At 31.8% G+C, this 142454-nt stretch overlaps 14 protein-coding genes across 18 annotated transcripts; 4 read left to right on the top strand and 10 right to left on the bottom strand.

Annotated features, from left to right (window-relative positions):
- Positions 1 to 2033: 2033 nt before the first annotated feature.
- Positions 2034 to 4787, bottom strand: LOC129916729 (uncharacterized). 2 transcript variants are annotated; one of them, XR_008772529.1, is made up of 5 exons: positions 3978 to 4787; positions 3503 to 3895; positions 3358 to 3429; positions 3121 to 3305; positions 2034 to 2239 (listed from the first exon to the last, which is right to left on the bottom strand). XR_008772529.1 is itself a non-coding variant. In XM_055996838.1 (5 exons), exons 2-5 carry the CDS (start codon positions 3527 to 3529, stop codon positions 2225 to 2227), a joined length of 318 nt encoding a protein of 105 aa, XP_055852813.1. In that variant the 5' UTR covers positions 3530 to 3895; positions 3978 to 4785; the 3' UTR covers positions 2034 to 2224. The 2 variants fall into 2 exon arrangements, 1 of the variants encoding a protein (XP_055852813.1); XM_055996838.1 differs by having other exon boundaries at positions 3358 to 3448; positions 3978 to 4785.
- Positions 4788 to 6554: 1767 nt separating this feature from the next.
- Positions 6555 to 19539, top strand: LOC129916699 (nuclear protein localization protein 4 homolog). 2 transcript variants are annotated; one of them, XM_055996799.1, is made up of 3 exons: positions 6555 to 6686; positions 12183 to 13269; positions 18439 to 19539. In XM_055996799.1, exons 2-3 carry the CDS (start codon positions 12381 to 12383, stop codon positions 19392 to 19394), a joined length of 1845 nt encoding a protein of 614 aa, XP_055852774.1. In that variant the 5' UTR covers positions 6555 to 6686; positions 12183 to 12380; the 3' UTR covers positions 19395 to 19539. The 2 variants fall into 2 exon arrangements, with proteins under 2 accessions (XP_055852774.1, XP_055852773.1); XM_055996798.1 differs by lacking the exon at positions 6555 to 6686 and adding an exon at positions 11961 to 12089.
- Positions 7061 to 8095, bottom strand: LOC129916727 (RNA-binding motif protein, X-linked 2). Its single transcript, XM_055996836.1, has 3 exons — positions 7963 to 8095; positions 7621 to 7903; positions 7061 to 7568 (listed from the first exon to the last, which is right to left on the bottom strand). Exons 1-3 carry the CDS (start codon positions 7974 to 7976, stop codon positions 7065 to 7067), a joined length of 801 nt encoding a protein of 266 aa, XP_055852811.1. The 5' UTR covers positions 7977 to 8095; the 3' UTR covers positions 7061 to 7064.
- Positions 19540 to 20579: 1040 nt separating the features above from the next.
- On the bottom strand, positions 20580 to 25005 carry LOC129916701 (uncharacterized). Its single transcript, XM_055996807.1, has 3 exons — positions 24757 to 25005; positions 24567 to 24686; positions 20580 to 22233 (listed from the first exon to the last, which is right to left on the bottom strand). The coding sequence occupies exons 1-3, from the start codon at positions 24804 to 24806 to the stop codon at positions 20748 to 20750; spliced, it is 1656 nt and encodes a 551-aa protein (XP_055852782.1). The 5' UTR covers positions 24807 to 25005; the 3' UTR covers positions 20580 to 20747.
- Positions 25006 to 26022: 1017 nt separating this feature from the next.
- Positions 26023 to 31273, top strand: LOC129916696 (nitric oxide-associated protein 1). The gene is made up of 9 exons (XM_055996795.1): positions 26023 to 26622; positions 26679 to 26806; positions 29386 to 29683; positions 29746 to 29930; positions 29999 to 30092; positions 30203 to 30334; positions 30393 to 30541; positions 30602 to 30953; positions 31015 to 31273. The coding sequence occupies exons 1-9, from the start codon at positions 26118 to 26120 to the stop codon at positions 31215 to 31217; spliced, it is 2046 nt and encodes a 681-aa protein (XP_055852770.1). The 5' UTR covers positions 26023 to 26117; the 3' UTR covers positions 31218 to 31273.
- Positions 31271 to 33263, bottom strand: LOC129916725 (COP9 signalosome complex subunit 5). Its single transcript, XM_055996834.1, has 3 exons — positions 32901 to 33263; positions 32235 to 32829; positions 31271 to 31416 (listed from the first exon to the last, which is right to left on the bottom strand). The coding sequence occupies exons 1-3, from the start codon at positions 33165 to 33167 to the stop codon at positions 31271 to 31273; spliced, it is 1008 nt and encodes a 335-aa protein (XP_055852809.1). The 5' UTR covers positions 33168 to 33263.
- A 9661-nt stretch (positions 33264 to 42924) lies between these two features.
- On the bottom strand, positions 42925 to 48594 carry LOC129916717 (caspase Dronc-like). The gene is made up of 5 exons (XM_055996826.1): positions 48339 to 48594; positions 48026 to 48192; positions 43605 to 44395; positions 43416 to 43540; positions 42925 to 43348 (listed from the first exon to the last, which is right to left on the bottom strand). Exons 2-5 carry the CDS (start codon positions 48155 to 48157, stop codon positions 43107 to 43109), a joined length of 1290 nt encoding a protein of 429 aa, XP_055852801.1. The 5' UTR covers positions 48158 to 48192; positions 48339 to 48594; the 3' UTR covers positions 42925 to 43106.
- A 1912-nt stretch (positions 48595 to 50506) lies between these two features.
- Positions 50507 to 62670, top strand: LOC129914989 (sushi, von Willebrand factor type A, EGF and pentraxin domain-containing protein 1-like). Its single transcript, XM_055994444.1, has 4 exons — positions 50507 to 50620; positions 62075 to 62206; positions 62261 to 62516; positions 62573 to 62670. Exons 2-4 carry the CDS (start codon positions 62135 to 62137, stop codon positions 62668 to 62670), a joined length of 426 nt encoding a protein of 141 aa, XP_055850419.1. The 5' UTR covers positions 50507 to 50620; positions 62075 to 62134.
- Positions 62671 to 62712: 42 nt separating this feature from the next.
- Positions 62713 to 74695, top strand: LOC129914988 (sushi, von Willebrand factor type A, EGF and pentraxin domain-containing protein 1-like; the record flags this gene model as incomplete). Its single annotated transcript, XM_055994443.1, has 21 exons — positions 62713 to 62845; positions 62907 to 63056; positions 63114 to 63236; positions 63299 to 63361; positions 63436 to 63702; positions 63753 to 63953; positions 64017 to 64124; positions 64182 to 64592; positions 67150 to 67353; positions 67423 to 67514; positions 67572 to 68016; positions 68069 to 68230; positions 68289 to 69355; positions 69415 to 69524; positions 70109 to 70313; positions 70383 to 70749; positions 70813 to 70989; positions 71053 to 71220; positions 72987 to 74183; positions 74247 to 74429; positions 74497 to 74695. Coding segments are annotated over 21 exons (5997 nt in total), but the record flags the coding sequence as incomplete, so codon positions are not given.
- A 42-nt stretch (positions 74696 to 74737) lies between these two features.
- On the bottom strand, positions 74738 to 103002 carry LOC129916689 (probable E3 ubiquitin-protein ligase MGRN1). 2 transcript variants are annotated; one of them, XM_055996786.1, is made up of 9 exons: positions 102791 to 103002; positions 102579 to 102697; positions 102099 to 102522; positions 84469 to 84863; positions 84171 to 84407; positions 83669 to 84106; positions 80195 to 80320; positions 77391 to 77562; positions 74738 to 75071 (listed from the first exon to the last, which is right to left on the bottom strand). In XM_055996786.1, exons 1-9 carry the CDS (start codon positions 102876 to 102878, stop codon positions 74899 to 74901), a joined length of 2172 nt encoding a protein of 723 aa, XP_055852761.1. In that variant the 5' UTR covers positions 102879 to 103002; the 3' UTR covers positions 74738 to 74898. The 2 variants fall into 2 exon arrangements, with proteins under 2 accessions (XP_055852761.1, XP_055852762.1); XM_055996787.1 differs by lacking the exon at positions 80195 to 80320 and having other exon boundaries at positions 74739 to 75071; positions 102791 to 103000.
- On the bottom strand, positions 87502 to 90813 carry LOC129916684 (vacuolar protein sorting-associated protein 11 homolog). Its single transcript, XM_055996778.1, has 2 exons — positions 90642 to 90813; positions 87502 to 90573 (listed from the first exon to the last, which is right to left on the bottom strand). The coding sequence occupies exon 2, from the start codon at positions 90514 to 90516 to the stop codon at positions 87523 to 87525; it is 2994 nt and encodes a 997-aa protein (XP_055852753.1). The 5' UTR covers positions 90517 to 90573; positions 90642 to 90813; the 3' UTR covers positions 87502 to 87522.
- A 5257-nt stretch (positions 103003 to 108259) lies between the features above and the next one.
- On the bottom strand, positions 108260 to 117666 carry LOC129916686 (neprilysin-4-like). The gene is made up of 2 exons (XM_055996783.1): positions 116653 to 117666; positions 108260 to 109818 (listed from the first exon to the last, which is right to left on the bottom strand). Exons 1-2 carry the CDS (start codon positions 117471 to 117473, stop codon positions 108345 to 108347), a joined length of 2295 nt encoding a protein of 764 aa, XP_055852758.1. The 5' UTR covers positions 117474 to 117666; the 3' UTR covers positions 108260 to 108344.
- A 3720-nt stretch (positions 117667 to 121386) lies between these two features.
- LOC129916726 (sulfotransferase 1 family member D1-like) lies at positions 121387 to 122860 on the bottom strand. The gene is made up of 5 exons (XM_055996835.1): positions 122478 to 122860; positions 122290 to 122419; positions 121903 to 122224; positions 121657 to 121729; positions 121387 to 121592 (listed from the first exon to the last, which is right to left on the bottom strand). Exons 1-5 carry the CDS (start codon positions 122783 to 122785, stop codon positions 121454 to 121456), a joined length of 972 nt encoding a protein of 323 aa, XP_055852810.1. The 5' UTR covers positions 122786 to 122860; the 3' UTR covers positions 121387 to 121453.
- A 9944-nt stretch (positions 122861 to 132804) lies between these two features.
- LOC129916724 (sulfotransferase 1E1-like) lies at positions 132805 to 134180 on the bottom strand. Of its 2 annotated transcripts, none has more exons than XM_055996831.1 (5): positions 133862 to 134180; positions 133610 to 133742; positions 133230 to 133551; positions 133050 to 133161; positions 132805 to 132979 (listed from the first exon to the last, which is right to left on the bottom strand). In XM_055996831.1, the coding sequence occupies exons 1-5, from the start codon at positions 134164 to 134166 to the stop codon at positions 132841 to 132843; spliced, it is 1011 nt and encodes a 336-aa protein (XP_055852806.1). In that variant the 5' UTR covers positions 134167 to 134180; the 3' UTR covers positions 132805 to 132840. The 2 variants fall into 2 exon arrangements, with proteins under 2 accessions (XP_055852806.1, XP_055852808.1); XM_055996833.1 differs by having other exon boundaries at positions 133050 to 133122.
- Positions 134181 to 142454: the final 8274 nt, after the last annotated feature.

Here is a 142454-nt window from a genome sequence, read left to right as displayed (position 1 = left end):
AATAATTTGAACTTTTAAAGAAGGTAATTCAAAAAGTATGATTCACCAAATTCTGAAATTTATAACATTTGTTCAGAAAAAGTTCAAGAACATTTTGGTACATAAATCATAATTTGGTGAATCATAATTCCTAAATAAATGCGATTTTCTTTTGTCGCGACTCATTTTTTAGTGTATTCTTTTGGTTGAAGTGTTGATAACTAAAAAAAATATGATTCACCAAATTCTGAAACTTGAACCTAATGTTTAGAAATTATGTATTATCAGTTTTGTAGCTTCACAGAACTTGGTGTGCTATACCTTTTATTTTATTAACAATTTAAATTAAATAATGTAACAAAGGAGAAGAATTTTGTCTAAAATGCAAATAGTTAAAGGAAACAGAACTTTTTTGAAACCCGTAACGTAAGGATTTTTGATACATACAAACACCTGTCACATGTCCCAATTTCTGAAATTTCAGTTCAGTGGACTGAACGAAATTTAAAATATTAAGCGAGGTGCTCATCAGTAGCATAAGGATACACATACACTTTTTTTCGAATCAAGAAATTTAAAATGAAACAATAGAAATATCTACTACTATTATCAATGGATATTCCAACTGTTAAGAAGGGGATTAATTTGTTTATGAAAACGGAGATAGATTTTCTTTATTTAAATCATTTTTCTTTACTTTTTGAATATTATTTATTTACAAAAATGCTTAAAACGATTTTCTTTAATTATAAACAAAAAAGTCCGTTAAGAAAACAAAGAAACTCATATTGTATACAAACGCATTTTTGATAAAAATAGATATGTATTAAATGCCATTTTGGAAAGTTCAATTTTATTGATGTAAACACAAAATCTTTCTTTTAGCGGAAATTGTTATTAGCGATGTTATAAACCATTAAAGTTCTTTCAAACCCATTATATAAAATACTCATTGCCTTTTTTATCGAGATTTACACCTATTTGCACACGAAACTCTTACATGACTTTTATATGTTTAAAAAAATCGTCCACACACAGTTACTTATACTACGTTTCCACTTACCCTGAATCCGATATTTAGCTTAGTAGATTTAGCATAAATCTCGAGTTTTGTTCTAAATCTCGGATTGAAAGTAGGTGAAAACTTAGATTTAGGGTAGCTGGACCCAAATCTGAGGTTGAGTGAAGTAGATTTAAAATAAATCTCGAGATTTATTCTAAATCTACTTAGCTAAATCTCGGATTTAGCGTAGGTGGAAACATAGTATTACGAATAAAAATAAATCTCTTGGCCAATTTGCCACGAAAGATCATTGGATCTGCCAAAAAATCTCTGATTCAAATATAAATACTGCCTTATCTTACGTTCAGAAGCATAGTGACACAACTCAAAAATAACGATTTTTCATATTCAAAATCACTTTTTGAATTGCGACACTATCTTTCTCAACGTGCGAAATGCATGCATGAAGAAACGCGGCTACAGAGGCTAATAAACTGGTTTTCTTGAAATACGGAGAAATAATTTACTTAAATGCTTATTTTGAATAACTCCAATATAACATTTTTGATTCATTCAAATATTCCCGATCTTAAGATTTTGATTAAATTCAGTTCTTTAATTAGGTTTTTTATAGCCTTGAACTGTAGGAGGAAGTACGCATTTAATTTTGTACTAACCTAACTTGCAACTAAGAACATACTTACTTATTTTCAAAAATTTCAATTTAAAAAAAAAAAAAACAAAAAAAAATTATTAATTTATTTGTATAGTACGAAAAAAATATATTGTTCAAGAAATTTTGCTTTTGTGATAACATTAAATAATAATGTTTATTCGAGATTTCTAAAGAATAACTTGTTAGTTTGTGTGGTGTTAATTTTCAAAGTGATTCTCAAAACTTAAAAAAAGTCATTTTCATTACTAACCAGATACTATTATAGGTACTATTGATTTATTGAACATTTATATATTGATAAATATATTTATATATCGAACCAAAGTAAGAACAGTTTTGAGATAAAAACAAATCCAGATCAAAACAAAAGGTATCTATGTTCTTCAAAATTGTTTTTTGTTCATCAATTTTCCGCGAAATTGTTTAATTAAATAACAAGACTTGTTAAAAACTAATTATTATTATTATTATTCATTGGGTCAATTTTCCAATAGTTGTTTCTGATTCATTTGTTCTGTAATGTTGGCGTTCCAAAGCCTATGCTGGGTGCAATTTTTCCACTGCTACTATCCAACGATTCTCTGAAAAAAAAATTGTATTAAAACAATTATAACATTTTTTAGGGGTAAATAAAAGCAAAGTGCTACAATGGGACGGTATTGTTTTTGTTTACTATTTTTTATATCTTAAGATATCGATTCCAAAGACAATAATTGTATATTTGGGTTTAGGTAGGTACATCGTACATGTAAGCCTACATTTTGGTTAACAAATTTTGTGGTAGTGCTATACTTTAAAATAGATTGCAAGATTCCATATAAACAAAAAAAAAATAATATTCACACAAGAAAACATTGTTATCCGATTCTGTCTGATGAAACTTGTAGATCACAAAAAAGGTAGTTGAAACCCGATAGTAAAATCCTACCCATTTGAAGACAGACATACATATACACAAGTAATTGGCAGAATTTTGCATTAGACACGCTAAAAAAATTATAACACAGCAGAACAGTTTCAAGAGAAACATAATACATATGTAACAAAATTGTCAGAACAAAGAACATAATTATTTGACTGTTTTCACGAATCTGGGTTTTACTGGCCGTGTAATGAAGGCATGCTAGCAAGGAGGTGCAATTTTGATTAGTTTAAGCATAGATCTGACAAACATTTTTGTCAAATATAAGAATTAAAATGTTGAAAACTTTGCATTTGAAAATAATATTAAATTTTTGTAGGTACTTTATTAATAGAAGCACCTGACTCCAGGAGCATTAACAATAATAATTTTGACTATATGCTTGTAGGACCTTTATAACTTTTAAATGCATGCTGCACGGCACAAGTCAGAAGGAATAGAAAATAGGAAAGATTATAGGAAAGAATTTTTTGTTGCATTCTATCGATAAAAAAAATAACTTGTGAAAGCAAATCACAAAGACAACATTCTTTGACTAACCTTGCTTTGGGATGGTCTTGAAACCATCGTATGATTAACACTATTTACATGTGGCGTTGTCGCACTGCCCGCTCTTGCTCCTATACTACTCTCACCAGCTTGATCATGTTTATTTTTTTTCTTTATCAAGAGCAGATATGCATCATCTGGATCAAACTTATTTATAAGTTGTTTAAACTGAAAAACTGAAAGAGAATAAATTCTTTTACATTTATCATAAAAAACATATGTACATACATATAAATAAATCTTTCTCATCTTCTGGATTTAAACAGACATCACTTGATTTTATGACCAATTCCTTAATTTCTGCAATTGAAATTGGGCACTGTTTTCGTCTTAACAATTTTTTGTAAAATGTTTGTGTTATTTGATATTTTACCGTCTTCTTAGCCTGTAGGGCGTACATATCTTTCAAATACTGTTTCAGTATACACGCCCACACTGACGTTATACGTTTCCAAATGTCGCCAATAACCTCGGGTAAACGTTTAAAGAAAACATGTGGATTTTCCTCATGGTCTTCAAGAATATCGTCTGCATTTTCAGCAGGTTTGACATTCTTTGAATGTGGCTACTAGATTTTATAAATCAGATCAGAGGGGCGCATCTTGAACAACATAGGTACATTGTCAGCGATGTAGAGCATCTGACGGAGTGTATTTTGATCATCAAATTGCTTGATTAGTGTTAAGACTAAGCACGTTGTTGATTTTTCGATTCGTTGCACTTTCATATTAATCTCCTTTAGCCTGGGATCTTCTTGATACGCTCACTATAATAAAATGTTATTTGTTATTTAAGATTCTTGGAATCTGTACCAAGAGTATATATGTTGCAATCAGCATAAGACGTACTAAACCTTGTCGCAATAGTACACTCATCCTTTGCAGCATAAAGTCTAGGATAGCTTGCACATATGTATAATTGAATGATTCTGTTGGCCATCATTTAAAATCTTCTTCCTTTTTTGTTTTTCCCTTAAGAAAATGCTTAAGATTTGTTTATAAATAAAAAGAAAAACTGATGGTGGCGGCTTGCAAACATAAGTCTATTGGACTCTTTTTTTCTGAAGCACCTTAATGCATTTAACACAACCAACGATGGATAAGTTCCGTAGGTTTTAGCACTTCCCATAAAAGGACAATAAATAATTAACAAAAAATATTTTTAGAAAATTACAGACCGGGATATAGGTATATTTAGGATGTACATAAAAGTTTGTCGAGAACTTTTCTTTTTTTTGTTTGTTTAAATAGAAAGAAACGCGGGAAAAAATGTGAAATAAATTATGGGCTGTCAAAAATTTTGACGTTGTTTGGGACAGATTTTGTTTCATGTGTGTTGGTTTTGTGTACGTGTATGACAGATTTTACTACGTTACATAACATTACGTCGCGTAACGTTAAATATGTGTGTAAATTGTAATTGTTTATAGAACTGTCATTTTTTTCACATTTTGTTAATTATTTATTAAACTATGATTCACCAAATTCTAAAATTGATTAACCAAATTTCACAAAGCGATTTCCGATCGATTGATACCAAAAAACCCTATTTTTGTTACTATCGTTTGCTAACTATACGCCAAACCTTAAATTGTTAATAACTTTTAAACTAGGATTCACCAAATTCTAAAATTCGTTGACCAAATTTCACCTAATTCTCACCTAATTATTTGCATCAAAATTTTTAAAAATCGTGAAAACTCGCTGCTAACTATACGGCGGTGGTTACGACCCCTATCCATGCATATCGCGTTACAATGTATAAGGTATAGGAACAAGCACTCCATATATTATATCCTTTAAGGAAATATACAAAAGTAAAAAATTTTTATTTCTTTCAAGCGCTATTTGTTTTTGGAAAAAACTACAAATATTGTTTTTTAAAATAAAGAATAAGCTTTTTGCATCATTATTTATAATTTTTTGGTCGGAAAAACGGTCTCAAAATGAGTTTGAAAATTTCCACTTTTTGACTTTTTGTCAAATAAAACAAGGTATTTTTTATGAAAATCAGGGGTCGAACTACGGCATACGTACGTTAACGTATTGACGCTTTATGTCTCTATCATTTTCTTCTAATTAAATAGAGAAAGCAATAGTCAAAACGTTAACGAACGTATGCCGTAGTTCGACCTCAGTTTAAAGTTGGCTTGGATAAAAAAATTTTACGATTTCAACCCAGATACAGAAATTCGAACTTTTAGGTTCTGCCCCTCCCACCTAAACGGGGGGAGATAGACCCCCTCCCAAAGAAAAAAATGTTTGTATTGAACTTCTCTACAAAAACCCGTTATCAAATCCTGGCGCCAATGACGAAAAATATGGAATTTTTGAACTTTGACAGCTTATAAACTCTGGAAGGTTTAACCGAGTTACATGTTTTATACATTGTTCAAAAGGTAAAAATTTGACGAAGCTAGGTCAAAAAAACCCCTAACTCCAGATTTTGGGGATTTTAGGGACTTTTTAAATACCGTTTCGTAATCATCAGTGTGACTAGCTCTACAAAAAGTGATAGGTCTCCGCCCGCGTATATTTTGAGTGTAACACCGTGTTATCTATATGGATCAAGTGGAAGAATAAAAAACGGCCAATATCATCAAGTATTCTGTCAAAGTCAAAATAAAATAAATGCAAATTAATTTAAAATGAAGAAAAAACGAAAGAAAACAATTTTTAACACAAGAATTAAATAATTTAAAAGTTAAAAAACCGTGAACATTGCTTTTGGAATCAAGAAAAATGCACAGAGGACAATAAAAAGTAAATAACAAATGAGTTAAAACTCTCCAATTTTTCACTAGAGCTGCGAACTGAAAAACGAAAAGCAAAACGAAATGTTTAATTCAAGATTTAGTTATGTTTTTTTTTTTTGTATTTAAAATTTCGTTAACGAAATCTTGACCGAAAAATTTCGTTTTGTTTTTGTCGACTTTGGAGACTTGAACATTTTTCGTTTCGCATCAGCATCGTAAAAGTCTTTATTGAATAAATTTTAGCTCGGGTAAGTTTTTGAGGCCCATCAGTTGTACAAACGTGCGGTTCAGCCTCGGATCAGAAATTTAACTCGTGGATTTCGGCGGATTAGCTGTGGATCAAGCATGGATTTATGGACATTAAGCCCGTGCTAAAACTTAGCTTTACCACCGATTTCAGAAGAATTATATTGTACAAGAGTTTTATGTGATATAGACTGATTTGTACTCTGAAAAGATTTGATTATAAGTGGATTTCACTGCATTTAATTCCCCATCGTGCGATGATCCAATTTGATTATTTTTTCTTTCTCTCATAACACCACCGTACATAAAGCTCGCAAACAGACCTAGTACTATTTTGAAATATTTTATTTAAAACAAACAGATCAAATCATAACCTATGCAAAATCTGCCAGACGTCTAGTCAAACAGTACCGGGAATTTGTCTAGATTAAAAAAAAATTGTTATTTTGTGTTTTGCTAAATAAAAATAGAAAATTATTATTGTGAAGCATTTTTAAAACATTAAACTCTTGCATAAGAAAACATAAAAAGTTCATTATACATCGATCTAATTCAGGTACTTGAAATAATTCATTTTTATTTGTTGCTTAACTTCAATTTTTCTAATTCAAAACAAATTCATTTTTGGTCAAGTTATGATTTCAGACATCGACTTGAGTCTGCATATATTTGAATTAAAATTCACAAAACTTCCCTTCATAACAGATTTAATCGGTACCATTAAAAAGAATTCTTATTTAGGAAGCCAAAATAATCTTGTTAGGTTTAAAGGTTACTCATCTTATTCATCCGTGACCCTTATTTTTCCGAGGGTTCTCAATGAAAGAACTAGCTCAAATAACCTTCATTCATTTAAATCCCCATCATTGTAATAAAACAACTTTCTTTTGCCCATGATTCTTTATTTACAAACTATTGTTTCTTAAACAAACTATCAAGACCTACTTCGATGCCTTTGCCTATTGCTTCTTTCACGGCTTTGACTACGGCTCCTTTGTCTCTCTCGTCTTTCGTCATTTCTACTGTCATATCTCTTGGCAGGACTCCTGCTTCTTTGTCGGCTCTTTTTTGATTCCTTCTCAGACTCACTTTCCGAGTCTGATTCTCCCTCGGATGAACTTTCATCCGAAGAACTCGATTCAACCTTTTTCTTCTTTTTCTTGGATTTTTTCTCCTTTTTCGATTTCTTTTCCTTTTTCTCTTTTTTCGATTTCTTTGTTTTTTCCTTTTTAACTTTAACTTTTGGTTCCTTTTTAATTCCTGGCAAAGAATCCGAAATTTTCTTTTCACTTTCAAGTTTGATATTTTCTTCTGGAATTTGTGGTTTCGGAGCGCATCCTTCCATATACAATCGTCTCGTTTCCTCATCGGTTTTGTCGTTTTCTTTTGGCGGTTTGTAATCGGAAACATGATCAACTCGTAGTGACCTATTTAGGACCTATTATAAACAGACATTTAAGTGGTAATCAATATTTCGACTTGTAACTTACCTTGACTCCATTTAAATTGTCCACAGCCAAAATTGTAGATCGTTGGTCTTCGTAGCAAATAAAACAGAAACCTTTTGACTTGCCAGACAATTTGTCACGTACTAAATTGATGTTAACAATTTCACCATATTGAGAGAAAACTGCAATTATGTCTCCTTCAGTTAGATCAAAAGGCATTCCTCCAACAAAAATCCATGCAGAATCACGATACATGTCGTGCCAAGAGGATTTGCCGCTTCGCTGGAGATCACGTTCGCTTAGTTTAAGGACATTTTTCATATTTCTATAAATAATAAGGTGATAAGTTTAATTAAAGAATTTTGTTAAAGAATTTCTACTTACGTTAGTGGATTCATTTTGGTTGGATAATTTTTATTTTGAAAAAGTTAAAAACGTAAAAAACGCTTGTGACCAAACAAAATCAATCGAAATTCGAAATGACAAGAGAACTCACAACTTTGATTTGACATGACACCTTTTTGGCAATCTGACTGATTCACAATAGTATTAGGCGCGTTTCAAAAAAATACATTTCAGTTTTCAGAGCACTTAATAGGTCTGTTTGAGTACTGCTGTGAGTAAGAAGTGTAACTTGTACATGCATAACTTTTTTTTTATTGATTGGCCAAGAAAGCAAGAAAAAAAAACATTTTAATTTTAGGACTTTTGCAAAAATTTTCAAACGTAATTTTGTATACTTTTTCTAGTGATGCAGAAAGCTTATTTTTTTGTCTAATAAACAATTTGTATATTCTTTTTCACAAAAAATATGCGCTAGCGAGAAAAAAATATTTTTACTTTTGTACTTTTGCAAAAAGTGATGAATGTAGTTGATAGCCTGTTTTCACTAGAGCCCAAATGAGATAATTGCGCTAATTATCTCATTTCGAATGTCAAATTCTATAGAAAAAAATTGATTTCGAAATCTGAACACACCTCATTTGTGAAATTATCTCGTTTAGGCTCTAGTGAAAACAGGCTATAAGGCTTCAAGCCTGGTACGCAGCTGAAGCGAAACTAAATTTTCCATACAAAGTTAGCACAACGAAATCTTGAACGAAATTTGGGTCTATTCGGCTAAATCTTTTATTCTGTTATGAATTTCCAAACAAAAATCTAATCTGTCAAAAAATCTTTTATGATTTTCATATTTGCATACCCAATCTGCTATAAAATCTTTTACGAAGTTCGAACTGTAAAAAATTCTTTTACGAATCTCATTTTTGGTACTCAGCAAGCTTTAATCTGTTATGAAATCTTTTATGAATCATAAAAGAATAAAAGACAGATTTTTGTTGCTTTTATCATAAAAGATTTCATGAAAGTAGCAAATTTTCAAAAAAAGTAGGTTTCTTTTTTTTTATTTATAGCTTTGTTTATAAATAATTGAAACGGTAGTAATTCATAAAATACCATCAAGTAATTAAAAAAATAAAGTTACTTCAGATACGACGAGTGACTAGGACAAAACTAATGCAAAACTAAAAGCATCAACAAAACACCAAGATTACTTCACCCACTATTCCGTCATCATTCAAGCAACTGCCACAATGAACGGTCGTCCTCGCCTCGACCGACGTTGCAATCCAATTTCATCTACAAGAACTACTACGTCCTTTGAACAACTTTTTCACTTGATATAAATGAAATTAAAAAACACCATGTTTCAAGTTAAATTATAATTTATTTCATAAATTTACAAAAAAAAAAAAAATAGGGAAGTAAATATTGTAAATATTTTGCGATAGGGGAAGATGCACGCGAATCTATTTATTTACTTTAATTTTATAGGAAGGAACACTATTTTGCTGGGTACATTTCGAGAAAATGGAATTCACTTTACTTCCCACATTTTGATTTGCTTTTTTTTTCTTTGGGAATGACAGATGATAAAAGATTTAAGTTCTGTTTGCTTTGTTTATAGCAGATTTTCTTTTTCGCAGTTTCATAACAGAATTTTATAAAAGTTCGATCTCCTCAATACCAATTATAAAAGATCTATTATGGTTGAGATCTTTTATCAGTCATAACAGAAAATTCATAGCAGAATAAAAGATTTGGCAGAATAGGCCCAATTATCTTTTTTTGTTTGTTTTTGCTTTAAGGTATAACTACAACGGCCACTTTTTGCAAAGTGAAATTTTTCAAATTAGTTTTGTGACCGTTTTTCCGAGCACAAAATTAAAAATATTGATGCAGAAAGCTTATTTTTTCAGCATTTCTTGTAGTTTTATCCAAAAACAAATAGATCTAAAAAGAAATAAACAAAATTTACTTTTGTAAATTTCCCACTTTTTCACTTTTTAGGTCATTGTAGTTAAGGCTTTAAAACTTATTTTCTCATGTTTTTTTCGATATGCATTTTGATGTACGCTGTTGACTTTGGAGACTTAAAAATTTTTCGTTTCCCTTCACCTCCCAATTAACACATCAGTTTCGGTTAAAAATAACCGAAGCTCCATTTCAGCTTCTTTTTACTTTACTTTAGTAAGGTTGTTGGGCATGGAAAAAAAAGAACGTTATACAAGTTTGACCCTTTATAATATTAATATAAAGTTTAAGTCACTGGTCACAGAATTTTTGCCACAAGAACCAAAATATACTTTTCTGAAGGTTTTCGAGTTGCTGAACTCAAATCCGCAATCGGAAAAATTCTATTAGATTCCGTTCTTGAAATATAACCTTTATAAAAAAACCCTTTTTTTGCATTTTATAACGGTAATATTTCAAGAACGAAGGCTAATAGAATATTTCTGATTGTGGACTCGAGTTCAGCAACCCAAAAACCTTCAGAAAAGTATATTTTGATTCTTGTGGCCAAAAAAGTTTAATTTGGTTGGCCAGTGTTGTTTCTGATTCAAAGACCGCTACTTAAATTTTAAATATCTCGGGCAATAAAAGATAACTCGGAAAGATTCAAACGTTTTTTGAAAGAATAAAACTAGCTATTATAGGCACCGTTACAAATTTATTCACAATGAATTACTCCACATAAAAACATAACCTCGAAAACAGCCAAAATTACGTTTTTTGACATTTTCTAACGGCAATATTTTAAAAACGAAGTCCAATCAAACTTTTCTGACTTCAGATTCAGATTCAGCACCCCAAAAACTACTAGAAAAGTATATTTTGGTTCTTGTGGCAAAAACCTTGACCAGTGTTATCTGCGACTCAAGAACTCAAAATTACAACTCAAGTATTCGACTCAAATATACGACTCAAATTTATGCCTCAAATTTGCTACTCAAATCTGCGACTTAAGGCTTGGCCACACCGGAGGGTACGCGGTAGCGGTACGGGTAGCGGCAACGATATTTGTATTAAAAAAATTCCACACCCGAACGTTGATGTGTCAGTTTGGAATTTTTTCCATACAAATACCCGTACCGTTACCTGTACCTCTATCGCGTACCCTCCGGTGTGGCCAAGCCTTTAAAGGCTTGGCTACACCGAAGGGTTCATGCGGTAGCGTTACGGGTAATTGTATGAAAAAAATTCCAAACTGGAACATCAAAATTCAGCTGTGGAAATTTGTTCATACAATTACCCGCACCGCTACCGCATGTACCCTTCGGTGCATGCGAGTCGAGATCTGCGACTCCAATTTATGACTCAAATTTGCGACTTATGTCTACGACTCATATTTTTAACTCAACTCTAATCTAGTACTCAATTTGCGACTCAAGTCTGCAGATCTGAGAAACAGATTAGAGCCGCAGACTTGAGTCGCAGATTTGAGTCAAGGACTTGAATTGCAGATTTTGAGGGAAAAAGTTCTTTTGTAATTTTATCAAGAAGTGGCCAAAGTAGTGAATAGGTGTGTTTTTAATTACAACCGGTCTTAACTTGACAAAAAAAACGCAGTCTGGGCTAAGCAATTTACATGTTAAATACAACAACACCTTAGCCCTTTGGGCTTAGTTGTTTAGCCCGGAGATTTCTCTGGGCTTAACTTTTTGAAGAGTTTTAAATCTGTGCTACCAAACTAATTTTTTCATAAATTGTTTAGAATTTGTTTAAAAACGTGAAAACTCACGTTTGGAAGGACAAAATGTATTAAAATAGTTTTGCTAGCATACATTTTTGTATCTCTTTGTAAAACATATATGAAAAATACAAGAAAATGACGAAAGCGAAAAATATGACAACTCTAAATTTTTGTTGTGTCTGCTGTTTTCGGAACATTCAATATACAGTGCTGCCAAGATTTCAGGTTAAGCCCCGATGCGTTTTTTTTGTCCAGTTAAGACCGGTGGTAATAAAAAACACACCTAATGTCTATGTCCATTTCTAAACTTTCAGAAAACTAAACTAACCCAATTTAAAACTATTGACAGTAAAAAAAGACCAATTCACAATCACAAATTTCTACCACCAGTCTGACAGTTCAATACGAACATGACCACTCAATTTTTTTCGGCGAACTATTTGTTAAATTCTCTCATCTTAAAACATATTTATTAAAGGTATTTAATATTTACGCAACTAAAATTAGTCTTCCTTTTATTATTTTATTCCAAACTGTGTAATTTAACTTAACAACAATTTTTTATTTTCAGTTGTTTCTATCCCAAGCCGACTGTGGTCGATGAAAAAAAATTTTTTTCTTTGTCTACGTGAAAAAAAAATTCTTTATAAAGAGGTCGAACTGAAAATTTTGTTTGATACAAAAAAAAAAAAAAACAACAATTTTGAGTAAGAATTAAATTTAACTATTTGTTCGAGTTATAAAAAAAAAACAAAAACCGGCAATAATAATGTCCGATAAAATAATGATCCGCGTCCAATCGCCGGATGGAATCAAAAGAATTGAAATTCCAACAAAATCAACTATTAAAGATCTTTACGAGTCTATACAAAAATCAATGGTCATTGAAGATGGCTTTGGACTATTCAAAGAACGTAATTTTACAAACGAATTAGGTCCAACTCGTTCACAAACTATCAAATCGTTTAATCTAAAACATGGCGATATGATTTATCTTAAACAAATGGCTGGCACATCAAAACAAGCCACTGCTAGTGTACCCCAATTTCCACCTCACAATAGCAACTCCACTGTGACCCATTCTAATTCTGCATCCAATGGAATAGTCGAAGATGATGTTGATGCAATTCTGGCCAAATCCGATGGCCGAATTCAACGCGGTCGCGATACCAAATTGTGTCGTCACAATATGAATGGTTGCTGTGTGCACTGTTCTCCTATTGAACCCTACGACGATGCATACCTCAAGGAACAAAAAATCAAACATTTATCTTTCCATTCGTATATTAGAAAACAAACGTCTGGCATTGATCGTGGCAAATATATTGCTATTGACGATATTAGTTGTAAGATAAAGCCTGGATGTCGGGAACATCCTCCTTGGCCTAAAGGAATCTGTTCCAAATGTCAGCCATCGGCTATAACATTGAATCGACAGATTTATCGTCATGTTGATAATGTCATGTTTGAAAATACGACAATTGTTGAGCGTTTTCTAAACTATTGGCGCTCCACAGGTCATCAGAGAATGGGTTTCCTCTATGGAACATATGAAGCTATTACTGATGTCCCTCTGGGAATTAGAGCTAAGGTTGCTGCTATCTATGAACCACCTCAAGAATCGACTAGAGATTCAATTAAATTACTAGAAAACGAAGGTATGTATGTATTATTTTATTTAGTAATTTTTTAATGTTATATTACCTACAATTTTAAAAATAAGTATGAATACAGGCATTACAAAACCAATAAATATTTTATAGATTATTATTTTTTTAACAAACGTTGATAAAAGATTTTTAAATCTATTAAGATTATTTTTATTCTTTATTTCTGTGATGGTTATTCATTAAACAATTTAAAGCCAAGATAAAAGAGAATATTTTGAAATCTGGTATTTGATCTTAAATTATAAGGTTGCATGTCTCCCACGTAGTTTATATTTGATGTCAAATATTTGGGAACCATATGAAGGGTCCAGAGGAAAAACAGCATAAGTCCATTCCAACTCATTTCGAGAAAAACGCATTTTAAAATTCTGTTCTCCATACAACTTAGTACTAAAAGCACAAATTTTATTTAATTTTCCAGCAAGGCTTAAATTTGTTTTATAAAAGTAAGGAGCCAATTAGATAGTGCTCAGTAAATACTACAAGACCTCATCATTAGTTTATTTTTGACAAAAAGTAGAAATGTGCCGTTTTTCCCCTGGAACCTTCATATCATGTCTAATTTTGAATTAAAGATAACTCGTTGCTTAATACTAATCCATTGAAGACAAGATAGCATCAAACGTACCGACGCACATAGGAGTATTTTCATCAAAAACCTGGCCACAATTATTTTTCGTGGTTTTTTTCTGTTTCTGTTAAAAATGAATATTTCTACAAGAAAAAACAATATAAACCTAATTTTTGTTATTTTTATTTTTTCATCAAAAACTTATAAATTTGATTAATGGCCTATACTCCGCCTGTCGACATTATTTTTCTCAAATTTTTTTCCTCATCCCCCTAATACGCAATTCTCTGTTTCTTTTCTCTCTTTCCCAACCTAAATTAAGATCACCCAAAATAAAATATACTAATAACATCAGTAAATCTAATTTAAAAATAAAAAACATTGCATAAAGTAAGGAGTATTTTCTATCAGAAAGTGAAAAACTAATTGACCCTCAATTCTCTAAAGAGCACGTTAGAGCACCCAATTTTTGTTGCATTGGTTTAAGTAATATATAAACTAACTCATAAGTTTCAATTCATTGCAGAATAATGGGTATACTAAAACAAAATCATTAAAGTTCAAATAATAACTTAACAAAAATAACAAGTTTTTATATACTTGTTCTAAGCCCGAATTGAAATAGAGAACACAATCTGATATTTCCAAAACTGTATTAACATCGTTAATAAATATTTTTTTTTAGATTTCTATCACAACTAGAGATTGCAATCCCGGGATTCGGGATCCCGGCCCATTTTTTTATCCCAAAAATGCCGGGATTATAGCTCTCCAATCCAATCGAGATTGGTGGCTAAATATTCGCATACAAAATATGACACAATTCTGCAAAAATATGTAAATATGGAACATGGGAAATAACTTTCCTTATTACTTTATTGCAAAACAAAGTGAAATAGCCTTCTTGCGATGATTGAAAGCTTTGCATTTTAAAACAGCATTAAAAAATCGCTTATCGATCTGAATCACCCCATAAGGTTTGAAGAAACAGATTTTGGTTTAATAAATGAGACCATTGAAGTACTTTCTCCAAAAAAATAAACAGTTGAATCTCTTAGCCGTTCTGATTCTAACTTGTGTACAGCTGGCTGATGGTGCTCTTAAATTTCTTTTAGCAGTTAGAGTCAAAAATTTCAACAAAAAGTTAAAAATTGAAGACAGCTTTAATTAATCGCTTGAGCTTGCGGCAGCGAGCAGAGTTATCTGGTGTTCTTGCTTACCAACAGAGCCCAAATAAAATTTAATTTTCGAAAACTCAAGCACAGAATTAATAAATTTATTTTCAAATCCTAACAAAATAAAATAATGCAAATTACATCAATTTTAAAACGTGTTGGTGCTGTCAATATTCAAGAAAATGAACCTGTTCTCTGTTCCAAGCTGCGAAGAGAATCTTTCCTTAAAAAAGAAAAATTAGAAAATGAAATAAAAATAGTCTCAAAAACATAGGACCCCCACCAAAATATAGAAGCAGCTGATGAAACGAGAGATGCTGCTTTTTGAAGACGGGATAAGAGGAAAATACTTAGAGCAGGCACATTAATATTTAATTAACGAGTATCTATTAAAACCGGGCGTGCATTTTCTGCAGCTTAAAGTTTTGTAACAAAATTTAGAAGCTGACTTGCAGACAAAACATTGGATAATACACATGGCCTTATTTTGAAGTTTTTGAAATTGGTTTATCTGTTCATTGTTACCTAGAAATAGAATTGTTGAACAAAACTCAAAGTGAGGTTTAATTAAAGTAAAATAAATATTTATTGCACATAAGATAGTAATATTTTTTCGTATTCTTTTTTAAAAAAAGCTAGAAATTACTTTTAAAGCTAAGATTATGGGCAAGTATCACCCCCAAATATTTTATTTCATTTAATTGTTCAATAGTAGCCCAGTAATTTTAGGCATTTTTTACCCCAATCTGCGGCAAAATTCCTACTGGGCTCGATTTTGGTATAGACGATCGTTACGGCGTTGTTATGAAGATGTGAAAAATCGACATTGATATCGCGCCGGCGTTAGAAGTTATAGAGGTCAAAAGGTCACGAAAATCAGTTTTTCGGATGTATGTCGCGACCTGTTGCTCGGAGGTCAATAAAGGTCTGTAAAAAAATTGTTTGTCATAAAATTATCTACAAATAGTTATTATAACAACGCTGTAACGAAGGTCTATACCAAAATTCAGCCCAGTAGGAATTTTTCCGCAGATAAAACCTAAAATTACTGGACTATAGGTTCACCTTCAATTGATAAGTTTTAGTTTATTATATCCTCACTACCAGCACCATGCATTTTATTTTGTTTATATTAAGTTTGAGTTTGTTTACTTGTAGCCATAAAACTTAAATCAATCAAATCTGGTTTTATATTTATTAGGAGTTCATTTATTTTTTACCACTTATGAACACAAGAGCGTCATCAGCAAATAAAGATATTTGTGAATTCTTTAAAACTTTTTGTATGCCATTTATGCAGATCAAAAACAGTAATGGACCAAGTATAGTACCTTGAGGTACACCAAAATATGTTTCTATAGCACTTATGTTCAATTATATTAACGCAGGTTTTTTGTGTAGTTTCGGATAAGTAGAATTTGAACCAATTAGGTTCATTACCATTTACACCGTATATGGACAATTTGTCTAAAAGTCTATCTCGGTCGACCGTTTCAAAAGTTCTTTGAAAATCTAAAAACACCGCAATAATTTTGTCCATTTTGGTTTTGGCATGATTCAATTTTATTACATACAGTGCTGCTAAAAACATTCCGGATTTTTTTGTAATTTTCATCAATTGAAATTTTATAACACAAAACTGGAACAAAATATTGTTTTAATATTTTTTCTAGATCATTAATATATCAGTCAAGGAATTTGAACACAAATTAATGTTCTTTAATACATTCAAAAATTTAAAAAATTGAAAAATGAAGGAAAGGCAGCATTTCGTCTGTGCAAAACTAACCGGATTTTTTAAGGATTTCAATTTTCGCTGTTGAGGCAACGGTTTTAAGCGTCACTTCTGTAAAATTTTTGTTTGCAGTGACAAACAAAGTTGTTAGCTTTGTGAATTGTATAAATTACTTAATGGAATAACGGAAAAAACGCATTATAGTCACAAAATTCGTAACTGAGTCGTAGAACACTTTCAAGCCGAAATAAAACATAATGTTATCCCTTTGGAATGTTGTAAATTGCAACGTCAAGTGAGTATGATATCGTCAAAAAGTAAAAAAGAGAAAAATCAGTTGAAGCAGATCACTTGGGTGGATGCCATAACAAAATATCCTTAAAAAGTGATGGGCGAATAAAGAATTTTTTGATATAAGATCCCTTTGCGGCTTCTTAAACGATTTGTGAGGAGCTTAATCTGCCTTCAACATCAAGTACAGTAAAGAAGGCTTTCAGAGACTTGGTCTTAATCTGTCTCCACTCGGAAAAAGGCCATTCTTTAATACTAAGCATTGTCTAAAAAAGTTGGCAATTAAAGGATCTTTAAATTTTAAAATAAAAATACTTCATCATTGTTTTATTTACAAAAAATCATCTCAATTGCTCGATAACAAAACGGAAAAATATGTTTTTCAATGATAAAAGCAATTTTAACTGGGTCTATTCCGATTGTAAATTGGCAGCCAGGCTCTCAAACATGGACATGTTTAAAACCAAAAAAATATGCTCCCTACCGTGAACACAGCAGAGGATCAGTGATGGTTTGGGGGTTCTTTCAGCTACAGGCTCTACCCCGTTACACAGAATCAACGGATTTATGGATAATTTTCAGAATGGAGAGATGTTGGAGTCGATAATGGCTCCATAAAAGGAGAAAGAAGTGCCTTTACATAGGCTCTTCCTGCAAGTTATGATGCCAAAAATTTTTAAAAGCTCGTAAAACAGCAGTTCGGGGTAGACAATACTCCTGACTTGGAATAGCCGGAACAAATTATCCGACCGAACCCGATTGAAAATTTGTGGGCAATCTTTAAGTGACAGGTAGAGAAGAAAAAGCACACCTCAGCAACTAACGTACTTGCAGCTTTGAAAAATGACTAGGAAGATATTCCTAGTTCTATTTTAAATAATTTGGCCGAGTCCAAGCCTCGTTGGTGCCAAGCAGTTTTCGAAAACAAAGGTTTCTGAGCAAAATATTAACTTTGAACATTAACATTAATAAATCCGGTTAGTTTTTCACAGCTGGAATTCTGGCTTTACTTCATTTTTTAATTTTTAAATTTTTTGTATGTGTTAAAGATCATTATTTTTTGTTGAAATTGCTTAAGTGATATATGAACGATCTAGAAAAAATATTAAAACAATATTTTGTTCCAGGTTTGTGTTATAAAATTTTATTTGATGAAAATGACAAAAAAATCCGGAATGTTTTTAGCAGCACTGTATATAATTTCTTTTCGTTTGATTAAGTTTGTTTTTGTAGATATTCCTAATATTTCTGTAACTATTTCAATCGACCAGCCTATTAAACATGGTCGCCTTTCGGTAGGACTGAATTTTATTATATTTAAGAGTTCTTAGTTCATTAGTAAACCATTTGTTATTTTCATTAATTTTTAATTTTAATTTTTTTAGGTAGCGAAGATGTGGATGCTGTTGCCAAGGCATTGGGATTGAAAAAGATTGGCTGGATTTTTACTGATCTCATCCCAGAAGATCCGGCAGCTGGGACTGTCAAACATATTCGGGGTATTGAAACGCACTTTCTAACAGCACAAGAATGCATAATGGCTGGTCAATTTCAAAATAGTCATCCAAATCCATGTAAACATTCTTCGAATGGAGTTTTTGGATCGAAATTTGCAACTGTCTGTGTGACAGGTGATAAAACAAAGCAAGTTCATATGGAAGGATATGCTGTTTCAGCTCAATGCATGGCTTTGGTTCGAGATGATTGTTTAGTACCAACAAAAGATGCACCCGAATTGGGTTATATTCGTGAATCGACAGATAAGCAGTATGTTCCTGATGTGTATTACAAGGAAAAAGATCAATACGGGAATGATGTTCAACGTTTGGCTCGTCCATTGCCAGTTGAATATTTGTTGGTTGATGTGCCGGCTTCGACACCACTTCAACCACAATATACTTTCACTCAATGTGATAAGAAGCGACCGTTTCCAGTTGAGAATCGTTATCTAGACGGTCATTTGCAAAATTTCTATGCACTTAGTTCGTACTTGTCGCTATGGAGAGAGGATGAATTTTTAGAAGCGATATCTGATTTTCATTTGTTGATTTATTTATATAGAATGGATATGTTGCCGATGAAGGCACATATGCAGAGTCTTTTGGAGGCGGTTAGAACTAAAAATACAGATATGGCCAACGAATTTAAGAAAAATGATGTTTGGAAGGAATTAGAGTCGTTATTTGCAGCTAGTTCAGATGGATCTGGTGGAACGGCAAGTTATCCATCGGCATCGTCTGAGGCGCAAGGTGCTGAAACGTCTACTTGGACGTGTAATCATTGTACGTTTATTAATCGTGGAGATCTTAGTTCGTGTGAAATTTGTGGCTTACCAAGATAGATGTTTTTTTTTTCAAACCGGAATTAAAAAGAAAATAATGATGATGACATAATTATAGATTTAACCAATCCAATGTTTTTTTGTTTATTTTGAATTTTATATTAAAAAAAAAGCGATCTGATTTATGTAATTTAAAAAAAAAGAAAATTATGTAGTTTTCATAATGTAGCTTTGTAAAACCAATTCGGCTTTTCATTAAAAAAAAACTCAAAACAATTGGAGCTTCAGAGAAACAACAAATAATTTTTGTTTTGGTGTTTTTTTTTTCATTTTGTTTGTATTTCAGGGTAAATCTTATGGATTTAGTTTGAAAGCTGATAGAAAGTTAAAGAAAATGAGGGTGGATTTGACTTCGAACTTTAGATAAATACAAAAGTTACGGGACTTTTTTTGTTGTATAATGGTTTGAAAACATGAATATTAATTTTCAACACTTTTAATGATTAGGTTCATTTATTCTAATTGAATTTAGATTTTGGAAGTACATTTTGATTTTTTGCATACTTAGTAGTAGAGCAATTGCAATTTTTTGTAAAGGAGCAAGACTTACAGTTATGTTGTAGCTTATTTTCAAAATCGGCTCTAATGATTGTCATTAAATTTTTTGTCGGGAATAAGGTACTACTTTAGAATTTCAGATTTTCGTAAGCGAATAAACCGATTAAAAAAAAATGTACACAAATCATTCAAGAACTTTTACAAAATTTTCAAATAATGCATCCTTAAATCCATATTAAAAAAATTTACGAACGAGACGCATTTTATGAAACGGAGCGAAGGCGAATAAACCTTTAAAACTCGCATGTTTCTAAGTATGTCAGACGTATTTAGCCCCCAATCTAAAATAAATAAAACATTTCTATCTCTATCAGCTAGTTACGAAGAATAAAATTTTTTATTTTAAATAGAGTGAAGTTAAAAATTGAATTATATCAGCTAGGTTTCATATTTCCAAATTCGAATTGAAATCATTACAAATTTCAATTTAATTTCTATAACTACTCAACTTCACTTGTATATGGAACCTAGCTATACAACTCTTTTTTAACGTCGTTTTTGTTTGCAAAGACAGTAATTTAAAATTTATTCTAATGTTCCCCTTTAAAACTTGTATTTATTTACATGTTTATGAGATCTAAAAAAAAACCTCAGTTATTGAAATGAAATCAATAATTTAATAAAATGAAAACATTTGATTTAGCTCAAGAAATTTATTTTCTTTAGGTAGATTTCAATTTGAAAATTATATATTTTACAACAATAATAAATGAGCGTTAAACATTAAATTAAATAGAAGAACTAGATTGAAAAAAATTATAAAGGATATTATAATAATTATAAGACAAGAACACATCATTTGGACAGCTTCTTAGTAGCAACAGCATCACCGCCACCATCAATATCCTCAGTTGGTTTGCGTTTAAGAGCATTTCTTGTTTGTGAACGAGTTAAAGGTCTCCCCACTCCATTTTGTTTTATTTTTGTATTGATATTCTCTTTTGTGCTACAACTTTGCACCGAAACTTTACGAGGAGGTTTAGACTGTTTCACCATTTTGGTTACCAACTCTTCTTTTTTAGGACTCGAAGGGACAACTTTACAACGTTTCGAGTGAATTGTAAGCGATCTGCAAGTTTTAAATATTTTTCTACAATTTGTACATTTCATTGATTTGATAACCGTTAGAGGAGCATCATCTGAATCAACATCTGATAAAGATTCTTCTTGTTCTGGTTCTTTGCTTGGAGATGGTGATTTTGCCTTAATTTCCTCCTGTGCAACCTCTTCAATAGGCGGAGGTGGTGGGGAAGGAGTCTTAATGCGAACCTGATGTGGAGGATTACGTCGAGTGTGAGTGTGAAGAGTGCGACGTTTGCGTTTAAATATTTCATCCAACTCGGGTATTTCAGTTTCTGGATACAATTGATCGTCGTTGTTGTTGGAGTCCTTATCCAGATCCAACTGAACTTCGAATACTAAGTTATCAGCTCCAGGGATTGTATAAAGTTTCTGTTTTCGACGATGAGTTCGCGGACGAGGTCTTTCCCTTATCATTGGAATCGAAATGGAACTTGTATCGAAATACGATGCTAGGTCAAAGGTCGGACGTGATGACATAACTTTCCGAGTACGCAAAGGACGCAAAACCACAATTTCAGATGGTTGAATGAATGCTCTTCGAGGAACAACTCGAGCCCAGTCGAAAAATGGTGGCTGCTGTGGCACAACTCGTTTAAATGGAGTCTCCTCCACGGGCTGTTGTGGAAGAACCATAAAGTTTATATTAGCTTCTGGAGCTTGTGCGAACTGTAAATTATTGTTTTGTATTTCGCTTTGCTGAATTGTATGGTTGTTTAGCATTGCTGGAGGAATTGTACATTGAAAGTTATTGAAAAACTGCAAAGGAGTCACCGGCAAAGAAGACTCTAGTTTTGTCTCTTCGGGATTTGGATTGATATTGATCGTTGTTGGAAAACTCTCAGAAGAAGGAACAATTTCTGGAATCGCCACTGGTTCTGGCAGTGGAGAGGGTGGCTTTGTAGGAATCGGAGCTAGCTGTGGAATGTCTTGAATATTGCTCAAAGCAGATGGTGGCAATGGGAGATATTCTGACCACTGACTCAGCGGTTGGAGGAAATCAGTTTGATTTGAAAAGTTACACTCAGATGTGTAATCTTCTGGCTGGATTTCTAAATCAGGCATATGATAAAATGCCGTAGGTTCCAAAGGCATTTGGGATATTGCATTATTGGCTGCAGCCTGCTGCATTTCTATATTATTGTTCATTTTACAGATATCGTCAAGGATATCATTGAATGAACAAGGAACATCACAAGATCTATAAAACAATAATTTTGTACATGCACATCAAAAAAAAAAAAAAAACTTCTCATCAATACACTCAGCGAAATAATTATAAGGATAATTTTATTTGACTCGCCTTAAGATATATAAAGAATATTAGTTTTTATTTCTTTATAAATAAGAAAACTTATATAAGGGGGATTGTTTCCAACTATTTGTTTGTATTTAAATCATTAGAATAAAATTAAACAATTATTTTTTCCGGTCTGGAGCTGATAACAAGTAACCAAAAGAGAGTGAACTAACATTATAACGATTTCATAAATTATGTTAAGGTTTTAGTCATTTCAATATCAATGACATAGACTGAATTTGGCTAAATTGGCGCTTACCATGAAGAGTGGCTGTCTAACCGAGAAATAGCTGGAGTATTAGAAAGGGCGAAGAGTGTGATAACACCAGCACACAAAAAAAAAAGTGGCATGTACTCTGTACCAGACCTACCTACCGATATGTATTTGGACCCGCTGAATCCGATTTTCAAGTCCGTTTGGCCCGGTCGCCCTCCAGTTTTGAGCTGTGAGTTACTAGTATATCAAGTAATGCATTCGTAATTAAAAAGTTGAGATAACAATTTTCCATGATATTACGATGGTAAAGAATGCGAAAAAAATGGGTCTCGAAATTCCGTCTGTCCGACTGTCTGTCTGTCATTCTGTGAGGATGTCTGTCGGTCTGTATAAGGAGCTACAGCCTAACCGGATGGCAGTTTTTGGATCCCGTACAGAGGGGCTTTTGGAATTAATTTTTTTGGACCAAAAATAACGGTATCTGTCATAGGTATACCAATTTTTAAAAAGTTTAATTTTTTAGAAATCGGCCCCTACTATTTTTATTACAAAAATCAAGTATTCGTTTTTTTCAAAAATCCTTATTAACGGTACCTCTTATAGAACCGTTTTTTAAATTTTAAACTATCTTTCAAATTACTAGTTCTTTATACAAAAAAAATTTATTTTGGAGAAAATAATTTTTGGATTTTTGAAAAATCAAATTTTTAAAAAATAAAATTTTCGAAAACGTGATATTGAATTTTTTTGAAATTTTAGTTTTACGTGTTGATTAAAAGTTTCTACAAATGGCATACCAAATTTATTTTAAAAATTTTTTCAAAAAGTTATTTATAAAAAATTACTTTTAAAAAAAGGCTATAACGATTTTGAAAAATTTTTTTCTAAAAATGCATCTTTATAAAAGAAATTAAAGTGTATACTTTTATGGAATTCAATTTCATTTAAAGAGTTGTATTTTTACATTTGAAAAAAGAATTGAAGTTTTTTGTATACCAAATTTGTATCTAAAAAAGCTTTTAGTTCAAGAGCAAATTCGTGCGACCCCGTGGTGTATTTTATTTTTTTGTGCGCCGGTGTAATTTCATTAACAAAGTCGATAAGTATGGTTACCTTAAACGTTCAGGAAGCAAGCCTTTGATCGATAAGACAGCCGAAAGTGACATTAAAAGTAGTATTTGTCTTGAGAATTTGACAGAAAGAAAAGTTTTCGAAAAAAAAGGACTTGGAAGTGGGAGAATGACGAGAGCACTAAATAATGGAGGTAGATTTAGGTTATTCCTACGAAGGAAAATGTGGAAAACCGGCACTCTTGAAAAAATATATACTTGCCCGCTTTCGCATAGATTTTGGGATCAAGAATTGAAAAAACCCTACGTTCAGCTATTAGAAAAAGTTTTATTTGGTTGGTGTATACGGTATACACACCGATTTTCCATCCCATCGAAGAGAAGGCCTAAAAGTAGAGTTGGAAGAGATCGATCAATTTTTGTTCAAATCACGCTACTGAACTAGTTCTGAACTAGTCTTTTTAGTTCAATTTGGTTTATTAAGTCCATTCTTCTAAAAAAAGAACTAGGCGTATAAGAAATTCTTTTCCAAATTCAGATGTGCAAGAAATTCGAACTTTATGAGATGTTATGTAATGTACTACGAATTTACTAAGTAGCAATTGAGGATATTGCAATGTTTGGTTGTTTAGTGTATCTCAGTCAAAGCAACAATTCGATTTTGTTGGTGAAATGACATTAGAGATAAATTCCCAATACAATGGATCGAAAAAAATTCTTCTTTGCTAATCGTGAACTAAATTGCACCAAGTATGTGAACTAAGTTCACTGAAATGAAATAGTTCATTGAACTAGTTCGTTCGCGACACGACAATAGCCTACCTACATGTTTATCTCTTGGCAAGAGCGCAGAAATAAAAAAAATAATATTCTGCATATATATATCTAAAGACTAGTCAAATGAAATTGTCCTTATAATTATTTCGCTGAGTGTAATAACTTCTTACCTTATTGCTTCCATTGAAGTTTTAAGCAAACTGTCTTGAGCTTCCGATATAACACGATCTACGTCTATTGATGAAAGGTCAGGTTTCATTTGGAAAATATCATTCCCATGGGATGTTTCACTGTAGCAAACCAAATCCATTAGAAATGGGTATCATATTTGTTTGGAAAAATTTATATGAAACAACTTACGAAGTTAGAGCTGTTGCTAACTCTTCGATATTGTCCGATGATAATTCCATTGTGCTTTAACTTATTTTATTTCTTTCTTTTTAACTTGTAAATTAAAGTTGTTTTTTTTTTCTATTATTTTTCAAAACAATTAACTAAAAGAATATATTTCAACAACAAGAAAAAACATGAAAAATAAGGATTTCGAGAAGAAAACGTGAAATGAAAATTAATAAAAAGTAAAATAACGGATATATTTCATTTGTTATTGTTTTTGTAATAACGGTAACGTCGACAAACTGTCAAAGTCGAAGGTCAACTGTTATACCAGATGGCTTTTTTGTTATAACGAACCTAAGGTGGAAACACAAATATGTAGGCGCTGCAAACCATTGATATCTGTAATACACTGAGCTTTTAGGGCCAGTTATACAAAAGTGGTTCAGCCTTGGTTCAGGAGTTCAACTTGCCCATTTCAGCGGATATGCTGTGGTTCAGTTTTGGTTCAGGCATGGATTTGGCTATTTTAACATTCTATGGACCTCGAATCAGTGGTATACCTCAGCTTCACTACCGATTTCAGAAGATAAAAGTTGCTGATCCACGGATTAGATTTGTACAACTGGCCTTGAATTGTAAGGGCCCAGTTCTAGCCTATTTTCAGGCTACAATTTCGCAAATTATCTCTTTCGATTGTCAAGTCGTATAGGACTTTATTTCATTTGACAAAGAGGTATAGAGCGGTATAGTGTGAAGTTGTTGAAAGTGGAAGAGTTCCTCGACATCGGAATCATTACTGCATCAAATAGAGACTGTCTCACTCACCAACAACTACTGATGACAAAAAACGCTTCCGATAGCGTTTTTGAATGAAATGTTTTCCAAACCCGGAAAATTAACGTTCAGGTGTGGCAATATTTTCATACAAAAGTGCTACTGGCAGTGTTTTTTTTGACGGTCATTGTTGGTTTCAACGACCGGCTGCCGAAGCGTTTTTGTATAAAAAACGCCAACAGATGTTTTTATCGTCGACATTCTGTTGTGAAACACATTGTTTAATGGAAGTTTCAAAAATCACTGTCGGCAGCGTTTTTTTAGTGTGAAATTTTGGTAACACGATTTCGAGTCTTCACACAAAAAAAAAATCTACCAAAAACTTGTTCGTTCTCCATGAACAAATTGCTAGTGAATATCCATTCTGTTATAGACTTTAAGTTGATAATAGTTTCAATTTTTAAATATAGACGTCGCTACTTACCGAAACATCTGTTTTTGACTTTTCACTAACCCACTTTTTAAAACCAAAAAGTCTTGCTGTTTATAAAAAAAACTTATTAAAAAATACCATCTCTTTAAATTTATATAAATGACACAAAATAAAGATGATTCGCTTCAATAAATTCACTAAAATCATAACAAAAATCCAAATAACCAATTTACATCGTAATTATGCTATCAAAAAGAACTTTCGTCTCATAGATCCAAATGAAAATCCCTACGACAAACTACCGGCTGAAATAAGATCCAAAATCATATTTAGTTCATTTCTTGAAAAACAAAAACCTTTACTTGGATATAAGCGTAAAAAAGTTGTTGAAGATAAACGACAACAAGAAGCCGAAAGAAAAAAAGTCCAAAACATTTCAGTTAAATCATTCCCGTTATCGTTGAGGGCACTTCAATCTTATAAAGATGAAGAAGAAGATGAGAATGAAGATCTTCCAAATTCAGGGGAGAAAACTAATGATTTGGAACACGACCAAGTGGTTATGCCGAAACAGACATCTGAAAGGTCGGAGCCACCACAACAATGGATGAATGACTATGAATTCTATGAAAATACCCTTAATGAAAACGGAGAAATTGTCTCTAACTATGGAACTCCAGGTAAGTGATAAATTGTTAAAGCACTGGACGACTTAAAAGAAAAAATATTTTTGTAGATCCTTTAGTGCCTGCATCAAGAGTACCATGCAACGGCTGTGGAGCTCACTTGCACTGTACGAAAGCAGTTATTCCCGGTTATATTCCAAGTGAGATCTTTAAAGGTCGCACAGTAAAAGAGTTACAGGTATTAATAAACTAATTTGCTTATAGCCCAACCAAATAAGGGTTTAACTTCGAAATGAATGCTAATATAAGCTTTTTTTTGCTCAATATCTTCGTTTTGGCATTCTAGGTATAACTTACCTTAAAAGTCTAGAAAAATCTCATATCAGCAAGTCGCGATTTTCAAGAACAAACCGCGCAGTTTTCATTTTCGAAATAAGCAATAATAGACACTGGTAGTATATACGCCATAGGAAATATGGCCCCAATAAAAAAAAAAATGAAATAAGGCAAACAAAAAAAAAAAATACACACAAAACAACAACAACGATTTCTCAAATTTTGGGTTGTTATTTCATTTTATGGGGCCTTGTTCCACTTTGTTTTTGAGGCATAATTTCATTATGAAAAAGACCCTAACACTTATTTTGGAGCTTACTTTCATTTTATTTTAAAAACAATTTGGGGCCTTATTTCATTTTTCATAAATTACATAAAAATGTTAAACTCAATTCTCTTTCAAAAAAACTTTTGTAAAATTCCGCTTATCAAAGACCCAGAATTGGCAAAGTACCGCATATTGTGGACTCCCTGTTGGTTTGCAGCATTATCTTAACATTGAAAAGCATTAGTAAATAACAGAATAGCTATTTTTTCAGCTATTCTTACTAATGCTTTTCAATGTTAACATCGTGCTGCAAACTAATGCCTTTCAATGTAAGGATCGTGCAGTAAACCATCAGGCATCATTTGTAAAAAAGCATTAATAATTAATAGAATAGCTGGAAAAATTCCAACAACTCCTGGAGGAACAATTTTAAAAGTTCCGTCCATAAAGATGGTTCTGTAGGTTTGGGGTGATATTTCTCTACCTAAAATAAATTAATCATGAAAAAGCACAATTGGGGTCTTATTTCATTTTTCTAAAAAAGTTCAAAACAAGTTGGGGCTTTATTTAATTTATTTTTGGGGCATTTTTTTCATTTGGATGGGGCCTTATTTCACTGGGTCATAGTTTTATTATGAAAAAATACCCCAATTTGGGGCCTTATTTCATTTTTTCTTTTGGGCCGTATTTGCTCAAATTTAACGCACATCCTATTTATTTTTCAGAAAAATCCTATTATTATTTTATGTCACAGTATCATGGTTATTTTCTCAAATGAAACAGGAGTGATCTTAAATTCAAGGTATGGAATAAAATGTTTGTGTGGAAGAAAGATTTTTGGAGAGATTTGCTGAAGTCTGTCTCCCAACCCTCGAACCTTTAAGAAAAGAGTCATTAATTTTCATGGAGTAAAATCTGCTTTACAGCACATACGGATTTAGTTAACTCTCCTAGACCTACGTTAAGTACCCAAAGATACTTGACTGATGTCCTCGAACAACATACGGTTCCAATTAGCCTTAGATTTGGTCAACAGTTTAGCCTGATTCACGATAATGCATGCCAGAGTGGTTTGAGAATATCTTCAAAATTTGTATATGCCAGCCAGAAATCCGGATTTATAAAAAATAGCAAATGCTTTTACTTTTACTTGAAAAATTATAAAGTATGAACTTTTTTATCCACATTTTTTTGCATATCAAAACTAATTTATACTTATTAATTTCCTGTTGCTAGTATTTACAATTTTTTATGCATACGGGCCCATATCTAGGAAATGTTGAAAAAATGTATTCGAGACCGAAATCCACCTTTAAGTTGTCTTGATCAACTAAAAACTGCAGAAGAGTTACAACAAAACCCTCAAAAGTTAATTCGTGGAACTTACAGACGACTCCATGTTTTTTTTTTTTTTTTTTTTTTTTATTGAGTTGGTAATTCTGTTGCAGTTTAAGCCTAGTACGCATATCGAGATAAATTTTAGCTCCCATACAAGTTATCGAAAAAAATTTGCCGATCCCATACAAACTATCAATGACTTGTATGGGAGTTTTAGCTCGGCTAAAAATTAGCTCGATCTGCGTACCAAGCTTTAGCATTTTTTCGAGTTGGTAATAAGCAAACAAAGAAATGCACCAAAGAATTTTAAAGCCATTTTATATAAGCTACAAACATGGGTATAACTAAAGAAGAAAAAAGTGTGCGTTAATTTGGAAGCAGGAGTGTACATAATTATATGATACATGATTTCAAGGTATTTTTTAATGCAATAATCCAAAAAGTTTAAAATCAAGGCAATGTGACTTCTCTGAAAAAAGTTTTACCTCTTTTTCATCTATCAACCCGTATTATTATAACAAAAATAACGAAAAACCTTATAAAGTTATGGTAAAGGAACCAAATTTTGCATGAAGGTTTTCATATCCAATATCCGTAAGAATCAAAACAATGCAATGAAAAAAACATATTATACCTATGAAAATATTTTAGGATATGCACTAAAAACCATCCTTGTACAATCTTGGAATGCGTGCTCATAATCTAATTTTTTGGTTTCTATCTTTGATTGGATATTTAATAACTTATGTCAAAAATCTAAACAAGTTTCATGACCGCAAGTCTTAATTCTATTAGCATTCGTTCCGAGGTTTACCCATTTTTCACCTTATTTGACTATTGACTGTGCTATTATTTCTTATTATTTTGATTTTTAGCAAATAATATGCCAACGCTGTCATTTCCTGAAACACTATAACATCGCTCTAGATGTCGAGGTTACAGCCGAGACTTACATCGAAACTCTTTCAGCAATTAAAGACAAATTCGCTTTAGCCATTCTTATTGTCGATCTCTTAGATTTTCCTTGTTCCATTTGGCCGGGTATACAAAAGATTCTTGGTGATAAACGTCCTATTGTCGTTGTGGGCAATAAAGTTGATCTACTTCCAAAAGATTCGGCTGGCTATTTGAATCATATTAAGAATTGTTTAAAGGACGAAATAGTCAAGAGTGGTTTGTTATCTTAATTTCTCCTTTTTGTTTAACTTTAATAATCACTTTTCGATTAATCGCAGGTTTGGATGCAATGAATATAAAAAATGTAAGTTTAATATCAGCTAAAACTGGCTATGGCATTGAAGAGCTAATAACACAGTTGCAAAAAATTTGGACTCATAAAGGTGATGTGTTTTTGGTTGGATGTACGAATGTTGGCAAGAGTTCACTATTTAATATTCTTTTGAATTCTGATTATTGTAAGGTAATTGTTTTGTTTAAAAAAAAATAACTATGTAATGTAGTAATTGATATTGGATTTTTGTTTTACAGCTTGAAGCTACAGATTTAGTGAAAAAAGCTACAACATGTCCATGGCCTGGTACAACATTACAAATGTTAAAATTTCCAATTCAAAGACCATCGGGTAAGTTTTTATCAATGCAAGTATCATAGTATTGAATTTTTATTTTTCGTATAATATAAAAATTAGTGTTGCAATTGTTTTAATTTAATCAAAATGTAACCTTTCTTTAGATTACAGAGTCTATCATCGTTTTCGCAGACTTTTTTCTGAGCGTGCTCAACGTGCAGCCGAGGACAAACTTCGACGGGACCAGGCAAATGAAACGGGAAGCATTAAACATGCAACTCTAGTCGGTCGTATTGGTAAAACCAATTCATATAACAAACATCAACAAACTCACATAAATGTTTTTAATTTCAGGTAGAACAATAATCGACAGAAAAGATCCCGCAGATTCGTTTGCAATGTCCTCTGGTTCTCAACCTATTGTAACACTCAATGAAAACAGTAAAGAATTTAAAACGTCGCATTGGTGTTTCGACACACCTGGAGTTATGCAACCGGAACAGGTCCGAACAAATATTTTCAAAATATAAAAGTAGTTTCCAAATAATTGACATCTTTTTTAGATCCACAATCTCCTTACGACAGAAGAACTTTACAAAGTACGCCCCTCACAAATGATAGCACCAAGAGGTTTCCGTTTGAAACGAGGAATGACATTGTTCTTAGCTGGTTTGGCAAGAGTTGATTTTCTAGACGGAGATATTGACTCGATAAGATTACCAGTATATTCCTCCCATAAACTTCCAATTGTCATAACGCCAACGGAAGATGCCTCCGATATCTATCAAAAATACCTTGGTAGTGAACTTTTTGGTTTACCCGCTGGTGACGAAGAGCGTTTGAAAAGATGGCCTGGACTTAAACCCTCCGAAGAAATTACCATTTATGGAGAATCCGAAGATGCAGCCACTTGTGGTAAATTCTAACAAAAAATTATGAAATAAGAAATTTGATTTAAAATTGAATTTTTTTGTAGATATCCTCCTGTCATCAGCTGGCTGGATTGGAATACGAATCCCCGTCGATCGGTATTGTATTTTAAAAGTGTGGACACCAGAACGACGTGGAATCTTTATTAGAAATCCATCACTTGTACCCTATGGCGATCGACTACTCGGGAAAAGAGTTCGTGACTCAATAGCTTACAGAATAGGAAAACCTTTTTTTAAAGTTTATTAAATGTAATTTATTCAAATTGAAGTTTTTTAGTTTTATAAACGAAATTTTTAAGATTACTTGTTGATTCCAACCTTGTTGAATAGCTTGTCCTTGGCTATTTGTGCCATTAGACCGTGAATGAGTTCAATAGAGGCACGACTGCAATCTCTTGTTGCTTTAGTTAGTTTGTCTTCTGTGCGTTTTTCATTTATATCTCCACCTGAAAGACGAATAAGGACGAGTTTAAGGAAGCTTTTTAAATTTCCTCTTAATGATGGGTGTACCACCACAGCGGCTCAACGTTTATAAATTTGTGGATCACTTTCACATTTGTAAAGATAATTGAATGAAATAAATACTATTATACTATTAATACATTTTTCAAAAATGAGTTTTTCATAAAGATGGGTCTCTTAAGATATCTATTTTAATACAAAAATAGATTTATGCAGCTAGCTACATTCAAAACTAGATGGCACTCAAAAAAGTGTTGTTTTAAAAAACACTGTTTCTTAAATGTGCCCTTAATTATGAAAGTGGACTAAGTTACATTGTATATATATTGTATATATATATAAAGTTTGCAAATCGAGAGACGGGAATATAAGATGTTCCAACGTTAAAAACGTGGGAGGATCGTTTTCGTCTCTAAAAACGGACGACAATGATGGTGCTAGAAGAAATACAGGATTCCTTGCCCTGTGATGAAAGGAGGTCAAATTTTCTCGTTTTGGTTGAAATGTGTGGAAGTGAAATATTTTTCATTTTTCTAAAAAGATCGCACGAATTACGACCTATCACGTAATTGCTAATCGCATAAGCGCTCAGATCTTTTCTCCTAGCAATTGGGGATTTTGCAGGGGCTTGCATTACAAGTGTACACGTTTTGTCTAAGAAATATTTTTAAGCCTTGTTTATAAACTAAATAAAAAAATTTATTTCATTCAATTACCTTTACAAAATGTGAAAAATATTCACTAATTTATGAACGTTGAGCCGTTCATGTGGTGGTCCACCTAGCCTTAAAGGTAAACCTACCTGATACAACAAATGGTCCACGACCCAAACTGGATTCACTTTGTTCCAGTTTCTCAGACAAATCAAATATCTGTCCAGTTGTGTATTCAGTGTTTGTGAGCAATCCAGAGCTTCCAAGAGTATTAACCCAATATTTGTTCCACAACGAATCCAAGAGCTTTCTATCAAGAGTCGACTTGAAATAACTTACCTCAAGTGGATAGTATTGTTTGCAATGAACACCGAAATCTTCAATTTTATTCAATGGAATTGTTTGATATTCAGATGGTTCTTCATTTGGTGGCTTATAGCCTTTAGGATATGTCCGGAAAGCACCCAGACAAACTTTGCCAGCCGACACAGTTCTAACTGGATCGACGACAATGGCAACAAATGGTTCTTGGAAATTCTGATTGAGCATTTGAGTGGACACATCAATGCCAGACAACCAACAGCCATAGCCAGGATGACTGTGATACCATCCGATGGCATTCTCAAGGCGGCCAACTTCTTTGGCCGAATCGATATAAGCCGACATGTATTCATAGGCTTGCGATTGTGCATTGACACGAGTTTCCGTGCCTTCGACAGGTAATGCAAATGCATCCATGACAACCTAATTAATTATTGAATTCTCATAAAATTAAACCAAAATGTAATGAAAAAATCAGAAATAATCAAACAAACCATTGTGTTGTCTTCAACTTTCCCCAACAATAAGCCCATAACTTCTAATGTACCACCAGATCTGGCATGCATTACCATCTTCAACAAAGATAAAGCTGATATTTTAATATCCTTGAAATAATGTGGATCCTTTTCCCATGGTTTGGCATCGAGAACTTGCCGTTGTTGATCGCTGTCGTAGCGAAATATTTCATCACACGATGGAAGAGTTCTTACGTTGTTTTCTAATTCCCATGTTTTAAGGGCCATTTCTGATGTTGAAGCCATAGTTGATATTTAATTTTTATTTGGAGTTTCTTTGTGTTAAAAAATTTGCAAAATTTCACGATGGTTCTGGAGAGGAGGCTTTTGTTTTTACAAATTTTTGTATCGGCAAACTAAACTAGATGACAAATGTAATGAAGAAATACAGGCATGTTAGGAGGGAAGTATACGTTAGTGTTACGTTACGAAAAAATATAATTCACAATAGTGAAACAAAATATTTTTGCATTATTTTATCGTCAGCAATTTTTGTGTGTAGCCTGTCATGACTTGACCCCAAATGAAATAATAGCCCTGTTCGATTGGAGGTTGTAGTTTACTCGTGAGTAGAAATCTAGTACAACAACTACACATTCGTATCTCCTCGAGTAGAAGATCATGTGTTAATTTCAGTACTAGATCTACTCATGAGTAAACTACCACCTCCAATGGAACGGGGCCAGGGTTCGGACTTCAGTTTCAAAATTTCGAAGCAAATTTGAAAAAAAAGTGAAGTAGATCCAAAATTTCGGAAGTAGATTTCAAAATTAAACTTTCAGAACATTTATTTACAAAAAATTATTCTAAAAAAAAAATTATTTTCCAACTAAATTATTTTTCTTTACTTTTTTTATTATGATCTTTTCCAAAAAAAAACTTTTCTCATCTAGTGGTTGTAACGGTGCTTTGGGTTAAAAATGTTAATTCAGCATAATCTAACAAATTTTTGATCAGGAATTCTTCAAAATCAGTCAAAATTACTTTGATAAACTTTATTTATATCTTGAATTCGAAGAAAATTGACCTCCATTCATCTTTTGAGATTTCAGTTGAACTTTATTTCTCAATGCCTCGACCAGATTTAAAATTGAAGTTAAATCCCTTTCTCTAAATTTATTATTTGAAAAATATTTTTCAATCAAGAAATAGAAGTAAATCCTGAAAAAGAGAAGTAGTGAAGTAGATTTTATTTTTTTCCCAAAATCGAAGTACATCTACTTCGATCGAAGTAAAGTCCGAACCCGTTACGGGGCTATATGTAGGGGAGAGTGGGGCAGTTTTGAACACGGGGCACATTTGAACACTGCATATAAAATTTTAGTAAATCAATCTTTTTTAGAAGTATTTCGATATTTGAACCCGTCAACACGATATCCATAAATGTCAACGACTTTCCATCGTTATCTCGGCTGACTTTCAGATTTATAGGTGGAAGGTGATTTTTATAGTGGTTTTGCATTATTTCAGTTTTTTAGTTGTAAGAGTTTAAAAAAAAATTGGTAAGTGATTTCAAAACACAATACAATTTTTGTTAATGGTTAGTGAATTTTAAACTAATTGACGGTGAATTTTTGAATGAATATATTAATGTTAAATATTTATTCAACATTTTATGTCGTTGACACAGTGGGGGCAGTTTTGAACAAGTATGGTGGGGCACTTTTGAACATGTTCAAAACCGCCCGAGCAGTTTGTATCATACATTTTATAAGGACACTTGAATGTGTTTTATTTAATTAATCGTAATGTTCTTATAAAAAAAAATAATGAAACTAGCATTTGTGGGCAAAATTAAAGAAAAAATGGGAATATGTACAACATAATTGAAGATTTAAAAAAATGCCTGAATTCTTCAAGTTCTGCTAGACTGTTCTCGATGAGAACTCGATTATATACCGCTTAAGCGTTATAGAAATTAAAGTCAAGCTACCTACACCAATTAATGCTCCTGGTACATGAAGAACATCGGTTTTGTTAACATTTGGATTAAATGTCTAGAAATATATCTATATATATTGAAAATAAATCTATTTTACTCTGAGAAGCATAAATGGTATGAATAACATTTTTCTAAGATATATTTTAAATGAATTTTTCTTGGTTTTTGTTTTTCGTTTGAACTTATAAATGTGATAAACTGATAACTATAGTTTACATTTTAATGTTATTATTTCTGAGTTTTTATTATTTGTTGGTTAATTGAATATAATATAATATAATAATCAATTTGGAGTTTTTGTATGTTCTTATTGAAAAACTAATAAAAAGTTAAGTATTATTTATTCATTACAACGAAATTAATACTGTAACGATGAATTACCGAACTACTTTTAAGATAAAAGTCTGAACACACTACCTGCTACAGTAAAGGTAGAAATGTGAACGGACCTTTAGTAATTAAGAAACTACCCTCTGAACGCATCCAAAGAAATTCCCTCGACTGCTGAATATCCCAAAATATCCCACTGGACTGGAAGTATGAAGCGCCCCCTCTTGGAAAGGAAGCTTCGAGAAGCAAAGACGAGAACCTTCGAAGACATTCTCGAATTCCGAATTTCAGGTATAAAAGGGCAGCGTGGACACCGACCGGATACAGTTTAATCTTGAATGTGAAAGAGTACAGTACAAAGTGAAATAAAGTGTTGGAAATTGTTAGTAGTAAATAAAGTGATTGAAAAGTGTGTTTGTTTGAGCGAATAATAAAAGTAAATTGATTTGAAATAAAGTGTGTTCTTATTTGAACGGAAAGATAAGTGGAAGTTAAAATAAACGAAATAAGTTTTATTGTGAACCCGGAATAAAACATTACATTGGTGTCAGAAAAGTGGAATAAAACTTATTTATTTGTGCGAATCAGATAATTTCGCGAATAAAATAAAAAGTGCGCGTGTGTTTTAACAATAAACAAAGTGTAAAACATTTTGAAATAAGTAAAAGTGCTCGCGTTTTGAAAAGTTAAAATGGGTAAGACATTGAATCAGTTAAGTTTGACTGAGCTGAAGGCGGAATTAACTAAACGAGGTCTTCCTACTGCTGGATCGAAAAATGACCTCATTATTCGCCTGCAGGATTATTTAACCCAGAAAAACGAAGATTTGGATACATTTCAATTCGAAGTTGAAATGGTAGAAGAACGAGTAAGTACTAGTTCCGATATGTCATCCATGATGGCTGTTCTCCTTGCAAAATTTGAAGAACAGAAAGATCAAATGGAACAGCAACGTAAAGAACAAAAGGATGAACAGAAAAATCTTCTTGAACAAATTGAGACACAACGCAATGAACAAAGAGAACAAATGGAACAACAACGAACAGAGCAAAAGAGTGAACAACAGAATCTTCTCGAAAAAATTGAGAAACAACGTACCGAGCAAAAGAGTGAACAACAGAATCTTCTCGAAAAAATGGAGAAACATCTAGAAGAACATCGCGATGAGCAAAAGAATCTTCTAGAAGAACAGAAAAATCTTTTAGAGGGAAAGCTTGGTGATTTCGAGAAGAAGTTCACTGCTCTTGACGAGCGTGTTGAAGAAAACAAAGAAAAGCTGTTGGCAATGGACACAAAGTTCGAAGAGAAATTCCAAGACATTACTAAAGAGTTGGACAAGGTTCGAAAAATTAAGGCCCGAGAAAGTTCTGGTGAGTATTCAAAGAAGAAGGAAATGCATCCACCAACCTTTGATGGACAAAGTTCTTGGTCGATCTACAAGAAACAGTTTGAGGCAGCTGCCACAACAAATGGCTGGGATGACGAAGACAAATGTATAGCGCTGACTCTTGCTCTTAGAGGTCCTGCTGCTGAGTTGTTACAAACTTTACCACCAGAAAAGAATGGTAACTTTAACGCTCTTGTCCAGGTCATTGAAAAACGCTTTGGAGATGGCCATATGCAGGAAGTCTTCCGCGTCCAACTCAATACAAGAGTCCAGAAAAGAGGAGAAACTCTGCAACAACTCCAAGCAGATATTGAAAGGTTAGCTCATCTGGCATATCCGACAGCAGGAGACGACATTATCAATCAGTTTGCGACAGAAGCCTTTGTACGTGCTGTATCTGATATAAATCTTCAGCGAGCAATTCGAACAGCTGGAAAACGTTCCCTTCCTGAAGCATTAGCGTTTGCACTCACTATGGAAGCAGCAGAACAGGCTTCTCAAGGCGTTCATCGGGTAAGAGAAGTTACAGTGGAGGAATGCTCTTGTCAAAAACTCGCATTCCAAAGAAACCAGCGAGACGGAGCTGCTCGATGCTGGAACTGTAACAAGACAGGACATTTCCAGCGGCAGTGCAGATTGCCACCAAGAAGAAATGCTTGCCAGCACTGTGGAAACAGGAATATTGCCCAACAACAGGTAAGCGATACAACCAACACTCATCCTCAACTTGATTCCCATTCGGGAAACGAGTAAGAACCAACTTCGAGGGGCAGAAGCTGGTTTCTGGTATCGATGGCCCCAGAACCACAATTCAAGTCTCACAAACTAAACGAGACAACAAAAGTCTGACAGTAGAGGCAACCATAAACAATAACCAACACGTGGCTACAATTGACACCGGTGCCACCGCCTCTATTGTACGAAGAGACTTGGTAAAGATGACGTGGCTACATAACATTAACAGCTATCGTCTGAAGACCGCCACAGGAGAAGCAGCAAGAGTGTACGGAGAAGTTCGTCTTGAGATCCGTATAGCAGAACTAAAGTTTTTACATGTGTTTTTGGTGGCAGATATATGTGACGAGTGCATCATTGGAATCGACTTTATGAAGGAGCATGGAATCATTTTGGATATCGGTAATCAAGTCCTGAAATACAGAAATGTAGAGATTCCAATGGTCTATGGCAGCGAAAACTCAACAACAATTAGAACTGTCATCAAAGAAGACATGTGCCTGCCTCCTTCTTCAGAAATTTTTGTGTGGACGAAGTTAAAGGGGAACTGTGGAAACCATCGATACCTCATGGTCGAACCAGAAGTTGAGCAGAGTTCCGAAAACATCATCATCGGGAAGACTCTTGTGGCACCAAAGAACAACATGGTACCTGTACGGATACTTAACATCAAACCGTACCCAATCAAGCTTAAGAAAGGAGAAGTTGTTGGGCAATGTGAATCTGTGTCCGCAATAACTAAGATCAACGAGATGGACACACAGATGACTATGAACTCTGAGAAACTAAAGACTCAAATTCTCAAATCAGACAACTTGAGTCAACATCAGCTTAATGTTGCTGGAAGGCTTCTTCATGAATATGCTGATATCTTCTCTTCACCCAGCGGGCAATACGGCCGAACACAACTGGTGCAGCATCGAATCGATACAGGAGACGCTAGGCCGATTCGTCAACCAGCAAGACGTCTCCCCTTGGCCAAACAAAGTGAAGTTGAAGAAATGATATCGACAATGAAGAAAGACGGGCTGATCGAAAATTCCAAAAGCCCTTGGGCATCACCGGTAGTTCTCGTCAAAAAGAAGGATGGAAGCACTCGATTTTGTGTCGACTACCGCAGGCTGAATGATGTGACGAAGAAAGACAGCTACCCACTACCAAGAATCAGCGATACTCTAGATGCAATGGAAGGAGCACAATGGTTTTCGACTTTGGATTTGAAGAGTGGCTACTGGCAGGTAGAAATCCATCCAGAAGATCGAGAAAAGACGGCTTTCTCCACAGGAAATGGTCTGTGGCAGTTCAATGTCATGCCGTTTGGGCTATGTAATGCCCCAGCTACTTTTGAGCGCTTAATGGAGTGCGTTTTAAATGGATTAACCTGGAAATCTTGCCTAGTCTATTTGGATGATGTCATCGTTTACGGGAAAACATTTGATGACCATTGTGAAAACCTAAAGGCTGTATTCCAGAGGCTACGAGAAGCACATCTTAAGTTAAATCCAAAGAAATGTGCACTTTTCAAGACCGAGGTTAAATATTTGGGGCATATCATCTCATCCCAAGGAGTAATGACTGATCCAGAAAAAGTTGACACTGTGAAGAATTGGCCAACCCCTCAGGACAAGCATCAACTTCGGAGTTTCCTCGGTCTGGCAACGTACTATCGACGGTTCGTGAAGGATTTTGCGAGAATCGCCAAAAGCTTGCACCAGCTTACGGAGAAGGGTAAACCCTTTAAATGGTCAGGTGAGTGTGAGAAAAGCTTTCAGGAACTGAAGCTACGGTTATGTGAAGCTCCTGTGTTGGCCTCATCATTGACGCAGATGCAAGTAATGTTGGAGTTGGTGCTGTTTTATCGCAAGTTCATGACGGAGAAGAAAAGGTCGTTGCCTATTTCAGCAAGGTACTCTCGAAACAAGAAAGAAACTATTGCGTGACCAGAAGGGAACTTCTAGCTCTGGTATTGGCAACAAAGCACTTCCATAAGTACATCTATGGACAGAAGTTCCTTCTTCGCACAGATCATGGTGCACTAAATTGGCTTTTGAACTTCAAAAATCCAGAGGGTCAAGTAGCAAGATGGATCGAGATACTCCAGACGTATCAATGTCAGATTCAACATCGAAGAGGAAAGCTACATTCAAATGCAGACGCATTATCTCGGCGCCCGTGCAAGCAAGACTGCAAGCATTGCACACGGCTAGAGGAAAAGGAAGTTGTCGCTGTAAGAAGAACGAGAGCTGATCCCATTTGCGGCTGGAGTAATGAAGAACTCAGGATGGCCCAACAGGAAGATTCGGACATCGAACCCATCCTTGCATGGAAGGAACATGAAGAGAAACCAGAATGGGCCGACATCTCCGACCGAAGCCCCAATCTCAAAGCATATTGGGCACAATGGGACTCACTTCATGTGCAAGAAGGGTTACTCAGGCGTAAGTGGGAATCCGCAGATGGTAAATCTTATGTAATGCAACTAATCGTACCTCAGTCAAAGGTTAATGATGTTCTCCGAGAGATGCACGAGGGAACTTCTGGAGGCCATTTAGGCATCAACAAGACGCTGGAAAAGGTACGCCAGCAATTCTACTGGTTACGTATGAGAGAAGACGTTGAAAAGTGGTGCCGAAAATGTGATACTTGTGCCGCTAGCAAAGGACCAGCTAGAAAAATGCAAAGCACGATGCATCAGTACAATGTGGGCACACCTTTTGAGAGGATTGCAATAGACGTGGCAGGTCCTTTTCCCGAAACCAACAAAGGAAACCGGTATATCCTCGTAGTGATGGATTACTTCAGCAAGTGGCCTGAGGCATTTGCCATCCCAAACCAGGAAACCAAAACAGTTGTGGATAAGATTGTCTTTCATTGGGTGAGCAGGTTCGGAGTACCCATGGAACTTCATTCCGACCAAGGAAGGAACTTCGAATCTAAGATTTTTCAAGAGGTTTGCTCACTCCTTGGCATCAAGAAGACGCGAACAACACCGCTTCATCCACAATCTGATGGGATGGTTGAGCGATTTAACAGGACACTTAAAGAACACCTGTCAAAAGTAGTCAACGATAATCAACGAGACTGGGATCGACATATTCCATTATTCTTGATGGCTTATAGAAGTGCAACACATAGTTCCACTGGACATACACCATCGGAAGTCCTTTTTGGTTCTACAATACGGCTGCCAAGTGAGATAAAATTCGGATGTGTTCCAAATGAGCCACAGGAAATAGATGAGTATGTTGATAACCTGAAAGAAACACTGGCTGACATTCACCAACGGACAAGGACAAATATAAAAGCGTCTAGTGACAGGATGAAAACAAGATATGACGCGCGAGCGACAGCAACAGGGTTTCAAGAAGGAGAACTTGTGTGGTTTTACAATCCCCACCGACAAAAGGGACTATCACCGAAGCTACAACAAAACTGGGAAGGCCCTTACACAGTAATAACCAGAATCAACGACGTGGTTTACCGTATACAGAGAGGGGTAAGAGGAAAATTAAAGGTAGTTCATTGTGACCGTTTACATCGTTATAATGGTGAAAGTAGCAATGGAGTTGTTCGGGACGAACAATCCTAAGAGGGGGGCAATGTAACGATGAATTACCGAACTACTTTTAAGATAAAAGTCTGAACACACTACCTGCTACAGTAAAGGTAGAAATGTGAACGGACCTTTAGTAATTAAGAAACTACCCTCTGAACGCATCCAAAGAAATTCCCTCGACTGCTGAATATCCCAAAATATCCCACTGGACTGGAAGTATGAAGCGCCCCCTCTTGGAAAGGAAGCTTCGAGAAGCAAAGACGAGAACCTTCGAAGACATTCTCGAATTCCGAATTTCAGGTATAAAAGGGCAGCGTGGACACCGACCGGATACAGTTTAATCTTGAATGTGAAAGAGTACAGTACAAAGTGAAATAAAGTGTTGGAAATTGTTAGTAGTAAATAAAGTGATTGAAAAGTGTGTTTGTTTGAGCGAATAATAAAAGTAAATTGATTTGAAATAAAGTGTGTTCTTATTTGAACGGAAAGATAAGTGGAAGTTAAAATAAACGAAATAAGTTTTATTGTGAACCCGGAATAAAACATTACAATACTGATGTTCAAAACTGCCCCTTCCATGTTCAAAACTGCCCCATACATGGGGCACTTTTGAACATAAGATCTAATATTGCTTAAAAATTAAAATTAAATATAAATAATATGCTAAAATAACCAGATATAATTTAAAATCGAAGTTCAATATCACTGCTTCATATAAGTAAACTTAACAGATCAATAAATCGAATAAATATCTTTCTAGCAGTTGCGAAAGCAAAAAGTGTTCAAAACTGCCCCACTCTCCCCTAAGTGTTCTTTTGGCAAAGCTATCCGCAGTAGGATTTCCCAAATATCAACTTTAAACATTTTCAAACGTTCTTGTTTGAAGGTATTCCAAGGGTAAACTTAAAAAAAATGATGGAGAAGCGATTCTCTTCAAACTTGGTCCTACTTAACAATTTAATTTCCCGTCATTCCCTAGAGGGAAAATTAAAATTTTGTTTTCAGGATCGAAATTAACGGTACTTGGCATAATGAAGAAAATGGAAGAGGTTGTTTTTCAAAAAAAAAATGCTCTAATAATTTTGTTTATAGAAAATATACATGTAAAAATATACATATGTGCCCATGATTATGAAAGTGGACTAAGCCACTTTTTGCATTGTTTAAAGAAAAACTTACATAATAATTTTCTTACAACGATTTAATTATATTTCTTTTATGAAATCACTAGCGGAGCAATAAAAAAGTTTATTTATTGCAATTTAGCTTTCAAATAAACTTTACCCCTTAAATAATAATTATTTTAAGGCTAGATTTGAGGCCATTTTTAGGAGTGACTTAGTCCACTTTCATAATTAAGGGCACATATACTATCGTGCTTAAATAAAAAATGAATACTTTTTGAACCGTTATTAAGGGTATCTGCCATATTTATGTAGATAAGTTTTCTAGATTTCTGACTTTCTCTCAAACCATTTGACTGATTTTTTGTAGAAAAAACATTATTAACCTTTTCTCAATTCATAAATTCTGAATTTGAAAGAAATTTTGCTTTATTTATGGAAGAAAATAAATTTTAGAGATGTTGAAAAACGTTTATCACCAGTGATAAGGTTACAGATCAGGGCCCTTTTGACATTCAAAATAAAGTTATCAAAAACACGCAAAAGAAAATAATAGCCCCAAATTTTATACGATTTAGTTAACTGCTAAAGCCATTTAGTTGCTACTAAGTTCAAAATCCGTATGCTTTTTGGCTAAGTAACTTACTAAAAGAGGGGTAAATCTGCCGAAAAATCCAGATTTGGAAAATTGATCTAAGATCAAAAAATAAATCAATTTTTTGGCCAAACGAACGCAAAAATGTCATAAATCAGTTTTTTACGTCAATGTTTCTTGATAATCTTCAGTTGAAGTACAGTAATCTTTCGATACATTTTAACCCAATGAGGATTTACAATTTACGGTTTCTATATACTAGTAACTTCTTATAAAAATAACCACCTCGAAAGTAAAATAAAAGACATTTTTTTGTCAATTAATAAGTTTAATAAATTTTTTTCCATTATAAAAATTTGTTAACAAAAGTTTATAAGATCAGTTCGTTTTTTTTTTTCTTAAATCTAAAAATATTTGTATAAATGTTAAAAAAATGTCCAACACTGGAACAAGGTGTAAAATGTGGAATACATATTTGTTTTGTTACTTAATATTTGTATCACGAAGAGAAACATTCTATTCAAGACGTTTCTCTTCTTCATATACTCCTGGATTGAAAAACAATAACTTATTAAATCCATGATTATAATAGGCTGGGGTTTGTAGATAGCCTTCTTGGGAACGTAATGATTTCAATTTTTCTCCAATCAGTTTTAGCATATCTTCAATGTGCGTGTCATGTGCATGTTCAGCAAGAACCTTACAAAAAGCTTGAATATACCAAGAACCTTCTTCTGGGTCTCGCAGTGCTTGAAAGCCTTCAATAAAAAAAAAAATTTAATTGAATTTACAAAAAACTTAAACACAAAAGGTAGAAATACTTACCTCTAACGGATGCATAACAAACAAGCATATCCGAACGAGTTTCCATTTGTCTACTCACTCTCGGCGCAACCTGAGCTATACTATCAGTTTCAATACGAGCGAATCCATAATCTGGAGCATCACCTCTAAAATATATTTTTTTTTTTTCAATAAAATCAAATTTGAATTGAGTATTAATAGTGTATTTACCTGCAAAATGGAAAGATAAGCACTTTAGGCTTATCCCTAAGACTCTTGCATTCCCTATTCGAAAAGAAGTCTTCAATTTCATTCACCTTACATATAGCTCCTCCGCTGAATTCTACTCTGTCGTGCATATCGTCTTGCATTTCTCCATGAGACATCAAAGTCAATACAAACGACTCGGTTTCTGCCAAGTAATGCGAATCCCTCAACTCAGTCAAACGATCAAAGAACTCTTTTTTAGTCAAATTTGTATACTCGAAAATGACAAATCCCAATTCTTGGAACAAACGCAACAAGTACTTTGAATCGACTTCAGCACCAGAACGAATTTTCTTCTCCCTATTGGGGAATTCAATGATATTAACCATGAAAAAGACTCCACGGTTTTTGGATTTCATTGAGTAGATTGGCAGCATTCGGTCATAATGAATAACTTTGGATTTTTTCACTTCGAAAGGTTGTGGCAAATCGATTTTCTTGGTAAATGGCACTAGTTGATGTTTAGAGTCAGTGATATCTTTTGAAGGATAGCAACCTTCTGGAACACATGTCGGCAGAGGGTTTTCTGGTATTTGTGGTTTCTCAATGGGAATTGGTTTTGTTGAAGAAGTGTTACGGTCATGCATTGAAATATGTGAGCCATCGTATTTAGGAGCCCGTAGAATCTGGGCAGCAGTATCGAATTTTAAGTCAACTAAGATTTTAACCAACTCATCGTAGGCAGTGGGTCCTCGTTTGGTTAATTTCATAAAGAGTTCTTTGTGTTTTTCATCTTCTTCGGCATCGGGAAGATTCTGAAATGTGAGTGAAATGCCATTTATTCGGATAAATTTAACCTATCATATAACTTAATCAAGCTAACATACTAACTTATAACTAACTTATGAGGTAAAAGGGGTAATTTCGAAGGCGGTGTTTAAGGATGGAAGTGCTGATGTTGAAATCAAAATAGTCTAGGTTCGTGCTTATACTCCGCAACATTCGAGTAAAGGGTTCGTTGGAGCCATAGGATATACGGTGGGAGGACAGATACAAAATGGCGAGGCTTTTTCACAATTGCCGGGGTTAGTATTAAAAAAAAAAAAAAAATGGAATTATAGACAGTTTGACAGTCAACAGATCCGGTGAGGTCGGTGAATAAATAAAATATCGTTTATAATAGCTCTTCGTTCTTCTCAAGTTTTCCGATTAATTAGTTTAAGACGATCATGATAGAGAGGGAGGAGTATTACGAAGAGCGAAGCGAAGAAAGAAACGTTGAATGCTTTAGATTCTGGCTATATAGACATGGTCATATGTTGACCAGATTTGAGAGGCATATTCAAGGATGGGTCACTAGAGATTTCTTTGGAATATCGTTTAACAAAACCGAAGGCTGAGTTGGCTTTGTGTACCATGTTGTCGATGTGCATTAGAAAATTAAGTTCCTGGATCACATGTGAGACCAAGAGCTCATATTGTAGAATAAGTAGCAACGGGGAGGAGATTTTATGCGCTTACGTGAGATGGTCATTTATTGGCATTTGGTTACATTTAATGCGAGACGATTTTTAAGACACCAAACTGAAAAGCTGTTAAAGTCTGATTGAAAACGTTTAGAAGCATATCAATCAAATATATTGCCAAGTGCAGTAAGTTTGAATATTATGAGACTATGGGATTTTTTGTCAAAAACCTTTCTTAAATCAGTGGATACAACAGCGACTTCTAACTCAGCTTCACGTGTTGGATACGAATTCAATGAGTTTAGTGGTAGTGGACTTACACTTAAGAAAACCATGTTGTTTAGGGGATATAAGTGACTTACAGCAAAAGCTTATGAGTTTGTTAAGGATGCATTTAAAAATTTTGGGTATATGAGAGAGTTTAGCAAGGATGCCGTAGTTCTTAAAGTGTTCCATACCTGAAGAAATTCTCCTGGAGATTAAGATAACTTAAACATTAGTGAAAGTGCTTTTGAGAACATTTTTTTTAAGAAGAATGGCAGGCAGGTTATTTGGCATTTTTGAGAGTATTCTTAATCAAGTAGATACAATTTATCCTCGATTAGATTTTTTCGATATCAGGGAGAAAACGGCCGAATGAAAAAATTATCATCTGGTTTAAAAGAATCATTGGTGTAATACTACGTTTCCACCTGTTCTAAATCCGAGATTTAGCTAAGTAGATTTAGCATAAATCTCGAGTTTTATTCTAAATCTCGGATTGAAAGTAGGTGAAAATCTTAGATTTAGGGTAGCTGAACCCAAATCTGAGATTTAGCGAAGTAGATTTAAAATAAATCTCGAGATTTATTCTAAATCTACTAAGCTAAATCTCGGATTTAGCGTAGGTGGAAACATAGTATAAGAATGTTTGAAAAATGGGGTTTAAGGTATTTTGAGGATCGCTTGAAGTTTCGTTGTTAAAAGAAAGAGATATTGGATATCCATCAGACTTTTTCTTGTAGTTGACAAACTGATAAAATGTCTTAGGATTGTTAATTATTTTGGCTTGAGTTTCAACCAGTGTAGAGTTTAGTAAATTCGAAATAAGTTCCGAGATAATTACAATTATCCGTAGTAGATCGAGAACGAAGAAAAGTTTTCCACAACTTATTTCTCTTATTTCGCAAAGAAGAAGAGAATGAGTTTTTACGTTGTGTAATTGGAAGTAGAAAAAAATAATGTTATAAATGTCTTCATAGAATGTAGGTACAATAGAGTAACTAAAGCAAATTATTAGGTAACCCGGCCGAACAGCTCTGATTTTGACGATTTTTTTTTCAAACGTAGATAATTAAAAATACTTTAAAGTCTATAGATTAAAAATTGCCGGTGTTGCCGTATTGTTTTTTAAAATTAAAATTAATTTATTTTTTCACAAAACCATTTTTTTTGCTTAAATTTCATAAAACAAATGATAGCAAAAGATTCTCTAGGTAATTTAAGGAAAATATTTAAAAGGCAGTAAGGGACAATCTTCCATCGTTTAAGCGATAAATGCAATTTTCTAACATTCTGACCTCAAACACAAAAAAAATATTTTGAAAACAACGGCAACACCTACAATATTTTAAAATACATTTTTAAAAAGCCAGAAGCTCATTCTTATCTCTTAAATTTAAATCCACTAAATTTAATCAAGACTTTTTGAAAAAATGGTCCTCAAACTCAAAATTAAAAAAAAAATGTTATTAGAAAAATTTAAAATGAATTTTTTCCAAACTTTTTCTAATAAAATATGAATTTATTTAAAAAAAATTTTTGGCCATCAATATTATCAGTTGAATTTCGAAGCAAAAAAGGTAAATATATCACACTTTTGAAAAAAAAAATTAAAAACTACTTCAATTTCAATGGTTTTTTTTAATTAAAACTGAATTTTTGCATTGAAATAATTAATTTTCTCAAAGACTGTGGTAAATAGGAACTTTAAATTTTTGCTATTTAACTTTCAACAGTAAGGGTTATTAAATGAATAAAAAATAATTTTATGTTTAGATGTTAACTTTAAAAAAAAAAATAAGTTACATTTTTTTTCCAAACTTTTATTAAAAAAAGTTCTTCGAAAATGAAATACTTTTTAATTTTTTTCATAAACCGTAATACATATTGACATTTCCTTTTATAATTTGAAATCATAATAAATGCGGCCAAAAAAATTTGAAAATAAATGCATTTTTTATTACGACCAAGTTTAAAAAACGACATGTTAAAATTTTTTCAATAATTTTTTTTCAAAAATCTGAGTTCAATTACCATTCTTTCTTAACTTAATTTTAATTTTACATATATGACTAAGCTTCTAGCTTTTAAAAAATATATATTTGAATATTGTAGGTGTTGCTGTTGTGTTCAAATATTTTTTTTTTTTTGTTTGAAGTCAATTAATAAGAAAATTGCATCTATCGCTTGAACTATGGAAGATTGTCCCTCACTCCCATATATTTTTTTTCCTTGAATTTCCTAGACAATCTTTTGGCATCAATTAATTTATGAAATTTAAGAAAAATTTTTGAAAAAAATTTGTTTTTTTTTTCACAAAAATCTTCAATTAAATTTAAAAAATCAAAACGGCAACACCGGCAATTTTTAATCTATAGACTTTGAAGTATTTTTAATTACCGACGTTTGAAAAAAAAGATCATCAAAATCTAAGCTGTTCGGCCGGGTTCCCTAATATTGCCAATTTTTGAGCTTTAGTTACTCCACTACAAGGAAATTAGAATAAAGAAGAATTTGGAGATCAAGGGCGTTCATTCAAATGCGTTTTCGTCGAGGACTACAACAGTGGAACTATCAGTTAGGTGCTGTCGTACCTTTTTGGCCCATAATTTTAACAATAAGTTATATCTAACCCTGGATGGGTAGTGAAATTTTCTTTTTTAGTCATACTACAAAGTGCATACAAACAAATTTGATGAAAAAAACGATATAACTCACCTCGATACGTGATCGCATTACATTCGATATAATCCTTTTATATTCGCATGCATTGATAAGAGGTTCGTATTTTGTTGTACGAATAAGTTCGTTGATATTCTTGCGAATATGTTCTCTGTGGCAATCTTCCATTCTCCTATTATGTTAAGGATGGTTCTGGTGAAATTCTAGAAAATGGAAATGCACTTTGTAATTTTGGAAGGTAAACAAGAAATGGTCAAGTGTTTTGATATTTGTATGTAAACTTTAGTGAGTCATGATTAAAAATAAAAGAAAATGGTAACAAAAAGAGTTTAAAACAAAATAAAATTACTTTTATTTATAATTTTTCTTTGAAATAAATGCAGGGAGTCAAAAGTTTGTGTTCTATACTGATGAAATAGGGCTTTCTAGCTAAAGTTGTTTTACAAGTTTTAATTTTTCTTTGCAAACGATAATGTTTTAAATGGATTATAAGTTTCCATTAATTATTTTATTGTTAAAATAAATAGTTTTTAAGTTTTTTAATACTTTTAACCATAAACTTTGCACAAAATTTATTTATCAAACAAAGCAAAACAGAAAAATTGACAGAAATGACGGGCGTTGCACTTGCATTTTTGACGTTTAAGGAGGAGAACATACTTAACAATGTTTAAGGTCAATCCACAATGCCGCTGTGGATTTGGAAATCGTAGACGACAGTGATGTGCGATTCTGAGGTCTAATTTAAGTAGGTAAAAGATTAGAGGCGATTGCTGTTTCTATTTAATTAATATGTAAAACAAAATAAAGATCCCCAATAACTAGTCGTGAAATTGCTTACTAGCTTGTTTTACTAGGTAAAGCCTTACTAGGTACAGCGAAGGAGATAATTTTGTAAATAAGATCAGTTCAAATTAAAAAAAAAATGTTTTCTACTATATGATTTGACATTTGGTATTTGCGAAGTTATCCAATTTGGGCTCTAGAACAGGCTATATAAATTAGATAAATTCCTAAACAAATTTGGAAACTAAAGACTTAACTACAAAAGGCTCAAAAATAGAAAAAGTAAAAATTTTGAAACGTATTTTTTTAAGGTTTCATGGGTGGAAAACTTAAAATAAAGCTTATTTTTTTGTCTATTATATGAAAAGAATTTGAATACATACTTCTAATATTTTTACTTTTAATACTTTTATAAAAAGTGTTAAATGTCGGTAATGCTTAAAAAGACACATTTCGACCACAGTACACATAAAAAGGTAATATATTCCGAACTGACATTGGTCGCCAAATTGTCAAAACATGACAATTTGGCGACCAATGTCAACTACCGTAATTCTTAATTGCTAATTTACCGACGAAAAACGCACAAAAACCGAAAAACCACGCACACAACTAATTTTTTAACAGTTATTTACTATTTTCCGTAACACGCAGAAAATTTGTTATTTTTCAATTTATAATTTTTTCAAATGACATTTTATAAATTAAAACAAAAACAAATTTCCTGTTTACTGCGACTGAAATATAAAAATTAAAGGCCGGCCTGACAGATTGGTGCCCATTTTTTGACAAACAAATTTTGACATTTGTCGGAATATATTACCTTATTATGTGTACTGTGCATTTCGACAACATAAGCTAGGAATTTATACGAACAAACAAATTACTTCATTGTGTACAGGTCGCAAATTAGTTCAGTACCTATAGGAGATAAGGAAAAAACACAACAAAAGCAAAATATAAGCTGTATGAGGGAAAAAGATTCCGATAGTCAGATTGTGTTGAAGATGGTTTTTTTAACGAATTTATTAGTTCTTATATCAGTTTATTATCCTCTTTCAACTAAAGATCAAATGAGATAGTTGCAAAAGTTACCCAAAAAGTGTTTTAATTGAAATTTATCTCATTTCGTTTGATTCGTTACACTCTTCTTGCATTTATTTTGTTATTTGTTTTCTTCTCTCCTATACATCAGACAATCAGAGCTAATTTGTGATGTGTTCACCTGCTCACATTCACATGATTAGGTCTGTTTGGGTTCTTTTTGGACAAAAATATGAAACCTGTCAAATTTTAAGGAGTGGGGAAGAAATCTTCTCAGAGAAAGAAAAATTGTGTAAAAGTACCCAAACGCTTTTGGTACAAAATTTTCTGCTACTTTTTCTACAACAACAAAAATGTAAACAATAACACCAATTGAAAACAAAAATTAAGAAACGAAAAATATAAAAACATTTTGTTTTATTTAACAAAGACATTTTTTATTTATTTTTTTATAAATCATTTATAAAATTAAGCACTTAACCATTAAAACACAATAAATAAAAATAAAAACACAAAACATAGCCACATCGCAATGTTTTTACTTTGTTTTGTTTATTAAAAATGTAAACACAAATTGAAAAACAAAACAAGAAATGAAAAATATTAAAAACACTTTGTATTGTTTTTTAAACACTTTTTTTTTATTATTTTGTTCATAAAATATTAATTTATTTTGAGTATTACACCACTAAAACGAAATAGATAAAAAACAAAAAACAAGAAAAAAGCCACGCCGCCGGCCGCCATGTTTGTAATTTGTTCTGTTTATGTTGTGCGACAAGAAAAAATAAAGAAAAACAGGTAATTATCTCATTTATAATTTAAAGTAAATACTTTCCTTTAATTACTATAAAGAAAAGATTTTATATAGCGAATAAATTTAAAACCTTAAGCTTGGCGAAAGAAATTACCAATTAAAATAAGCTGGAGCTAAAATAGAATATTCAAGATTAAAATTGATGGTGGCGACTGCTTTGTCAATGATATTGCAATTTAAGCCTAGAAATGTGATTTTTTTTTTTCATTATAAGTTAACAAAATATTATGAAAAAAAAGTTTATTTTCCTTGGCGTTTTTAAATGCCAATCTAAACAAAATATGTTGGCTGATCAAGCCAATTATAGTTTCCAGTATAGAGGAATACTACCCACATTTCAATATTGTTTAATAGATTTTAAGACCAAAACAGGCATACTAAATTACGCCTTTTTAAAATGATCCTGGTACCATGGTACGTGGACTTCATAAGTAGAGTTTAGGCTGATCAATATGGAGCCTTAGAAAATTGTCTACAAGGTCATTATTAAGAAAAAGCAAAATTGTTCTTACATAAAAACAAAAATTGTTGCAAAAAATGTTTCACATACGCCACAGTGACCAAAATATTTGTTTATATAAAACACTGGTCTGTTTTGAACAAAACCATACTTTTCTATTGGGGTTTCTTGTGCTTCCGCATCCAAAGTCAAAATAATTATCTTCTTGCATGTATGTACGTAATGTATATTGTAGGTATACCTATTGTTGGTTTTTATAAAAGTATTTTTGATGGATTTATTTAAACCTCTTGAGAAACTGCAAATAATTAGAAGTTTACTTAAAGAACTCCAAAAATGCCAAGATCTAGGAAACTGATATAAAAATTTAAAAAAAATACGATCCAGCCACTCATGTTCCTATATCATGAAGTATGTATCAAAATCAACCCCAACAAACTTTGAGTTAAACATTTAATTCTTTATCTATAAAATGAAATCATAGTACAATTTATACGTCACATTTATAGAATGCAAACTAGAAAAAAACAATTCATAGAATTAATGATGTTATCAGTAATCTCTCGGTTCAGTAAAACTAAAAAAAAAATACATCGTCTTCTACAAACAACAAACCTCTTATAAAAATATTCTACATCTCAGTTTAGTTTTAAGCGAGTCTCATTTGAGATCGGTACAACCCAACATTATTCCTCATTCCAAACGTTCTTACAAACAAAACGGTCGCAAGGTTATCTCTCATCCTGTTTCAACTGAAAATAAATTTGAACGCTTCAGGCATTTCTGTGTGTTTTTTTAAAACCGAAAACTATGTTGTTTTAATAATAGTACTTAAATATTAATAAACATGAATTCCTTGAAATCGATTTTCATATTTATGATCGCTAGCTCATATTTAAGCAAACAATGTACAAATGGTAATCTTGGCAAAGTTTTTATTAAAAACGATATTGACTTGACGTCATATCCGTCGGTTGGGAATAAATTCGAACGTCCTGTACTCGATGGTGTTCGATGGAAGAGTTTAGAAAATTCAATTATTAAATCAAGAGGAAGTAGTTTTAAGGATGTCTTCCGGCATAGTGTTGATACGATAAAAATGAAAAGTAAAAATGTTGATATTATATTTTTAATCGATTCGAGCTCAAGCATTGGAAAAGTGAATTTTCATAGTGAAATACAGTTTGTGAAAAAATTACTTAGCCATTTTGATTTAAGTTATAATTATACACGAATTGCGCTGATAACCTTTAGTTCTCATACAAAAGTGGTAAGTTTAATATTAAAAAAGTTTAAATTTTAGCAACTTTTTGTCAATGTTGTAAAGAATAAAAAAGGATATGACATAATAGAATCCCATTTTGGACGCAAAACAGTTTCTTTGAATAAAATAGCCATTTTACTTTATAGGAAACATTATGAACAATATAGAACGATTTTCAAAGCAAAGTTAAAGATATGGTTATCTTTTAGTTTCAAGACATGTAATACATATAAAACAAAAGTCGCACGCTAGTTATGATTCGCAATATTTTTTTATCAATTGCACTTTAAAAATATAAAATAAATAACGGAACCGGAATGAAAAAGGCTTTGGCGCAAAATTTTAAACGATTTAGTAAAATGCTAAAGCCATTTGAGTAATTTACTTATGTAAAATTAGTCTGCTTTCTTGCTAAGTAACTTACTAAAATGGCTTAAGTCTTTAACTAAATCATTAAAAATTTTGCGCCTTGGTGTTTAACTTATATAAACTATTTTTTCAAGTTCCAGTTCCGGAAAAGCTGCTTCATTTCTCCAGTTAGACTATGTTCAGTATAGCCTTGCATCCCAATTTAATAGTTTCCTATAAGACAAACTTAACACCATTTTTTTCATCTTTCAGTTAATAAGTTCAAGAAATCCGTTCCTCTTCATCGGATTTGTTTCTGGGAATAGTGTTGTCAGTATTTCCATTATTTAACTTAACGTGATCGGTTCTCGATAACGAGAAGATCAGTTTTTTTTTTTTTGTATCAAATGTAAGCAAAAGCACATACATATTTTGATTTGAGTTATTTCGAGCACGGTTTTATGCCTTAACATACCAATCGCTTTCGATAGATACTACAACGGAATGTTGATAACCTTTATGTAGTTTATTTATAAACATTCAAATGTAGATCACGCCTTTTAGTTGTAGGATTGTTGGCCTTACAATATGTCCAATAATGACCCACTCGCGATAGCGTAATGTCTAATCACAATAAATTATTACGAGTGATAAGAAAATACCGGCCGGCTGATAAAGACAATCTCGTAATTACAAAAGCGGCAGACTTTATGTCCTGTATGCTGTAACCGCAGAGATGTTGGAATTAATTTTTCTCAATGATTCACACAAAGCGTGCCGGTTTGTTTTGGTTTTGTTTGTGGAATTGTAATTTTTATACTGATAAAACGCAAGCCGCATGATTAAAATAATCTCTTTATGTGTGACTCTGAAGAGAAAAAAAAGTGAGATGAGAAAAAGAAAATTGATGAATAATATCGGAATATCAATGCAAGTTTGTTAAGAGTGCTGATTCGTGGAAAGGGTTTACATTTATACGCAACTCTGTGATGTAATGTTAAGTGTGAGAAGTATGTTGTCACGTTTTAAAAAAGCCTGCTTATAGCGTTCAAAGGAGAGGTTAAAAACGTAAGGCTTTGGTTCGGTTTAAAATTCTGCCGGGGTCCAAAGTCATTTTTCAAAATTCTTCTATTACACTGGTTTACAAGGGTTTTGTTGTCGAAACAAAAATATACTTTTCTGAAAGTTTTCGGTATGTCGAACTCGAATCCGAAGTCAGAAACTACTAATCAGCTCCCGTTTTTGAGATATTACCGTTAGAAAATGCAAAAAAAAAACGTTTTTTTGAGTTCTTCGGACCTTATTCTTTTGTAAAAGGAAAATTGTTTTAGCATATTTAGTAATTTTAGTAGTTTATAGTTTAGTAATTACTCTTCGAGTAATTCCTAAACTATTCAGACGTGTGTCCTATTTCGCTCCCGCATTTTACTTTCATTTAAGAACATTCACTGTGCCCATTATATCAGTTTTGTCATAAATCGAAAGCCCTAATTATTTGGCAAACTTGTTTAATTTTCCAATTACGCTCAAAGAATTTTTATAGTGTAATAAAGTGAAAAAATTTTAAGTCAATATAAATAATTGTGACAACTTTAACACAATAAATTGAAAAAAAAAAAAATAATAATAATAGAAAGTTAATCTGACTCTCTCTTAAAAATATCTGCTCCCGTTAAGACTTTTTGTTTCCTTCTTTCCCGGTGAGTGAAACATTTTACGTATATGTTCTGCCCATGAAGCATAATTTGAAGCTACATTGAATCCCCATTTTTTGTGTCTCATTTTGCATACATGTTGCCGACTCTGAGTGCCTGAGAAATTCCTGAGAAATTCATCTTTAATCACCAGCTATAACTTACACTACTGACTGGATAGCAATTTCTAATCTAACAGATTATAATTAATTTTTGCTCTCAGTCTTACCTTCTGGGTGAGTCATTTTAGTATAGTTCTGCCAAGCAATCATCTATTGGTATTACACCTTAAATCCTCTCTGGTGTTTTTTTTTTTATTTATTTACATATATCATCCAACACACTATCGAGATTTTCACCTCATCAACATTTTCTAATTACCGACGTTATCACGGTTCGTGGATTCGAATAATTTATCTAATACCTAAATCACTTTCTCGTGTCGGTAATTAAATTTAATTAGCAAATAACTAAACCACTTTATCACAAGAACTAAACTAATTTCCACTGTACAGTCAATACAGACAATCATACAGCAATTTTTATTATTTTTTTTATCGCATAAAAAATAAAAATTAATAAAAAAGAGAATTTTTACAAAAAATTCAAATAATTAAATTTAATTCGAAAATAATACTCGTTTGCCTGCAAAAATGGAAAACTGTGACTCTAGTGTCTGCATCCTAGATAGCAAATACACCGAACGTTTGATTTGTCGTGGCATATGTGGTAAATCATATCATCCTCTATGTGTTGGACTAAGTAAAAAATCGTGCGCATATCTCAAAGAATATAAGAACTACTTTGTTTTTCTCTGCGACGAATGTAAAATCATTTCACTGTCTCACGTCCTTCTCGCGGTACATTGCTTAAGTGAAAAAACAAACTCAATAGTTGATGATAACAATCGTTTTCATAAAAATATACTGTCAAAATTCCAACACTTTGACGATTTCTCTAAAAGTATTGAAGATCTAAACACTTCTATAGAAACTCTTGGGAGAAAATTTTTAAATAAGCAATCCTTATTTGAAGATCGACTTTCGTCTTTGTCGGAATTATTAAAATCGCGAGTTGAACACACCCACTGTAGTTTCAAAAATATTAAGGAGGTTATTCGTTCTACGCTCGAATCCGTTCTTAAATCCATCCTTACACCTCCATTAGAAAACATCTACGACACCGTTAAAACTATTCGCTCCGATCTCGACATCAATTCGCAAAGTTCCTCGACTTCCATGACAACCGCATCTAGTCATCTTAACTCCATACTCCTTGATATGGGTTCAAAAATAAACGAAATTAACAACGAGCTGTTTACTATGCGATTTTCTTTTAATGACATTATTGAAGAAATTAAACAAACCGCTTGCAAAATCGATCAATTTCCGGCTAACGTGCAACCTATCGAGTCTAATTTCAATATATCTATTCTCGCGGAAATTATCGAATCCAATCAGAGTCCAATTATTGAATCCAATGAGAGCCCTCCACCTTCTTCTTCACTCCCAGCTCTGCAATCTATTGAATACTCCACTAATATTCCTGCTACGAATGTGCCTACCATCAAACGTTTTGGCACAACTTGGACTCTCGACGAATGGGAAAAGAGGCTGAACAAATTAAAAACCCAAAATGATTATGTGCCTTTTTTCTTAACGAATACACCCATCAATGCTGATGTCTCCTGGATCCGTAAATTTTTTCTTCGTAGTTTTAAGCTTAATATTGGTGAATGTTATAAATTAAAAAAATTTAGTTTTAAGATTTTTATTCCTACCCGTTATCAATGGTTATTTTGCTCATCTTTTCAATATATTTACTTAGGCAAATTTAAAATCTCAAAATGGATTAATAAACAAAATCATAAACACCCAAAAAATGTATCAGAAAGAAAAACTGTATCCAATTCTAGAGCCGAACCTCCTAATTCCAACCCCAATAACTCTCCCCAAAAATCAACTGCTCTGTTCCGAAAAAATCCATCAGTCCCACAAAGCACCACTAAACCACTTCGTTCAAACCTACATAAAAGCACTTCATCTGGCGGGCATTATAACAACTTCATACACTCCCACACCTTAAATCCTGCCTCTCAGTCCTCTATCCCATCACCTACTATACCTGTTTCGAACCCTTCCAACTCTATTTTATCTACCCCTATTTTTGATCCAATGTTCCCGCCTGAAGTCAAATTGGCTTCCAATTTTGTTAACCCCAAAAAAACAATTGATGCGATCGATGGTCGGTACCTAATGTCCAGATTGCGTGATACCAGACTGTATGAAAATGTACGTCTCTATCTTTCATACTTACATAATAAATCTGACTCTGTTTGCATAAATGGTAAAACTAAAACCAATGTAAGTGTATTAATAAAAAAAGAAGGTCTTCCAACTGATCCTGTTACTCTCAACAGAATCTATACTAGCTATCATGAAACTTTCAATATCTCATCTTCAACTGTTTCTAAGGACCTCGCAACATATGCTTCACACTTGAGTTCAAAAAGTTTGCCTTTCGTTACCCACAAGAAAAAGCCTCGTCTTTAACTGCAATCCACCTTCACAGTCTGTGTCTTTTGAAATTTCTACTTTGTCTGTATACTACCAAAATGTAAGAGGTCTTCGCACAAAAACATCAAGTATATTTCTTAACTCCCAAAACCTTCCTTATGATATTTTCGCTCTTACGGAAACAAATCTTTCTTCCAGTTTTCTTGATAATGAGTTATTCACTTCTGATTTTGTTGTCTTTCGTGCTGATGGTCAATCTACAGATTTCGCTCCCTCAGGTCGTGGTGTCTTATTCGCAGTGCATATCCGCTTAAACGCCTCCTTAGTCGATATCTCTAAATCGCCCTTTTTTGAATTCGTCTGCATAAAAGTATCTGTTTTTAATCGGTGTTTGTATTTTTTTTGTTGCTATATTCGCCCTTCACAACCCACTCATGTCTATCAAGAATTTGTAAACTCGGTTGATTCCATAATTGAAAGTGCAACATCAAGTGACGACTTTATTATTATCGGTGATTTCAATCTGCCTGATTTGCAATGGATCCCTTCTGAGGACGAATCTTGTTTTGTTCCTTCCAATGCATCTTCTGAAAAAGAATCTCTATTCTCAGACCGTCTACTTGAATCCGGCCTTTTCCAACTAAGTAAGGTCACCAATAATTTAGGTAGACAACTTGATCTTATCTTTTCCTCTGACCTCTTGCAACTCCATCGTCTCCGAAAGCTCTCACCTCTTGTCCACCCTTGACCTCTATCACCCTCCTCTATCTCTCTTCATCTCTCTGGACCAAATAATCCCGACCATTGAATCAGAAAATCCCTCTCGTTTCAACTTCCGAAAAGCCGATTTCAACCAACTGAACGTGCTCCTAAACAAAATTAACTTCAACCTCTTTCTCAACTCACAAACCCCCATTGATGTAGCCCTTTCCCTCTTTCTCACTTCTATTTTCGATTGTATTATCCAATGTGTTCCATATACAGTTCAAAAAAGTTTTGTATCATCACCACCTTGGTATACAAAAAACTTAAGAACTCTTCGTAATATTAGAAATAAACTGTGGAAAAATTATATGAAGTTCCAGTCTCCCGTAAACTACGCTTACTACCAACAAGCATCTACTGATTTTTCCATTCTCTGCGAATCACTATACCATAAATATCTTGAAGAAATGCAGTCCAACCTCATCTGTCAACCAAAGCGTTTTTACCAATTTATAAATGTTAAGCGGAAATCTGATGGCCTTCCCTCCACATTCAATTGTAACAACACAACATCTTCTGACCCTCTTGTGATCGCCAATTTGTTTGCTAATTTTTTTAGTGAATCCTACAGCATCGATCAAATGAATCCTAATTTGGACTACCATAGATTTCTGTCCCTTTGCTCTAACACTTCCCTCCAGTCCATTGATATAAGTCCTCAGACTGTTAATCAAAAGATAATTTCATTAAAAGATGATTTTTCTCCTGGCCCTGATGGTATCCCCGCAATCTTCCTAAAAAAATGTGTTGATTCACTCTGCCTACCCCTTACCACCCTCTTCCGTCTTTCGCTATCACAAGCAGTCTTCCCCACCCTTTGGAAAAACTCGTTTATCTTTCCTATCCATAAAAAAGGCAGTAAAAATCAAATTTCCAACTATCGCCCTATAGCCAAGCTCTCCTCTATACCCAAACTTTTTGAAAGTCTCGTTTATGACGCCCTGTACTTCCATTGTAAGTCCGTCGTCTCACCACTTCAGCATGGTTTCCTAAAAGGAAGATCTACAACGACGAATCTTTCTCAATTCGTCTCAACAACGCTGTGCGCTCTAGAAAAAGGTCATGAAGTCGATGTCATAACAACCGACTTTAGCAAGGCGTTTGATAAGATTAGCCATCAAATCATTTATTTAAAATTAAAAGCCTTAGGTTTCCCACCATCTTTTATTACTTGGGTGAAGTCCTACTTGGAGAATCGTGTTTATAACGTTATTTTCAGATGTGCTGTGTCCAATCCCATCTTTGCCACGTCAGGTGTTCCTCAGGGCAGTCACCTTGGACCTCTTTTATTTATTTTAGCCATAAATGATGTAACCAGTATTATAACCAACTCCGAACTTACTATCTATGCAGATGATATAAAGATCATTAAGGTAATCTCTTCCTCATTAGATTCTTCTTTTCTTCAAGAAGACTTAAATTCTTTCCTTATATGGTGTGAACATAATTTCTTAGAACTAAATGTGAACAAATGCCAATCAATGACTTTTTCTCGCAAACGTCTACCATCCCCTCCTAGAATTTATCATTTTCGAAATGATATCATTCCCGTTGTTACCTCAATTCGTGATCTCGGGATTGTATGTGACAAAGAGCTCAATTTTCGGGCTCACATTGATCAAATTATTGCGAAAGCAAACTCATCCCTTGGTTTTATCAAGCGCTGGTCAAAAGAATTTTCCAATCCCTATGTAACCAAGACCTTGTACATCACTTTCGTGCGACCTATTCTTGAGTATGGCAGTCAGGTCTGGTCCCCCTATCAAATAACCCAATCCCTCAGAATTGAAGCAGTGCAGCGTAGGTTCCTCCGTTTTGCTTTACGCAGTTTCCCATGGTCAGACCCTCTTATCTTGCCCCCTTACGAAAATCGTCTTCTTTTAATTGATCTACCTACCCTTGCCAGGCGCCGTGAGATAGCAGACATTCTTTTCGTCCATCAAATTATTACCGGTACCATCGATTCCCCAAAACTCCTTGAGTTGTTTTCCATTAATACAAACCCACGCAACCTTAGATCAGTCCCTTTTTTTCGTCTCCCCACTCATCGCACCAACTATGGTCATTTTAACCCTATCACTAGAATGCTACGCCTTGCCAATAGTGCACATAACATCCTTGACTTTAATAAGAGCCTATCATCCCTTCGAAAAGAACTATATGTCTCCTTACCTTAATCCTCTAATTAATTTGATTATTTTTTTGTTTGTCATTAAAATTTTTGTTTTTTGACCTGTACATAATGTATATATATATATTTATTTTATTTGTATTTATATTTTTATATTTTAATTTGTAATTATTTTTATTTTTATTTGTTATTCATATATATTGTTTCGCTTGAATTAAGTCAGATAAATAAATATAACGGTTTCTATAAGAACTGTTTTTCATCTTTCGATATTGTATTGCCCGAGATATATTAAAATGAAGTAAGTTGGTTTGGCTTCATATCTCATAAAGGAGATAATGACGTTATAAAATTTATAAAAATACCAAACAACTAAGGATATATAAAAACCGTTACAAAAAATATGCTCAAACAATTTTCCTTATATAAAAGAATAAGGTGAGAAGTACTGCATTTTCTAACGGGAATATTTCAAAAACGGGAGCTGATTAATTTTTTTTTTTACTTCGGATTCGAGTGAAGCACACCGAAAACCTTAAGAAAAGTATATTTTTGTTTCGGCAACAAAAAAATGTTTAATTTTGTTAACCAGTGTTATAGTTCTGCGAAATATTGAAAAAACGGTTTGGAAAATGTTTAAAAGCGTGAGCTGTTTTAATTATTTGTAAAATCATTTTCTCGAAAAGTTTGCTGCTTAATTGATTACCTACTTACTTACGAGTATTTTGTCAATTTTTTTCAATTTATGAAAAAGAAATGAATGTTCAAAAAATTGAATAAGAAAAGGAATATTTTATATCACATAGCATCGTTGCATCGTTTTTCGGTATGACTTTATAGATGTGAATAGTTAGACATTCTATCCATTCAAAAAAAATATTTGCATCAGTTAAACAAAAATAAGTAAGGAAAGTACTGAAGTAAAATTACATTAGCCCTGTTCCATTAAAGGTGGTAGTTTACTCGTGAGTAGAAATCTAGTACAACAACTACACATTCCTATCTCCTCGAGTAGAAGATCATGTGTTAATTCTAGTACTAGATCTACTCATCTACCCAAATATATGCTGCCAGAACTTTAAGAGACAGCATAAGCAAAACTTTTAAAAACTGAATTTTCGTTAATAAGGCAGAATTTTGAAAACCAGAATTTTGACCAGCTCCTCTTTGGTTCTTGAAGAGTTTTTAGGACAGTAAATTTATTTATTTATACAGGGTGTCCCAAAAGTTAACGTCGAAACGAAAACGGTAGATAGAGAAGGTGGTGACAGTTATCAGAAAACTAATAAATAATAAATAAATAAAATAATGTCACCACCAACCCTATCTACCGTTTTCGTTTCGACGTTAACTTTTGGGACACCCTGTATGTATGTGTACATAGTTAAATTGGTATTTGGGTGATATTTTTCAAAGATTTAAAACTGTATCTTTACCACATTTTTTTCTTTTTTTGTAAAGAAAAAAAAATTGTATCAAAAAATAAGTTAGATCTTTGCTGATGTAGAAAAACTTTCACAAATAAAAGGAAACTTGAGAATTTGTTTTTCTTTGGTGAAACAGAAACACGTAAGAAATTTGAAAGCAGATTTGTTGTTGTAATACAACATTTGATAAAAAGGAAAATTATTTTTCTTTATTTTTCATAAATTGGAAATCGTAAACTACAAGAACAATTTTGAAAACAACAACAACAAACTGGTGAAAAAAATTTTACGATTAACTTACAAATTTTGTGAATAGTTCTTGTAATTATTACAATTTTGTAATTTGGTAAAATAGGACCCTTATTGTCATCTCAAGCTTTTACATCAATCATTACTTTGGTCTATAATCCTACAATTTTTTTTATAATTTAGATTAAGATTTATATTCGGGCAATAATTATGATTTTGCATAAAAAAATTTGTTTAAATTGAACCAGAAATTTAAAATACGGTTCTATGGAAAGTAACCGGTTATTATGATTGTTTTAAATCAAAATCGAAGCAGACAACAATTTACAAAGTAAAAGCTTACTAATTTAACTATATTTCTTTTTAAGTGCTTGACGGTAGAGTGAAAAAAATATTTATATTATATTTTTTTACCCAAACAACACAAAAAAAAACTGCACTATCCATATGGAATTAGTGGTTCCTTTAATAATTTAAGCGATTACATTTTTTATGTTTAGAAATAAATATTATTAAAGTTTAATATCATTGCAACAATTAAAAAACAATCCATTTCCGTGCACTTATTTTCATTTTCTTTCTAGATCCGTCACATTGATCAAATATCTTCCCCAACTGAAGACCATGATCAGTGTAGTGCGGTAATGAATGACATACCACTAATTGAATTTGTCGGCGGGGGAACATATACATACGGAGCATTGCAGGATGCTCAGGTTTGATTTGATATTTTTTTTTGTTATTCCAGACAAAATTTTATAAATTTTTAGACAATATTAAGTACTGCGCGTCCAAAAAGTCGAAAATATATTTTCTTGGTAACCGATGGATTTTCAAATGGCAAAGATCCAATACCCGTTGCAGAAGAATTAAAAGCTAACAACGTAACGATATTCACTATTGGCATACAATCCGGAAACTATGATGAACTTTATAATATTTCAAGTTTTCCCAAAGAAACACACAGCTTCCTTTTGGGGAGCTTCAAAGAATTTGAAAAACTAGCTCGGGGTGCTCTTATGCAAGGTGAATATAGTTTATAGAAATGATGAATAGTTAAAACAATTTTTATTTTTATTTAGATCATAAACTCGGCTACAGTATCAAGCTTAGTAATCCTGATCGATGTAATATTCTTTGCAATAACACCAACTTTAGTGAAGATCAGAATAGAAAGTAAGAATTTTTGTTTGTTTTAAGTGTGATAAGACATTAATGTTTAATTCTTTGTTCAATTGGAAGGAGTTCTTGTTGCCACCCACTAGCAAGCTGTGAATGTCGAATACCTTCCGGTCACTATGCATGTGTCTGCCCAGATGGTTATGTTGGAGATGGTCTTGTAGAAGAATGTCGACGTAAATAATCTTGAAAGAAAAATCCTTATAGAAATCCTGTATGCTAATTATTTTCTTTTAGCTTGTCCTCCGAGATCCTACTGGTCTCATTCACAAACTTGTACAGCTTGTCCGGACATAAACCACGTAACACTGTCAATCCCAGCTATTGGTATTGAAAATTGTATATGCAAGCCTGGTTTCAAACGAACTGCTGATCATCGATGTGAAGGTAGGCAACATCAATTTGAATTTTTTTTGAATATTTCTGCTATACTTTTTTTTTAAGGAATAACTTGCCCAAGACTTAGTCCACCAGACAATGGTTACTTTGTTACTCAGCCAACTACGAATGCTAATGTTCTAAATGCTGCTAATGGTGTACGGTGTAAATCGGGATATCATTTATTAGGTATACTTTATTATTGATTTCTAAATAAAACTTGAAAACCACTGAAAATTGTGTTTTGTTAGGAAGCAGTCTTCGTCTTTGTCAAGAGAACGGAACTTGGTCAGGAACTGAAGCTCAATGTGTCCGTAAGTACTTTATTTTAAGAAAATCCCTTCTTTGTTCCTATAAATTTTTCTTCGGTAAACTTTTTGTTTCCCAGTTAAATCATGTCCAAGTCTTCCGGTGCCCCAAAATGGAATGATCACTTGTCAAAATCATGACCTGGAACTTCCATCATTCGATTACACACCACAAAATGACAGTTTTATGGAAGGTTATCTAGATGACTCAAAACGTCGTACAGAGCCAATGCCAATTGATACTGAATGTTCTTATCGCTGCAGTCCTGGACATTACATAGTTGGTTCAAAAAATAGAAATTGTTTGCCTTTGTCTAAATGGGATGGTCGCCAAACAACTTGCAAGAGTAAGCTAAATAAATATTAATTTTTAAAATGACTTCAACTCTTATTTTAGCGGTAATGTGTGCTCCCCTTCCAAAACCGAAATTTGGTTATTATGAGCATTCAGAATGTACACAGGGTAAACAACCCTATGGGACAAATTGCACGCTTATTTGTCCAGAAGGATTTACACTCAAAGGTGCAGGAACTCGTGTATGTTCTGGTAAAAAGAATGGTTTTTGGACACCGAAAAATAAAAATTCTAAATGCGTTGGTAAATACTAAAAAAATTTATCATCTTACTCCTTCAATTTTATCATTTATACTTTTTTTTTAGATATTACTCCACCAAAGCTTGTTTGTCCAGACAATTATACTCTAGAACTGCCTCCAAACAATGACTCAATTTTCGTAATTTCCTTACCATTACCATTGGAAGTTCAAGGTTAGATCAATGCATTAACCCAAACATCAGCGTAAAATTTGAATTTTTTGTTTTTAGATTCATCATCGTCTAGTGTTAAAATTTGGACCAAACCATCAGTTGACGATGCAACAGGTGTTGGTCTTAAAATTGGACATCATACATTCACTTATTATGCAAGTGATCAATTTAATAATAAAGCTGAGTGTAATTTCCGAGTGACAGTTCTTGATAGAACTCCACCAAGTGTCGAAAATTGTGTTGATTCAGAAGAATTTTGGATAACAACAGATAATGTGACATCGAAAATTGAATGGGAAGAACCAACTTTTGTAGATAATTCTAAAGAAGATGTTGAAATTAGAGTCTTAACAGCATTGGATCCACGAAAAATGACAACACTTGTTGCAGGAGAATATCCAATTTTGTATACCGGACAAGACCGATCGAAAAATTACAATGAGTGCTTATTGAATATAACAATAAAAGGTAAGTGGTGTAAATTTATAGTTATGTATTAGCTACTTTTGTGTGTTTTTTTTTTTGCTCAGTTTTAACTTCTTTGCTAGACCCAGAAAAATGAAAAGGGTTTTATTAGAAAATTTAATACTTCAAAGGCCTTTTTTATTTAAAATAAAGTTTGTACATCAGCTCTTTCGTTTTATAATTTTCATTTTCATACAATACATGCCTTGGTTAATTGATTGCGGCTAATGTAATTCTTTTGCTATGTCTCAAGCGTCCCATTTAGTACTTATTATGAGGGACTTAGTAGATTGTTTTTTTTTTTTCGACTACGAATTAAATATTGCGTTTAACAAGAAAATGAAGAAAGTATAGAGAAAATATCATAAATTTCATGTTAAAAATATATTTCACTTTATTTTCTTTGTGCGTCGAATTATTATATTAATCAGTAGAGATAGGGATCACCTTGGAAGCAAAGCAACGAATCGGTATACGAATCAGGAAATTTTCTTTTCTTGGTATTCAACGACTAGTGCATATTTTTTCCTATTTTATTATAAATGCATATTTTGCATTGCTTAAAATTGAACTTTTTGACTAAGAGATAATAAAAGTCAATAAGGAAAAGGTCAAAAACTTAAGCAAATACTGTACAAAACCGACAAAACAAAGTAGCCCGAACTGACAAAAATGAAATGCAAATTTAAATTTTTGGGCAATTTTTTTAAGTAAACCCCAATAATTCTAAAAGGATTTTTTGGCGTAAGCTGATTAACATTTCCAACAGACTCAATAAGGTAGTTTTACTGAATTATTATTTTAGGATCCAAATTAACGATTTACAAATTTCAGAAAAGTTGTTTTTTTTTTCGAAAATTACGGAACAGCAAAGAATTTTTTTCTTAAATTTCTGACTTTCAAAAAAACTGATTCAATTCAAACAAAATTGTAGCTTTAATATAGTTAATCAAAAACAAAAAGTTATGTTTTAGTTTTTTTAAGTAATTTTTTTGAGAAATACATTTTTCAGAAAAATCGTTATAACTAGTGATTTCGTAGGATTTATTTAAAATTTTTTGTCTTATGCTGTTCTTTTAAATGTCTCTCCTAAAATTACAATATTCTTATTATTCTTGTTATTCAGTTTTCCTAGAAAAAATAACTTTTTGTGAAGTGATCCAATCGGGTAAGGTTTTTTTGTAATTTTACTGCCGTAATAAGTGTTTTGTGTAAACAATTTCCGAGCTAATGCTTTGAAATGTTGTTTTTCTTATTAAATATATATTATTCTTCAAATAAAATAGGTTTTAAATAGGAAAAAGATGTGAATTTTGGTAATTTTAAGGGGAGGCCGGAGATAGAACACAAAAAAAGCTTTGAAATTCAAGAGTTTCCTGTATTCGGCCCCTTTTATTGATAAAAGTTCAAAAAAAAAATGGGGAAAAATAAATACATTATTGAATCATTTGATGTTATAACTTATTAACAATCAAAATTGTTTCTAAATTCTTAAAACACAAAAATTTAAATAAAAAACATTCAATTTATTTAAGCTTGACCTAATAAAGTCAGTGGCCGGAAATGGGACACTAGATGGCCGAAAATAGGAAACAAAGGCCGGATTTAGGAGAATCGGGCTTTTTTTTTTATACAAAGACTTAAATAAAATATTTTTGGAAACTATTATTAACTTTTTTTTTTAACCATACCGAAAAATAAATAAATAAAGTACCTCAATTTTAAAGTTCAAGTGACCTCAACTCCAAATTTATAAAGCGTTTTCGTTATTAAATAAAGTACCTACATTTTACTTCAAGAATTATTCGAAAATGTTGATATTTGACTTTTCTGTGCTTTATTTTATGAGACAAAATCCTTAAGGGCCGGCTACTAGCAACTCTCCCCTATATCTACCTATATGTAATCTTTTGAGTTTTAAAGTGATAAAGAAGCCTAAAAAATATCTTTATTTAACTTTATATTTGAAAAATACAATAAAAAAAAAGTCGGTTCTAACCATTTTCCATTTTTACCGACTTCCAATTCACTGCACCAACAAAAAATTCTTTTCTATCTTTCTATTCCTTCTAACTAGTGCCGTGCAGCATGCATTTAAAAGACCTTAGGTCTTACACAGGACAGTTAAAATTATTATTGTTATTATTATTATTCCAAAAATGAGGAGGTATTCAATTTGTCTGTATTTTGTTTTTGTTTTTTGTGTTTGCTACCTCATAACTTTGGACTGAGTGGACCAATTTTGATAATTCTTTTTGTATTGGAAAGCTGGTGGCTGCAATGTTGTCCCATTTCAATTTCGTTTAAGCCATGGCAACTATTAGAAAAACCATAAAACCCTGTTTTGATCCATGGAAGTCGGTTTTGTTTTTTTTAATAAAAATGATTATCATTTTATTAAAATGAAGCAGTTTTTGTATTTTGTTTTTAATAACCGTAACACTTTAGACTCTGTACTCTTCTAAATTCAACTAACAATAAATATGTGCAATAATTTTGTTCACGTATTAAAAAGATTTACCATCAAAAATGTATGTTGTTATTTCATTATTATTTTTAGAGCTAACCTGCGATCCCCTACCATCACCTCAACATGGTCTTTCATACTGTGCTAAAAACACTACTCACACTTGGTGTGAAGTTAGCTGCGATAATGGCTATGCAATTTATGACGATGAAACCGAAGAATATTTGGATAATTTTCGAATTTCATGTGATCACAAACATCCGGGTTGGAAATATCGAACAATTCCAGATTGCACAAGTGGGTATTAAATAAAAATTGTCGTTCATATTATTATCAATATCTTGTATTTTTTGTTCATAAATGAAGAACAAGATCTACCAGATGCTGTTGGACAATCATTTACTATAGAACTTGATAGTGAAAATCCGCTTTGTTCTAATAAAGAATCCAAAGAAACTGTAAGTTGTTATTAAAAATCAATATCAGATCAGATCATTAATTGAAATTTTTTTAAGTTCATTTCAAGCTTATCTGATCAAATGAAGACACATTTATGCAATAACCAGGAAGGTTGTAGTATTATTTCGGAAATTCCAGAATGCATTGAAGAAGAAATAGAAGATGACAAGATCGATGATACACCGCTGGGTGATCGTGAGAAATATCATATCTCGAAAAGAGAAGTACCCTCAGGAAATCGTCAAAAGAAGAACAAAAAACGAATTCGACTTAATGTTAAAATTCGACTCTACACGAAGATTAGCAAACGTATGGGTTTATGGGAAAATAATGCTACTCTGTCGGAGAACATTCGTCAGATGAAATATGAATTTCAGAGATTCAATACAAATGAACCATTGAAGAGAGCCCTGGAAGATATGCAAATCAATGTTAGAAGGTTGAAAATTGAAGAATTCGTTCGTTGTCCCGATGGAAGTGTATCGAAGAAGAATATTTGTGGTAAGATCCTTAAATGTATCCTTAAGTTCGTCTAATAAATTTCATCTCCCAGTCCAATGTGCACGAGGAACCTATCAAGATGCCGCTCTAAATAGCTGCAAGTTGTGCCCTCTGGGAACTTATAATTCTCAGTATGCTCAAAATGTGTGTTCAAGATGTCCTCCCCATCATACAACTAGACGAGAAGGACGTCTTTATCAAACCGATTGCAAAGGTTTAACAATTTTATCTTAAACGTTTTTTGAAAAGTTTGACAAAATTTCTTCCCACAGCTGAATGTCCTCCAGGAACCTGGGCCAAACTTCGCCAAAAGCCACGTAGAAACTCTTCAGGAATGACAGCTTCCCATAGTTTTATGCCTTTTTGTAGAAAATGTGCAGCTGGCGATTATCAACCTGCATACAATCAAATAAGCTGCCATCAATGTCCAATAGGATTCACCTCACCACGTGGCTCAACATCACTCTACGATTGCAGTGAGAAAAAGCTTCACATTTGCGAGACTCAGGCAAAAATTTGTGGAGACTTTGGCAAATGTATCGCCGAAGATGGTGGTGATGATCTGTATAGCTGTATCTGCCCCGGAGGCTACCAGGGAGCACGGTGCGAGCATCCAATCGATCTATGTCATTCAGGGCCATGTGTCAATAATGGCATTTGTGCTCATCTTAACGAAACTACAATTACATGTCAATGTCCTCCAGAATTCACTGGAAAGTTCTGTGAGGAATTACGCAATCCGTGTGACGTCACAGTGTGTCAAAATGGCGGTACATGTATCGTATCTGACGATGGTGAAGCTGTATGCGAATGTTCATCCGACTTTGAAGGGAAACTATGTGAAGAATCGGTCAATTATTGCGACTCAATGCTTTGTGAATCGGGTATTTGTCAAAATAAAAACAATGGCTACATTTGTATCTGTCCCCCCGGAATTATCGGAAGAAGATGCCATTTGAGACCTTGTGATAACTTTCCTTGTCATCCAAATGCAACTTGTGTGGATATGATGCATTTTCCCGCTACCAGGGGGAGTTACGAATGCAAATGTCCGAAAGGTCTTAGAGGTTATGATTGCTCAGAGATATCAAATCCTTGTGAATCTTCGCCTTGTGAGAATAATGGAATTTGTCAAGCTGTAGCTTTGAGGGGGGAACCTATCCCAGATGGAACAATTTTAGATGATGACGTGTATGAGAAGTTTACATGTAAATGTCCGCCATATTTTTACGGTGAGCTGTGTGAGATCTTTACAAAGCCGGACTTTGTCATGAAGTTTAGCAAGGCCAGCACATTGAATTATGTGAAAATGAAGGGGCCTGATCATGATCTCTCGGAGGTAAGATTGTAGGTATCAGACACATATTTTTACATTGAAGTTGTTGTTTTTTTTTTAAGTTCTCATTTTGTACGTGGATAAAGACAGATGACAGCTTTACCTATGGAGCTGTTCTGTCATATGCAACAAAGGATAATGATAACGCATTTACTCTCACAGATTACTCAGGGTAAGATTGGGTGCGTTCAGAAAATATTAGGGACTTGATTTTTAGTCAACTTAAGCCCAATTTATTCACACTCCATTAAATTTAAACTAGCTGTTTAAAAAGGGTAATTTTAAAATTTTTATGCGATTTGACAGGTTTATAATTTTTTAAATTGATACATTAAGGCCCAATTTATTCACACTCCACTAAATTTAAGGTCTCCATTAAAAACGGGAAATTTTAAAATTTGTATGTGATTTGACAGATTTTTATTTTTTAATGGCGATAATGGAGAGTGAATAAATTGGACCTAAATATAATGGAGATGGAGAGTGATTGAATTGGACCTTAAATTTCTGAACTGAAATTCGGGTTCGGATTGCTACATGCTGAAAATGCATATACATTTTTAAAGGAGATATTTTTGATTAACTTTCCATTCAATTTTCCAATAATATTTCCGAATTGGAAGGCTTTTTTGACAGTTGTCCAATTGGAGACTCTTAATTTTTCTAATTTTCTTGTTCCTAACGTTTCTGTACTTGAACATTGGCTGCCCCATTTTTATTTTTATTACGAATGATTAATTTTTTGAACATTCATAGATTTGTTTTGTATGTTAACGGTAATTCATCGGGCTCCGATATTGTTGCCAACGATGGTGAATGGCATTTCTTGTGTGCTTCCTGGACAAGTGAGAATGGTTATTATGAGCTCTTTTTTGATGGCCGATTGGAACATGCTGGGATGAATTTAAGTGCTGGGCAGCATATTCCTGGTGATGGAATTTTCATCGTTGGTCAGGAACAGGTAAGAAATTGCAAAAATCCTTTTACCATTATGAAGACTAAACCTTAATTTACTGTTCTAATTTAACAGGATAGACTTGGTGGAGGTTTTAGTGAATCAGAGTCATTTATTGGCCAGATAGCTTATTTAGAAGTTTGGGATACAGTAATTACAGCTGATCAAGTGAATGAATTTTACCGAAGTTGTCAACCATACCGTGGAAGTTTATACTCATGGACAGATTTCAAAGGGAAGATTCATGGTGGAATAGAAATTTTACCATCAAATTTCTGTCAAGACTGTCGAAAGGACCTTCAAATATCAAATGGATTTATACGTTATAAGGATAATCAGGCGTTATACTTTTGTAATCCTGGATTTATTATGAGAGGGTCAACAACAGTTAGACATTGTTTGAGAACATCAGAATGGTCTTATGAGACACCATATTGTGATGGTGAGTACCTAAGCAAACCCTTATTAGGAATGCTAAATTCACTTTAAAAATTAATATTCTTAGTTGTGGATTGTGGAAATTTGCGTCCAGTGGAAAATGGACGAATAAACTATTCATCTGGTACAACCTTACACAGTATTGCAGAATATGAATGCAGTAATGGATACGCTGTTGATGGGAATGACAAAAGAGTATGTCTAACTATGGGAGTATGGTCTGGCCAAGAACCAGTTTGTCGAAGTAAGTATATTCACATTTGATGAAAACTATATTGCTAATTTGATATTTTTGTTTTGTCCTAAGGTTATGTTCAGTGTGAGAAACTTATTTTACCCGAAAATATACACGTTGTATATGCCAGTGACAAGGGAATAATACAATGGGAAATGGATTATTATCCAGTTGGTGTTTTTGCACAGGTTACTTGTTTACTGACATCAAGGGATCATTTTCTGACATGTATGGATGACGGTAAGTAAAAACTTGCAAGGATAAAAATAAGAGATCCGATATTAGGTGTGTAGCTAACAGTTTCGTAAAAAAAAATTGGAAGGAAAAAAGCATATATTATCGTGAGTCTTAAGCTATTATATGTGATAGACTTCGTGCCAACCAAAATAAGATGCAAACGTCCTATTTTCAATGTACTGACAATCTTTAGACACTGACAGACAGTATTGAATTAAATGCTATACCAATTAGATTGAGTTAAAGTATTACAGTGGGACTAAAAACCGAGAATTTAGAGAGCAAGATTGAAATAGATACCATGCTGGCAATGCTTTGACATGGATAATTGGATAAATCTAAGATATGCAAGCTGTGAAAGTATTATTGGATTGGATGATTTTTATTTTATAATTTTGGCTATGATACAAAATTTTTGGTTATATTTGGGTTATTGTTTTTTTTAGGTTTTTTCAAAAATACTTACCTTAGAAATGTAAGAAGAAGAAGAAGAATGTATTGAAGATTCAGCCATTAAGATTTTGCTTTAGGAAATAATATCTATTACCTATATTTAAACAATTTCCATTGGGTTTTCTAAAATAAAAGGAGCTGCGTCTAAAGCCCTTTGCTAATAACTTGGTACATCTATCAATGTTGCTAAAGCCCTAAATATTTCATTTTATATGCAAGGAACAGCACTTTATATTTCAACGTTCGACTGACTACATAATGTTAATTAGTCATCAAAAAATTGATAAACGTCAATGTTTCAATATTTACTAAACAAAAAAATGTTTTCTTAGGGCCAATTTTTCAATAATCAGATAAACCTCAGATAGAGCTCATTCCTGGGAATAATTTTGTGTTATATTGACATTTATTTTTCTGATAGTCTAACTGACGATTGAAAAATCAGGGCTTAAACAACTAAAATTTGTTTAAAAAAATGTTACACATACACCACAGTCACCATATAAACAACTGGGCTTTTATAATGAAAAAGTAATTAATGTTTTGATATGATAAAGTGTCTTACCAATAAAATTATAATATTTGTACAATGGTTTGAAAAAATAAAACTATACAAATAAAATTAGGTTTAGGTAATTTTTTTAAAAGGCTCTAACAATTTTTAATATTTTTTTTTTTTTCTAAAAATGCATCTTAAAAAGGAATGAAGTCTTTTTTTTTGAAGCACAACTGTATTTCAGAAGTTGTTTTTTTTTCTTTTAATTTTTTTTATTCATATTTAAAGAATATAAAAAAGCCTTTGTGAAAAAGATTTACTTGAAATGGAACTAGTTGTTTGGGGGAAAATTTTTAAAGTTATTTTTATAAACTTACCAACTTTTTTCCTTCAGTAGCCAGTAGTTAAAAATTATAAGTAAACATGACAAACATCATTGAATTTTTCCACCGTACTTTTGTACTTTGTAACTTCTAAATTTAGATTAAATTTAACATCCAAATTTTAGTAAATACTTGTTTTTAGCAGGCTCAACCAAATATGTTTTTCGTTTGTTTATAATAATTCATATGCTCTTGCAAACATGTTCGATGCAATAAATTTCACTATAGGTATATCCAAGTTTTCTGGCAACCGTTCATATTTTCTGTGAGTTATTACATTAAAAACTAACAAACGCCTTGTTTTTGTGAGAACTATGATAAGTTAAGAAAAATTTTTACAAAAAAACGATCCCAACGATTTGCTGCGTACTAAGCTTTAAAGTAAAATCATTCTTTCTCACTATTAACATGTGATATTTTTTTTTTCTATCTTTCAGGTGAGTGGGATGGCTCCATTCCAAATTGCAATCAATACCCTATTACAAGTGATGTACCAGAAACTACCACCATTCCTCCTAGCAGTTCCATTGCAACTACAATATCTACCACCACACCAACACCAACAAGTGAAAAACTTATTACTTTCGATCTCATTCGTCCAACTTCTGAATTCCAAAAGATTGATGACTTAAATCTAAGAACTTCAACTGTTAATCTTGAAGAAGATCTAAAACCGGACCTAGAATCAGAAATCACCACTAAAATACCACATTCTGCACCAAAACTACCAACAACGGAAGTGGACCCAACACCAATGTCAGTTATAAAATTGACAACAGAAGAACCTATGCTATCAACTTCACCTGTACAACCGTTACAAAATAAAACTCCTTATCCATATAAAGATTTCTGGAATTTACTCTACGAATTCTTATACAAAGGTTGTCTAGGTGAAAGTTCTACAGAAGTCATTCTTTGTTCACAAACAACAAAGCCTGTTTATCATTCAAATCTTTTCATTTCTGATCAAAACAATATGGAAAAATATCCAAATGTTGATGTTCAACTTTTAGACTTGTTAGAACGGCATTCCAATGATGTGTTAAATGAAACCAATGGTGTTCCCTATGAAGACTTTTTTGACATACTTATCTATGGAAAGAATTTTGCTAATGTCACAAAGATGGAACCTGATTTTGAGAATGCCATAAGATTTGTACTTTGTATTTTCCTTGATGCCATTGCTTGGGAGAATAAATTTGATCAGAAACCTCCAGTTGAAGAGGATGCAACTGCGCTGGAAAACCGTAGTGGAATTTTGAAGAAGTTGATAAGAAAATTGATTGTACCAGTTTATGAAGAATATAAGAGACGGTTTCCTGAAGTAAAAACTACGACCCCAAAAGCTTGGGAAATGTCAAGCACAGTAGATGAAAACAATTTCGATGAAATTGGAGAGGCTGAATGGACTGATGATAGCAATGACGAAACACCGGGTTGTGATTGGAGTAGTTTACCAGATCCACCATTGGGCGGGGTCATTGTTCAGTACAAGTTTTGGGAGAACGAAACTATCAGTTTCGGAGGTGCAGTTGAATACGGCTGTGGAACTAATCTGCAGCGTATTGGAAGATCGTGGTTATCGAAGTGCTTGGAAAATGGTCAGTGGAGTGATATCGACTACAAATGTCATCGTAAGTTACTTGCAAATAAGAGAAAAATGGTTTGAATAATGTCGGTTTACAACTTATTTTCAGTTAAATGGTGCTATGAACCACCCCTTCTTAGGAATATGATTGTGGATTCACCATCAGATCACTATCGGATTGGCCATATCGCCACCGTAAGCTGTGAGCCAGGTTTCTATCTTTTTAAGAATAACAACACAATTGAATGCCTTCCAAGTGGAATGTGGTCAAGAGTGCAAACTTGGTGTGCAAGTAAGAATGATAAGCTTTAAAAATAAGGCTCCTCAAGTCTAACTTACTCTTTTTGATACTTATATAGGAATTTCGTGTGATATTCCAAGCTTACCTGAAAATGCTGAAACAGTTAAAGGAAGCTCTTTTCTTTATGAAGACACTTTATCAGTAAAATGCGGCGAAGACTTCTATGAACTTACTTGCGATATCAACGGTCAATGGACATCAAATCTTCCAGAAATCTGTTAATAATAATTATATAAAATTTTAAAATAAGATTAGAAAAATAAATCAAATTAAAAAAATTTTTAAATTATTTTCTTAAATATTTTTTTATTGAGTATTTTTTTTTGCTATTTTTGATATAATATTTATAACCGGGGCTAGTTTATGTTTCTTTTTTTTACTGGTATGTGATTAAGTTTCATTATTTTTGCAGACACATTTTTATATGTGATTTAAATATAATTAATCGTATTTTAAATATTTAAACATTTACGGCATTTTGAACTGCAGCTTTATCATCAACCATAATTTTAGTCGCACTGGAACTGGGTTGATTTGAACTGAGTAATTGTTTTGTAGACGAACTGGATGAATAACTATCACTGGAACTGCGTGTTGATGTTGAATTAACACCAATTGGACCGTCAAGCATATCTGAATTGATAAATAAAATAAAGAAAAAACAAAAAATATTTTTGGATTATTAAAATTGATGGTAAGTTTTGTAAATTATTAAGATGAAGTTCTTAAAGTGCTTATAGCAAACATTTGCATCGGGTATTGATTGATTTTTTCTATACTATAAAATAAGGCTCAAGGAATGCTAGACCTGTGGCTAGCATGCTATAAGACCAAGAGCTCACAACTATTTTTTGGAGGGAGTTATTAGTATTTGATTGATATTCTTGGAAATGTCTCTAAATTTTTTGTATTAAATGATCAAATTTTTCAGACCTAAGTCGAGATTATATGAAATAAAAATGGAATTACTAGACAAGCCTACATAGTATTTTGCTGAAAGTAATTTTGTTTGGTATGATAATTTTACAAAGATGGACTATTATTGGACTGGGAGTACATCAAAGTGCGTGCACTAGGATCTTTAACACTTGTTCAACGCACATCTGACATTGATTATTATAAGATCTTAAAAAAAAAAAATTAAATTTTTAATATTTCATGCTTGCGCTTCTAAAATGTTGCGCATGACCCATGAAGTTAAAAAAAAAATTAACCAATTACGCTTTGTTGCAATTTTTCTGCCTTTATAAATGATAAAATAATGACGCTTTAGAAATGGCAAAACTGGTGTTACAAAATAACGAAAGAGAGTTTTTATATTGTAAAAAAAAATAAACCCAGATAAAACTAGTTACAACAACGATTATAAAAATGATGATGCATCAAGTAAAATTGTATCAGATAAAATGAAAATACTATCAACCGCATCTAATTTAATACCTGTATGAAAAACCACACAGTGCGTTGCAAATCGGCCTTATTTCCATTTAATTTTCTGACTCTTTTTTCATAGCTCTGCTATATTTTCCAAATTATTTTCTGGTATTTTTTCCAATTTTGAGTAAAAAAATTTCTGCCGTTTTATTTTTCAAACAAGCTCTGGAGTAATTTGCGGGAGCCATGAATTTGAACGTTAAAAACGCAATTTGATTTGATTTTGAAAAAAAAAAATTCAAAATTGTTAGTGGCGTTAAAAAAAAATTATAAATAATTTTTTGAAATAAAAAAAATTATAGTAAATATTGCAGTTCACAATTGTGTACTGCAATCTATAAAATTGTTCCCGCGCTGTTAAAAGGATTCCACACTGTTTTTAAGGTACCCGATTTAACACTCTACACAACAAAGTGTAGAATAAAGCGTTTAGAGCGGTTGGGCAGAAAACTATCCAAATTTTGACGGAGCCTTGAGGTGAAATTGAAACTTTACCATGTATTGAAAATCTGTATTCAAAGCTTTATGTTAATTCTTTTATTAAAATTATGTGGAATTCATCAACCTTTAATTCATCATCCAAAAAATGTAATTAAATTGATAAAACAGCAAAAATTCTATTTTTGTCAGAGGTCTGCTAATTTTAACGACTAATGTAAAACTTTTGTATACAAAATTTCGTTGAAATAAATAAAGTCGATTGTAAGAATTTTTTTAGAATTTAAAAAGTTCTATGGCAAATATTGTTTCTTATCAAAAGATAGATCTTTTCAAAAAACTAAAACTTGATTTTTTTACAAAATCTTTGACGCATTTTTTAAAAAATTATACTTTTCTAAAATTGGTACATAATGACGGGTGGCGGATACGGTGGACACTATTTTGATGTCTTTTTGATCTCACCAAGATAATATAATTTCTTAAGTTTCATTCAATTGGTGCAAGATAAGATATAAGTTCTACTAAAAAAGTAGGGGTATTAGAGGCAGTGAAAATTTTGTTAAATTTTATAGCTATAACTAGTTTTTATCACATTTCAAACGGGTTTGTTTAGCAAAGTCAATTTAAAACGAAATTTGGCGTTTGAGTGCGATGATATATTTAAAAGTGGAATAAATATTCTACTGTACATATGTATATCATATTCTAAAGTCAGATTTTATGAAAAACTCAACTATGTAGAATAAGCTTTTACTAAAAAACCTACTGTACTGTACTTTACTGATGGTATTAAAAAATACCTATCTACTTTAAAGCACCTGTTATTTATAACAATAATTGTAAGCCTTATATGTTATATTCTGAATCTAACACAAAATTATCATCCGATATCTCTGTTTTAGTACCTGAAATTGTAAGAGGGTTATTATAAATCGATGAATGAAAATGTTGGCTAAAAGCAAACTTATGCACACTATTTCTAGAGCCGGATAGAAATTTCTTGTAAAAGTTGTTTTTTTTTTTTTTTAACAACTTTCTGATGAATTAAATATGTACGTATTAATGTAAAATTCATACCTGGCAATGAGCTCACATTTTCCTTGAGAGCAGTTATAGGCGTCGATGAAATATTTCCCACTGATGTCGACTTCTGGTGTAGACTCTTCTTGGCGATATTATTTTTGAGACCAATCGATGTTCCACTCAATGAAGTATCTTTCTGTGAAAGCTTTTCACCATTTTTGAATGGCTTTTTTTTTTTTTAATTAAAAGAAATTAAAAACATACAAACATTGTTTTTTTATATGTTGTATTTTTTATTATGTAGATATTGTTATTTTTATTAATTTTAATAAAAGCTATGTGAAAAAAAAAATAGATTTAAATAATGCATGAATAGGTAGGTAGGTATACAGCTACTATAATAATATTATTTTTTCTTGATGAATATTGTAAAACTAAAAATTTATGACAGATAAAAATGCTTAAATAGTTAATTACAATAAAAATAAAAATTGAATCAATGGTTTTTATTTTTTTGTTGATTAAATTTAATATTGGTTGGTACATTTAAAAATTATTTTGATTTTGATTTTTTTGGTTGTAGCAATGTGTGTTAAGATTTTGTTTAGTTGTTTCGAATTTTTTGTGAAATAAAAACAGTAAAAAAAACATAAAATGCAGGAAATTTTAACAATAATGTCTTTGCAATAGGGACACAAATTACAAGAATTGAATATCACATATGAATATCCATTAATGTACTACGAAAAATGTAAAGAAAAATATTTCGACACTTTTTTCGTAAAATAACCCATTTTTAAGGTACATCTAAAAAGCTTATAAAAGTTTATTCAGCAATTATTATGATTCAAGTCTACGTATAATATTTATTTAAAGTCTCCTGAAATGCTCTAATTCGCTTATAGTCGCCAAAAAGTGTATTTTGGTGACACATTGTTGAAATATGCTAAACACAAAAAATACAGTTTATATGCGGCCCGGTTCTAAATGAAAATTATCGGGGAAATGTGTTCGGGAGAAGAGCTCTCCATAGAAAAATTTCCAAGAATATCATTCCTTTGCTGTTTTAATTTTGTTCTCTTGTCGTTAAAAAATCGAAAAAGCTTAAAATTTTTTAAGCTGGTACACAATTCAAGTTTAACGAACTCATGGACACGGTTACAATGGAAATAATACCGGTTGGAAAGCATTTTGGTTCTTTTTTCACAATCGGGCACAATCCTGAAGTTTTGAGTCCAGAAAACCCAGAATCCCGGAATCTAGAATTTCGAAAATCCCAAAATCCATAATCCCGAACACCCAAAATCCCAAAAACCCAAAGTCCAGATATGCCAAAATCCAAATTTTTATTTTATATAATTTTTCGGGATCTCATCCGGGATTTTTGGTTTCCGGATTTTTTCGAAATTCTGGCCAACAAAAAAAAAAAGTGCCAGTACTTTTGACCCGAACTACCTATCTTTAAGTATTTTGAGGTGCCCAATCTGATTCTGAAGCACCGTTAAAGTTTTGATTAAATACAGTATACAGTAAATATAGTATATAGTTCTTTTTGACAAAAAAAAAATATTTTTTTTTTTGAAAAAAAAATCTGGTGAACAGATGACAATTGTAAGTGGTGAGTATACATTTTTCTTTTTGATATTGGTTACAGCTGTGGTGAGTTAAAAAATATTTTTTTTTCCCAAAAAATCTCTCCCATAAGAAATGCATTGTTTTTTTTTTCGCTAGAAGAACTGTATATATAGTTAGCTTAAATTGCAAAACAAAAATAAAAAAGCATTAAAATGGGGATTTTTGCAATTTTTTTATAATTTGATGTTTTTAGGGCGAAACTGATTCAGATTCGCATTCAGTGCGTCAAAATAAATTAAGATAGGTAGGTCCGATCATCCGATCAAGAGTGCAGACAACTTTTTTTTTGTCCGGTGATCAGCCGTGCCGGTGAATGGCCCAAAATAAAGTGGAATGTATTTTTGACCTAAAGAGGAAATATTAAAATTTGTATGCGATTTGAAAGTTTCCTAATATTTAATACGGACTTATAGTGGATAGTGAATTAATTGGGGCCTAGTGCCTTAACGAATTGTGCTACACAAATGATTTTTCAGTTAGATGATGTTGTTTTAGATTTACGACACATATAATTCATTAAATATACTCACGTTTTTCTTACCTACCTGGTAACAAATTCCTTCCACATACAGTCATACAGAAATTGTTGAACTCAACAATTAAAATCTCACCTTTACATCTCGTTCGAAGACTTTCAATATTTTACGAATGTGTGAAAACAGGCTGCTACATCAGATTTTTAGCTAATTGTTATGGAAAATGATTTCTACCTAATTGCAAAGACATTAACCTTATCTTTTGATTTACATTTTATGTTTCTGTTACGCTTTTGTTCTTTAGTTCGTCTTGTGTAACTTTTTTGTAATAAAAATTAAAAACAACTTAACAAATTCGAAAAATTTATACCATCTCCTTATATCATTTATAAATAATACCCTATAACCAAGCTTCATATATGTATATCTTGTTACTATAAGAATTAAAAAACTTAAAAAATGTAAAATATAAAAAAACTATGTGCTTATATACAAAAATAAGAAAAATATATACAAATGTAAAACAATTTCATTCATTGCAATCTAGTGTAAAAAAAAATATATATATTTACATACCCAAACAACTCAACCGATTTTTTGTTTCTTTTTTTAAAACAAAATAAATCATCTAATTTAAAATAATCACTCCTAATAGATTTACAACATAGATTTAGATTGGAAAAACCAAAAAAATTAAATTAAACAAAAAAAAAAACAATAATCAGATTACAATTATCAGACCCATACTTTTTCTGGGCACAGCGGACTTAGTATAGTCGTGTGTGGATCTTCGGGTGTATAATAATCGGAATCTTCAGCGCCAGCTAATATATTCCCATCACCATCGGCCGATAGCGCAGGCCGATTTTTTCTCTACAAGCATAATACAATATATTTGTTGTTTTTTTAATTTTGTTTTGCAAAGAGCGATACAGGTTGCAAGGCAGCGCAATCAATAAAAATCAGCTTGTTTTTTTCTGTACACTGTTTTCATTAGATTTTCTTTTTTTTTGGTTTTAAACAATACTTCGATCTACTTTCTGTACAAGAAGTTTGGTTTTGGTTTGTTTTTTTAAAATTAAGCCTTAGTATTTTATTAATTTGTGCTGGTGTAGATGTACAAAATGAAGGGGAAGGAAACAAAGAAAACGTAAAAAAAACAAGTGTTAGAAATAAAATTAAGAATTTAAAACTTAAAACCTAGATGTTCAACCTTTTATTCTTTAAAACTTGATAGGGTATTTTAAACTGCAAATTCATTAAAAAAAAATAATTTGAAAAAAAAATCATTAACCTGTTTTCTAAAAATGTATTTCATTTTTTTTATAATTTATAAAATTCAAATTAATATTTTCTGTTTAATCTCACAAAGCACCATTTTGAAAATAATGTTGTAGCCAACATTTTCAAACCAGTTTCATACAAAACTCTTAGCTAATTCTATAATTGTCTTATTGTTTAAAATTATCGTATTTTGCATTAGTATAACAGCACCACAAAAAATTCAATAGGGCAAAATTCACAGGGATGGAGGTTGGGTATTATGTTTTTTATTGTATGGCATTCTCAACAAATAATTCGAGCAATATATAAAAATTTAATAAAAAATCGCCTGGGATTCTCAGGAATAAAAAAAGCATAACCGCATTACATTCTTAAATTTTGGTACATCAAAAAAACATCTTAAAATGGTAATTCAAAGATTTTCAATTGGAAAATAATCCATTCGAATCCAAGAAAAGTACGGATAAATCTCAAGTTTTTGTGCTTGATACCATTCCAAAAATTGGGTATTCATTCCATAATTTTCAAAACGATTATAACGGTTGACGTCATTTATTTGCTCTCCGTAACTTTATCACTGTCGTGAAAGTTCATACTTTGGGATTCTTGATAAAGTTCTAATTGGGTATGGGTTCATGAAGAGAAAAATAAAAATAATTGGATAAGTTGCAGCTGGATCCTACAAAGTTTAAAATATCATTTATAATAATTCAAATATAATATTGGAATATCTTTTTTTTATTGTTCATTCATCAATTTTATTTGTGCTTATTTACATAAAAAGTTACTATTAAATTATCTCAGGATGATACCTATCGTTTAAGCAAAATCGTTTTCTAGATGATAATCGAGTTACGGATAGCTCGAGTTAAGCATGATTCTATCTGGTAACTAGCTTGAATCACCGTGTTTTTTTTTAGCTTACAGTCATAATAAAATTGTATATATAACCTTAAAATTGCATTACTAATGTTTGTGGAGAAGAAGGCAAATGCAATCTGAATGCAGAGAAAAAAAATCATTATTACCCATATTCTAACTTCGCTAAGATGAAAAAAAAAAATGGAAGCTAGAAATAGAGAGAGATTGTAATCTAAGGCAGGTAGATTCGGTTAAAATTTTGAGTGTGTTTCTGCAAAGCTTTTCAACGCGCTGACATTTTCATTTTTTTTTTTTGTTCCATGCCATTATTTCTTTTTCACAAAAAAATATGTTCACTATGGCGTATACGTGTTTTTTTTTGCTGTTTATCACCAGAGTGTAAAAACCTAATTCTAATTTGTGAACAGAATGTGTTTATGCTTATTTCTCACGTGCCACTTCAAAAGCTAGGATTAAACGGCCAATAAAATCGGCCAACGCGTTGACTCTCTGCTTAAAAGTGATTTCAAAATATTTCCAAAGTGTGTAATGTCGTGTTATAGTCTACAAAAAAATTGTCAACGCGCTGAAGGGTACTCTTACGCTGACACACAGTTTTTGGTATAGACATGGAAGGCTCATTGATAGCGTAATGTTTTTGGTGACGTCAGAGATTCAACGCTTTGGCGTTTGACATCGTTAGCTGCCTTACAGTGTTATTTGTTTTAGGGTAAGAGTTATGAAATACGCCGCTAATCTTATGCATCCGAGAGGATTTTAATTGAATTCATTCACTTACAGGTTTTATAGTTGCACACATAAAAATTACCCCCGAAAGATAATATTTTAAGCTGTTTTCAAAGTAGCATTATTGAACTGAATCATGACCCGATAAACAAACATTCTTAAGACTTAAAGAAGTTTTTGCAAATCGATAATTCGGCCAGCATTTTTATTCACACTTTTTAAGTAAAACCGCGATTCTGTTTTCTTTAACGCCTTCTTCCATATAATTAGACTTCAGCCTGATTCCAAACTGGGAATAATTCTTCATGTATCAAAGGGCATGTTCAGAAATTAAAGCACATGATCTTGGACGAAAGCCAACGTAATATTGCGTTTGTTCATAAATACTTATTTTTGTTAAAACATTGACATTAGATACAAAAAATTCAAGAAGAAGCAAGGCATGGGACTTACACTCTCAACGATGTCAACTTTGCTTGACTCGAGGTAACTCATTTTAGTCACCTCGGCTCAATTGAAATCGTGATCAACTGATCAAATTGAACTTTTATTTTTTTAAGAGGATTTAAGCCTGTTTTTAAACAATTTGAGGTTGCATCATTCAAATTCACTTTCCCTATTAATATACGAGTTCGAGTTAAAAAAAAATATTTTAAATTAAATCGTTTTTCTATTTGCCAAGAATAACTTCCCTGATAGAGTTCTGATTTAGAAATTTTGGAATTAATCAGTGGATCAAAAATTTTGAAATATATTTAAAATTTTGTGAAAAAACATTAAAGGATACGTACTTTATGTCCTACTTATAAATAAACATCTTGGCCCTGTTTCAGAGCAACTACATCAACTACATCAGCAACTTCAAAAGCCTATAGTTGAATACAGGCCGCTGTAATTAATGTTTAAAGTCATTGATGTAGCTGATGTAAACAATGTAGTAAGCTCTGAAATAGGCCCTTGATTGTAGGAAAACTTTGTAAGAAAAAATGTTGTAGATTAAAAAAAATTCTTAAATAAAAAATTGCCAATCAACCACACCCGTTAAATAAAAAAATAGTATTCCAATTCCAGTTTCAAAATACCCAAATCAAGTTTTAAAGATATGATTGCTATATAATCAATGGATGATTATTAAAAAAAAAGAATAATGCATCGTTTCTTAAGTGTTAGTGATTTTTTAGTTGAAAAAAATAACTCCAAGCCAATTTTGAACGATGATCAAATCAAAAATTGAAAAATTGTATTTACCGTGATTTATGTAAACAAAATATATAAAATCATGATGAAGTCAAAAGAAAAACAGAATTTATTTCGACAAACAAAACTCACCTTAGATCCGCCATCTGATTTTAACTCATCCATATCAATATCATCAATCGATTCTTCAACTCCATCAATATGAAGTGGACTCTTTCCACTCAATGGATTTCTAGAACCAGGCGATAGCAATGGGGAAAGTTTTTCATTGTCACTATCATCATCGTTATTATCTCCAGCAACAGCAGCTATTGCAGCTGATGCAGCAACAGCATCCAAAGTTTTATCTTTCTTCTTTAAGCTGTGACGTTCATTAACGATATGAAGACTATCGCGACTAATTTGACGTGATGCTGGAGTTTTTTCTTTACCCTTCAAACTGTTTGAACGCTCATATGAGATTGAGTTCCTGTGGGAACTCGGAGGAGACTTCTTTTCGACAGTTTCTGTTGTTTCATTTGTTGTTGGTGTTGGATTTGGTTCACTATTATTAAGAACCGACATACGAAACTACAACAAAAAAAAGAAAAGGTGAATTCAAAAACCAGAAGAATTTGAAATATTAAATTTATACTTCTGGAGCACATTCACTATTCTTCTTGTTCTTCGAACGACGTTGACTTCCACTCTTTGGACTATGTTTACCGCCGATTTTCTCAGCTAAACGATTGAGATTCTCTGCAGCTTGAACAGCATCTGGAACATCATTGCTATCAGTAGACATAGTACGTCCAATACATTGGGGTGGCCCATTTAGAGCTTCTATCAAAGAAACTGGTATATAACCACTTGGAATGTGTTCGCAATTTGGCTGCAATTTAAGATACCAATCATTAAATCAAAAACAACCATTACTTTGGTACAAAACTTACATCTGGTGAATTTTGGGGTGCTAAAAGATTCGAGCTGACCCCTTTTTGAACTGCACGAATCTGAAGCAAAGCTCGAAATGGTGATCGGCAAATTGGACAATTATTGGCCTGATAACGCAATGAATCAGCACATGAATTGCACAAACATAAATGCCTACATGGCAAAATCAATGTGTCTCGAGTGTCACTCATACAAATAACACATTCACTTCCATTGTCATCGGTATCGTCATCCATTGTTGGTTTATTCAAAGCTTTATTTTCAATTCCATAGATCTCTTGCAATAAATAACAAAGTCCATCGACGAAAATTTTCTGCTTTAAAGCTCTCAATGCATAGCTATTGTCGGAATGATGATCGATTACACAAATTGTTGTGTGTGATTGGCGACAATCTAAATAAAAAATATTTTTATAAAATTTTAATTGTTAACATAATAACATTAATATTTGGGGTAATAAACGTGAACGAAAAAAGTCATGGGCCCTGCAAAAATTTATCTTTTACGTAAAAGAAATTATGATCCAAGTTTTAGAGTGGGATGAGATCTATGAAAGTACGTATTATAGTAGGCTGATACCATGAAAAAGAAAAAAACATATTTTTACTTGCGATATAGTAGGTACATAATATGTACATTAAGGTGGTCCTTATATTGTTTTTTGCCGAAGTTCCACGGTGGAAAAAAATTCTCTAATTTTTACGAACTGCATGTCCCAAATAAGGACCACCCTAATGTACATAGGTAGTTACTATAGAGCAAGTCTAGAATTCGTAAACAAATTGAACTCGACATAACTATTAGACATGACATCACGATTATAAAGAGTGCTAAAAAATGGTCTGTTCGTCTGTCTGTCATATCTGGAGCATAAACTGCTAAAGCGATTTAGTTCAAACTTCGTAGTTATGAGTTTTTGGTGATTCTTTAGAAGGGAAATTGAAATATGACCAAAATGGAAAATTTTTTTCTCTGAAACGAAAATCCAACGATTTTGAATATAAAAGACATGTTCCTACTGCGCAAATAAATCTCTTCTTTTAAAATAACAAATATATTTTTGGGACGATTATAATCGTTAACGGTACCTATCATAGATTTATTTTCTTAATTTCTGACTTCCTCCAAAACGGTTTAAAAATTCAACGAAAATTTGCATAAATAATCTATTTAGTAAAGAATCTATATTTTAAATTTTGTTTTTAATATTAATGTTTTTTTCAAATTATTTTTTTTCAAAACAGCCGATGATTTTTTTAAACGTTGGTTTTATTTGTCGAAAAATATTTCCTTTTTATTTGCATACTAATTTTTGTTTGAAATTTTTTTTTCTCCCAAAAGTCAAAACGAAAACGGTAGATTCCAGTTATCAGAAAAATAACTTAGGGAGTTATGGGCATTTGCAAAAAAAATCAAAAAAATCTTCACCCTGTGACGGTCTTTCATTTCTCGTGACTTTTGTTCCGGAACCTTGAATAGACCTGCCAGCAAATGCATTCATTTTTTTAATAGTTTCAAACAAAATATCACTTTTTTGCCTTACTTAGTACTTAAAAATTTTACATGACCCTAATTCAATGAACAGTAGTGTAAAAAAAAATGCACTACACTATTTTGGCGAGTTGCCTAAAAAGTTTTTGTGTCCAATTCTATTTTCAAAATGGTACAACATTGTTGAGAATATTTCATAATTTACGGAAACAAAAATGTTTTTTTCTTAAAGAAATTCAACTGTTTTTATTAGGTAATTTTTACATATTATTTAATTTTTGTACCCTTTCAAAAAAATCGAATAAAAATCGATCTTTACGATCTCTCGATCTATGAATTTTCAAATAATTTTGACATCAACAAAATGGTTGGCACTATGATAGATTATAATTGCCATGAGATATTTTATCATACCAGAAAAACAGATCTGATTCTTCCAACATGCACTCAAAGCATGTGCTTATTGCCAGAAATCATAAAAAAAAATTATCAAGTACACTTCCATTTTTCTCTTCCTTCGGCTTATTTCAACATATCCGTTGTGGTCCAATCGATTTTTTTTTCAGTCAAATCCATATAAATCGGATTTGTTTCGATTTTTGCACTATTTTGAAAACGTTTGGAGAAAAAAAGATTTATATTAATTCCTTTTACCGGAATGTCTTCCTTACTTGAACGAATTTTGTTGTCCTGTAAAAATTCGACTTAAAAAGTGTCTATTGTATATAGCTTTAATTGCTGTGCACATGGAAGCGAGCAACGAATGAGAGAATGAACGAACAAACGAAAATGTATGAGTGTTTTTAAATTAAATTTTTTAACAAAAACAAACTTATTAAATTTGAAATTTTAAAAAATTCGTTTGAATGTTAAAATAAATAAAAATAATATGAGAAAATAAATTGTTTGTATACAAACAAATTCAAAAAGTATTTTTTTTTTAATTTTTGTACTTTAGTTAGCTTGTTAAGCCTGAACTACATAGAAAAAAAGGTTCTTATTTTTCAAATAATTTAAATGTCACATCAATTAATTTGTTTTTGTACTTTTGTTTACTTTTTTTCACTTTGTGTTTCGATGTAGTTCTAGCTTAACTATTTACTCAAAAATTTCTTTTCCTTTTCTTCGCATGTATTTAAAAAAAAGGCCGGAATCATGACGAATGCTTTCAAAAATTTAATTTTTTCTCTATATCCAAATTACAGATTGAAAAAAATTCTCTCAGCGAGCGGCTTGAATTCAATTTCATTAAGAGATAGCCCTTGTTAGACAGACATACTTTTTTGCATTTCTATCATCGTCATGCTTTTATGGCATTTTGTACCTACATTATATTCCAAAACCTCTTAGCATTTCATCTCCGTTGCGTTGCTATTTATTTTTCTAAAAAAAGAAAGCATCCAACCATTTAATAATATTTCTTTTTATTAATATTTTATTTTATTTTGGCTTTTACATTACCAAATAAACTTTCGAACTATCTTATACAAATAATGAGTACACTTCATACAATATTCTCTTACGACATTTTATTTCTTTATTATAATAACATTAATTAAATCTAATCGTCATCATCCCCAAATGGATTCAAATTCTTATCATACGTCTCAATACGATTGCGATTACTACTACTCCCACCACGATCATCATCCGTAGCAAAAGGATTCTTCGAATCATCCGAAAAAGGATTCTTTGAATCATCATACTTATTTTCTCTCGTATTAAAATTACTCTGCTGCTTCTGAGTTATCAATTCCCTATCTTGCGCTGTTATCCTTCCACTCCATTTATAATTATTAACATGCTCAACAGCAATCGGTCCATCACCATCTTTATGTTTTGCACTCCAATTATAACCCAAATTATTATTCTGATTCAATTGATTTTCATCGGCTGCTTTTTGTTCATCTACAATTACAATCTGATTAAGAAGCCCTCGACCAAAATAACTCGACAAAACATAGAGCATATCATTGGAATTATTTAGCAGACGATGAAAAGTCTCATGTTGTCCTTGAGATTCTTGCTGCGTTCGTAGTCTTTCCGACATTTGTTGATTCTTCACACTACAAATACTACAATCTTTTTCATTCTCCGAGTAAGTCCGCACACAATCCTGATGAAATGAATGCTGACAAAGGAAATAAACAGCTGGCAGTTGTAATGGTTGAGTACAGGCATCACAAACTGTATTTCTAAATTCAATTGGATTAGTTTGGAAATTCTTAATCAAATCCTGCAGAGATTTCAAATCTGCTTGAAGATTTTCTACATCTTTCTCCTCCTGACTAATGGCTGTCGTTTCTTTAAGGAATGATTGAGTGTAATAATCTTTGACATGAGATATATTCGGTCCACGATCCACAGCTAAACACTGTAAAATCTGCAATGGTGATTGTAATTTCTCCGTTGTAATGACATTCAATATCTGAAGTAAGACATTCATTGGAACATCAGGATCATTATGCAATTCATTCAATGCCTGAATCCATAATTGCGGTTGAAACTGACCCAAACTCTTGCAACAACTCAATAGACTATTGTAATCTTTATTCTTGACGTAATAATGTATCGTCAGATTATACAATTGATCCTCTTCATAAAGGTAAAGTATTCCCGACCAAAATTGAGCCATTCGACACATAATCAAAACCTGCTCTTTATTATATCTTTCTCGATGCAATTTCAAAATATCCAAAAGCTGATTCTCAGTCAACATACAATTTTGCCATTTTCGCAAATTCAACTCAATCAAAGTATTATAGACAGTTTCATGAAACTCAGTCGTTGCATTTGTTACACAACTTTCCAAAAAACCCAACAACAATTCCCAATTCCCATCAAACAGTGGAATAAATTGCTCTGGAGCAAAGCTAATCTGCATCTCATTGACATGATCTTCAATGAAATTCGACATCTCCTGTTCCCTACAGAGTCTCTTCAACAATCTTGTTGTATCCTCTGGAGCATGTTGCATCAAAATCAATCCAAATTTCTTAAAGAATACATAAACATCATCTTCGCTAAGTTTAGAAAGCATCGCAGTCATCTCGCTAGTATCTTGAATCTTCTTCAACAACACACTCAAGTTATATTCCTCCTTTAGCTCTTCTCGATCCTGAAAATCCATAGTCGCTGCTGATTGATTCCGTATTGCTGCATTTATATCAAATATCATTTCATTTGAATCCTCTTCCTCCTCGTTGAATAGGAATTCATCAAGTTTCTGAGGAAGATCTAATCTTGTCCTACAATTCATCAGAAGAGTCTTATGCTGTTGTGTAGCATGATTCTTTTTATACAAAGCATGCAAATAATCAGCAAGGTATTTAATATGCCTCGAATCTAGAAACTTCATAATAACATACGAAGGTTCTATATAACCAATTGTCTTGACATATTTCTCAACAGCTCCCGAATAGTCACCTTTAATATACAAATGATCAGCGTATTGCTTATAAATCGAAGCCAATCCTTCTTCATCAAATTGAAGATCTTTAGTAATTCGAATAGCAATGTCGTAAAGATTCTTTTTAAACAACATATTCAATTTGCTTTGGATATCTTTTTCTCTCAAATGGAAAACCTGTTTCGATTTGGTGACAATAAAACAGTTTCCAAATTCATTCAAAATCGCTACAACCGGGTCCACCGGAGTTTGGAAAACTATAAATTTATTCTGTATATCAATGACAATTAGGACAAACTCCTTCTGTTGAAGAAGAGAGTTTTTGGCGGCTTTCATAATGATTACCAGATAGTTTGGGAACCATTCGATAAAGTGTTTTTGGCCTTCGAGAGCGTAACAAGGCCCTCGACCGTCACTTGTATAACAATAGACGGCATCATCTTTGCCAGTCATGAAATAAGTTTCATTGGCACCTTTGGTCTGCAATGCGCAACATCGTGTCGCTGCATTGGACGAATCCAAGACCAATTTGGTTTCTTTGTCATTGTCACACTGATAGACAAAGACTCCAGATTCAGAGCAAAGAAACATGTCCATAAGTTTGCCATGTTGTTTAAATGAAATGCCAATTATAGGCTTAGTTCCAACTGTAAAATTCTTAAACCCCGAGGAGAAATCTCGACTAATTGAGCCACGAAAAAGTGAGATTTCTCCTCTTTCATAGCCAATTGCAATAAACAATTGATTGCCAGTTCCCTGAGCAACTGCCAAAGCAGTTGGTTTTTGTAAAAGTGCTTTAGCACTGCCAACACAAGGAGCACCTCCCCGTTTAGTGGCTTTGGACAAATCCCAAACTTTAACTAAAGGAGGATCAGAAAAATCTCGATTTGAAATTGTTACTAAAAGATTATTTTGTGAAGCAATTGAACATAGAATAATTGGAGCATTATGTCCTTGAAATGATATCGGTTCCCAATTGCGATAGAAAATATGAACCATTCCAGATGAGTCACATATGATTTTTTGACTTGAACAACTTGTACAAGAAGTTATATCGGATTCACGAATTGTATCGAATAATTTATCTTTGTCGGCATTTGCAACGAGATTAAAGAAATCGAATTTTTTCCATTCGAGAATTGCCATTTTTTTTTTTTTTTATTATTTTTGTTGGGTGGTTGTTGGTGAAGAAAGATAAGAGATCTGAAAAAAAATTGTATTTTTGTTACAAGAGTTGTTTTTTTTTTAGTGTGTTTTCATGGTGTTTTTACCTCAAAATATAGATGGGATATTATAGTACAGTAAGAGATTATATTGTAGTGTATTTTTTCATTATTTATTGTTAATTTGTTTCTATTTAATTTATTTGAATAAATTTATTTTTTGTTTATTGTTGATGGAACTTTTTGTAGAATATGGGTTGGGATATGAAAAATATATTTTTCTTCAAATGACGTTTCTTTTGAAAGACAGACAATTGAATTGAATTGAATTTTATTGAGTCTTCAAAGTTAGGTTACATTTTATATCTTATTCTAACAATAGCTTTTATTGTACTAAAGTGGCTATAAAGTATTGCCTTCTTTTTCGAGTATTTTTTTTTTGTAAAGCCTCGTGGCTGTCAGTATTTATATAAAACTAAATATATGGTTGGACTGCTTTTGCTCATAAGCATTTAGTTGAATTTGTTTGTGACGGTAGTCACTGAAAGACAGACAAGGAATTTTTGGTTTGACATTTGGGTAGTGGTTCTCAAACTGTGATTTGGTTTTCTTATCTTTTAGCTTTGAATGATGTAGGAAAATCTTTGTTTGGCCGTTAATTTTGAAATGAAATTATGTTTGCTAATTTCTTTTAAATATTTTTTTTTTGATATTCAAAAAATTAGGCAAAATCATAAGGAAAAACAATTTTTGTGTGAATTATTAACAACCAATGCAACCCTTTACGTACCGGCATACGAGAAAGGAATACTATAGCGGTGCAGGTACAAAGGAACGCACAGTACATCGAAACTATGAAAAAGTGGTCATGGGGCTGTAACTTCTGATCTAATGAACGGATCCTAAAACGGTTTTCGCTATATTGCTTCTTGAAAATTACAGAATTGAATCCAATAAAAAATCACAAAAAGTTCTTTAATTTTTTTTTTTTTACTTAAAATAGCTGTTAACATACAAAAACTACCAAATCCTTATTTTACTACACATAAAATTAATACTTTACGTTATTGTCTTATTTATTAAGTAAAAAAAGCAAAAAAGCGTTTACGTATTTTGTTTAACAGTCTTTTAAAATACCGATTATTTGCAAAAAAAATTATAATGAATAAAAAATAGCTTAAAAAGGATTATCTTATGTTAATATGTGTTATTTAAAAATGAATTGGTATTATTATGAAAATGCCAACATAAACATAAAAAATATGATAAAATATAAATATTGTCAACTTAATAATGAAATTTTTTAATGATCAAATGAACGAACAAATGAAATTGTACATATTTTTAGAACAAATTTCTTATAAAAAAAACATTTTATTTTCTTAAATAAGAAACAATTCAAAGAACAAATTGTTTGTAAGACAAATTTTATTTCGAAGCCACCAATTTGATTTTTTTTTCTTATTTTAAGCTAACCTAGTCAAACCTAGCCTCCAAAGTCAGCAACGAAAGTCAAAATTAAATATAGTCAATAAATTAAAACTTGAAAATAATTTTGAAGAAATAAAAATTCACAAGGTGCAAAATTCTTTTGGACCAAGCAATTTTACCTGAAAAAACATTAGTGAAACATTACCTATTGAAAACTTTCCAAGTATTCAAGTACAGGTAATAATGTCGTTTGTCAATCTCGTGTGCTGTGAAACGAAAAGCATAACAAAATTTTTCGTTCTGCTGTTTTTTTTATAAAAAATTCCGTTTCGCTTCAGCAGGATACTGGGCTTTAGAAATTGAAATATACAGTGCTGTGAAAAACATTCCGGATTTTTTTGTCATTTTCATCAAATGAAATTTTATAACACAAAACTGGATCAAAATATTGTTTTAATATTTTTTCTAGATCGTTAATATATCAGTTAAGGAATTTGAACACAAAAAAATGTTCTTTAATACATTCAAAAATTTTAAAAATTGAAAAATGAAGGAAAGTCAGAATTTCGTCTGTGCAAAACTAACCGGATTTTTCAAGGATTTCGATTCTCGGTGTTGAGGTAACGGTTTTAAGCGCCATTTCTGTAAAATTTTTGTTTGTGGTGACAAACAAAGTTGTTAGCTTTATGAAATGTATAAATAATTTAATGGAATAACGGATTGTAGTCACAAAATTCGTTACTTAGTCGTAAAACATATTCAAACCGAAATAAAACAAAATGTTATCCCATTGGGATGTTGTACATTGCAACGTCAAGTGAGTATGATATCGTCAAAAAGTAGAAAAGAGAAAAATCAGTTGAAGCAGATCAGTTGGGTGGATGCCATAACAAAATATCTCTAAAAACTGATAGGCGAATAAAGAGTTCTTTGATAAAAGATCCGTTTGCGACTTCTTAAATGATTTATGAGGAGCTTAATCTGCCTTCAACATAAAGTACATTAAGCAAGGCTTTGAGAGATTTGGTCTTAATCTCTTTCCGCTCGGAAAAAAGCCATTCCTTAATACTAAGCATTGTCTAAAAAGGTAGGCAATTAAAGCATCTTAAGAAACACTTTAAATTTTCGAATAAAAATACTTCATCATGGTTGTATTTACAAAAAATCATCTGTATTGCTCGATAACAAAACGGAAAAATATGTTTTTCAATGATAAAAGCAATTTTAACTTGTTTTATTCCGATTGTAAAATGGCAGCCAGGCGCTCAAACATGGACATGTTTGAAACCAAAACAATATGCTCCCTACCGTGAAGCACAGCAGAGGATCATTGACAGTTTGGGGTTTTTCTAGCTGCAGGCTCTACCCCGTTACACAAAATCAACGGAATTATGGATCATTTCCACAATGGAGAGATGTTGGAGTAGATAATTTCTCCATAAAAGGAGAAAGAAATGCCTTTACATTGGCTCTTCCTGCAAGTTATGATGCCAAAAATTCTTAAAAGCTCGTAAAAACAGTAGTTCGGGGTAGACAATACTCCTGGCTTGGAATAGCCGGCACAATTATCCGACTTGAACCCGATTGGAAATTTGTGGGCCATCTTTAAGTGACAGGTAGAGAAGGAAAAGCACACCTCAGCAACTAACGTTCTTGTAGCTTTTAAAAATGACTAGGAGCATATTCCTAGTTCTATTTTATTTAATTTGTCCGAGTCCAAGCCTCGTTGGTGCCAAGCAGTTTTAGAAAACAAAGGTTTCTGAACAAAATATTAACTTTAAGTATAAACATTAAAAAATCCGGTTAGTTTTTCACAGCCGAAATTCTGGCTTTACTTCATTTTTCAATTTTTAATTTTTTTTGTATGTGTTAAAGGTCCTTATTTTCTCTTGAAATTGCTTAACTGATATATAAACGACCTAGAAAAAATACTAAAGCAATATTTTGTTTCAGTTTTGTGTTATAAAATTTTATTTGATGAAAATGACAAAAAAATCCGGAATGTTTTTAGCAGCACTGTATATATTTTTTTTTAAATTTAAACTTTACTTAGATTGCTACTTTATTATCCAGATTTTGTTAGAAAATACATAAGCATAAAAAATTAAATCAGTTCGTTCATTCGTTGATCGCTCTGACAGTGCTTTACTCTTAAAAACCTTAAAAATAAATTGTTTTTACTCACACTTTCTTTATTTTTTTGGTCAATCTGCCTTACGTTATGTATTCAGTAGTTATATTCTTGGTTTAAACTACCCCATGTCACTTTAAGCTAGCCAAATAACACCAACCCTCCCCTTTACAGATTGGAAAAAATACTACCTACCTAAAGGGTTAAATTTATAAAGATGGTGCTCTAAAAAACGGGGTCGGATCCAAATTTTTTAAAATATTACACACAAACTATTAAGCTTTCATTCTAGACTACTAAGAAAGCGGGCATATGTAAGCATTTTTTTAAAAGCCTTTTCAAAGTTGAAGAGAAATTTTCAAAAAGGGTTATAGAAAAACGTGTTTTAGAATTATTTAGAAATATAGTTTTTAGATTTTTTTCTTAAATATATCTTAAAAAATGAGCGAGATATAAGAGTATGAAAATTTCTAAGAAAAACATAATTTTTTTTTCTTGTGAAATAGTCCCCACTTGAGACTCTGTATCTTGGAAACCAAAACATTTTGATAAAAATAACTTGTGGATTATGAAAGAAGGGACAATTTTCTATGATTAACAAACAAAAAATATTTACAAGAATGAAAAAAAATATTTCACCCAATGTCCGGAATTTTCTTCTAGACGTTCCACTGTGGAACGTAGCCCTGCACACTATCAATATTTATAGCCAATATTTTTTAACGAGTAATCTACACATTAAAATTCATGAATTTTAACCCCAAGCAAAGCCGGTAGTTTATAAATTTATACCTTAAAGATATTTGGATGAATTTTTGTTACAGTAATATGGATGTCGTAAACTTAGTTATATTAGCTTAGATAAAGATTTATTTTAAAAATAAAAAGATTTTTTTTTCACAATAAGCGCGAACTCAAGGTATTTATTTACCCTTAAATTTTTTGTTTCTAGTGGTTATAGTAATGAACTTTTTAATTTTGTTTCTTTATTTTTATTATAACAATCAAAACGCTAAATTAGTAAGTGATACTATTGATCGATTAATTCATTGATTTAGATAAAAAATTGAAAATCTTAAAAAATAGATTCAAGTATTGATGACCTAAATTTTTTAAGAAGCCTTGAGCTTAGAGCTAAAAAATCATATAATCCCAACATTGAAAAAAAAAGTTTGTAATATTTAAGCAATCTATGGAATATTGAAACATTTTTTAAGCGAGAAGACTTGCTTTTCCTAGCTTAACATTAATTTAAAAAATACATTTTTGATTTTTTAAATTAGCTCAAAAGTTTGCTAATATAAGCTGCGTTCCTTTGGAAATATTTATCTACTTTTTATTACTTAAAACTACTTTGCTATACTGAAAAAGTAGTTCAAAGCAGCTTTAAGTACTAAAAAGTAGATAAATATTTCCAAAGGAACGCAGCTATAGTGTTACTACCTCAAAGTTGCTATCTCAATACTTTTTTTTTTCTTCTGGCTTGCATTGAAGAAATATAACAAGTTGTATTAGCGTTTTTACGTTAATATGGTAAACACAGTATACAAGCGTTTGAAAGGGGCGGTTTTAAAAGAAGAAAACACAGAAGCGTGTAGTGCGGCTGAAGAAAAATGGACTCGAGGGTTAACTGATGAGAATTCCTTGAATCGCAAATATTACGGCTGAATGTTGTGAGAGGAGGAATGCAACTAGCTATTTTTTTCCGAGCATTGCTTATAAAAATAAAGATAGAATAACGTACGGTAGGTATATGTAGTACATACATTTATATTGTTTGTTTGTTCTACTGATCTAAAAACATTTGGGCATTTTAAACTGAAAAATCGAACTTTGGATGCAAAAGGAGTTTTATATTTGACCATAAAAATTTCTGCCAATTATCGCAAAAAATCGAGGGTTGATTTTGACAACTTAATAGCTTCTTTGAGAACTTTCACACATTTTTCAAGAATTTGAATAATGTTGTTTTTTTTTATCAATCAAAAGTATACATTAAACCATTTACCCTACTTGCTTTAATCGACTTTTTCTACACCCTACGCCTGCCGAGTTTCAATTGAATTAAAAAAGTTACTGGATCATATTTTTTACTATTTCATACTTTTTATTGAAATGAAATATAAACCGTGTTGCAAAAAACACTTGAAGAATCATAGAATTTAGGTAACGATATTTACTATATATTTTTTATTTATAACTTGCGCAATTATTACGTCCTAAACCAGAGAGTTTAAGCTTCAAATATTTTGACTTGAACTAAAGCATGATAAATATTCATAAATATCTTAAAATTAAATTTATGTTTTTTTTTTTGGAAGATGTTTCAATAAAAATTGACTGAAAACAAAAATTAAAAGATTTCGACCCAATAAAAACATTAGTTTTTTGTTAAAAAATTATGCTGGCAGAATTTGAAAATCAAAATTTTTAAAAGCAGTGGTGGAAGCATGACACAAGATTACGATCATACGTTAACGTTTTGACTAGAGCTGTAGCAAATCGTATGTATTCGTTACTAAAATGCGGGTATTTGCTTCAGTAACGAGTAACAAAACGTTACTTTCTAAACAGTATCGTTACTCGCATGTTTCATTACTGGGCACTGAAGTAACGAAACATACGAGATACGAAACATACGAGTAACGATTCCAATTATCTCCAGATAAACTCCAGATAATTATCTGGAGTTTACTTTTGTCTCGATAAAAACAGTAGTGCCAAGGTATAGTTGTGTTATCGATAATAATTTATACAGATATATCAAAAGAGACGTTTTAGTATTTTCTCTATATACCCATGCCGCAACCAATGTGTTTATGACCTTTTTGTTAATGGTCTTGAAATGTAGATTAAGAATGTACAAAAGTTTTTTGGTTTTTGAAAAAATTTATTAATTTTCAGTGAAAAATTTTCAACTAAAAAAAAAGCAGAGAAAACGAGGTTTGAAAATCACTCTCAATAAAAAAAAAAGAAAAATTGTTCGACATGGTTGTATTGAAGTGTTAATATTCCGAGATCTGCGCGATGTAATTTTGAAATAAAGGTCTCTAAAGAATTGTGATAAGATTACTGAACGAATATAAACAAAAAATTACCAAAGTTTTGTCGTTTGTTTCCACGTTTGATTAAAAAAAAATCGAAAAAAAATCAGTATAGCTACCTTCAAACTCTTATAATATGAGAACGCCGCAACTTAAATTAATGTTTATGGCCTTAAAATGTAGCTAGATTATACAAATTATTTTGGTTTTTTTTTTCAAAAAAAAAATTTTTTTCACCCTTATACCAACGTACGAAACATACAAAAATACCAAACATAAGAAACGTATCAAATACATGAAATATACGAAATGTACGAAACGTACGAAGCATGCGAAAGTAACGAAACATACGAAACACACGAGACATACGAAATATACGAAAAATACGAAGCATACGAAAGTAACGAATAACGATATTATTGATGCATGTAGTAGTATCAAAAGTAACGTATACATGCGGGTACTCATTTTGTCGTTAATTTTAAAATTGAATAATTACAAATAGAAGTGGACACCCAGGGAAACTTCCGCTGTAAAATTGTCGTCGCTAGTATCGTGCGTTGAATTAAAAAAACAAATCTAACAATCCAAAAGCAAATCCAACATTCCAAAAGCAAATCCAGCAACCCAAAATCAAATCCTAAACCGCTTATACATATAGATAAAAGTTTACCTATTTCAAAAAGTGGAGATAGCCTAGAGCAGGGATGGCGAACCTTTTTAGAGCCTCGTGCCATTTAAAAAAATATTTATTTGAGGGCCTTCGGCGTGCCATACAGTTTTTATCTAGTTTTTTTTTTGTGACCACTAGAAGCAAAAAAAATTAATTTTAAACTACGCATCGTTTTATTTGTAAACACACCTATTAATTTAAATTTGAAAATAACAGATTAGTTAGTTTTAATAAAAAAAAAAAAAAAACAAAATTTCAGATTAAATATATAACTAAATCACTTTTTGCCAAAAGTGGGAGATTTACAAAATTATTATTCTTTTATAGCGCTATTTGTTTTTGAAAAAAACTGCAAAAATTGTTTTTGGAACCAAAAAATGATGCACATTGTTTCAAATTTTACGTTCGGAGTTTGAAAAAAAAAAAATGAATTTGAAATTTTTCACTCAACAAAATAAAGCAAAGAAACAAAAAAATAAAAAGTGAAAGAAATACATATTGTAGTGTGACTTCTCTTGTTGTGAACTTGATAGTTTATATTAGGTCGTTTATATTAGGGCTACGTTTCGTCACTTTAAGCAAAATGCAGGCTGAACTGAAAGAAAAAGTTGGAATCATCTGACAATCTGCTTCTAAGCAAATCTTTAATATTATTCATTTGGACAAATTATGACTCACAGGCGTAAGTAGGTGAAAATATTGTCAAGAAGATCTCCAACTTTTCCAATTTCATGTTTCCATTAATTTGGAATTGGAATTGTTCGCCGTATTGCCCTCCACCATCTCTAGTTTGGTTGATTCCAACTCTTTCGACTAATTTTTGAGTCGATATCGGACAAGATTGAAATTCGTTCAGCTACATTTCAATTTCCAACCAGTAAAATTTGGACATGTCAAGTTTATCAAAGGATCTCGTATCAGGGTCCATAGTAGACCTAGCATTTCCGATAATAGGTAATTCTTTAATTTGTGAAAACCTAATTAGGTACCTACCGATAAAAAACTGTTCAGTTAATTTTACTTCGTCTGGTTTTTTAATGTACCTACCTAAATTCAATCCGTTGTTCTTCAGAAAGTGAGTATCTTCTTCTGAGAAGAAGAGATTTTTACAGTTTTACAAAATTTCAAGAAAAATTTTACTGGAAAAATCGTTGAATGTTGCTCAAATGGCAATTGGATTACTTAATTGGTGGCGTGCCGGAAATATTTTATGGCGTGTCGCCATCCCTGGCCTAGAGGATAAGGTGAATGTCTGGTAAGTTTACCTGCCTAGGTTCGAATGTGACGGGAAATTGAGATTGTTTTTTTTTTTTTTTTTTTACATTAATAGAACAAAAATTAATTAAATTTGTCAAAAAAAATCCCCACAACAAAAAAAAAAAAAACAATTTAAATTTTTACCGGTATTCGAACCTAGGCCAATAGGAGTAAAAGGCATCGTCCTTGTTCTCTAGACTAATATGACTTTTCAATATACGAAAACTTAACTTTGAAATGTATAATAATAATTATTAATTTTTTATGAAGGTTTAAAAAAAAATTATTAGTTAAGTTTAAGACTCAACTCGAAAATACATGATAGTTGAGGCGCAAACATCTAGTTCATCTATCTTCCGGTACATTATGGTCGCATGAGTAATCTGCGGTGTCACTTTTATTTGTAATTATTCAATGGTAACATACACTGCCTATGACCACCAAAAAAAGTCGGACAACTGAGAAAATAAGTTTTTATAGAACAATAATGTATGCTACTTCTTCTAAGCCAAAACACAAAACACTTTCTGCATTAACATTTTTAATATTTTTTTTTTCAAAATTATGCCTATGTATACAAAATTTTTTTTTATATAAAAAAAAAAGTGTTTTTGATTCCCTTTTTCGATAAAAAAAAAGTCAGTCGGCCAAAGTCACCCTCTTAATTTTTGCACTAGACTTTGTTGTTTGTATATATTGGTATATATTGACAAAACTGATATTTGGCAATATAATTAAAATGTTATCAGATCATACATATCAACATTTGGCAGCTCAACCACTAGACGTAGCCTTCTTTCGACCTCTTAAAATATTATGGATGGAGACCTTAACAGCGTATAAGATGGCAAACTCAAAAACAAAACAGTGCCGAAAGATGTGTTTCTTAGGCTTCTAAAATAACATTTTACTTCGGCTGCATCTTAAATGTTGATAACGATGAGGTTACAGTGTCATTCCTGCGAAGAGGTGCTGGGTACAGCTTCAGAGAAAAAAGACGTTGCACAAGTCACCAAAAGTGATCTGGAGAAGAAACTTCCTGTTCCAATGGTTGGACGCAGAGAGAGACTATTTTTTTCCATATCCTTTGAAGGATATCAAAATTTATGCTAATTTTAATTTTTTGTTTTAATCAAATAAAAGCCGACAATTCTGTGTACGAAAATAAAAAAAAAATACCCACATGTTTTAAAAAATCTGCTCTTTCATTTGGGCTGGGTTAGAATGACGTGCTACTTGTAGTTGAACTGGAAATATAGCAAACGTCCTACCGGCCAAAGTCACCCGGAATGGAGGGTGACTTTGGCCACCCATATTTTGGCATTTATCTATAGCGAGCTTTCAAGTAAAATTGAATAAATTAATGAAAATTATGCAAATGCAAAGCAAAATTTTAACTCTTCATACTTTTTATGATTTTATATAAAGGTAGTTAGTAGAGTAACTAAAGCAAATTATTAGGGAAGCCGGCCGAACAGCTCTGATTTTGACGATTTTTTTTTTTTTCAAACGTAGGTAATTAAAAATACTTTAAAGTCTATAGATTGCCGGTGTTGTCGGCAAAACAAATGAAAGCAAAAGATTCTCTAGGTAATTTAAGGAAAATATATAAAAGGTAGTAAGGGACAATCTTCCATCGTTTAAGCGATAAATGCAATTTTCTAACACTCTGACCTCAAACACAAAAAAAATATTTTGAAAACAACGGCAACACCTACAATATTTTAAAATACATTTTTAAAAAGCCAGAAGCTCATTCTTATCTCTTAAATTTAAATCCACTAAATTTAATCAAGAATTAACTCAGAATTAAAAAAAAAAATGTTATTAGAAAAATTTAAAATGACTTTTTACCAAACTTTTTCTAATAAAATATGAATTTATTTAAAAAAAATTTTTGGCCATAAATATTATCAGTTGAATTTCGAAGCAAAAAAGGTAAAATATATCACACTTTTGAATAAAAAAAATGAAAAATTACTTCAATTTCAATGGTTTTTCTTTATTAAAACTGAATTTTTGCATTGAAATAATTAATTTTTTCAAAGACTGTGGAACTTTAAATTTTTGCTATTTAACTTTCAACAGTAAGGGTTATTAAATGAATAAAAAATAATTTTATGTTTAGATGTTGAACTTTAAAATAAAAAATAAGTTACATTTTTTTTTCAAAACTTTTATTAAAAAAAGTTCTTCGAAAATGAAATACTTTTTAATTTTTTTCATAAACCGTAATACATATTGACATTTCCTTCTATAATTTGAAATCATAATAAATGCGGCCGAAAAAATTTGAAAATAAATGCATTTTATATTACGACCAAGTTTAAAAAACGACATGTTAAAATTTTTCCAATAATTTTTTTTTTTTTTTCAAAAATCTGAGTTCAATTACCATTCTTTCAAAAGCCGTTCATTCAATTAACTTAATTTTAATTTTACATATATGACTAAGCTTCTAGCTTTTAAGAAATGTATATTTGAATATTGTAGGTGTTGCCGTTGTGTTCAAATATTTTTTTTTGTGTTTGAAGTCAATTAATAAGAAAATTGCATCTATCGCTTGAACTATGGAAGATTGTCCCTCACTCCCATATATTTTTTTTCCTTGAATTTAATAGACAATCTTTTGGCATCAATTAATTTATGAAATTTAAGAAAAATTTTTGAAAAAAATTTGTTTTTGCTCACAAAAATCTTCAATTAAATTAAAAAAATCAAAACGGCAACACCGGCAATTCTTAATATATAGACTTTAAAGTATTTTTAATTACCGACGTTTGAAAAAAAAGATCATCAAAATCTAAGCTGTTCGGCCGGGTTCCCTAATATTGCCAATTTTTGAGCTTTAGTTACTCCACTAAGTTGAATTCATGGTCGTTAAAGTTTAAAAATGATTAGATTATTGTCTGTGTTTGTGAAGACAAACTTCTGTTTCATAAACTTACTTCCCAAATCCTGATAACTTCTATACGACTCGATATTTCATACAAAAATAGGTTAAAAAAAAAAATAAGAATAGCACTTACCTTCATTGCCTTCCTCTGCAACACAATGAATTGCCACTGGATACTTTTCCTTTGTAGCATTATAAGTTAAATCATCTTCAGGAAATAAATGTGGATTGAAAATATGTGAAGGTTGTGAGAAATACTGATTGACACCCTTTTTATAATGAAAAGTCTCCGAAGTCAATGACTCCCTCGGTAAAAAAGTTACCCCACTTGGACTAACTTCCTCCGTACAAAAGTAATAAATTGTTATTGCACATTTGGCATCCGAATCAAAAATAAATTCAATATTCAATGCATTGCCTTTGTTAACTCCACCATCTCCATGAGCTTTGGTAGCACTGTCGGGAGCCTTGACAAATCTAACCGATTCCTTGCGAATGTTTACTAAACTTTTCAACGTTTTTGTTGGTTCATTTGCTTGTGGTGGTGGATATGGGAACTATAAATCAAAATTGTTGATCAAGGATTGTAAAAAAAGAGACAATAGCAACTTACAGCTGTTGGACGACTTCCCAGGAAGTTAAGGTCTGCATTTTCTCCAAACAAATAGGCTTCAGGCTGTGGGGTATCGAAGCGTTCTCCACCCATAATAAAGTGGCTACCAAAGTAGTTTCCTTAAAGACAATTCATAAAGTTGTGATATAAAAAGTAAAAAGTGGAATTCTTCTATTGTTTTTTTTTTAATCAAATTATTGTTTTTATTTTACCAGATTTTGGAGGATATTTATATGCATGAGTTGATATAACATCTGCTTCTTCAACAGCAGCATTTTGGCGGCTTGTTAAAGCACCCATTGTTTTGTAAGTTTTATTTGAAATAAAAACAAATTAATAATAAATAATTAATTTTTTTGATAAAATTCCCAGAAAAAAACAGAAACAAAATTTGATAGAAATTTTCTTTTCACTTTTGTGTGTGTTTTTGTAATTTTTTTTTTTTTTCACCACTGACAGATGTATGGGTGCAGCAGAAATGTCAAACGTAATGGTAACGTGGAAACGTAAAAGAGAACAATGCAGTTATAAATGTTGCCACTTTATCGATTTAAGTTATGTAGTAGGTACTATGAATATTTTTTTTTTTTTTAATATCGCTGCGTCAAAACTATAATGTTCTATGTCGAAGGAATGGACAAAAATGACTTTTTTATATCAAAATTTTCGTCTTTTCAATGGCTTAAAGACTGTGTCCACAATAATTTTTGGCTAAATACAATATTTATGGCCAAAACAAATATTCAATTTTCGGATATAATAGCTTTTACTCAGTACTATAAAGTTCTTAGTTGACATAGAACAATTTGCCTCATTTGAACACCATACAAAAATGACTTCTTTTAAGTTACATACAACATTTTACATTTAAAAATTAGCTGCCGGACTCCCAAATAAAATCCTTTAACGGTTTGGCCACACCGGAGGGTATGCGGTAGCGGTACGGGTAGCGGTCACGATATTTGTATGAAAAAAATTCAACATCTGAACGTTGATATGTCAGTTTGGAATTTTTTTCATTCAAGTACCGTTACCTCTACCCGTACCACTACCGCATACCCTCCGGTGTGGCCAAGCCTTAAAGCAATATTGAAAGGTCATGCGGCAGGTCGATTATGGCTTTTTTGAAATAGTTACTGACAATAATCAGCAATAGTTTGTATAGGTAAGTAAGGTTCACTTGAATGTTTATTTAAATAATTGCTGTGTAATTATATTTTTTTTGCTAATTGGTAAATACTAATTTGAAATCTTTATTTTTTTATTTATGTTTTCTAATAAAAAAAAAACAACAAAAAGCTTAAAAAGCAATATAATTACTCCAAAAATATTGTTTGTCTTGACTGTAATTTGGTTATTTTCATATACCGTACTCATTACTATAATGTTGTATAAAGAACAAAAAAAAATCAACTCGAAATGCAAGGAAATCAAATAAATGTTCTATGTCAAAACAGAAAAACGTTAATTAAACAGATTTCCAGCATCAAAAAAGAAATTTTAGAATTTGAATCGATAGATTATCCAGCTACGGTAGTTAATTTTCTATTTTCATGCAAAAATACATAAATAAAGGGTGAAATTCAGATACTCCAAACTTTGTAGTCGATTTTCTCGAAATATTTTTTTGAAACACCTTTTAAGGTGCGCACATTAAATTTCACCATCTTAAAATAAGGTTATATCCGTTTAAAATAAGGTGATTCCACTTAAACTCAGTTAAATTTAATGTGAAAAAACCGACCAAAAATAAAAAATTTAAAATTATATGCACACTTTATCTTTACTTGCAGTTTATCATATGTACTCATTTGAAACAGTGAGATAGCAGTAAGACACTGGCCTAGTAACCCAACAGTTGTAGGTTGGATCCCCGGTAGCTGCCAGTTTTTTTTAATTTGGGCATTCAAGAAATTAATGTGACTTGGCACCTTAATTTAAGGTGATGTCAACTTAATTTAAGGTGAAAGCCATCTTAGCAAAAAACTATACAGAAATCCGCGTAAATTAAGGTGCGATCCGCTTAATTCTATGTGGTCTGTTTTCTCCGTGTGGATAAACATCCCAAACAACATTAATTTCGCTTCCAATTTTTTGAATTCGAAATGCTTTCTGTACTTAATAGAAATGTAATTCTATTTGAAATTTTCTCTGGAATAACAACTATTTGCATAGTAACTTTATAGAATATAGAGGTGGTTTTAGTGGTTAAGAGTCCCACCTCCCACACTACTTGGTGTCGAATACTGCCAAGTGTCTTTTGAAGATTTCCTCCCGTCAAAAAAAAAAAAAAACTTTATAGAATAACTATTTTTTTGACAGAAAATAGTTACAAAATAGTTAAAGATGACTATTATAAGGTCTGTTTGGGTTCTTTTTGCACAAAAATATGAAACCTGTCAAATTTTAAGGAGTGGGGATGAAATTCTCTCAGAGAAAGAAAAATTGTGTAAAAGTACCCAAACGCTTTTGGCACAAAATTTTCTGCTACTTTTTCTACAACAACAAAAATGTAAACAACAACACCAATTGAAAAAAAAAATAAAGAAAGGAAAAATATCAAAACATTTTGTTTTGTTTTACAAACACTTTTTTTATTAATTTTTTCATAAATCATTTATAAAATAAAGCACTTCTTAACTATTAAAACAAAAAATAAAAATAAAAACACAAAACATAGCCACATCGCCATGTTTGTACTTTGTTTTGTTCATTAAAAAATGTAAACACAAATTAAAAAAAAAAGAAATGAATAATATTAAAAACACTTTGTTTTATTTTTGAAACACTTTTTTTATTATTTTGTTCATAAAATATAAATTTGTTTTGAGCATTACATCACTAAAACAAAATAAATAAAAAAAAAAAAAAAAAAAACCACGCCACCTTGTTTGTAGTTTGTTTTCTTTATGTTGTGAGACAAGAACAAATAAAGAAAAACAGAGAAAGCACTACCTTTTGACAGATTTCAGATTTTTGTTCGATGAAATTTTTTGGGCAGAAATTCGCAAGAAGGGGAAATTTTTTTCTCTCTCGCGGCCATCTTTTTTGTGAAAAAATGTTCAATTTCAGAGTACCCAAACAGGAATTGGGTTAAAAAAGTTGAACAAAGTTGAAATATTTCTGTTTTAGGCAGTACCCAAACAGACCTATAATCATGCCTATTACAGAAGACGCAGTGACAGTGACTCAGTCCCCGGGCATCTACTCGATCCGCAACCGAATCAAATTTCAATCTGTGAACTCCCCGGGATGAACTGTATTATCGATCCACGAAAACACACTAAACTGCTTACCGACATAATGTCATTATTGACCCTTACATAGCCAAATGTCATTCTATCACTTCCGCACTGGCGCGCCATGGCGGCTTCGGTTTCGGTAATACGAAATCTTGTGAAAGTGGCTCTCACTCCCGCCGCAGTGCATCTGCGTCTTCGTTAATAGGCATGAATAGTCACATGCAAAAACAAAATAGTACGCCGTAGTAATTACAAGTGCCAGAGTGCGAGTACAAGTTTTAACTTTCAAGTCGTTTGGGTACAAACTTTTGTTTAAAAAGAATTAAACCTGTTGTTCGTTTAATTCTTTTTAAATAAAAGCCTCTATTTTCGAGGAAAACCAGTGTCAAATCATAAGTGCTGTTCGAAATAAAAGTAAGTAATTTTTATTATAATTATTAAATTATTAAATTGTTCAAATTTTACTAATAGTCTAAGAGGGTTAGGTTCGATATCCGGTTTTTTATATTCCCGTTTTTTTAAATCCCGTTTTTAAAATCCCGTTTTTCATTATCCCGCTTTTTATAATCCCGCTTTTTAAAATCCCGATTTTTATAATCCCGTTTTTTATTATCCCGATTTTGCAAGCGAAACTAGTTGTTTCATTTTAAAAAATCGCGCGATTTTTTTAAAATAAAACAACTAGTTTTGCTTGCAAAATCGGGATACTAAAACAAATTAAAAAATGAGAGATTGTTGATCAATTAACAAACTAATATTTACTTTAAAGTTTCAGAAGAACAATCAAATCGTGATAATCCCATAGATTAATAATAACATAAAATGATCACACCTTAAATTAAGTACACACTACATAATCAAAAGAAATTTCATTTAAATATATTTCAACTTATATTTAGATGCATTTCAACAATTTTGATATTTAAATAAATGAAATTTCTTTTATTTGTGAACTCAATTTAAGGCTTTAATCATTTTATGTTTTTATAAAAGAAATACCGTTTTCATAATGTGTTGAAGGTACATATTGTGTGGGCTTTACAACGCCAAAAATCAGTTTTACTAATTTTTTGTCTATTTCTCATGATTTTTTTATTTGTGAATTAAGCATGTATTTTGTAAAAAAATCGGGATTTTCGGGATTTTAAAATGCGGGATTTCAGAAAACGGGAATTAAAAAAGCGGTATTTTAGTAAACGGGATTTTGAAACTTTTTTTTCGGGATTTTCGAAAAACGGGATTTTAAAAAGCGGGATTCCGATACGCTCCCAGTCTAAGAGCCCACAGCAAATTTTGGGAGTGAAGGTATAACGAAAAGGTGAGTATGCAGTTTTATAGCCTTATGCATTCAAAAAACTAATTCAAAAGTCTGGCAGCTTTAAATCGCGACCTTGTATGGTTTTTAGGGGCTTAAATATCGCGAGTTTTCCAATTAATGTGAGTAGTCTAAATTAACACAAAATCACATTCTAAAAATAAGGACTGATGCTCTTCCATTTTCCCTAAGCCTGAATAATTCAAACTTTGCGATGCGACAAATAGAACTTAAGATATAAACTTTTTTAATTAACCATATCGGCTCTATTCTTGGAGAGTTCTGAATTCAAAAAAACAAACAAAATATAAAACAGAAAACTCTCCAATACAAAACCGCTTAAACAGCTTATATCTTGCGTTTAGACGATTCTAAATAAAAAAAAAATATAAATAAACTTTTTTTTCATTTTTAGTGGTTTTTTTTTAATACAATTTCCTCTCCCGTAAGGTAAGCGGAGGGCGATATATCACCCCCCCCCCCTCCCCCTGTATAAATATGCATTGTATATAGCCCCTCCCCCCATCTGACTATTTAAATAGTCACAAATATAACTATTTTATTAGTTAAAATTGACTATTTAATAGTTAATTTGGAAAATACTTTGATGGACTTTTAAAATTGTCACAAATAAATATTTTTAACTATTTAAAATAGCTGTATCTCGATTTTTACTATGAAAATAGTTACAAAATAAAGAGGAAGACCTCGTCTGAGGTGGCGCAACCAAGTGGAAGGGGACCTCAATCAACTTGGCGTGCGAAACTGGAAGCAGCGAGCTAAAGATAGAGCTGGCTGGCAAAGTTTGTTGGGTTGAGGCCCAAATCCATGCAAAATGCAAAATAAATGCAATATTTTGCCTGAATCAATTTCGGACAAAATTTCTCCGAACGGATACCTCGCTTAGGCTGAATGTTAGAAAACTTTAACGGAAAAAATAAACCTTTCTTGTACAAAACAAACCAAAAGAAGTATAACATCAAGAAGTTCCAAATACGCCACAGTGACCGCGCAGTAATCTTCGAATTGAAAATTCGAACAAGTTTTATTACTTTACAATTAACATTTTTTTACAGTTTTCCTATACGTCCTATATCTTTTTGCATGGTAGGTAATAAAAACAGTTATTCCTTCTTATGGTTAAATTTTAATTTATTAAATGAATAAACAATATTATACCACCCATTCTACTACATTAAATTGTATTTTTCACCACAACCGACATTTCTTATGTGGATTCATCTTACTTCCCGCAGGACATTGAAAAACTTCCGAAAAGTCTTCAAAGTTCGCTAAAGCTCCAATCACTCTAAACTTCCCTGGACAGTGATAATTTGTTTGTAAACGATTTTCCAATGCTTCAGGCCTTATTGCATTGCACCATGATTGACCAAATCCAACAAAAAATAGTTGATCATTAGTTAAATTCAAGCCCGGCATAGCTTCTGTTGAGTCCCTTTTTGATTTCTTATTTACATTCTGCCATTTTCGATAGACTCGGAATGCTTGACGTACACCTCCATTATCGGCAATATTCTCACCTTTTGACAAACTTCCATGCAAATACTTTCCATGCACTGAAAAGTTTCCATATTGATCAATGAAACAGTTTTCTCTTTCTTCAAATCCTTTGACAGCATCCTCACTCCACCATTGAACCATGTTGCCCGCAGAATCAAACTCTCTGCCAACGTCATCAAATCCGTGTGTCAGTTCGTGCCCTACGAAGACTCCCATTGAACCATAATTAAGGGCTCTTGGAAAATGCTTATGAAACACCGGAGGCTGTAAAATTCCAACTGGAATGACAATTCGATTATTCGTCTGCTCGAAGAACGCATTCACTACTGCTGGCGCCGAAGGCCATATTTGTTTATCGACACTTTCCCAAAAACGCTTCCGACGTACTCGTGAAGAATATTTGACCAAATTTAGGGTATTTTCAAAACGTTTTCCCGGAACTACTTTTAAATCACTATAAAGCTTGTTGAGTTCCGTTGGATTCAAGATGAAATCTGGATAACCTACAGCAAGTTTTGTTTCATTGACTTTATTTCGAGCAAGTTCTTTGGTCGTCTCATCAATCCATTCCAAGTCTAAAAGGGTATCTCTAAAGGCCTCCTTTACATCGCTCAAAAGGCCAATAGTTTCATTTTTACTGTCTTCGTCGAAATATCTTTGAACGAACATAGCCCCAGTTGCCATTCCCATTTGCGTATTAACTTCTTTAATACACTCTTTCCATCGAGCCAAAGGTTCCTTTTGACCAGTTAAAGCTTCCTTAAAAGTCTGTAAGGCAGCTCTAAAATTCTCATCTAAACCATCGAGGAACGGATGTATAGCTCGCCACACAATGTAGTTGGCAAGGGTTTTCGTTTCGACTTCTTTCAAAACACGAGTTAAATTGCCATAGTAATTGACCGATATTATAACAACTGTTTGGTTGAGTTGCAGAGGGGTTTCAAGAACGCTTGAGAAAAAAGTTAACCAGTCTATATTTTCGTACTTTGTATAGAGTTCCCCGATCGTTGTTGGTGAGTAGATTTCACCGAGACTAATGCGTAGGTGGAAATCAGTTGTTATATTTGCCAATTGGATTTCAAAATCAACAATTTCTTTAGAGGTTTCTTCGGCTTTTTCGGGATCCACATCCAAGAGTCTCAAAACAGTCACAATTAGATTTCTGTGAATAAAAAAGAAAATGATGAATGTCATGTTTATCAATAGTGATTTAATAAGATACATGGACTTCCTAGGCTTATATGTAGTTATATGAAAGAGCTCTCCAAGTGAACAGAACTTCTGAACATTTTGAAGGTAGCCATGAAGGATGAAGGCAATCAAATGCTTTTTCTTGGAATCTTCAAACAACTACTTATTTCCACAGTTTGAAAACTATGTGATTGAATCTAACCATCCAGCTGTCTAGATAGATATCCTGAAAACATAGTAACCAAGAGCAACTACGTGTAAAAGTCAATTATTTTTCAAATCAAATTAGCTAATCCACGCCTGCACCTTTTTTATTAATTCTTTATCGTAATTTTTCTTCCCCACAATATAGATCTTTTACGGGAAACAACCAACAGCTAAATTAAAAAAAAAAAACAAGCTTAAAACACGCGTTTCGTGTCATTCGAGTGCCTAAGCATTCTCGATATAGTCCAGTAATTTTAGGTTTTATCTGCGGAAAAATTCCTACTGGGCTGAATTTTGTTATACAGCTTAATGACGCGTCATGACGGCTTTGTTATGAAGATGTGAAAAATCGACATTGATATCGTGTCCGCGTTAAGAGTTATAGGGGTCAAAAGGTCACGAAAAGTTTTTCGCAAATATATCGCGACCTATTGATCGGAGGTCATCAGAGGTTGTATAAAAATTGATGGCCGTGAAATTATCTACAAAATATGCCTGGCACATTTTTCTGCAAGATGAACCGTTTCGCGAGTAGAGCACAGAGAAGGTGACTAGATTGCACTCACATACGAAAAAATACATATTTTTGGTATAAATTAAAAGGCAATCAAATGCATTTTCTTGGAATCTTCAAACAACTACTTATTTCCACAGTTTGAAAACTATGTGATTGAATCTAACCATCCAGCTGTCTAGATAGATGTCCTGAAAACATAGTAGCCAAGAACAACTACATGTAAAAGTCAATTATTTTTCAAATCAAATTAGCTAATCCACGCCTGCACCTTTTTTATTAATTCTTTATCGTAATTTTTCTTCCCCACAATATAGATCTTTTACGGGAAACAACCAACAGCTAAATTAAAAAAAAAAAACAAGCTCAAAACACGCGTTTCGTGTCATTCGAGTGCCTAAGCATTCTCGATAATGGGTATCGAGGTTTTGGTTTGATGATACCTAAGGTAAAATAACTCCTCCTAAACATTTTGGGGCATATTTTTAGCTAATACCTAGTTTAAATCTGGGCCCTATTTCATAAACCTACAAGACTTAAAATTACACTGGTCAACAAAATTGAACTTTTTTTTGCCACAAGAACCAAAATATACTTTTCTAGTAGTTTTTGGGGTGCTGAATCCGAATCTGAAGTCAGAAAAATTTGATTGGCCTCCGTTTTTGAAATATTACCGATATAAAATGTTAAAAAACGTCATTTTGGCTGTTTTTGAGGTTCTGTTTTTATGTGGCGTAATTCATTATAAACAAATTTGTAACGGTTATTATAAGAACAGATATTCTTCTTTCAAAAACTGTTAAAATTTTCCCGATATCTCTTTTATTGCTCGAGATATCTTAAGTTTCAGTTAATAAGCCAAAGAGAAACTAAACTAAATCTAAAGTTTAAGTCACTGGTCACAGAATTTTTGCCACAAGAACCAAAATATACTTTTCTGAAGGTTTTCGAGTTGCTGAACTCAAATCCGCAATCGGAAAAATTCTATTAGCCTCCGTTCTTGAAATATAATCGTTATAAAAAAAACCCTTTTTTGCATTTTATAACGGCAATATTTCAAAAACGAAGGCTAATAGAATTTTTCTGATTGTGGATTCGAGTTTAGCAACCCAAAAACCTTCAGAAAAGTATATTCTGATTGTTGTGGCAAAAAAAGTTTAATTTGGTTGGCCATTGTGGTTTCTGATTCAAAGACCGCTACTTAAATTTTAAAAATCTCGGGCAATATAAGAGATATCGGAAAGATTTAAACATTTTTTGAAAGAATAAAACTAGCTCTTTTAGGCACCGTTACAAATTTATTCATAATGAATTACTCCGCATAAAAACATAACCTCGAAAACAGCCAAAATTATGTTTTTTGACATTTTCTAACGGTAATATTTCAAAAACGAAGGCCAATCAAATTTTTCTGACTTCAGATTCGGATTCAGCACCCCAAAAACTACTAGAAAAGTATATTTTGGTTCTTGTGGCAAAAACCTTGTTGACCAGTGTTATTTGTGAATTTACTTGTAGCTTGTAAATTATCTGCAAATGTCTGTTTCATAAAGAATTAGAATAGACTAATAACTATTAGACCAGTGCCAATAATTTTTGAAAATTTAGGATAAATGGTAGGTATGTGTATGAAAGGGGAAAAATAAATTGCCCACAAAAAAATTGGGGGAAAGGGGGTGGGTGGGCGAAAAAGTGGGGTGGGTGTCAAAAATCATGGTTTTTTACGATTTCTGTCAAAATTAGACGTCCTATCGAAAAAAGTCAAATGCAAAAGTTGTAGGTAGTATAAATGTCTACAACTTTTACTCAAACAATTTTTTTCTATAACCTCAAAAATATTGAAAAAAATGCAAAAATACGATTTTTTTATTTTTATCTTTTACAAAAATAGTTGGATTTTAACAAAACTTATTTAAAAATTACTTTCTTATGTTTTCTATCTATTAAAAATGTTTTTTGAGCAAAAAGTTAATTTTTGAATTTTTGACGAATTTAATTTGAAAAAAAAAATTGCCTATTTTTCAATCAAAAAAGTTACCGACAAAATTTTTGATTTTTGAAAAGTTTGGAATGCAATTATTTAGCTTAAAACCGTTTTTTAAAGATTGTGTGGAAAAACTATACTTTTGTTTTAAAAAATATTGAGAACAATTGAAAAAAAACAATAAAACGATTTTTAAGATTAATTTTTCCGTAAATGACAGTAATATTGGCGAGAAATAATTTTCCATAGAAACCAAATTATACTTTTCTAATGGTCATTGACCTGTTTAATTTGAATCAAGCACTAGAATAGCTCTAACGTGAAAAGTTTTTGAGATATTGAATTTTGAACGTCACAAACACTATTTTTCTGATTTTTGGCATGGTAATATGTCAAAAACGTGATGTGATAGAATTTTTCTGACTTCAGATTCGAGCTCAGCGCACAAAAAACCATTAGAAAAATATAGGTACTTTGATTTCTATAAAAAAAAACTTTTTGACTAGTGAAATCGAACGGGGCAGAAAAAATCGAATGCCTTGTTCGATTTCACTAGTCAAAGGGAGGTGGCAAAGTACTACTAGTAGTTTACTAGCGATTTTCAATGGAACTCACTTTCAACGAATTCAATACAAATCGTATCTACTCGGGAAGAAGAGCATGAGTAGATGATAGTACTAGATTAACCGAAACATCTACTTGTATAGTAAACTATTACCTTCAATGGAACAGGGCTAATGTAGTATTTTATTTGTATGATGCCAAAAAATTGGTTGGTACTAAAATCAATCTTCTTTGTCTATGTCTAGTGACAAATAGTTTTGGCTTTAAAATCTCTATGTATCTATGTCCTTGCGATTAGCACTCATGATAGAAGCTTTCCAGTGTAGGCATTTGAATTTTAAAAGATATAAGTGAAACAACTTGAAGCTAACTTTTTGATATTGTAGGAAGGAACACGACCGACTCAGTTGGTATTGCCATGTTCAAAGGAGAGATCCTGAGAACCCCGTCAAAAAAGCAATATCATACAACGTTCCAACACGAAATAGAAAGAAAGGTAGGCCTAAAAACTCCTGGTACAAGCAAATGCAAAACCACCAGCATTCAGTTGGCCTTAGAAATGGAACAATACAAAACCGGGAGGCTTGCCGCCGATTTCTGAGGTCAACCCGGCGAACCCCACAGGCGGATCACTAGTGTGAAGCAGTTACGTGGGATAGTTATGATCCCCTCGACATCGAGATCATAACAGCGCCGAGAAAAAGGAAGAAGAAGAAGAAGAAGAAGAAGGAAGGATTCATCCATTTTTAGGGAATCTCAATAAGGTACTTAGATTATATTTGGATCGAATGGGTTTAGGGACTATCTTGGAACTTTTGATGCTTCATATAACGCTAAAACCACTGAAAATAGTTTTTTTTTTCAGATGGTCAATGAATTTAAGCACAAAATACAAAACGTTCGAGAGGGATTTACCCCCTTAACCCGGAAAAACAATTAAGATTAAATTAAGTTATTTTTCCTTATAGATTAATGAACCTATAGATAAATGTTTATGTCACTGATTCATCTTTTAAACTCAATTTCAATGGTTTGTATATATATTTTTTCTCAAGAAACATAGACAAAAATTGACTTAAAATTAAATTGAAACATAGACTTTTCTATAGCCTGATATTTAAACTAAATGTTAAGACCATAATCTTGCAAAAAAAAAAATCAAGCTGTTAGCTTTTAAAGCCAATAATGTTTATTATTTTTTGCAAATATTCATTATAACACGGTGCAACAGAAAAAATACACCTGACAAATTACATAGTGTAGGCCTGTAGGCAGTGCCGGTTTAAGCACTACCGGCGCCCCTGGGCAAGATTGCAAGTGGCGCCTCTCAAAAAAAAAAAAAATCATTATAAAATTTTTTTTTTTAAATCACGAAAAAAAGCAATAGCAGATTATTTCTTACCTCTCAATGCATTTATGTAACAATGTGCAGTTTATTAAAGTTCATAAGCTTAACTTATCTCTGACTTTTTTGTTTAAACACATTTAAAGAGTAGGTATAGTTGGTTTTATTTGAACAATATTTTTTCAAAAACTTTTTCAACTAGGTACATAAATGTCGTTTCATTCTGAAATCCAATAAAAAAGTTTGAATCGCTTCCACCCAATTCTGAAATTTAATTACTGTATTGGTGAAAAATCAAATATTTTTGTGTTTGTTTTTTCACTAGGAGAATAAAAAATTTGCAGCAGGTTTCTGAATGATTCTGGACGCTTCCGGACGGCCAATCGAAAACGACATACCTTTATAAATATTAGGTTTGTTCGTTGTGAGCATTAGGGCACTCTGGGTCGCTCCGAATTCGCCGTCAAGCGGTTTTTGTAGCTCCTTTTTCAACCAGAGTCATTTCCTATGTGTTCTATGTTCGCTCTGTACGCACCCTGAACAACTCTGGGTATTTTGTCTGAGCGGAGGAATTCAAAATGAAATCAAAATTGTTTGGTGTGCGAAAAGTGAAGTCGTTTGTGGATACAAAATTTGTGTGGTAAATATGAGATTTTTCAAGAAATTCATGAAATAAGAAACTAAATAAAGTAAAAAATGTCAAAACAGAAATCAGGTGATCAAACTAGAGCTCTGAGGTTTTCGATGTAAATTGAAAACCCGAGAAACTCTGATTTTTTTGACAGTTAATTGAAATGACTCACAAACGTAGTTTTTATAAGAAATAGAGAAGCTGTCAATTTTTGGCCTTTCTGGATTTTGGGTTTTCGGGATTTTGGTTTTTCGGGATTTTGGATTTTCGGGATTCTGGGTTTTCGTTTTTTTGGGTTTTCGGGATTTAGGGTTTTCTGGATTTTGGATTTCGCGATTCTGTCCGTCTCCCTTCTGTTTCTTTATTCATTATTACAGTCTGGATATTCTCCATAAACTATTTTGTCTCGTCGTCTTTTCCATATCCGGAAAAAAAAAAAAGAAACACACTCCATCTCCATACTACCACCTATGATTTAGTGATTTATATATGCATAGGGGCGCCTTTGCAAAAATTAAATTGGTTGGAGGAATATTAGGATTGCTTTAGTCTTTCAAAAGAAATTGGGGCGCCTTGTTCTTCAAAGATGAACGAAGATTTTGGACACTATTGTCCTTCCGGAAGCCAAACAAATTAACCCAAAATTGTGGGGCGCTTTCATTCTTCAAAAAGTTTAGGACAAAAAATACAAGCGCCGTTGAAAAAGTAAAATAGAAAAAAAAAATTGGGCGCCTTTGTGAAAGTAAAAATAAATAAAACACCGATTGGAAAGACTTCGGCGCCCATCAATTCTTACGCCCCTGGGCGACGGCCCAGACTGCCCCCCCCTAAAACCGGCCCTGCCTGTAGGCTGTTTAAATATGATCGAATAAATGCATAAATATATTTTTGTTATATTTTTTGTACCCTTCAAAATTTTTTTTACAGATTTTACGCGGTAATCTATGAGTATCGCAGTCATTTTTGTTTTACTGATTCCCAATGTGTTATATGTTTTGGATTTTAACAGAGTATTAACATTTTTTAAGAAGAACATCATCTTGATTCTGAAATGATTTTATTTTCTCTCTAAAGGCAAGGTTTTCAAGGTGTTTGTATTGTTCAAAGACTAAAAACAAATGGAACTACTGACGTTATTGAAACTATAATAGGTAGGTACCTAAATAACAAAGAAAGTGCTTTTTAATCGATATTTACTGCAAAGTTATTTATTTATAAAGATGTTTGGCGTTGATGATGGCTTTTAAAAAATAATCGGTGAATGCACTTTCAAGAATGTTTTGTTAAAAAAAAAAAACAATTTCTTGCAAATATTAAAATAACTAACTAATATGTGATCACAAAGAGCTGATAGATAAAAAAATCTTACATCAGAACACATGTTAATGTTATGTTGATAACATTGACAATCAACATAGAACGGAAAATCTTTTCCAAATTGTACTTTGCCCCCCAAAAACTTCTTTATCATTTTATATTTATAAATAGTTTGATGGAAACCCTGACTTATTTTGATGAGTATATTTCGTCAGTCTGTTCAACCCAATTATGATTTCTTACCTATAAGCATCCAAATGCTCAGCATTATCCGTACTCAAATAATCATCTCTATTGCTTAGTCCTAATCGTCCTTCTTCCAAATAAATAGCATAGCGTGTAGAATTCTTCAAATCCATTTCGACATCAGAAAATAATATTGCTGGATATCCCAACAACGAAGTTTTTATAGAAAGTTGCAACCAATCAAATCCTTCTTCCGACCAATTCTCATCAAGTACAGGCCATCCTCCAAGTTCATCGATGAAATACAACAAAGGATCAACTCCTCTTCTATTGATGGTTTCTTCGTCGATACAAGTTGTGAAATAAACTTTCGCTTTGTCTTCGGCTCCAAGTTCCTGTTTAGCATGATGAACTGCTGACAAAGGCTGTGAAAGGACTTCTCGCAGTTCATTTTGAATATTGTTATTCAACAAAGTGAATACCGAATATTCCGATTTATCCTTTGGAATGGGATGAACATTTTCCCAATTCCCACACACATATTCATAAAAATCATCACAAGGATCCACAGATAAATTCATATAACTACGCATCATTTTGGCCTGAATAGCTCTTATACTCTCCTCGGAGCCAACGACTTTCCATAGTGAAGAATAAGGTTGAGATTCATGTTTAACTGCTGAACCAAAACTTCCGCCACCAACACCACCAACGCTAGAATTATTCTTCCAAGAAACTTTTAGCGGGGAATCAACAGTGTTTTGTACATTATCTTTGGTGTTAGTGACCCTAGGGTTAGGTAAACACAAAACGTCACTGTGGTGTAAGCAAATAAACACTATCAATACGAATATTGAACCGACAAGATTCACTTTCATGATATTTTTTTTTTTTGCGATCTTAAACTACTGATTTTCTGTTTGGCAAATTTTTGGCGATTTCGAATTTGTTTTTGGTAATTATCTTGAAAAATGTACAGTATATTTTTAATCAAAACAAAAAAATCCCCGTTTCGATGTTATTTCTAGTTTTAAAATGATACTGATGGCGAATAAGGTCAGATTGAAACTGGACAAGCATCTCTCAATACGATCTGTACTCGATGAGAGAGAATCATTTTTAGCAAATAAAGAAAAAAAAAAAAAAGAAAATCGACATGAGATAATCTATCCCTGTTTTTTCTTTTTTTTCATTTTTCAAATTTATCAGCATTGTTGGATTATCAGTTGGAAATATCAATATTATTAGTAGTTAATCATTTGCAAGCAATGCGAGCATTTTTACATAGATACAGAGTGTTTACTAATAATTACTATGTGATTCGACGGCTGGAAACGTTTACTTTCGTGCAATTGGGCCTCGTATTGGCCTGCAGAATGGTAGCCCTTTAAACTGTAGGCAATTTTAAAATTCTTGTAAAATTCTTGTAAAAAGTTTACAAAAAAGTTTTAAATAAGATGTATTTTTAGACAAAAAAAAAAAACATTTTGTAAAATTTAAATTTCAAAAAAAAATTAAATGTTCCGTTTTCGAAAATTTATATTTAACAAAAAAAAAATTGTTTAAATCCAAACTTTGTTTTTTATTTATATTTAAATTATGTACCTAAATGCTTATTTAATAAAAAAATTTCATTGAAATTGAATTAGGTGGTAGTTTGGCAGAAATTCAGATTTGAAAAATAAAAACCGTTCTATGGCAGGAACCGTTAATATTGAATTTCGAAAAAAAAACTAACATTTGGATTTTGAGAAAAGTAAACTTTTCCGAAATTTGTACATACATGTATGACAGGTGCCGTTATTATTGGTCCAATTCCAAAAACCACTCTGGAGAGTTTCCAAAAAACGCTACGTACTTAATTTGTTGTTAATCTGTTCATCCGTTTAGACTGGAGCTCCTTATACAGACAGACTGAATCATGTCTGATTCAACTTTATTTTTCTGTGCGATTACATTACTTGCTATTTATGTAGGTATACATATCGTCGGAGTAAAGCAAAATTGTTCTAAATCCACTTTTTATCGAAAATGAGTTAATGATTCAGTTTTACTAATTTTAGGGTGCTCTTTCCGAATTTGCAAACCGTTTTTTCATTTCGCAGATAATATAATTTAATGGGACATAGAACATCTTGATTGTTTTAAGTCCCATCATATTTTGTTCTAAGTCCGTACTTGTATAGGAATTGTTCTATGTCCAATTTGGGGTTTTTAGTTTTTTAAAATTTTTTAAAATTAGTATGCACCTACTAATGAGGTAAACTTGTATATTTTATTCAAAAGAAAAGAAGAAACTTTATAACAAACATAACTTTAATGGCAAACGAGCAGAAAATTGGCGCTTTAAACCAATTTGAAACTTAAAAATCGTCTTCTGTAAAATTACACTGGTCTACAAAATTTAATTTTTTTTTTGGTGCCGAGACTATGATACACTTTTCTATAAGTTTTTGATGTGCTGAACTCGGATCTGAAGTCAGAAATATCCTATCAGCTTACGTTTTTGAAATATTACCGTTAGAAAGTTCGAAAAAATCGTTTTTTGACTTTTCTGGAGTTAACAAGATCTTACCCACATGAACCAAAATACTTTTCTTAAGGTTTTGGGTGTGTTGAACTCGAATCTGAAGTAAAAAAAATCCTATCAGCTTCCGTTTTGGAAATATTACCGTTAGAAATTGAAAAAAAAACGTTTTTTTACCACTTTTGATGTTATGCCTTAATTTGAGGAATTTTAAAAAAATATAATTCATAACGGTTTCTATAAGAACTATTTTCCTGTTTAAATCTTTGCAATATCTTTTTTACTGCCGGAGATATCTTAAAATGAAGTAAGTGTGTTTTTATCAAGAAGGAGATGAAAACGTGATATCTGTTTGATTCATTACAATAACCCAAAAAACTGACGATATCTCGAACAATAAAAAAGATATCGAAAAGATTTAAAAAGATCTTGAAAGAAGGAATATAGTTCTTATAGAAACTGTTATAATTAATATTAAACAAAAAAAATGTCTTCACATAAAAGCATAACCTCAAAAGAAGTTTTTTTTACATCTTCTAACGGTATTATTTCAAAAACGGGAGCTGATAGGATATTACTGACTTCAGATTCGAATTCAGCGCACCGAAAACCTATAGAAAAGTATATCATAGTCTCGGCACCAAAAACCTTAAATTACTAAATTCTTAAATTACTATTACTATTTACACAGTACAACGCACATAAATGAACGAAGTACAAACACTTTACAGCACGGGCGACTGAGACCATTTGGCTGAGACAACACCAGATAATGACACAAGAGAGAAAGAGAGAACATTCTTAAATTTATTTTGTGCAGTAGGTAGGTACTTACTTTTTTCCAAAAAGTACAAAAGTAAAAAAAATCAAAACACATGGTTATTGTTTGAGGGCGTTAGATCCATTTTGATTTTTACACAATTTTAAATTTTTTAAAGAATTTATATTTTCCGTAAAAATATTCATACATTTATAAATACATTTTTTTTCTGAAATTTACTGATCTAGTGCTATAACCCAAAAAGTATTCAACAGGAATTACGGATTTGAATTGATCATTGCGGTGACTATAAACTGGTTGTAACTGGTTTCAGTATTTAATCAGCTATAAATATTGTTTGAGGTTTGACTTGATGGGTCGCTATGGCGTATGCGTACTTTTTTTTTTATTGAAAACTTTAAATAGCTACTGCAGATTGTCCTATTCTTGAGCAATTAATCTCACAAATGAAATTATTTAATTGATCATGTTACATGCGGCTATTGAAAGAGATGCAACAGGAACTCGGGGTAACATCCATGACATCACGATGATAGAGATGTCTCTTTCTATCTCGAGCTTAAATAGCTGGTAAATAGGAATTTGGTGATTCCCTAAAGGGGAAAATGAAATATTTGTAGGACTGTAATAATTGCTGCCAGCCAGATAATCAATAAGGTTATCTCCTTACGATTTTAATTAACATTGCTGTGGGCAATGTCGCGAATGAAGTAATAATTTTTATATAAACAATTTTTTTTGGGTTGATACAAACGGAACCTATCATAGAACCGGTTTAGAGATTTTTGACTTTCTCGTAAATGACTCAACCGATTTAAACGATTTTTTTTTTTAAAGAAACATTTAAGTAATCGTAATACAAATTAAAACTTGAAAAAATCTTGAAAAAAAAGTTCATATAAGAAACACCCTTTATGCAAATATACACATTATCTTTTTCTGAACCTAATTCCGAGAATAGAATTGAACAAAGTTATAATTTTTGTGGGTATGTTTTGAGAAGAGCATGTGCCATTTTTGTAAATGTTTACTTGATTAAGTTAGATTTTTGTTTTTATTTATATTAACTTATTATTTTTCATTATTTCGTATAGGTTGGTACCTATTGATAGGGGATTTTTTTTTTTTTTTTGGCTTTATTATCAACTTCAAACTCATCATAGGGAAATTATTTCATTGAGTATAAAATTTCTTTTAATTTTGAATATTGTTCTCTTTTTTTTTTTTTTTTGGTGTATGTACCTAAATGATAAGGATTTTACTATACTCTTACTCTTCGATTGAACCTCTGATCGATAGACAGAGATAATGGGATTTCTGTCATATATGAATAAATATCATTCGTGTCATGCATTTTTATGCTCATATATTTTTAAAAAATTTTTTTTTCTTTTGTAATACTTTTGAAAATATGTTAGTTTTTTATGGTTCGTTGTTTTTATCATAGCATATATTTATATTGATGATTTAATAAAAAATATGATTTAAATTAAAAAAATGAAAATATTTATTTAAATATTTGTTTGTGTTAAAACAAAATAATTTAATTATTATAAATAAAATATCTCTTCAGCAGTCACACCGTAGCTATCCAGCTGTTCCTTATGCCACTTTTCCATTCGTTCTACAAGTTCTTCACTAAGTTCTGTTTTATGTGAATCGATTGCACCTTGTCTAACAAACTGCGAACTGTATATCAAAAGTTATAATAAGAATTTATAGATAGTAATAACTTTAAAATATTCAATCTTACTTATCTTTTCCAGATTTACCGTAGTAATCTTTTAACAGTTGTCCTTCGGTTATATAGTTACACATCGGATTAGCTGGCATAAAAGATTTGAAATATTGTTTAAGGTTAAATTGATTGATAAAAGTCTAGAATGGTAACTCAAAGAAAATTTTCCTTGGATTTCTAAATTTTCACTTCGAAATTTTTTACCAAATCTAATTTCCAAACTCTTTATGTTCCTTCAAGTTAACAAAAACAATTACCTACCTTTCATCTTTTCAAATGACAAATGGTGGAGAAGCTTCGCCATTTGCTTTTCGTCCACATTTCTATCCAGAAATTTGCTCATTCCCAAAATCACTGATCTTAGATCTTTCTTCATACGTTCAAAACTCGAAAAGAAAATGTAAGGCTCATTTCGTAGCTGCCAAAATTCAATCGATTGTAATCCAAAAGGTGCATTACGTATTTTGTTTTCAATTGCCAAATTCACATATTCTTCATTGGTACCTCTAAATACACCGAGATTACAATGATGATGATAATAAGACAATATTGCATCTTTAGGGTTCCTTGTAACAAAAATTATCTTAAACAAAAAAAAAAAAAAAAAATTATTTCAGGAATAATGGATTTTGTTGGTATAAAATCCACCTTAGGTTTAACTGTCCATAATCCTTTAGGAAGCAAATGAATTGGAAGATGTGATTTAATAATTCGAGGAGATGCCATTTTATCGATTAAATCAATTGAATTAGGCTGATTTGGTACAATTGCATTAAGTCTAAATAATTTGGTTACGTTAAGAACGTCGAAGAAATCAAATATACAAACCAACTTACTCTAAATATGGAACTCGAACTTCCTGTGCAATTTTTAAAGCTGTTTCATAATCAAAATTACTATGTAGTAACCACACTAACTCAATCATCCATGTTGTTCCACTTTTTGGCTGACTTACAACCCAAATATCATCTTTTCGAACTTCAAAGTCTTCAATTTGTTGAAGATATTTTTCTTTACACCAAGTTTGTAAAATTGTAAATCTTTTATTACAATCAAATTCTATTGGGAGATTTTCATTGTTTTTTGAAAACACTTTCATCACTTCGGTTCCTACGATAGGTTCAAATCGAAAATTTTGAGACATTTTTATGCACCAAATTGAAGATAAATATGCAAAATGACTTAACGTTAAGAATGTAGAAAACTTTGTGACTATTCAATAAGTTAAACAGAGGTTTTATAAAAAAAAAAAAAAAAAAAAAAAAAAAAACAGATAAAATAGACACGTTTTGTAATTTCACTCGCTGAATACCTATGTATTACGTATTTACACAAAAATGTTATTCTTATCAGACTTTTAGTCTGCAATTTATGTACCTAACTATTTCATTTCATTTTATTGTATGGCAAATGCATAAATTGTACAGTATTTTTGGAAGAGACTTGATAAGAAATAGACATATGCTTAAAAAACAAACACAAAAAAAGTTACGAAGTTAGTAGTAAACCATGTTTACCACTTATGTATATGGTTATATCAGAAATGATTTATTAAAGATGGTTTAAAAATAATCCTCAAATTTGTTGGAATATCTTTCTTATCACTCAGTCAGTATTTTTATGCACCTAAGTTATATCACAACAAAAAAACTCCTATGTCAAAATTATGCTGGCAGAAAAAGTATTGAGATGTAAAAATGTACCAAGTATTTTATTGTTCTCTTGAAAATTTTTCTTTTAATTACCGTTTTTTATGGTTGTATGAAAAATTGGGGATTATAAACAATCAAAATATAATTGATACAAATTTAAAATCAAACTTAAGAACTTGGTAGGGGAAAGTGGCCTAAAATTTCACCCGAAGGCAAAATGGCAACCTTGCTAGAAATCGTAGAATCGAACATAATTAGAAGGTTGTATGAATGCGATTCTTTAGTTTATCTGGCCAAACCGACATATAAGTAAGAAGCTTTAGCAACTTTAAGCCGTTATTTGAAATAATAATAGTAATGTATTTTGACAAAAGAAGTTAATTTATGTAGGTATGCATGAAGTTTTCTTTATTAGTTTACTAAAATAAGTTGGCTTAGAACGATTTTAGATTTTTCGGTATAAAACATAAATAAAAAAAAAACCCAAAATGGGCAAAATGGCCTACTTAGTACTCGGATAAAATGGCATACTTACATGCCATTTAGTACTTACTTTCACATTTTCATTTTTTATAGTGAAAATGGTTGCTAAATATAAACGATCTACAGAGAGGTAGTCCTGGGCCCTATTGCACCAACCACTTTGCACTTTGCATTTTACAAATTTGCAGTTTAACTTTGCAAATTCTGTTGCACCAAACTCCAATTTGCAAAGAGGAAATTATTTTTTTGAAAAGTAAAACAAAAATTCCTTCTTTGCAAATTTTGTTGCACCAACCACAAATTTGCAAAGCACAAAGTACTTTTCTGAAAAGTGCAAAGTTTTGCCAATTTGCAAAGAATTCTTCGATTTCGTTGCACCAACCAAAAAAACTTTGCACTTTCCATATCAAATTCTGCAAAGTTTTGCAATAATATGCAAAGACAAAATTTCATTTGCTGATGGCCATTTCTCTTGTAAAGTTCGGGTATATTAAATGATAATTTAAAATAATCGCTTTGAACGAAAATTAAGAATGAATTTTGAAATTAGGAATAATTAAATATTGCGAATATTTAACTATGGTAAGTATGTGAAAAGAAGTTGAACTGGCATTATTAGAATTTGTTGTGTTCTTTTTAAAAATCATTTAGGAACGATTTGTTGGTAGATAATATTAAACTGTCAAACGACCAATTTTTTTAAGAATAATTTAATTAAAATGGAATGATTAATAAAAGTAACCAAACATCTTATTTCTTAGATCAACAACTCACTAAACTCGTATAATGGAAGTGAGTTGGAAATAGTTAAGAATCGTGACTATTTTGACACTATTTGACAAAGGATTCTAGGAACGATGTCAAATAGTTAGAAATTGTAACTAAACAATAGACCATTTAGTTCGATAATATAAGTAAACTATGGTAAAATAAAGAACGCACCTCTGCCCTCTGCTTCATGGCCACATAGCCTCCTCTAGAATTGCCACCCACCTTAATAAAAATTATCCGTCATTCAAAGAATGATTGCAATTTAAAGTTAAAATAATGATATTATATTGATATTAAAAATTCTATTATTTTCTTTTTTAAACAAATTACAGCAAAGCATCAGTCTAAGTAACTATAACCAACAAAATAACAAATGTTAGAGTAAAGTACAACAAAATTTCAAAAGATATTGTTGTTTAAGTAAAAAAGGAAGATTTCAACCTTTTTTAACAACGAAAAGAAGTTGAAACTATTTACCTATTGCTTTACTTTGCAAATTTTCAAATTACGCAAAGTTCCATTTGAAGTTGGTGCAACGCCCGCACTTTTTGCTTTGCAAAAAAAAATCAAAAATTGCAAAGTGCAAAGTGGGGAACTTTTAATTTTTGGTGCAACGCTTTGCACTTTTACTTTGCAAAAAAGTATTGTTTTGCAAAGTGGTTGGTGCAATAGGGCCCTGGACTGAAGAAAGTCCTTGATTCCGTCCAAAATTACGGTTTTCGCGATTTTTGAAGCATATTATCTCAGAAACTACTCATCAAAAGTAGTTGAAATTTTGAAAGGAGTTTGGTTTTTACTAGCTCACTTTGGTATGGAAGTTAGAGAGGCGTTGAAAATGGCCTGAGTTGTTTCCAGTAAATAAGGGTGTAGTGGCAAGGTCACTAGAGAACTTGGCTAGACACTACGATTAAAATTAAGTGCCAATAATTTTGCCTAAAAGTCTAGTAGAGTTAAGAAAAGTGAATCAAAAAATTATATTCTGGTAGTACATAAATGTTTTGTTTTTAATTCACTAAATCTTTTTGGGAGTGTTTAAATATTTTTAGAATTCTAACAAAGTTTTGAATGTTAATAAGCCTGAATAATATAAGAAGAACATCCGAAAATTCGACGAACTAAGAAAATTGGCTTTTTTTCTGTTCAACCAAAGAAATGAAAAAAAAAAAAAAAATATTTGGTAGATTTTCAATGGAACGCACTTTCAACGACTGTAGATAGGTAATAAAATAGGTAATAAAATAAACTATAACTATGAAAAATTTCATATTCAAAATTTTGAGATAACGGTGAAAAGATGTTCTTTTTCTAAACACGTTATTATAAAAATATTATTATTTAAAACGCATGCTGATAATATTACCTTTCATTTGATATATCACACATAACGGTACATGCTCTAAAAGTTACACAATCTTAAATAAATAACTCGAGAAATACCGCAAAACAGCTGTGGAGATCTGGTGACCATGGCCAGCCACCAGTGTGGGAAGTACCGCGTATTCTCAGTTTGAGATTTCGACATGGTTGGCTTTAAAAAATGGTTACTCTTTTTGTAGGCATGGTAGAAATATGATTGAAGCGTCATATAAAAGGTGAAATAATAATCTTTTAGATGTTATAAAATTTATTATTGGTTGTCATATAAATAAAATGGATATAAAGGTAATGAAATAAAAAAAAAGGTTTATTTTTTCAATTTGTTTTGCAAGAAAAATGATTTTTTAAGGTTTCACTTTTACCCCGTGTGAATTGCACAAATGATTTGTTTTTCTATCAATTTTAATGGTGAAAGCTATTGGTATTGAAAGGTCATTAAGGGTAAATAGTTCCCATTATACTAATAGCTATCACCTTCAAAATCCAATATAAATTCAGTTGATTAGAAAAAAACACACTTTTCACCCATGAACCATCAACTATGATATGCTTATTGCTTATGGTCTTTTTTTTATTCTTGATGCCAGTGACCATCGAAATATTTAACTAGCTTTGTTTCTTGTTGTTAAACATTCTTTCTCCCCTAAAAAAAAAACACCCTTTCACCCAAAATATTTCGATGCACTCTTTTCGTTCTTGGTTCTCATTGCAAATGCAACTTTCATGCCGAATTTCATTCCTTTTTTCCAAATAGATCTTAAGTGATTTGTTTTTTATCTTGGTTTGATACTAATTTCTTTATTAATTTTATCAAACGTGTATTTTTTTTTGTTAGCAAGATAACTTATATTTAAATATCTTACTCAACGATATTCAGCCCAATCAACAAGGAGATTAACAAATAGTAGAGTAACTACAGCAAATTATTAGGGAACCCGGCCGAACAGCTCTGATTTTGACGATTTTTTTTTTCAAACGTAGGTAATTAAAAATACTTTAAAGTCTATAGATTAAATTTCATAAAACAAATGATAGCAAAAGATTCTCTAGGTAATTTAAGGAAAATATATAAAAGGCAGTAAGGGACAATCTTCCATCGTTTAAGCGATAAATGCAATTTTCTAACATTCTGACACCTACAAAATTTTAATATACATTTTTAAAAAGCCAGAAGCTCATTCTTATCTCTTGAATTTAAATCCACTAAATTTAATCAAGACTTTTTGAAAAAATGGTCCTCAAACTCAGAATTAGAAAAAAAAATGTTATTAGAAAAATTTAAAATGACTTTTTTCCAAACTTTTTCTAATAAAATATGAATTTATTTAAAAAAAATTTTTGGCCATAAATATTATCAGTTGAATTTCGAAGCAAAAAAGGTAAAATATATCACACTTTTGAAAAAAAAAAATTAAAAATTACTTCAATTTCAATGGTTTTTTTTTATTAAAACTGAATTTTTACATTGAAATAATTAATTTTCTCAAAGACTGTGGTAAATAGGAACTTTAAATTTTTGCTATTTATTTTTCAACAGTAAGGGTTATTAAATGAATAAAAAATAATTTTATGTTTAGATGTTGAACTTAAAAAAAAAAAATAGGTTACATTTTTTTTCCAAACTTTTATTAAAAAAAGTTCTTCGAAAATGAAATACTTTTTAATTTTTTTCATAAACCGTAATACATATTGACATTTCCTTTTATAATTTGAAATCATAATAAATGCGGCCAAAAAAATTTGAAAATAAATGCATTTTATATTACGACCAAGTTTAAAAAACGACATGTTAAAATTTTTTCAATAATTTTTTTTTTTCAAAAATCTGATTTCAATTACCATTCTTTCAAAAGCCGTTCATTCAATTAACTTAATTTTAATTTTAAATATATGACTAAGCTTCTAGCTTTTAAAAAATGTTTATTTGAATATTGTAGGTGTTGCCGTTGTGTTCAAAAATTTTTTTTTGTGTTTGAAGTCAATTAATAAGAAAATTGCATCTATCGCTTGAACGATGGAAGATTGTCCCTTACTCCCATATATTTTTTTTCCTTGAATTTAATAGACAATCTTTTGGCATCAATTAATTTATGAAATTTAAGAAAAATATTTGAAAAAAATTTGTTTTTGTTCACAAAAATCTTCAATTAAATTAAAAAAATCAAAACGGCAACACCGGCAATTTTTAATCTATAGACTTTAAAGTATTTTTAATTACCGACGTTTGAAAAAAAAGATCATCAAAATCTAAGCTGTTCGGCCGGGTTCCCTAATATTGCCAATTTTTGAGCTTTAGTTACTCCACTAAAAACAAGGTTTTTTGGCAGTAGTGGAACTTATAATTTTTTTTAATCACTAAGCTCAGACGCAAACCAATCTTTTTTTTTGTTGTTGGTGCAACCTTTGGTAATGGTCATCGCTGTTACACAGTTATTTAAGCAATCTTTAAGATTTTTAGATAAGTCAAGGAGTTATTCAGTTTGGTTTTGTAAAATTGATTTATTCCCAGAGAAAAACCATTCCATGATTTTTGATTTGTGATTAAATTTTTAAGCTCAAATTTTGTACCAAAATATTTAATTACTTAACAGTTTCGATCACTAATGCTAAAAAGCCTTAAATATTTACCCATTTGTGCTACTTTCCTCTTCTATCTCTCAATATAATTTAATATTGAAATAAAATCTTAAGTTTAAATAGTTTTACGATATAATATAACTTGCCATTTACACCACAATTTAAACCTATCACCTAAATGTTTCAATATCTTCACTAAATTAATCGATGCAGTCATTTCCATATAAAAATATAAGTTCAGGTGTTTTTTATAGTGGCATTATCCATTTTTATTGCACAGAGTCATCGGCAGGTATCCAACAGGCGAAAGAATCTCAATAAGTTACATTTAAAAGCACTTTGATCATTAAATTTATGATATTGCTAAATGCTTGTTAAATTTTATATTGAAATTTTCATTTTAAATCGCCTCTTCCACTAATTTACTCTTCCAGATAGCATTTTTATACCACCAGTTTGTGTTATCTCAACAACTTAAACATTTTATAGGTATCTCTTCTTTTTAAATTCATTCAGTGCTGGATCATGAGAAATGAAGGGTCAATAATCTCCTCTCTGGGTTCTGAGTGTCTGGGTTTTTTGAAATTTTTCTTGTGTTCTCCAAGAGATCCTACAAAAGTCTTATCAGAGACTTTGTCTTCAATCTTGAATTTGTGCAAACAAATCAAACGTTTTTATGTCATCTATGTTGGGCGCCATTTTACAATTCAAATCCATCCCTGAGTTGGTCTCCTTTAAACCACATCTTTAACATTCAATAGCCACATCTCCGACACTTACTTAACTTCGAACATCAATATTGACACTTCTTGATCGGCAAGCAGCTCATGGTAAAAAAAAAGAACGAACAGAAAATTGCTTACACTCTTCGAAATCAAAGTAAATACACTGCACCTTTTTCTCTTTTCTTTTCTTTTTTTTTTTATTTTAATTGAGATAAGAGCCAACATTTGGACGCGTGTAGGTGGGATACCTGATGCGAATCGGGCTTCTTAACCTTTACATTTCGTCTGTTTATCTTGGTTTGGAGCACTAAAAGCCTCAGAATCGATCCAGACAGCGTTCAATATAATGTCACCGCAATGTCCTCTAGCAGACATAATAAATCATTAATCGCACAGGATACAAAGGCCCTAAATCATTGATAACTGTATGTGGGACTTGCACTCTCTGTGGCCATACAAAAAGGTCCTCAGATGTGGTATAAGGTTGTCGAAGAGAAGTTGTGTTCTTTATGGATTGTGTATGTTTTTATCTTTCCTTCTTTTTCGCTATAGATGTCAACAGACCTTTGATTGCATTTCATGATAATAATTCTTTTTTAAGACCTTGATCATAACTTCTTGAGAGTTTCTTATTTTTTTCTTTTGTTGTTGTCTTTTGTGGTCTTTGATCAAGAGAAACAAAAACAAAGAAACAAATATTCGACGTTACCCTGATTAGTATCCCGAACGTGCCACTTCATAATGTTTATGGCAATTCGAGGGCAACAATAAAAAAAAAAAAAACCATTCAGGTAAATTTAGCCTTCTTCATATCAACTATTCTGACCTTATAACACTTTTTGGGTTGAAAAACAAATCTTACCTGTTGATCCTGATGGTTGGTGATTTTTTGGGTGTTCGGTAGAAATCTGTCCTGTACGAGAGAAGATTTTATGATTTTTAAACAAGTCCCTATGATATGATACTGAGGGTAGATGTAATAAATTTTTATCTGACCAAAATATTAATAAGAATGTCAAAGTGTTCAAGGACATTGCACGATTTGGATCTTATTTTCGATTATGTTATCGCAGCGTGCAGACTTTTTCCCATGAATTGAAATGTATTTGTGTGTCAATTTTTGAAGAAGAATTATTTATTGATGAAATTATAAACAAATTACATTCAAATGTAATAATTTATAAAGTGATGTTACTTGATTTGCATTTTAATGCAAAAATTTAATTTATGACGAGGAAGTCATCCGCAAGGAAATTTTATCATTGAATTCGAAGGCAAAAGGGTTAAAAATTGTAAGCATTTTGGTAACTGTATGGCCATGAACTTAGTAAGCACCATTAATGATCAAAATGCATTTACTTGGATAAATGGTTTTTATATTCTTTTTATTTTAAAATGTTCTTCGCTAATTGAATTTATTCAAGCAAGGTTAAAAAATATATACATAAATCAAAGTTTTTAGTTACAACTTTCGAAAACTCCAAACCAAGTAAGAAGTTAATTTCATTTTGGTTTTCGAAACGAAGATTTAGTTTTTTATTGCCTTATTTTGATTGAAATTGTGTTTGTAATGCTGCTATTAAAAAACCCCTAATACCTATTTTAATTACAAAAAAAAAAATGTTCAATAAAAAAAAAAATATTTTAAAAAAATAACAATTTTTTGTAAATGAGTTGATGATTTTGTTACGAATTTTTTTAATAGTTGATTGTTTTCTTTTTTTTTTTTTTTTTATTTGAATAAATGATTTTGTAAAATGCGAGTCAATGGAGTCTCATCAATTTTTTAAAACTTTGTAATTTTTAAAGTCTCTTAACTTTAATTAAAATTTATTCTTCATTATGTTTCATTGATTTTTGAAGTTTTGATATTTTTCATGTTGAATGTCAGTGAAATGTCATTTTTGAATTTAACCGCCATTTTAAGGGCGGTTCTCATTAATGAAACGAATTGTAATTTTCATGACAGGTTTATAGCAATCATTGAAAATTTCTGTCATTGAAAATTCTTTTAATTGAAAATTTCAGTTTTCCTGTTTGAAATCCAGCCGATAAATTTTATCTGACAGAAATGTATCAGTGAAACTGTGTGAAATTGAAACACAAATCTGTGGAACGATTCTTTTCCTTTTTTGATATTATGAATCAGCTGTTCAAGGACATGAATTTCCATCCGTGAGTTTTACATATTGCAGCATACCAAAAACCAATTTTTACTGTCAGGTTTAAGGCTATAGTTGGCTAAAGTTAAATTTTATTGTTAAGTTTTTCAAAGGATTAAAGAAAAACTCTTTTAAAAATATTCTGTGTGCAATGCAAGTTGCATAATAGGGTGCTCGTTATTTTAAAATAATTATAATTTGTATGTTCCTTAGATCTTATATGGTTGGAAATAAACTACAAAAAAATGTTTTTAAATTTTTTTGCATTAAACGTGTAAAAAGCGATTTTTTTTTCAACAAAACAATACACCAATTTGTGCCTAAACATATATTATTTCAGAACATAATCTAACTTTATTTTTTTTTTCTTTATTTCATTGTGCAATAAAAAATGGGTAAAGTTGAAAAAATTGAGGAAAAAATCACTTTTTCAAGATTTATGGGATAAAAACATACACTTAATTTGTTTAAACAATAGTCTTATATACATTATTTAAAAGGTCCAAAAACCCCCTTTCCAAAAACATATAACACATTGAGAGTTGTTAAAAAAATGACTGAGATATTGAAAGATAACATCGTAAGGTCTTTAAAAATGTTTTTTTGTAAATAAAAAAAAAATGGAGGGTTCCAAAAATATAACAAAAATATTTTCATACATAATTCGACCATATAAACAGCCTAGATTATGTAGCTGTATTTAATTTTTTTTTTATTTTGTATCACAGTGTATTTATATAAATATAAGCCATGTACAGTACATTATGCTAAAAAACCATACATGTGATAAAAAATAATCTCTATTCAAATAAAAAAAAAGACTTGTGGAGGGCAAAAAAGACCTAAGTGTTAAACCAAGATAACGAAGAAATCAGTTAAGATCTGTTTGAAAATGTAAAAGAGACTGATAACTTTATAAAAGCAAATAAACTGAATTTCTATTTAAATCAATAAATCTTAATAAACTAATTTGGATTAAAACAAATGAACAAGATAAAATTATAAAGCATTTTTATTGGTAGCAATTCTCTTACTCACATACCAATAGTCCCAACGATAGTCCCGTTTGGGGTTTGGCTACTATTGTCAAAAAACTGTATTAATAAAATTTGTACAGAGTTAAAATTAGGCATGAATATTTCTTTTTCAAAGGGAACCAAGAACCAACCAAGAGTGTATCGAAATATAAAAGGGTGCTTTTTAAGTTAGATAGAACTTTGTATATTCTATTTATAACTCATTACACTTTAAATAACTTAATAGTTCTTTCACTAATTTTTAGCTTTTCTTCGAAAAAAGTGAAATTAAAAAACTATTTTTTTTTAATATACCTTATCTTTTTAATTGAAAATCAAATCATAATTGTGTTAAATCAGATTTGTTTACTAAGACGAAAAAAATATAAACAATATATACTTTAAAACGTTTATGTTTTATAACAAAACAATAAAACTATGCAAAAAATATTTCTTCAGCTGTCACGCCGTATCTGTCCACATGCTTTTTATACCACTTTTCTATTCGTTCTATAAGATCTTCACTAAGTTCAGTTTTATGTGAGCCCACGGCACCTTTTCTAACAAACCTGAAACTGAGGATCCAAATTTGAAATAAGTGGTTAAAGAAAATACATATATTAAGTTTAAAGCATGTTATCTCACTTAAGTTCCTTAGCTGGATTGTAGAGTTCCTTAAACTGTTTTATCTCGCTTATGTGATTGCACATAGGATTATCTGAAAAAAAATTTTTCTTACATTTTTCTTTTCTCGTTTCTGTTCAAAAAATAATAATTATCAACATACTTTATGTTCTCTCAAGTTTCCAACTTACGAATACGTACCTTTCATTTTTTCAAATGACAAATGATCGAGAAGTTTTACCATTTGATTTTCGTCCAAATTTTTTCCTAGAAATGCACTCAGTCCCAAAATCACTGATCTTAAATCTTTTTTCATACGCTCAAAACTTGTAAAGAAAATATAAGGTTCATTGCGTAACTGCCAAAACTCAAGTGTTTGAACTCCAAATGGTGAATGACGCATCTTGTTTTCAATAATTGCATTTACAAAATCTTCTTTGGAACCCTCAAATGCTGTGACGGTACAACAATGAGGATAAAAAGATGCTATTGTATCTTTTGGGTTCCTCGTAATAAAAATTATCTTAAAATAATTTTATTTTAAAAAATAGCTTCAGGTAGAACGAATGAGGATTATTTACCCTAGGTTTGACTGTCCATAGTCCTTTTGGAAGTAAATGAATTGGAAGGTGTGATTTTATAATCCGAGGAGATGACATTTTAGCGATCTCATCAAAGGAATTTGGTCGTTCTTTTGGTACATATGAACAAAATCTTTAAAGAAGATCAGTTATATTTTTCAAATTTAGTCAATTAATAAAAATAAAATTGATATACTAATTCAAAAACTGTTGTTCTTTTCTTTGAATTAAATTTCAAAATCTTCAACTCACTCAAGAAATGGAACTCGAACTTCCTGTTCAACTTTTAAAGCCGTTTCAAAGTCACAATTGTTTTGTAATAGCCACACTAACTCCAACATCCAGGTTGTTCCACTTTTTGGTTGACTTATAACCCAAATATCATCTTTACGAACTTCAAGTTCCTGAATTTCGTCCAAATATTCTTGATGAAAAGTTTGTAAAATTGTAAATCTTTGATTGCAATCAAATTCTATTGGAAGATTTTCATTGTATTTTGAAAATATTTTAATCAATTTCGTTCCTTTTACAGGTTCACATCGGAAATATTTGGACATTTTTGTAAAAAAAATAAAAATATGAACTACAAAAAAGAAAAAAGAAAAAGCAAAACGTCTTTACTTTAAGAAATAAGAAAATCTTTTGAAACGAAGACTTATTTTAGAAATGTAATAGACAGGCCTATGTTGTTTAACTGATAAAAATATTGCGCATTTAGATAAAGATAAAACTATTTATTCTGCCATATTTACTATTTTTATTGATATACTTACATTAGAGTGGTCCACGCTTGTCAACAGGTAGTAAACAGACTTTTTTCCACAGTTTGCTTATTATTTATTATTTTTAATTATTTCTCACTTTTTTTCGAAAAAAAAAAATAAAACATAAATAAAATATTTTTTTTTTTTTTCAAAAAAAAAAACAAATGAAAAAAAAATCAAGATTACCTACAAAGCCTAAAAATTGAACTGTTACTAGCATCCTCTTGCGCTTAAGATATCAAATTAAAATTTCACAACGTTTGTGTCGTAGATAAGTGGAACAAATTTAGCGGGTGGCCCGACCGAAAATCGAAAAAAAAAATATTTTTTGGACCACACTAACTTACATGGCATTTAAGCTAAAAAATGATTTATTAAGAAAGATGGAAATATTACCACACATTTATGTTGTTATCTTTCTTTTGCGTGCAGATGATGCTAGTCAGCCTTGTTATGTATTTTGTTAACTTATCTGATGGATGGAATATTTTCACATTTACTAACTTTTGTTATAACGGTGGCGCTTACAATTTTCGGGTCCATTTCATTAGATTAGAATAGGACACGATAGAAAGAATCAAGGGGCACGGTAGTGCCCAGCCAAGTTCTCTAGCAACTTTGGAACTACACCCTTATTTACAGGAAACAACTCAGGCCATTTTACGACCCCCCTCTAACTTCCACACCAAAGATGGCAGAATATTCAAATTCGCTACATTTGTTGAGCTGGCCGAACTCAAATTCCTCAAAAAATTTCAGTTTCTTAGCATGAGTGGTTTCTGAGATATAGGACTTCAAAAATCGCGAAAACCGTAACTGACTCACTGACAGATCATCAAAATTATGGAGAACTTCCACTTTGAGATTTTCAATTCAGGGGGCGTGGTAACCGCCCATTTTCGCCGAATTTTCATCTATAGAGCACTTCTGACTATCGTAGAATCTTGAAATTTGGTAGAATGGTAAAGCTAGCAAGTTATACCAAATACAAAATTTAAAATTTGAGAATTTTGGATAGGGGTTGTGGCAACTGCCCATTTCTGCTGAATTTTCATCAAATATTATAGAGCATTTCTAACTGTCGTAGAACCTTAAAATTGGGTAGAATGGTAGACCTGGTAGTTTAAACAGAAGAAAAAATTTAAAATTTGAGAATTTTAGACAAGGGGCGTGGTAACCGCCCATTTTCTCTGACTGTTCATCAATTATAGAGATTTTAAGTTCTACAGCAATACCTTGCAAAAAGTAGTGAAATCACAACAAAAACATTGCTGTTAAAAAAGAGCCAAGTTTTCCTATGTTGAAATTATGCTGGCACAAAAAGTACTGAAATGTAAAAGTGTACCAAGTTCTAAAGCTTGGCTTTAAATTTGTATATATAAAATGCTTATTGTTTGCTTGGCAATTTTTCAATTAGCTTTAAAAATCGGTAATATTAAGAAAAATTGTCAAGAGAACAATCAACATTTTATTCTCTAACTTAATTCTAACCCGTGCCTCCAAGCGGTTGAAGTTGAGAATAACATGGGGTTTTTTTTGGATCTTCGACCAATTTTAAATTCCAGTCAAACCGTTTGTTCAAAAAATTTATAACCTTACAGACTTAAACTTTATAGGTGTAGCTATCATGTGGATATTTTTCAGATTTTTAATTGTTACATATAATTTTGGAGATTCAATAAGCGTAGTATGTATATTTAAAATAGTTTATATTAAATTCATTCATATGATTAATTCATATATCATATTCAAACTACATCGATATTCAAAAAATATAATTCCCGATTTACTAGTAAATAAATGATATATGTACTATATTTTTACTAATACACTACTTCTATTATACTACTAATATACTACTTCCATTCAACTTTTTTTTCCAAAAATTCTTTATTATAGGTATAAGAAATCAAAGGGTTTACTTCGTTTTGTTGTCAAAATCGTTTTAAATGATATTTAAGTAAGTCGATTTGTTTTATTGGATTTAAAAAAAAAAAAAAAACTTGAATTAAGTATTTTAATGATATCAATGAAAACATTTTTCTTCCAAAACCAATTTTTGATCAAAAAAAAAATTGTCAAGAATGGACCCATATGGTTTATTAAAACGTTTATAAATGAAGTTATATTAATGGTATCGACAAGATAAAGGTCTTAAAATTTAGGAAAAATCATAAGGAATCAGGTTCTGTAATTCAAGAAGTTGAATCTTTAAAAAAAAAACTTAAAATATGGATGCATGAAAATAAGGTAAGCATTTTAAAAAACCTAAAACGTTTTAAAAACGGCAAATGTGTCGAAGTTGCACTTAGTTGTAATTTCTTTTACAGATTCAATTAGATACGAGTTTAATCTTTAGAAAACATTAAATTTTATCACACAATAATGTGAAATAGTATAAGACTTTTATTCTTACCACACAGAAAGAGAACTATTTTTATGTTTAATTTATATTAAGATTCAACTTATCACTTTTTTATTTATAAAGTAATATAACATTTAGATACAACATCTGTTAGACAGTTTTAAAAAACATTTTTCTATAGCAACTTAAAAAAATAAATTGCACGACTGGGGTCGCACTTACTTGCTCTTATGCTTAAAGTTACTTTAATGTCAAAGCCCTTTATTCAAGAAAATTATAGAAAATTTAAAAAAAAAATAAAATCTGTTTTTATAATTAACTAGCTGACCCGGCGGACTTCGTTCCGCATTTTTCTAGTATTTATTTCCAATTTTTGGCTTTGTAATGTGTTAACCTTTTCCAATACAAACAAATCGGGTCACAACTTGATATGTGGAGCACAAACATAAAATTGTATAAAGTATTAAAAAAAGCAAACCATTTGTTTGACAGCTATTATAAATTTAATTGTAATGTGTACGAAGTTTCATTAACATTATTATTAACCCTCTGTAGGCACACCTCTTTTTTGCGAATTTGGTTCATACTTTTTCATATCGCTAGAACTGTTTTCGGTCTCACTATTTTATAGAGAATCATATATGAAATAGATGAAGAATTTTCCGAGGAATTCGAATATTGTATTCACAATCCCAGAAAAAATATATTTTCACACTTATAAAGACACTTTTTTGTGACCACTTTTTGTTTTCGTCCTGCCAAATTAGCACCCGTGTGCCGACAGAGGGTTAAGGTATAACAACATAAAAATCTTCAGCGGAAAGCAAAATGGTGCTATGTCCTTAACAGATCCTATGGAGTAGGAGTTACAATAATTTTGCTTTCCCAGGCGATATGTATGTTGTATGCATGCCACTTTTTTTTTCTGTTATTGGCACGGGTTTTTTGCGTCAAATAGTAAAAAAATGTTTTTAAAAACTTAATCTTATGTGTCTCGAACTCCTTTCAATCACTTGCAATCGCTACTAAAATTTGATAATCCAGTCAAATAAGGGTTTCACCTCGGAATGAATGCTAATAGAATTTTTTTTGCTCAATACCTTCGTTTTGGCATTCTATAACATACCTCAAAAGTCTAGAAAGTCGCGATTTTCAAGCTCAAATCGCGAAGTGAAGATTTTCAAAATTAGAATTACATAACTTCGAGGCATTTTTTAATGCTTATTACAAAAATTTTTTTTTTTTGATTTTTGACATAAGTTATAGAATATCCAAACAAAGATACAAACAACAAAATTAGCCTATCAGCACTAATTATAAGATTGTACCAGGATGTTTTTTTCGGTAGTAAGTTTGCAACTGTTATAATAATATGGGTTGACAATTAAAAAACAGGTATAACTTTTTTAGAGACGTCAGATTGTCTTGATCTTGTCTCCATTTCACGCTTTGACCTTGAAAATCGCGACTTGCGGACATGAGATTTTTCTATACTTTTGAGGTATGTTATATAATGCCAAACCGAAGGTATTGAACAAAAAAAATTTCTATTAGCATTCATTCCGAGGTTTACTCCTTTTTTTCACCTTATTTGACTGTATCATGATATTTTTTGGCTATTTAGGAAATTCAAAAAGTAGCAATCTTTTTTTGTAAATTGTAAAGAAACCGACTTAAAATGAAAAGATTCCGTCTTAATTCTATACATACGTCTAAATGTTAAAATATTTTCTTAAGAAGATTAAAACATTTTAAATTAATGCGGAAATTGTATTAATAACACCGGCACACAAAAAAAAAAAAAGTGTCATGAACCAGAAACCAGACCTATCTTTCTATATGTTTTTGGGCACGCTGAATCCGAATTTGAAGTCCGTTTGGCCCCATCACCCTCCAGTTTTGAGCTGTGAGTGCATTTTGTTTGAATTTTTATGACTTTTTTGGAGTTTTTTGCATTTTTCTCAAAACTGAAGGGTGACCGGGCAAAACGGACTTGAAAATCGGATTCAGCGGTCCCAAAAACATATGGAAAGATAGGTCTGCTTCCTGGTACATGAAACTTTTTTTTTTGTGTGCCGGGAAACCAGAAACCAGACCTATCTTTCTATATGTTTTTGGGACCGCTGAATACGAATTTCAAGTCCGTTTTGCCCGGTCACCCTCCAGTTTTGAGAAAAGTGTAAAAAAGAATCCAAAAACTACCTTTTTTTGAGTTTTTTGCATATTACTCAAAACTGGAGGGTGACAGGGCCAAACGGACTTGAAATTCGGATTCAGCGGTCCCAAAAACATATAGAAAGATAGGTCTGGTTTCTGGTTCATGACACTTTTTTTTTTTTGTGTGCCGGTGTAAATTGGTAGTTGAAACAACTTAAACAAATTTTAAGTTTCAGTTTATCATACCAATTTTCAACTGTGAGATATAGCTTAGTGGTAAACAATTTTAATTGAGGAAATTACATTTTAAAGAGTTAAATCGTGTTTGTTTTTATTAGCCTTGAATATGAGCTCTTTGAACCCCAAATATTGCATTTGGTCATAACTTGACAGCAGCGCCACGTACCAGGTCCAACAGGGGCGTACACACCATTGGGGCAAGTGGGGTGGTGCCCCGGGGCCCCCAACACGCCAGGGCCCCGTAAGGAGACAATGTAGAGAAGGCAACTGGTTATAAAAGTATCGAAGCAAAAAGATAAGATACTTGACACGAATCACATCGGACACAAGAGAGACACATTATATTTTTCAGTGAATTGGTAGCAAGTCACAAAAATGTAGTCTTGCCCCGTGGCCCCGACAACTCAACGTAGGCCCCTGGGTCCAACTATAAAACAAAGCCTGTCTCCAATGAACCTTATCAAACGCAAAAAAATTCATAAAAGTCTATACAGCCGTTCGGACTCCAAATATGGAATTTAACTATAACTTGACAACAGCGTCAAGTCTTTCTATATATAATTTGACAACAGCGCCACCTACCGCATACAGTTATAATTTACAAAACATGGATGGACTTATCACACAAACGAACTTTCACAAAAATCTGTCAAGTCTTTCGGACTCCAAATATGAAATTTGTCTATAACTACTTCGGCACAAGCGCCACCTACCGGGTCCAATTTATGAAACAAAACAACATGTTTCGAATAAATTATATCAGACACAAAAAGTTTCACAAAAATCAAAATATGCAATTTTCCTAAAACTTGACAACAGTGCCAACTACTGGGTCCAATCATAAAACAAAACTTGTCTAGAATGAAATTTGTCATAACACAAAATTTCACAAAAATCTGTCCAGTCAATCGACCCCACCTATGGAATTTGCCTATAACTTGAAAACAGCGCCACCTATTGGATCAAATTATAAAACAAAACCTGTAACGGATAGACCTTATCAAATAAACAAAATTTCACAAAAATCTGTTCAGTTATTCAACCCTAAATATGGAATTTGCCTATAACTTGACAGCAGCGCCACCTACCGGGTCCAATTATAAAACAAAACCTGTTTCGGATGGACCTTTTCACATATATTTCACACAAAATTTCAGAAAAATCTGTCTAGTCGTTTAGGAATAGGGTCACAAACAAACGCACAGGAGAAATATATATAATATGTAGATACAAACCATAACTCTGATTGATGTGCCAATGCTTTACTTATTTGTCCTCAATGAAAATCAGAGATATACATTTTATTTGTGAAGTCCATATGTGGATTTAATGTCACAAGACGAATAATTATTTGTTTCACTCAAAATCAGACTTTTTTAATTATTTTGAAAGCTTTACAAATTAAGCTTAGTTAAAATTTTTAAAAAGCTAGAGTGGTTTTTTACTCGTACATATTGACAGCTATGTAAAGATGCGAGAAAAAGGTATTATTTTTTTTGATACAAACCATCTACATATTAATACCTTTCAAACAAAAAAAAATTACCAAAATCGGACCAGCCAAACGCGAGTTTATCGGCCACACACACTAAACGAACTCATTTTTATATATAAGATAAACACCGTTTTAAATGATCTTTTACAAAAAACAAAGTATGCAAGTTTCTTTCTTTATTAAAAGGAATTTTTAGAAAAAAAATTTTCAAAATCGTCAGAGCCGTTTTTTAAAAAAATAATTTTTTATATATAAAAATTTTCTAACATTTTTCAAAAAAAATATGGGTATGCCATTTTGAGGAAATAATAAGTTTACACATAAAAACGAAATTTCAAAATTTTTCACAAACCGGTTTTCAAAAAATTGATTTCTCAAAAATAAATTTTGAAATATTTTTTAAAAATCCAAAAATGTGTTTTTTGAAAATTTTCTAAAATTTTTATATTATCTTTACTTGAACGCTTTTGTATATATATATTCGCTGAAATCGGGTTAGTCTTGTACGAGATATTCATAAATAAAAAAAACCGTTCTATGACAGGTACCGTTAATAACGGTACAAAAAATATTTTTTTTTATTTCAAAAGTTTTATTTTATGTATAATAATTTACACAAAAATTTTAATCAAAATCTTTAGAGTCGTTTTTAAAAAATATTAACTTTTCTATTTCCGTTATATGGCAGGTACCGTTAGTTTTGGTCATAAAAAAAAATTTCAATTTCTCCTCTAGGGAATCACCAAAAACTGCTAACTGCCAAGTTTGAAGAAAATCGGTCCATTAGTTTAGGCTGCAGCTCCAGGTACTTACAGACAGACAGACAGACAGACAGACAGACAGACAGACAGACAGACAGACAGACAGACAGACAGACAGACAGACAGACAGACAGACAGACAGACAGACAGACAGACAGACAGACAGACAGACAGACAGACAGACAGACAGACAGACAGACAGACAGACAGACAGACAGACAGACAGACAGACAGACAGACAGACAGACAGACAGACAGACAGACAGACAGACAGACAGACAGACAGACAGACAGACAGACAGACAGACAGACAGACAGACAGACAGACAGACAGACAGACAGACAGACAGACAGACAGACAGACAGACAGACAGACAGACAGACAGACAGACAGACAGACAGACAGACAGACAGACAGACAGACAGACAGACAGACAGACAGACAGACAGACAGACAGACAGACAGACAGACAGACAGACAGACAGACAGACAGACAGACAGACAGACAGACAGACAGACAGACAGACAGACAGACAGACAGACAGACAGACAGACAGACAGACAGACAGACAGACAGACAGACAGACAGACAGACAGACAGACAGACAGACAGACAGACAGACAGACAGACAGACAGACAGACAGACAGACAGACAGACAGACAGACAGACAGACAGACAGACAGACAGACAGACAGACAGACAGACAGACAGACAGACAGACAGACAGACAGACAGACAGACAGACAGACAGACAGACAGACAGACAGACAGACAGACAGACAGACAGACAGACAGACAGACAGACAGACAGACAGACAGACAGACAGACAGACAGACAGACAGACAGACAGACAGACAGACAGACAGACAGACAGACAGACAGACAGACAGACAGACAGACAGACAGACAGACAGACAGACAGACAGACAGACAGACAGACAGACAGACAGACAGACAGACAGACAGACAGACAGACAGACAGACAGACAGACAGACAGACAGACAGACAGACAGACAGACAGACAGACAGACAGACAGACAGAATTGCCGGACCCACTT

This window comes from Episyrphus balteatus, chromosome 3, assembly GCF_945859705.1.
Source record: "Episyrphus balteatus chromosome 3, idEpiBalt1.1, whole genome shotgun sequence".
Taxonomy (NCBI): domain Eukaryota; kingdom Metazoa; phylum Arthropoda; class Insecta; order Diptera; family Syrphidae; genus Episyrphus; species Episyrphus balteatus.
This window is presented reverse-complemented; position numbering and strand designations above follow the sequence as displayed.

What these genes read in the sequence shown, in the direction of transcription:
- LOC129916684 (XM_055996778.1), bottom strand. Translation starts at nt 90,516, where the DNA reads ATGGCAATTCTCGAATGGAAAAAATTCGATTTCTTTAATCTCGTTGCA.
- LOC129916729 (XM_055996838.1), bottom strand. Translation starts at nt 3,529, where the DNA reads ATGTACGCCCTACAGGCTAAGAAGACG. An exon ending in CCCTACAGGCTAAGAAGACG is followed by an intron (nt 3,449 to 3,502) that starts GTAAAATATCAA and finishes AGACGAAAACAG; the next exon opens with TGCCCAATTTCAATTGCAGA. An exon ending in TGAGAAAGATTTATTTATAT is followed by an intron (nt 3,306 to 3,357) that starts GTATGTACATAT and finishes ATTCTCTTTCAG; the next exon opens with TTTTTCAGTTTAAACAACTT.
- LOC129916686 (XM_055996783.1), bottom strand. Translation starts at nt 117,473, where the DNA reads ATGAAAGTGAATCTTGTCGGTTCAATATTCGTATTGATAGTGTTTATT. An exon ending in GAGCATTTGGATGCTTATAG is followed by an intron (nt 109,819 to 116,652) that starts GTAAGAAATCAT and finishes TTTTATTCACAG; the next exon opens with AAATCTAATTGTGACTGTTT.
- LOC129916689 (XM_055996786.1), bottom strand. Translation starts at nt 102,878, where the DNA reads ATGGGTGCTTTAACAAGCCGCCAAAATGCTGCTGTTGAAGAAGCAGAT. An exon ending in TAAATATCCTCCAAAATCTG is followed by an intron (nt 102,698 to 102,790) that starts GTAAAATAAAAA and finishes ATTGTCTTTAAG; the next exon opens with GAAACTACTTTGGTAGCCAC. An exon ending in TGGGAAGTCGTCCAACAGCT is followed by an intron (nt 102,523 to 102,578) that starts GTAAGTTGCTAT and finishes TTTGATTTATAG; the next exon opens with TTCCCATATCCACCACCACA.
- LOC129916724 (XM_055996831.1), bottom strand. Translation starts at nt 134,166, where the DNA reads ATGTCCAAATATTTCCGATGTGAACCTGTAAAAGGAACGAAATTGATT. An exon ending in GTTCGAGTTCCATTTCTTGA is followed by an intron (nt 133,743 to 133,861) that starts GTGAGTTGAAGA and finishes TCTTCTTTAAAG; the next exon opens with ATTTTGTTCATATGTACCAA. An exon ending in TATGGACAGTCAAACCTAGG is followed by an intron (nt 133,552 to 133,609) that starts GTAAATAATCCT and finishes AATTATTTTAAG; the next exon opens with ATAATTTTTATTACGAGGAA.
- LOC129916727 (XM_055996836.1), bottom strand. An exon ending in ACAATTTAAATGGAGTCAAG is followed by an intron (nt 7,569 to 7,620) that starts GTAAGTTACAAG and finishes TGTTTATAATAG; the next exon opens with GTCCTAAATAGGTCACTACG.
- LOC129916717 (XM_055996826.1), bottom strand. Translation starts at nt 48,157, where the DNA reads ATGGAAGATTGCCACAGAGAACATATTCGCAAGAATATCAACGAACTT. An exon ending in TAATGCGATCACGTATCGAG is followed by an intron (nt 44,396 to 48,025) that starts GTGAGTTATATC and finishes CTCACATTTCAG; the next exon opens with AATCTTCCCGATGCCGAAGA. An exon ending in TTGTTATGCATCCGTTAGAG is followed by an intron (nt 43,349 to 43,415) that starts GTAAGTATTTCT and finishes TTTTTATTGAAG; the next exon opens with GCTTTCAAGCACTGCGAGAC.
- LOC129916696 (XM_055996795.1), top strand. Translation starts at nt 26,118, where the DNA reads ATGATTCGCTTCAATAAATTCACTAAAATCATAACAAAAATCCAAATA. An exon ending in GCACAGTAAAAGAGTTACAG is followed by an intron (nt 26,807 to 29,385) that starts GTATTAATAAAC and finishes TTTGATTTTTAG; the next exon opens with CAAATAATATGCCAACGCTG. An exon ending in GGACGAAATAGTCAAGAGTG is followed by an intron (nt 29,684 to 29,745) that starts GTTTGTTATCTT and finishes GATTAATCGCAG; the next exon opens with GTTTGGATGCAATGAATATA.
- LOC129914989 (XM_055994444.1), top strand. Translation starts at nt 62,135, where the DNA reads ATGAATGACATACCACTAATTGAATTTGTCGGCGGGGGAACATATACA. An exon ending in GAGCATTGCAGGATGCTCAG is followed by an intron (nt 62,207 to 62,260) that starts GTTTGATTTGAT and finishes ATAAATTTTTAG; the next exon opens with ACAATATTAAGTACTGCGCG. An exon ending in TCGGGGTGCTCTTATGCAAG is followed by an intron (nt 62,517 to 62,572) that starts GTGAATATAGTT and finishes ATTTTTATTTAG; the next exon opens with ATCATAAACTCGGCTACAGT.
- LOC129916701 (XM_055996807.1), bottom strand. Translation starts at nt 24,806, where the DNA reads ATGGAATTATCATCGGACAATATCGAAGAGTTAGCAACAGCTCTAACT. An exon ending in TTAGCAACAGCTCTAACTTC is followed by an intron (nt 24,687 to 24,756) that starts GTAAGTTGTTTC and finishes GGTTTGCTACAG; the next exon opens with TGAAACATCCCATGGGAATG. An exon ending in ACTTCAATGGAAGCAATAAG is followed by an intron (nt 22,234 to 24,566) that starts GTAAGAAGTTAT and finishes ATTGTTTTATAG; the next exon opens with ATCTTGTGATGTTCCTTGTT.
- LOC129916725 (XM_055996834.1), bottom strand. Translation starts at nt 33,167, where the DNA reads ATGGCTTCAACATCAGAAATGGCCCTTAAAACATGGGAATTAGAAAAC. An exon ending in AAGTTGAAGACAACACAATG is followed by an intron (nt 32,830 to 32,900) that starts GTTTGTTTGATT and finishes ATAATTAATTAG; the next exon opens with GTTGTCATGGATGCATTTGC. An exon ending in TGGACCATTTGTTGTATCAG is followed by an intron (nt 31,417 to 32,234) that starts GTAGGTTTACCT and finishes TTCGTCTTTCAG; the next exon opens with GTGGAGATATAAATGAAAAA.
- LOC129916726 (XM_055996835.1), bottom strand. Translation starts at nt 122,785, where the DNA reads ATGTCTCAAAATTTTCGATTTGAACCTATCGTAGGAACCGAAGTGATG. An exon ending in GTTCGAGTTCCATATTTAGA is followed by an intron (nt 122,420 to 122,477) that starts GTAAGTTGGTTT and finishes CAAATTATTTAG; the next exon opens with ACTTAATGCAATTGTACCAA. An exon ending in GGTAAATCTGGAAAAGATAA is followed by an intron (nt 121,593 to 121,656) that starts GTAAGATTGAAT and finishes TTTGATATACAG; the next exon opens with TTCGCAGTTTGTTAGACAAG.
- LOC129916699 (XM_055996799.1), top strand. Translation starts at nt 12,381, where the DNA reads ATGTCCGATAAAATAATGATCCGCGTCCAATCGCCGGATGGAATCAAA. An exon ending in TAAATTACTAGAAAACGAAG is followed by an intron (nt 13,270 to 18,438) that starts GTATGTATGTAT and finishes TAATTTTTTTAG; the next exon opens with GTAGCGAAGATGTGGATGCT.